Genomic DNA, 121,896 nt, shown 5'->3' on the forward strand with positions numbered 1-121,896 from the left:
CCCAGACTCTCTCAGGAGGGGGGATGCTCCTGCTATCGCATACGCATCAGGTGAACGGGTGCATTCAGGTGATGAATTGATCCCAAAACCCCTCAAGTTTCCCAGAAAATAAAGGGAGATTAATGTTTCTGTTCCTGTGTTGAACTTGAGCTGCCATGCTGTAGAAAGTCAAGCAGTCAGATCTCCCTCTTAGCTCCGTTTAAGGAGAAAGAAGCCATCAGAGGAAAAAATCGCCAGTTACAGACAGAGGCACTGGCCTGACAGCACCTAAACTCCTGCAGAAGACCTTTCAAAAACATACTGACTTCCAAGGAACTGCTCCTATCCTCTCTTTCACCCTTTCTTGATCACTTGTTTTTTACAGCTCTTTTTGAAAGCAGAATGTTTTGCTAAGCCCCCTTGGCAGAAAAAAAGCTCTGACTGAGAAAGAAAAGAGAGCAATTTCATGTTATGTGGGTCTGCTGCTGTTAGTCACCAAAAGGCATGTCCTAGTGCTTTGTGTCACAGGGGGAAAAGACTCTCTACCTTGAAACTGTTGTTCAGATCCTTTGTAGTATTGACTGAGCCTTTCTGTCAGGAAGATGTAATGAGTGTGATAGCTGTCAGCCTGCTGTGGAGCTTAGCGTAATTGCTGTACACCCAGGTTACAACAGCTGGGTAGTTATGGTGATAACTACCCCCATTGCCTTGGCTAAAGCTGGCTAGTACTTGCCTTTGTAAGGAAGAAGAACAATCAAAACCAAAGGGAGACACTGGGAAAACCGATGGGGGGAGTATTTGATGGCTGGGATCACCCATGCCAAACATTGTGGTTTAACAAGTAATGTTTTTTCCCGTCTTTTAGCAGGGGTGAAGGAAAGGCAAGTAAAGAGTGATGGGAAGAGGTACCCAGAATAGGCATTGTCTGTACCTTTTACACGTAGTCCACACAATTATCACAGAGCCCAGGAAAGATGATGGTGGAGAACTGAAGCGGAGAATGCTTTGCTGCCTGGCCGCTGATGGTCAGTGAGAAGATCTGTGCCAATCCCTCGGGCTGGACTTGGTGCTACAGAGACTGCATCCAGCTTAGTGGCAGGCTGCTAAAACACTCAGTAGACTTGAGAATGGTTCCTCTGGAGGTAGACTGACTCTGAAGGACTGCGCAACACCAAGCATGCAGCTCTCAGGAAGAGATTGGCATTTTTTTAATGACAGCATGGGGGGTGTTGGCCAAATGCAGTAAGTGAGCAATATCTGGTGTTCAGAACTGAGCATTATCCATCAGTAGGTGCACTGAACTGTCCCAGTCTGGGGTAGCAGAGGTCAACACAGCAACCCTAACGCAACAGCAATCCAAAAAATAGAGACCTTCTTCCCATCTGCTTTTCCTTGGAGCTGTTCAGTGTGTTACAAGTGCTAGTAAATCCCTATAACTAGAATTTCAGAGACTAGTGGGAAGACAGAGAACTGAATCTTGCTTGGGCAGGCTGCCTGGACATTTCAACTTTTCCAAGGTATGAAAGATGGTAGATTTTTTTCTTTTCCTGGTGAAACTCATCTTAACCACACTGGACAAGGAAGAAAACCATACTGCATTAAACAGCAAAGCTATAAATATGCATCTTTCTAATGCTGCTGGACCAGTGTGGGGCTGTACTTCACACCTGACCAAACTCTGCACCAGGTGGGCTTGTTCCTGGTAATGGTTCTGCTCATGGATTAGAGGGCACAGTGGATAAAGAGACCTCTCTGTGAAGCACTGTGTAAGAGTCCCTTCCTGCATAAGGTAAACAAAACATGGCTCTCCTCAGGTGTGTTGTCAAGGTTGTTCTGACTACTGGGTCTGAAATTGTGGCAGAGCCTCCCTTTGTGAAAAGAAGTGTATTGGGATGGCCTGAGATCTGTACTGAGCTCAGCTGGGAAAAGCAGCACCTCTGAGAAGGAGGTGGTGTGGTGCTCTGGTGAGCTGAGTGTCCCTGCATAGGCAGGGGTGGCAGGTCAGATTTGTCTGTGGTTTGGCTGCCAAGTGCTCGGCACTGCAGGTGGGTGCTCATCTGTGCCTCTTCAGCTAAAACCTTCTTGGAGGATGCATGTTTCTCTGTGTGTGTGTGTGTGGCTGAGGGGACTTTCTTCCTATTCATTGCTGAGACCACCTATCACAGAATTATCTAGGTTGGAAAGACCTTGAACATCATCCAGTCCAACCATTAAGCTAACATTGACCATTCCCAACTCCCCCAGATCCCTCAGCGCTGGGTCAACCCGACTCTTCAACCCCTCCAGGGATGGGGACTCCCCCCCTGCCCTGGGCAGCCCATTCCAACGCCCAACAGCCCCTTCTGCAAAGAATTGCTTCCTAATATCCAGTCTAAACCTTCCCTGGCAGAGGAAAGACATTACCCAAGGTGGGGACAGGGAGAATACGGGTGCTGCTCTGTGAAGGGCACAAACTGAGTGTAAATCCTGTGCAGAAATTACAGGAGGTAACTGATCCAACAGGTCCAGACAGTCTGCTCCCGTTGGTGCTAGAGAAATCAGTGAATCAGCCAGCTCAGCTAATCTAGGAGGGTCACAGCTACCAGTTTATTCTGTCTTTGTACTACAGGGCAAGCATTTGCACCGGTTACAAATGAATTGCTGTTTCTGTACTCATTATTGCACTGATGTTTGAAAACCACAGAGCTATTGTGGAAGAGCAGGGCTCCAACCAAGGCAGAGGAAAGCCTGTGGATGCTGTATCCATGGCAACAGCTCCTTCCACTTTCAATCATTTGACAGCAATTAGAGGTAGTCTTCCCAGTGCTAATGATGGGAATAGGGAGGCTGGAGTACTGGGCTGGACTTGGGGACTGTGGGACTGTCCTCAGTTCTGCCAGCTGCCTGCGGGGTGACTTTCTCTGAGACTGTTGGGCTCTGTGTCTCAGCTTCTCCATCTTTAAAATGATGATCGTGATTTTGACCTTTTTGCACAACATGCTTTGTGATCTGCTGATGAAAAGTGCCAGATGAGAGCTAGGGATTACTGACAATAAACTCCATGCTTACCATTAGAAAGACAGTTCCTGCTCAAGTCAAGCCACAGTTCCCTTAACCAGAGAAATAGAGCTTCTCTGTGCAGATCTGGCCAGCACCAGTTTCTGAGTCCTTGGATTTGCTTCCCTCTGGGACAAGGAGCTACACTCAGTCTCTGATGTGGCAGTGAGCTTATGCAGGAGCCCAACACATAAGCAGAGTTGTCAGGGGGACAAGCTGGGCTCTGCTGCCTTTCAAGTCTTGCTCCTTCTCCTGAAACCTGTGCAAACTACATACGATGACTGTATGAAATAGGATCCTGTCCCCTGAAAATGTGCCACCAGCTGCCTTCCACCAGCACTCCTCTTGGCTGGACCAAGACTTCCACTGGGCAGCTCCTATCTGAAGCAGGCAATAGCAGTGAGACAATCCAAACACCTTTGACAGCATCCTCAGCTCAGAGGCTGATGCCTGCTTAACTGTGCTCAGTTTCAGTGTGAAAAATGAATGTGGAGGACTTGCATGATGCACGTGCACAGAGGGCGTTATTGCTCTTCAACAAAGTAAAATCGAAGGCTTGGATGTCCCCCCACTCTACAGCACGCTTGCTTAGATTGCACTGGCCTCTTTCAATTACTTCTGTATCATGCAATCAGCAGGTAACTCAGGCCAAATATTTGAAGAGGGTGACCACTAAACTGTCAGAACCTGGAGCTTGAAATATGTACAGAGCATGGAAGAATAGGCTCTAGCAGTACATTTTGAAAATCAGTGCTTTAGGCAATCTCCTTAGCAGCTTGTTAGATGTTTTATAAGTGTCCTTCCCAGCTCCAGAAGAAATAATAGTACTAATGATTGTGTCAGAAACAAAATAATTTCACAGCCTTTTTTGTCTGCAAGCTTTCCAATTTCAATAAATCACGTTCTATGCAGCTGAAGGAATCCAAAACCTGTAGTATAGACAGCTTGGCTGGAAAAAGAAAAAAAAAAACAAAAAAACCCACAACAAAAAACCAAAACAAAACCAAAAAAACCCCGACACCAGGGCCATCTTTTTTCTGCATTAGTTCCAGCCACTGCTTTGTTTGCCTTAGCAAGTCAGACACTTGCCGTGCTGTGATACCTACTCGTTAGCACAGCTGAGCACTCTCTGGGATCCCAGGAGAAGGTGTTACTGTTAAGCATGGAGAAGCCCAGTCTGGGAATCGGCACACGCCCGCATGTTTCACTGGTCTGCAAAGTGGACTGGTGCCCCCACGAGAGGCGGTGAACACCAGGGGATGGGGCAGTGAGATCGCCCCCCTGGCAGTGGCAGCTCTGGCACGGTGGGTATCCCCTCAAGCAGAGAAGCGATTTGCACCTCTGATGTACTGGGGGAATGTTTTAGCCACTGAACTGTGGGAACTAATAAGCTCCCTGCAAATACTCCTGTGCTCAGGATGATTGTCCCTGTGGCCATAACCGCACCTGCATGACTGCATCAATCCACCAGGAAAAGCTTTCCTGATAGCGACATCCTTGGGGACAGCAGAGATGAAGCAGGACAGAAAGGACACCAGTGCCTTTGTACCTTCTACCCAACAACACAGCAGTGAGAGTTTTATTTCTTTGATTTTAAAGATAGAATATCATATAGGGAAAGTGGCAAACTCATTTCACACTTCTCCCTTGAAATAGTTGGTTTATTTCTAAAAAAAAAATAATTGAACCCAGGCTAGAGTTGTTTGAAATACTCAGAGACAGCCATTAAAAATTCACATTTCCAGGAGTCTCTTGAAAGTCCCTGTTGAATTTTCACTGTGAATGATGGGGGAAAAGGTCCCAGAAAAGACTGTTTAAAAAAAAAAAAAAAAAAAAAAAAGCATTGAAAAGAGCAGAGGATAATGAATCTATGAATCTTCAGTGCTCAATGCAGTTACAGATCAAGAATAAATAACTTGCACTGCTAGATCAATCTTCCTATGTGGATTGCATTCATCTACTCTTTTTGTTCTGAATAATAGAAAACATTACTCCACACTCTTGTGGAATGTAGGCTAAGGCCAACAGCTCTCTAGAATCAAGGTCTGGCCCTCCAGTGGTCTGTAGAGCACTTGGGTGGGGTGACATCCTCCTCTTCTGCTCCTCCTCCCTCGCAGGTGCTCACTCCTGTTCAGTCCAGCTCGTGCCACGTGCTGGTCCTGCCTGGAGTAGAGCTGTCCCGTCTGCATCGGTGGATGAAATAGGACTCGCCCAAGCCTGCATAAGGAGAAACACAAGAATGCGATTTCCTTGGCCACACGTGGTCCCCAAACACTGGGGCTGATGAAGCAGGTTTACACCTCGTGACTGACTGCAGCTCCTGGCTGAGCTTTATCTGGAATTTGTACGCTCTCCATCCAGTTCTCTGGTGTCTGCTAGACTCTGAGCTCACACAATGATCTTTCCATCAGTTAGGATACTTACACTACTTTTTCTTATCAGTTGCCTATTTTCACATTTTGTAAGAATTTAATTACCTTTGAAACCTCTTCCCTGCTCTGTAAGATCTGATTGAAATTTAGCCAATGGATTCAGAACCTACAAAGTAGGGACAGTTTAAAAACCCAGAGGAGATAGTTACAGAGCAATTTGAAATAATACATTTGAGTTAAATTTATGCACAGCTCTTACAATTTTTCCCTATATGTTAACTGATGTCATTTTGAGAAATTCCTTCCAGTCCTGTATGTACCCTCTTTTTTCTTTGAACTGCCTCAAGTACCTGGCACCACCTGGCAGATATTCCCCCTCCAGATGCGACCCCAGGCCAGGCAGAGCAGCAGCCTCAGCTCACAATCCTTTCAGTGTGTCTGAACACAGAGTAAAAAATGCGATTCAAACAAGAAACAAAAGGTCAGAAGCCAGAAAGCATGCAATTAACTACATTTAAATTTTTGTGTGTGGATATTTAATCTCTTAATTGTTAAAGGTGTACCTGAACTCCTGGGCTTTGCCATACAGGTAAGTGGGCAACTCAAGTGTAATGATCTTCTTTGGGACATCTTCACCTTTCACCTGTGTTGTTCCCACTGCACTGCTCTGTGTCTAAACTTTGGGTCTTATCTTGCTTATTCCCCTGGTGTGAGTCAAGATAAACCCCATATGGTCCCTGTTCCCTGCTCCCGGACACTGCCTCAGGGGATGGTGGGGACCTGCCTGTCCCTCACATCGAGCGATCATAGCCCATGGAGAGTGTGAGCCTTTCCATTCTGGCAGAAAAGACTCCCAGTAACTGAAGGCTGAGATTGGTAAGAACTACTGTTTGGGGCAATTTGGTGTTCTGAATCCTCCCATATATTGTCCTTTTTGGAAAGCACATGACCTTTAGTGTCCTCCTTCAAATTGTCTTCCTACTGTACCACGGACTGATCCCAAATGGGCGTCTTTTCTCCACATAGCATGGCTTAAGGCTTTCTTGGGAGAATGATGATGCAATATACAGTCTTTGTGGTCTGGAAACATTTTATACAGGAGAATCTGTGTCACACTTCTTGGCAGGGAGACTGCAGGGTGGGTGCTATTAAGTGCGTAGATGGGTCTGAATGAAGGTTGTCCATGACCAGTTAAATTCTAGCTGACAAACACAAACGCTGAGGATTTAGACTTCCATAGAGTGCTTGCAAAGTGTTGCCACTCTTTAAGTGCAGTCAGTAGATTCATTTCACTGTGGTTCAATTTGCAGTTTAGTGGCACCAAGGTCAGAATGGATTACAGCCATTTTGTCTGGCCTCCAGCTTTAACTGCGGTGCCGGGTGTTATTCACTGAATTTCACAATCGTTTTAGGAATATCGCTGGTATGAAAACAGCAGCCTATGGACTGTCCCAATTATTTTGCATTTGAATTTCAGAACTGTTGGCCTGAGGGGCAAAATAGTTTAAATGATTGGTTTTGAAAATAAACATCCAATCTTATGTGGCTACATGATACCAGGCAATCAAGATCACTTATGCAATCAAAGGTAACTTGACTGTAACATTCGCATATTGTTTTCCCCATCTGTCAACAGCTTTATTATTGCTTTATTTGTTTAATTGTTTGATCATTGCAGAAGTTAATTTTAAAGATGTTATAGGAGAAACATGCGTGTCTACACTGCAGGATCACCTACCTTTAAACTGATGCCCTCAAATATTACCAGCAGTGCATTTTCCAGCAGTCCCATTTCAGAGCCGATGACCACGCTGCTGTGGCTTCATGGCCACCCCTTCACCAGTGACCTTGGGGACATCTGGCTCAGCTCTGCCTCTGGGAGGAGAAGGTGCATTTTCCTCCTCCTGCAATACATCTCCTCTCTGAGCAGTCTGTGCAGGCTCATAGCTCCAGTGATCGTCGTGGTGAGCTGTGGCCAGGAGCTCCTCTCCCTGCTTCCACAGGATTGCTGTTTCCTGTGGCAGACTTCCAGAAATCTCTAAATTTCAGGGCGACATGCTGTAGCTCTGTTCATAACTCATGGCTTGCTGGTGTTTTATTCGACTGTGTGCTCCCAAGTAGCCTTTGTTTTCATTATTATCTGGAGCAGTGTGATATGACTGTCCTACTTTGCCTCGTAAAAATAGCACAGAAATAAGGTTTGATGTCTCTCCAACCACAGAGATAATTGTGAGCTGTTTTCTTCCACAATCTTCCTAGTCAGTTATTATAGCTATTTTAAAATTATTCTTTCAAAGCTTTTTTTTTTTTTGATGGGGTCACCAAGATTGATTACCAAATCTTGATAAACCTGTCAAAATACGTCTTTTCACTGACAGAACATTTTGTATTTTATGTTGCAGCGTTAGTGCATTTTAATATGTATCCTTTTCTTTTGCCATTCTTTAAAGTAGTTTGGAGGATACAGTTTTCAAGTCTTTCATTGTACATCCTTTTGTAAAAGTGTCTCCATAGCTGCTTCTTTCTTTCTTTCTTTCTTTTTTTTGAAATCAGATTTCATTCTGATAGGATCAGATCTGAAATCATTTGTTATATTCCTTGCATTTTTCATTTCTGAAGTTACGCATTGCTTTTTACAAAGTTTCTGTGGGGGTTTTTTTGAGGCTTTTGTACTTCTTTTCTCTCCTTTTAATATCTATTCAAATGTTTGTCAGACAATTTTATTTCTGGCATCTTTGTTCTCTGCTTTATTTGATCTTTCCTGTTGGTGCTTTCCTACAAGTTTTCTAACTAAATTTCTTTAATTTCCAACTGATACACTTTCTCTAAGTATTGTTGACATGGAAGAAAAGCAGAAGAAACATTACAGACTTTGTGTTGGTTTGACAGTCTCATGAGAGATAGAAACAAACTACATGCTGAAAGGAGAAAAGCAGCTCCTTATAAAACTTAAAGGTTTCTTGTAATGAAAAGATAATTACCTGACAAATATGAGTGACTTCCAAAGGAGAACAGCACCAGGCTGTGGATCCAGCCAAGCCAGCGTGGGAACATAAATCAGTTGCTTCATAAAGTGGATCTCCTTCTGGAGAAGCAATGGAGTGACTTCCACCAGATTCTGGCTGTTGGTGGAAAGTGATATATGGTTTATTCAGGCCTGGGTAGAGATGGATGTCTTCACTCCATTTCCATGAGAATGCAGAAAGGAGGTCTTGTCATACACCAGGGTGCAAATCCAAATACAATAATAGTCACTGAACAGTGATGTGAAAAATTAACTAGCAGTTTAGAAAAACTTACCCAGCTACTGAAGAAGGCTGGAATGAATCGTGCTCAACTGCTGCTGTTTACATTTCTCATGCTCTGCTTGTTTCTTCAATTTCTTACAGTCCTTTTTGTTTTGTCTGTAACTATTCTTGATGCCACTGCACAGCCTAGCTGGGTTTCGGCTGTGCTGGGGGTGGAGAGAGCAGCCAAGGATTCATGAGCCATTTCTGCTATACTATTTAATTCACAAAATCTGTATTTATGGCGTTGAAGTCTAACTGAGAGTTAGGGCCATGGTGTGCTGTGCTCACACACACAATCCAAAGCAAGAAGTGAGACTGATGCAAAAACCTTCCAGACAGAGCAGGGAGGGCAGCAAATGGGAGAAATGTCAGAAAAACCATGAGATATTGCTAATAAAACTAGTCAGAATTGCCAGTGCATGGCAGGGGGCTTTGCATCATCCCAGCCAAGCTGAGGTGTCAGGCTGGGGACAGCATCACATCCCATCGGTGAGCTGCAAGAGGTGCGGGGTGAGCTGACAGTGGAGGTGACAGCCTGGGAAGCACCGTGGAAGGATGTGAACTCAGGGCAGTTTGCATGTGCTGACTCTAGAGTATCAAAGCAAAAAAAGCTGCCCTCATTACAGTAATTACAGCCAGGAAAAGCATCCACCTTTTTCCTTTTATTCCAAATTCTAAACTTCCCCTCAGAATGTATTAGCAAAGCCATCTTTCACCACCACCTCTCCAGAGTCCCTCTGGCTCAAGAGCTGCTCATTTTAAATGTTTTGCACCTCCGTCTATAGTAAGGGAAAAGTCCCACTGGCCCTAAAGGAAAAACTGAGTAGCAATACAACCTTTTAAAAGGCATGTTTTCTGTGTAAGAAACCCAAGCTAGCCACAGAGAAATTGTTCCCCAAAGAGCAGGAACATCATGAGGCTTTTCCTCCAAGTTTCCAGGAATCACTGCCACCAGATAACGCTTGCTATTGATCAGGCACAGCCTCGATCTATTTCTTACTTTCTCATTTATGAGTCCGTTTTAAGAACCTTGTAACTCAGCTGCTGGGGACAGAACAAAGGAGGAAATGACAGGAACATGTAACACTTGGGAATTCTGCTGAAAGAGGTTTCTTATGGTCACTTCTTCTCACAGACCAGGTATCTTGGCAAGTCTGGCCTGGCCCTGATGTCATATCCAAAAGCAAGAAAAAACATTGCACTCGACAAGTCCAAGGGGGTAGATGTTTCCACCACCTTCACCTGTGATCATCCCATTCTCTTTAGATGTGCCAGGGATACAAGGGAGAAGGGTCCATGTGCCTCTATGTGCTGAAACAACTGCTGGAGTTGTACAGCTTATAGTACAGGTGAAGCCACATGTATTTTGTTTTCCCTCCTATATAGAGCTATACTAGCATATATTGGCACAGGCATACCCACCAGCATTCTCCCAAGCCTGCCATTTTTAAGCTTCATGTGTATTGTTAAGGCTTGCTGGCCCTTTCTGTCCACACTTGCTGGAAATCAAATTCCTGCTGCCCCTCAGCTCCTGGCTGGTCTCCTGCAGGCACCTTCCCCCCAGTTCTCCCCACAGCATTCAACCCACCCCAGTGCAAACATCTGCCCTGCCTGATTCCTAGGTCAGGGAATCCTGCCTGGGAGCTGCTCTGTCATGTGCAGTTGCTGCTGGCAGTGCTGGGAGCATCCCTCCTCTTCCCAGGCCACCTGTAAGCACGCCAGGATGGACGGGCTCCAGCTCTTCTGGGTTAATAGATGGGGAAAAGTGGGGTGTCTGCCTCTGAAAAAATACCCCAATACCTGCTCATGAAAGCTACCAGGTGTGTAGAAATCCAGCATGCAGCAACAAGAGTCCTCTAGAGCATGACCTGTGAGGAGAGCTCTGAAGGCTGCTTGGTTTAGAGGAGAGATCAACAACAGACATGGCTGCAGCTCCCACATGAGTAACAGATTCCTGTGCAAGGGCTAGAGCAGAAACCCATGGGCTCAGCTCAAGGCGAGCGAGCAACAAGGCGCATCACTGACAGCGGGACAGTGACACATGGAGGAAAGCGTAGTCTCTCCCTGCAAGCCCCTGAAGCACCAGATAGAATTTACCTGTCAGACACATGTGGATGATCATGTCCTGGAGCAGGGGCTGGACACCTTCCAGCCTCATTCTCAGTGGTGCCAGGGTGGGACAGAGAGGGAGGGATGTGAATAGGTAACAAGCCAGGGTGGAGTCTGGTGAGATTTAAAAAAAAAAAAATATTTTATACAATCATGAGATGATGTAATTTCTTTCCTTATGAGAGATTTTTAGAAATGGATTCTTCTTTTGCACATCTGCTGCCTTTCATTAATTATAAGTAACAAGCTGTGGTTTATTTTATGAAGCCTGGAGGTGTGGCACATGCCAAACATCTATACAACTTATTTTTTACCAGGTGTTCCAGTATCCAAACTAGCAGGCAGTGAAACACACCCTAACTCCTGCTAAGTGCTCACCTTCAGATGAGCCTCTTCATCATCCAGGAGTCCAAGATTTCAGCTGAACTGATTATAATGGTTTGGACTCGATTAAGAGACTTCTGAGATCAACAGCCCAAAGCCAAAATTGTCCATGGTCTCCTTGTCTTAACTCTTTGCCACATCGTGCTCAGAGTAATGATATACTGAAGCACAGCTGGCACGAGGCCCCAGCCATGTTCTGAGCTTCGGCAGCATCCAGAAAAACAAACACTGGCAGAAAATATATTTCCTGGAGAAGAAAGAAGCTGGCCCTAAAGGAGCTGCTCTGCAAGTCTGAAGCCATGGAGATACTCAGCTTGGGGAAAATACTGCAGGAGGGAGTGCAGTTGTTCAAAGGGTTTTGGGGATGGGGAGGAGGCATTGTTGTTTTTTTTCTACAAAACCTCCAGTGATCAATTCATGCTTGCAAAGCCCCTGCGTTGGTAGGGTGGCTCATGGTACAGTTCAGGTGCTTTGTAGCCACCTGCAGAGAGCTGGATAGATGACTCTGCCCCGTGACGGCTGCCCATCTCCCATGAGAAGGAATCTGGGGGGAAAGAGGAGTATGTATGGCAGATCCTGACATTTCCTGCACAGCAATGGATTGCCTAGGCTGTATTATTAAAGTAATAATAATAATAATGTCATGCACTGACTGTGAGCTAGCACAGCCACTTGGCAGGCTAGACATGAACGTGTATCACTGTTTACAAGAGCGCTCTCCCGGCAAGGAGCAGCTTGAAAATGGGGGGAAAACAGTGTAAATTTTTACAGAAAACTTCATTAACCTAAAACCACTTTGCAGGTAGGAAAACAAGCCAATTAACTGTAAATCCAGCCAAGTGCTCTGGCTGCCCATTGCTCCTCTCCCTGCATTTCAGGTGGGACAACGCTCAGAGATCTGCTGACACCCCACAGGAAACCCTCAGCTTCCCTGGCACCCCTGTGCTCAAACCCCTTTGGAGCCCTGTTTATGATTTCCAAGTCCAAGCCCCTGATGTGCGGCTAATCCCACAAAAACACTCCTAACTACGAGCAGCAAGCAAGGACACATCTCCCACCTGTAGAGCTCTCCACGGTTTCCTGTGTATGCAACTGTGACAACGGCCTCTGGAAATGATGGTGCAATGCAGGAAAACTGAGTTACATTTCAGGCTGCATCTTTTGCAGAGTGGAGAGCACGTGCCAGGCAGCTGGGACACACATATTTGCAGCACCACTCCATCACCATCAAACAGAAGATCACCGTGGCCAACACATCTCTTGGCTTCCAGCTACAGGGTGGTCATCACTACCAGGTTCATTAGGTTCTTTGCTCATTAGGCTCTTTGTAAATAGGCAGAAAACCCAAATACATGACACTACCCTTAACTCAGTGAGAGTGCTGTGGTCTATTTTTAGCTTTATCTTCACTGGTAAAAGGAAGAAAATTACAGGCTGTTTAGGCCAAGACTATTGCAGTGATGTGGAACACCCCCTGGACAGAATAATCTGCGGATGGTCGGGTGAGTCAAGACAGCAGGCAGGAGGGCAGGGTGGAGGCAAGGGTTCCTTGCTTCTGTAGAAATGGGAGCACAGGTCCCCAAAACCTGGGTTACCACAAGCTTGCCTGAGCTTGAGGAACTGGTATGCACTCTGAAAAACACCTCCAACCAGCGCTCACAGACCCCTATAGACACGTTCAACTTTTGGACCCTTGGTGCTGCAGCTCCTTGTGTTTTTCCCTTTGGCTGCAATAAAAAAAATGTATTCAAAATAGCAAAATTTCACAACAACAAGAAAAGAAATGTACACATCTCTTCCCAAGAAGTGTTCCCAGAAAATCCCTTAGAAAGACAATCAAGACATACACATGGCTGGTCTTTCTCCCTCTAGACCTGGGTCTCCAAAGTTCCACCATCCAGATCAACAATGAAAGCAAAGGAGGAGTAAAGCACCAGCGTTCACAAAGGCATCCAGACTCTGCATGCAGATGGACACCCAATAGATTTTACCTTCAAGAAATAAATTGCGTAAATTTTAAACCACTTACAGTTGAGCAGCTACCAAGCCTTTCCTCACCTCCTGCAGCCGAGAGACAGGAACTCTTCTGTCTGGACTCCAGCCAGGTCAGACCTGCTCTACTCATGGTAAATCAAGGACCCTTGGCTCTTCCAAGGCTGTGGCACTCTCTCCCCTGGGCCCCAGCCTCCTTCCCCAGAGGTCGCTCGCTTGCCCCCCAAGCCTTCTCAAAGCTGAACACCCACTTAGCTCTTATCAGCACTGAGCAGCACTTGGCTGCTTGCAGACCCCTGGGACACCATTACAAAGTGTGTGGCTGCGTCCCTTGGCCACCAAACAAGCCAGTCAGCCCCTTCAGGTTTGATGCCCCTCCAAGTCATCCCCAGATTTAGTGAAGTGTTCAGGAGCACCTGTGCTGGGAAAGGCACCATCATAACCGGTGTACCAAGAGCAGTAAGCACCACACTTGGTTTATTGTTTGACTCTTGATAGGTAAATGAGATGTTTAGTGATTTCTGTGTGGTCTGGTTTACACCTGAGAGAAGTTGCTTTATCTGAGCTGCTCCACTTCATTAGTTATTTAGAGAAGAAGGGAGGAAAAAAATAAACTGCCTAGAGGTTAGGAATTAAATGTTCTTTTCTGTCTACTCCCCCTTGAGAAAAAGAGAAGCAGCATTTTGGCATTTGGGAGATCCCTCCCCCTTGCAGCTCATGGGGAAAGGGGGATACTCACAGCAGGACAGCAGGGGGGTCACCAGGAATCCCTGAAGCTCTGTCTAAGGCTGCCAGAGGCCACATCAAAGCTACTGAGGAACAGGCCCTCTATGAACAGTTGATTTTTCTTCTTTCACAGGGAAAGGGAGACTGAAGAAACCCAGCTGAGCTGCTGCAAATGGGGCTGGATGAACCCCACAGAGTACAATCTCAGCTCGTCCTTGGTAGCTGGATCTCACCACAGCATCATGATGTTTGCTGTGTCCCGGCTCCCCTGGAATTCGTTAAGAGGAAGTAAATAAAGTTTCTAGTCCTCAGGACTGCAAAAAATTTTCTCCATTTCAGGTAATTTGGCACTTTAGGTCCCTTTTAACTCTTTTGTATTTTTAATTTCCCCTTCACTTTTTTTTTTCCCCCTGAGTTGGACCCAATTTTAAAGCCAAAAATTTCTTTGAGAGAACAAAACAGAAAAACTGCCTTTGAAAAGTTCAAGGGGGAAAAAAGATCCTCACTTAAAAATGCTCAAAGGATTTTATGGCATTTTTTTCTTTTAATTACTTTTTCTCATTCAAAACCTATTCACTGAACCTTACCCTGAGCTGTTTCACACCCTCAGAATTATGATTTTGGGGCAAACATCCCATTCATGAGAGCATTTCACCAAGCACTTGTTTTATAGTTAGCCAAGCATCAGGCTTTGCCAGTGTAGGAGCCACAGACGTGCCTTACCCCAGTGCCAGGAGCGTGGAGTGAGAGTCCTGGGCTCTGTGACCACTCCTGCAATTAGTGCAATTAGTCCATATTTTCAAGAAAAGGTTGGCAGGCAACACGCCCACAAACAGGAGTGGGGCTACTCTGCAAATCTGGGCCTGGCTGTGCACGATACCATTTTTTGAAACCACAACCCTGAAACGCATCACCCCTGGAGGTTTTGTCATCCTCAGCTTTGGCTTTTTGACACTGAAGATCTCAAGGAGATAAGAGCTCAGATGCTGCTGATATTGGACACCAGCACCATCTGCCCCTGTCCTTATTCACTCTAGATTAAAGACTAGAAAGCTTTTATGAAGTCAGAAGAGAGAAAAAAAAAAAAGTGATATGTCATCTGGATTTCCTACTGTTTGCTGGTAATTAAGTTTGTCACAATCTTGACAGAGCTGGGAACAATGGAGGGAATCAGAAAGAAGAAGCAGAGGGAGGGAAAATATAATAAGAGTCTCTCCAGAGCTTTTTCCTTCTAATTCTGTTACCAAAGAAAATGATTAAAAGAAATAATGATATTTCCATGGTGTTTGCTCTCCAGTTCCACTACAGATATAAATTAAACCTAACAATTTGTCAGATTTTTTTTAAGCTCAGGTAATGTCATTCCAATATTTACTGGGCTGCATGCCAGTTCCTGGGTTTCATATCAATTCAAATCTAGTCACTCCCTCTTTGTTCCTTCATCTTAGTTCCCTTCTTTCACTTGGAGAGAGAGAATAAAAATCATCCCAGCTCAGCGGCAGTGTCTCAGGTGCCAGGCTGAAGGGCATCTCGACAGAAGCACCTGCCCATCTGTATCTTCCTACAGGAAAAAACGATCATTAGAGTTCATTTTCATCTTTTGCTCTGCTCACTGCAGACCAGGCTGCAAGATAAAACCAAAACCACTTGGGGCTGATTGCTGCTGCAGGAGGTAACCTCCCTGCTCAACCTCCTGTTGAAAGCCCTAGCACATCTCCAGGGCATTCTCTGTGCTTCGCTACTGCCACGAGCCCCTCTGCCAAACACCACACCTATGCCAAGCTTACGGAGATGGAGTTATCTGCAAGTCGTCCTTCTCAGGAGCAGGGTTTCATGCTCCTCTGGGACCACAGAATTATTTAGTTTGGAAAAGGTTCTTAAGATTATCAGATACAGTGTAGAAGGAGGCAAACAGAGCAGGAGGTGTTGGCAGAGCCTCTCTTGGATGGTGACCGAGCTGCAGAAACCCAAACCAAGGGGGCATGCGCTTCAGCCATGCAGCATCCGTGATGCACAAGAAGGGGTGGTCTGCACAGTGGGACTGTCTTCAGTAGAGAGGCAGTTTCAAGATTGGAAAGGCACATTTCCAGGCAAAAGAACAGTCTTTGTGCTGGAAATATTTTTAAAAGCAAAACATGAATGTGGGGAAGTCATTGCAAACAATTACCCCAAGCAGTTCTGGATTTGGCCTCATCTCTGCTCTATCAGTGCCCAGCTTTGGAGCTGTTGCTGGCCTCTGCATGTCCACGGAGCTCCCAACAAGCAGAACTTCCCCCTATTTTCCTTTATTTTCATGGGCTGAATGATAATTATTTGCCCCTTAGGGAAAAATACAGTCCTTACTGAAACAACTGCGGCATTAAGGGACACCACAAGACAGCTGCTCTGATGTAAAACTTGTGCTTTCTCACCTCCTTCTGAACTGTTAAATCTGCAGAGGGTTCTCAGAGTGGACTTTGCAGAGGGCCGTGAAAATAGATTTATTTTGGAATATTTCCATTTGTCATTACAATTAATCACCAGAACCCAAGGAAAAGGAGCGCAGTTTATGAAAACATCAAGCAGGGAATATGACTGCAGGAACCTGACAAATGGGACAGCAAGACAGAGAGATGGTTTAGAATAATCCATTTTCATGCCAGCTCCAGTAAAAAGAAAGGAGAAAAACTGAGCAGCATCCTTCCCCATGACAACCTCCAGAGCATAATCGTGGCCCTCATCTGAAACCATGCGGTAGCTCCTCAGAACATTTTCGAAAGACAAGGCACCATATTTTTCAAACTCTGTCTCAAGCATGATACTCAAGAGAGCCCCTCTGCTGTGAAAAATAAATGCTCCTCTATAAAATAACTAAATCCACATTTTTCAAAACCAGCCTCAACTCTGGACGTGAACTTCAGAGTATACAGACTAATGTTCTCCGAAGTTTTGCTGTGAGGACACTGGCAGGACAGGCTCAGTTTCTCCCCCTCTTTCCTTGAGAGCGCTTCCACTCCCCTCCACCATCTGCCAGGAAGCAACAGGCTCCTCTGGGATGCATCTCGCTGCCAGGTTAGCACCATTAATATGGAAGAGAAGTGGGGAGTGGCCGGTTTTCTAACTCGGTAGCTGAGACATAGGCTTCGCAGTGAGACACATTGGGGCTGTAATAGCTGCACCTGTGAAGCATTTACAAATGACAGCCTGCCACAGGAGGATAATGCCCAGCCCCAGCATCTGGCTATGAAAGCAGGCAAAGCAAGCCTGGCTTTCACTCCCCTAGTGAAGTGCTCTAACCTCCAAGTTACCTGAGAGGACGATGATGAAGAGGACAAGGAGGAAGAGGAGAATCCCTTCCTGGCCGCCGTGTGATTCTCACCTTTGGCTCCATTTAGTATCAGACACTTGCAGAAGAAGAGATGGTTGAGTCAAATGGGAATTTATTCAGAGTTTCACTGCAGTGAAAAGAAATGTATTTTGTGTCAATCCCAACCAATTTATTTTTTACATCTTGGCAGCTGACTTGTAAAGACGAAACAAGCAAATTCCCAAATTGCAGCCCTGCCTTGGTCTTTGCTGGGAGATAAGCTCCTAAGCCCCCCCGGATACAGGTGTTTGGGGAAGGCTATAGGGGTTCTGGTTTTTGCCTCCCTGAAGGACAGAGCCATGGAGTTGCCAGCCCCGGGCAGTCAGTGAACAGTGCCCCAGAGCTCACAGCTCTCAGCGAGCCTCCATAGGAGGCAGGAGAAGATCAGGCAGCTTTTCTCTGAAGACCTTCACACTGCAGGCCTTCTAGGAAGCAGATGGTTGGTTTCTCCTGCTTTGCTTCCCACAACTTTTGGTCTCCCTTCTTGTGCTCCACCCTCTGAGTGCGTGCATAGCCAGACCCAGAATGCCTCAAAATGTTCTGTGGCTGTTGATTCAAGAACTATGAAAGCACAGGAGCATATTTTGCAGGGTTGGGTTTGGTTGGAAAGATAGAGCAAGTTTTGGAATGGTCTTTGTTCTCACAAACCTTTCTTCATCTAGCCACTGGGGACCAACTTGGAGGAGTCTTCTCCACACTGCAACGCCACCATTTCCCATGACAAGTCACAGCCAGCCAGAGCTCCTGCAGGCAGAAGAAGAATCACCAAAACCACGAAGTGGACTATTTCTTTAATTCCAGCTCACAGCTGGCTACTCACTGACCAGGAACTCCCCAGACTTCTTGACCAGCAGTTAATCATGAGAGAATGAACAGCCAGCTTTCACCATGAGTTTTGTTAGTAATTCATAATCAGAAAAGTGTACACCTGGGATTCCTGAGATGAATTATGCCTCACAAATAGTTCATTACCTCTATCCTAGACACACTGCTTTCTGAACATACTCCTAGCCATGAGGGTCTCATGGAACATGCATCTCTGTGGCTGTTATTTTAGAGTGGACATACCAGAATCCTCTTCAGCATTCCTCAGTGAGGAATCCCTCAGTTGGAACCTGCAGAGGGAGGGAGCTCTTCACTCCAAAAGCTGAAATTCAGTTTGTGGCTAATAATTTAAACCCCAAATAACAGCTTTCATGTGTGAGCTGAAGCATTAAGTTACAAAAGTGGATCTATTTACACTGAGTGGAGTTTGCTTACTCATGTGGAAATTTCCTGGTGCATCCTCTAGTGAACTCATTAATAACGTAAAAAAAGGTGAGTGGGCATCAGTTTTACGGCATTGATTAAAAATGTTTCTCTTGCCTTCCAGACTACAAAAGAATTTGTGGGTTGTTTGCTGGGGTTTTTTAATCCACTTGGCATGAAAAAAATCCTCATCGTTTGAGCTGTATATCAGCGATGATGCACAGGACTTTTTTTCAGAGACACGCTATTGGAACTGGAGTGACTTTACAGCAGCCTCAAGTGAGGCCCTTGGGGGTGGTATAAGGGGTCAGTGATGCCTCCAGGACCCTTCTGACAGTCTTTCTTCAGGGTCTTGTCCTGGGCCTCAGCCACCAGGCATGCATTAGCCAAGGAAATGCAATGGGACTGCCATGCCAGCTGCACTCCCCTATCATCTCCTCAGCTACAGGAAATTGAAGCAGGGAGTCTTAAGTATTGGATTTTCTCTTGTTCATTGCTCCAGCTCAAATATCAGTGATTGTACAACACAGCCAAACACCCATTTCTTAGTTTGGCTCAGGAATCTTAGCAGCTTTTGATAAAACAACTTTGCCATTGTTTGTGCAGGCCAGCAGAAAGGCTTCCCACAAGCAGCTCTTTCTGGACCCCAATCACAGAGATCTTTGTTAAATTTAAATAATTTAAAAGACGCAAGCAAGACCTTTCTAGCTGTTCACCCAAATCTAAATATCTTTACTTGTTGAAGAAGAGTAGTAGGACTAATGAAATCATAATGTACATGTTAATTAATGTACATATTTTCTCAGTAAATTTTTCAGAGCTATAAATGGTCAAATAAATAATGAATGCCATGGAATAATTTATGTGAGCTCTGTTTCTTACATTACATGTTCTAATTACTGGTATGAACACATCCCAATGAATTATTGAAAGTCACAGAATAAATAAAATTAATTTGTCACCCATAACAGCCAAGTTCAAATAGATATTTAATTCTACAAACATGTTATATTGTAATACTTGCCCAATAATTGGAGGCAGGAGAGGAAACTTTCCTCTTGATGAGGTGTTCCATTTCTTGTGGGTTTTGTTTGTGACTTGCAGCGTTGAAATTCAACAACTAGAGCTATGCAGATGTTTTTCATTATTGGACCTTCAGAGGGAACTACAGGAGACTTGGCTCCTCTATGAAGCACCATGTATAAAACCAACACCCATCTTGAAGCAATATAAGCAGCACTTCACACTTACACAGCACATTGCAGTTTAGAATTTCACAGTCACTTGTAGATTAATTAATTAATTAATTAACATTTCCCTGTGGAGCTACATATTATCACCCCACTGTTATATAGTACATGAAAAGATGGGAATGTTCTGGGCCTCTAAATGCAATTGTTGCACAATGTGAACTGGTTTTGCAGCTATGACCAGAGGTTAGAAGCAGTCAGAGGAAAATGGCCATTAATTAATGTTGCTGGTTGTTAGCAGGCTTGATTGCTTGTTTCTCATACACATGCAGAGTAATTGTGTGCATCTTCTTAAAATCTGCTCTGTGAGGTGGATTTCTAAAAGGTGCTGCTGTGGTCTTTTGAAAAACTGCCCTGGAAGATTTGCCTAGCAAGCTATTTGCAAACCGTTGCAAACATTTATCAGAAGCACGTGACTAGAGGTCTCCACCATGAGATGCTGAGTGCATTTCCTGAATGGATGGATGCAGCCACTCCCCTCGCCCCAGCAGGCACACTCCAGCCAAAACTGTGCCGCCTGCCTATTAGTTATCCACTTACTCAGTGTACCATGATGTGCAACTCATCATTCAAACCTGCTCCCTTTCCCTTTCTCAGCAAACCCATGGTTAACATGATTGATGAACTGCGGTACCCTGAATGCTAGTTTAATCAGCAAGAAGATTCATCCTAGGTCGGGATGTTCATGGTGACATTGCCTTCACCACAATTCAGCCAGGAGACGTCCCATCAGACAGTGCAGCCAAGGGTCATTTCACCCCAAGGAGCACCAGTGGAGCCGCCGACAGCCCTCCCTGCTCCAAGCAGAGCATCCACGCTGGGCATGGGCTGTTTCCAGGTGGCCACTGGCAAGAGCATAGCTCTCGAGGGTACTGCTTTTCCTGTCAGGGGCTGAATAGTGACTAAATTAATAGCACGTGTGGAAAATGGTTCAGCCATTCAGACCCTGAGCTTAGAATACCCATGTGCAAGTCCTTGCTCTGCACTTGTGTGTGCAACACCATGGGGTCAGGAACTGCTCGCCCAGAAAGAGTCAGGGCATCTAGGCCAGACTTCGATGAGGGGGAACTAACTTCCACCTCCTGCCTGCTCAGAGTGGTCCCACCCAGGCACACAAAGGGTGGCCCAGAAGACAAACACTGGGTGAATGAAACAGACTGGAAGTGACATTCTTAAATGATGTCACTTCAAATTAGTCTCTGCCTGCAAAATGAGAGTAACTATTTTTAAGTTAAGTTGGAGATTTGTTTTCAAATATTTCCAAGTTATATCAAGCATTTTCATTTGAGAGATGTCATAGCTCATGCTTTTGGTCCTTTATATGACTTTCCTTTACCCTTCATTTTTTCTTTCTGCTGTCATATCCCAGACTTTCACCAGTTTTCCCCACAAAGACAGTATGCACTTGTGATTTTTTTTTTAAAGGTTTTTCTATGGAAATTCTTAGTGAACAATTCTTTGACCAGCTCTACAAATGAAAAATACTAAATACTTGATAGAAGAATACTTAGCTATAAGTGGACAACTCCAACACAGACACACAAAATATCATCCTTAAGATAGCTTAGTTTGCAAACAAAGCTGCAAAAATAAGTTGCCATTTGCAAATACACTGAAGGTAAAGTTCAGCCACTACCCCACTCCTCAAAAAAAAAAAAAAAAAAAAGTTTAGGAATAAATGGAAGAATGACTACCTAGTCATGACAAAAAACAAAGTTATTAAGCCTGGCTTGTGAGACAGATGCCAGGTCTCATGGTAACAAAACCACCCTCCTTGGGTTATTTGTGGAGTACATATACAGTCAGAGCCTGAGCCAGGGTTGCTCACCCAGAGCATCACACAGCCAAACACAACATCTCCATCTAGTTCCACACAGGGCAGGACACATGGAGTTGCTCAAGCTCAGCTCATAGGCGAGATCCCAGCTCAACACCCTCCCAGCAGCCTTGGCCAGAACAACCCCAGATACTGCCATTCAGATACAAAATGCTCAGGATGGCGAGGTGATCCCTGCAAAGCCCAAATCTCATAGTCACTAATATTAATGATTTTATTACATGACGGGTTCTCCACTGCTAATGTCCCATTTGCCGTGTGCCCACATGCAGGGTTGGGCAAAACGCTTCCCTCCTGGCTGCACACTGAGGTTTGCTCTTGGTTCCCCAGGTGTAAGCGAGAGCAGAGGGGAAGAAGGATGAAGATCCAGGCCCTGGAGAAGAATGAGGTGGGAGACCGTCCCCCTTCACCACTTGAAAGCATCACACAGTGCTGCTGTTTCCAGCGATGTCAAGGGCTATCTCTGCTAACAAGGTGGAGGTGAACTCAGGGAGAGGAACTTCATTCAGATTCACATCAAAAATGAAGTCAAAGAAGAAAAGGCACCATCCTCACCAGGCTTTCCTCCTGCACCCTGGCTAGTCAAGTGACTTACTATTCACTGAATATTTAACTAGTGCATCTAATATGAACTTTGCTTTATAAATGATAAATCAAGCAGCTTTTTTTAAAGCTATACCTTATCATAGTCTCTCCTCCAGCACTTTCATGGGCAGGAATAATTATTTAGTGCACATTGCATGTATAATGAATTTTCAGGCATACTTGTTTGATCTATAGTCTTGGAAATAAAAATCCCATTAGTCTAACAAGCTCACCAATTATTTCCTGAGATCATTGAGGCTATACCAGTGAAGAAAGTTGCATAAAATTGAAAATGAATGGAGAACAGTGCAATATGTTGTTTTACAGAGTAAAACGTTTTAAAATAGTGTTTCACATCATGTTGGGGGATGTGGGCAGAAGAGGGGTAAAAAGAGCAGAGAACTTATGTCTGCTTTAGATAGGTGTTTGCAGCTCACTTATCGCTGATGAATGGAAGTGGAGTTAAAATTAAGGAAGAAACACATTTTGTCTAAATTTATATATCAACCACTCTGATGTCTTGGTCCAAGCTAACCATTCAGACTCCTTTTGGAGGTTTCATGTTAAAAAAAATCAAAAAAGCCTCTCCAAGACACACATTCTCACACATTTCAGATATCTAAATCCAGAGAGGTGAATGGCACTCCAGAAAATTTCTTTCAGCTTCAAGGGAATTCAGATGTTTGCACTGGAGACATATAAAGTTGGATGATGCAGATCTCCCCTCTGTGTCCAATCTCACCTAGACACCATGAGCTTCTAGGGGCTGCAGAGACAGTGTCCCCCAAGAGCCACCCAGTCCAGACGTCTTTAGATCCCAACTTCCAAATTAGATTGGCTGCCCTCTAGGGTGACCACCCTCCTCCACTGCCTTGGCTAAAAGCAAAAATGCTCTAATGAGATGCCTCAACTTCAGGTGGCTGATGGTGTGAGCTGAATACAGCAGACATCACAGGGGTTCATTAGCTAAGGGCAACAAGGGGACAAGTCCAAGGCAAAGATTCCCAGTTACATCTGCAGCTTGGAACAAACTGGTAGAGGGTGCGGACAGGATTCCACCTGTTTGACAGCCTATGTCAAAGATGATAGCATCAGTAAAACTCTCAACAAGAAGTAGTTTAGTGTTAGCATTGTTGGGGTTTAAATAACGATTACATCCAAATCTTGCTCCTACATACACTTTGTAGCTCATGGATCATTACATTAAGGAAGGCGTTAGAAAAGACACTCAACACAGTTGCTCCTCCAATGACAGAGGAAGCTCTAGCACTTTTATCATACCTTTCTCTGCCTCTCACAGTGGTTGAAAGGAGGAGGGAGCCCCAGGCTCTGCAAATAAGGGAAGTCAAAGCACAACTTCATTCTTGTTTGCTCCTCAAGGCTGTTGGGGGATGCTTTTTATGTGATTATAGAGGGGCAGAGGAGTCTGCAGCAGCAGCAAAGGAAGGAGTGATTAGAGAGAATGCCTTAACATAGCACATACAACACTGGCATTTCTGACTTTTGAGCACTCCACTCTGCATCCAAAAATGTAGTCTTTTACTGCTGAAACATCCATGAAAAATACAAATTAAGCAGACCCTGAAAAACAGAAATATTTTGCCCTGTGGGATAGGGTCAGCAGCAAAAGTAGAGCTTCATAGACAGAAAGGATGATGTGCATTGATCTAACAGGATAACTGTCCTCTGATGAGTTATGGCCTTGTGCATGGAGTGAAGAGATGCATTTTGAGGGTTACTTCCACAGCTTCTTACCAGCCCCACAACAACCCCAGCACTTATCTCCCAGATGCCAGTCCAGCCTTGAGGAGGAGAAGGACTAGAGGGTGCAGGTCCCTGTCCCAGCTTGTCCAGCCTGCTTCCTTCTGCTTCTACCCCCAACACATCCCCTTACCCTGTACTTTGCTGCCATGGAGTATTCATCCTTGTTCTTACTTCTCACCCTGTGTCTCTGAGCAGGTCACAGCTGGTTTTCTTTTCTTCTTTGCAGCCTTGCCCTCTTTGCAAGCCTGAGTGAGACCGCCTGTTTTCTTGCAGTCCTGACACACAGCACCTAGCAGAAGCAGGTGTGATTGAAGTCTAGGTGTCCCCCAAGACCTCAGGTGGAACATGTTGAATTGCTCTGGCTGAACAGACCACACTCAAGTTCATCCCATGCATGGGAAACAGGTGAGTGCAAAGTAACATTGGCACAAATGGGCTATTTGGAGGCTCATGACATCCCTGCTCTCATTTTCCCTGTTAACTGACCCTCCTGTTGAAGTGACAAATGGCAAATGACCACAACGCCATGTGCTCAGTCAGATAAGGTTATTTCAATTAAAAGAAAAAAATCACTACATTCTTTTCCCCCTCTATCTCTGGAACAAGATCCACAATTGAAAGACAAACACGGGAGTATTAAAAACTGGGAATGATGAGAGAAAGGGCATGAATGGGATAAATGAGCCATGAAAATGGAGTCTTAGCTTGTCACATTCAGTACTGTCTAGAGGATACTGGAAATACTTTGCTCACTGAATCCCTTACTACCTATCTAACAGTGTCTAGGCTTTAGTGACCCATCCAAGCAGGGCCATGAGCCACTTCTGGTTAACTTCTAAGGTTTGCAAGTACTCATCAGACACACGGCAGGATATTAATTAAGGGTTTGAACAGATGGACATCTGCAGATCACATCTGATCAAGTTCAGAAATTAGTGGCCCCCACTCTTCCCAGGAGCTGCTAATTACCACCCATCAGCAGGAGATCACAACTTCAGCACTGAAACATGTTGCATGGTGCTGGAAGCTCCCAGTACATTTTAACACAAGTGAATAGAGTTTACTGCACAGCTGCAGCAGGGATGAAGCCCAGCTCCTCACCTGGGGAGGTGCTTCCCAGCTGTGGACAACATGTGGCAGCTGGAGGCACCAACCTCAATCTGCTCAAATCCACCTGAGCAGCTCGTCTGTCTTTCCCAGGACCCACTATCCATGTGTGAAGTGCTTTATCTGGAGGAGCAGTGAAGTTTGCTTTTCTATCCAGACTCCTAGGCTATCTCTTACAGATCTCTTCAGCTGAAGGGCTCTTTCTATCCCAGCAGCATTATGCCTCCCCACATCTCTGGGTCAACATGGCTTGAAGACTCACCACCCAACAGCTCTCCCGCTTTTCTGAAGACAAGCTGGTAGGAAACTACTTCCCTGGTGCTGGGGCCACTGTCAGCCATGGGCAGGCAACTTTACCTGCTGAAATTCTGGGGTTTCAACCCCAAGCCCCACATTAAGGTTGACATGTGGGTGATTCCCACAGCCCTTCCCAAAGGGGGGTGAGTTTGCCTTTAGGCTTCCCTCCAGGGTGGTGCCGGCCTGGCAGACAGAGCCATTGGGTAAAGGAGCCCCAGGGGTCTGCATTCAGTAACCCAAGGTCAGGTGTCCCACTTGGGGATAAAAGCTGGGACCCCTTGCAGGAGGGGCAGTGTCTGTGTGTGAGGTGGATGCCCTGTGCAGAGTTCCCTGTTGGGGAAGGACCTCCCGCCTCCCTGGGACTGGGCTCCAGTCAGGTCTGGCCTTTGTAAACGCGGGCTGTGTAGAGATTCAGTATGTGGCTTCCTTGGTCTTATGTGTTTGGTTAGTTGACTCCGTTGTTTCCTGTCCCTTCTATGGGAGACTGCATGTCACCATTTATTCCCCCCATTGTTGGTTGTGTGGTGTCGTTGTTGGAGTCAGTGGGATTGATGTCAGTTATGTATAATCTGACTTGTTTGTACCCCCAGCGCTCACCCATGTACTGACCCTTTTGTATCAAATACAATTTGGTTATTGGTTCATCTTTATGCTGGCTGTGTCCTTTATGCTAGGCCTAATAATTGACAAAACACCTGCTCACATGGTATGGTCCAAACATTACCTGTTCTGGACCCAAATCAGCCCATGACTTTGCCCATATGGAAGTTACAACTGATCTCCTCTTCCTGTCTAAAATAGAAGCACTCTCTGACATTGCAGAGGAATGGTTGACAGCCAACCCCTTTTTCATCAGAAACTGGCACTGGAAGACCCTCCCTGTGGGTATAGAGACTCCTACATCCAGGGTGTTCAGATTAAGGTTGGCCAGTGTCTAGAAGGTTGTGCAAAGACAAAACACTGATCTAGAAGCAGGAATCACAGGAAGGATTTCTTGGGCACATAAATGGAGGTTTGTTCATGCCACTGCCCTTCCCAGCCTTGAAATCAACGTGGTGCTGGCTCAATAAAGCAAAAGGATTTTGAAAAATCTGCCATTGCCCCTGGATCTGGGATGACTGGCAATGCCAGGAGCAGTGCAGGGTCATCCCAAGAAGGGGGAGCTGAATGCACAAAGGCAAGAAACTCATTGGAGCACAGTGAAGGTGGATCAGGGAGCTGGGACACAGTCTGGCCCAGCCCCGCAGCTTCTCTGTTTCTCAACATCAGCCACAGGTTAAAGCATCAGATTTAGTAATTGCACACTGTCTAATTTGGCTGTGATGCTTGCAGGAGGCTTAGCTTGGGCTTTTAAGTAAAATTGCCCCTTATAGGTATCTCTTCAGAAACAGTCATTGGCCAATGAAGGACACTCAGAAAATAGAGAGCACCTGAGAGGCAGAGCCAGGGCTGAGGCTTATCACACACCCCCAAAGCCAAGGGAGCCGGGATCTCCGCTTGGAGCTCAGGGCACAGGGAACCTCCAAGGCACCACTTTTTAGGGACACCATCTCACAGAGAAAAAAAGGGAGAGAGCTCAGGAAATTGGTCCACCTGGTCTCCATTTAAAAAGAAATGCTGGCAATAACTGTGGCTGGAGAGGAAAGATTATCTGCTGGGCCAGCTACTTGCTCTGCCCACAGAAACTGCAAGAGTTCCTGCTTGGTTTCCAAGAAATATGGCTTTTTGTCTTTCTTTCCACTTTATAAGGCTTTTTATCATTTGGTCTCTATCAGGCTGTCTTCCATCAATCAATTTTATTCCTAAGTGTGAGTCCAGCTGGGCATCTCCTTATTTACTATTGTCCACCCAAGATCAGAACTGGCCCCACCAAAAAACAGAGAGCACAGCGGAGGCCCTCTTATCTCTGCAGCAGGCTTGTTCTAAATGGCAAAGTGAGGCTGCTAAATTATGCTGCAGTTTTGGATACATTATCACAAACCAAAAGGTTTATTGAATAAAATATGAAAACTCAGAATACCATCCATGCAGTCATTTGACTATTTAAACTGGTATTAAATACAAATTATTTTACCCAACTCTTACATTTTTAATTTTAAGTGAGCTATAGAATATTCTGGGTAAAATACGAGTGTTAGAAAACTGTTACCAGTAATCTGGAAGCTCCAGCAGCTGAGCTGGAGGCACCTGGGCTACACACCAGGTGGGGAGTCTCAGCAGAAACCTCCTGAAGTTCCTGTTACCAAAAGAAAAATGAAAAATCATCCCTGGTAAAACTGCCCCCACACTCATGGGGGCCCTGTGTGGAAAGGTTTCTTTGTAGATAAAAGGGAATGATATTTTTTCATGAGCAGCCCTTGGGTCTGACAGCAGGAAAGCTGCCTCTCAACATCCCCAAGTGCAATAGCATGTCCAGCCTGTGCCACTTCTTCGGCAACAAAAAAGAAGTTTAAAAAAATCTTCTAATCCCTCCACAGACAGAGCAAGCAGTCCTCAAGGTGTCTGGGGCAGGTCAGCTCCAGCAGCCCTTTGCAGAGAGCCCTGTGCTTTGCCAGGCTTTATGAGAAACATCTCCATGGGCTGCTCAGCCACCACTTGGGCTGATGGCAGATAGTTCAACCCCCTCACGGCCCCAGTCACCCAAAACCACACTCACCAGGGGGGAATTTCCTCCCCAGAAGGGCACTGAGGAATGGGTAGGAGCTGGTGAAACAGAGGGCACAGGACTGATGGGGTAACCCGACTTTCAGACCTGTTGAGTCAGTGACCTCAGCATATACACACACGGAGTCACGCAAAGGCAATTCATGAAGCACAGCCCAGCGGTTTAGCTGAGGGACTGGGTGCTCTCCTTTAGCAGTTTGCCAAGTCATCTCTACAAAGCTATATAGTCCTTTCAGACACCAGTTGCCCTCTAAACTATGGAGAATATATAAGTAATCCCCTTTATTCTGACTCTGGGGACATGACACTTCTACAAAGGGCTCATGATGAAAGGATGCTGAAAGCAACAAGCATCTATTTCTGGTCACTACTGTCTTTCCATAGACACTGTCTTGTAGAACACCAGCCCCAACGTGAGTACATCTCTCAGGAACCTCTCTGCACCTCTCATAGCTCTCTGGTAGAGAGAGGTCTGCAAATCTCTATCCATAGGGACACACACACCAGCTGGCCTACCAGTCTTCATCTTCCTGAGCAACTCACTTCCCAGCCTGCATCTGTGGTACTTTTTCCAACATTTGCAGGAGACACAGCAGCTAATAATAGAGCAGTGCAACCGTCTGCTGGTTAATTTGAGGTGACTAACAGGATTTTCATCAAAATATATCCCAGCAAATTCCAGTAATAGACTGAGACTGCAGGGAACCTTGAGCAAGATGAGCAGATGGTGAATTTCCTAGCCCAAAACTTTTCAATATCACCTCTGTCCCAAGGGGCCAAGTAACTCAATGAACATGCTCAGTGCAGAGAACATCTTGAAGATGCAGTTGTCAGTGTTGGCCACAGAGACAACCTCATGCTAAAATTCAGGATAGCTCTAAGCTATGTTGTACAAGTTAGATGAGTGCTGCCCTCTCCCAACTTCATGGGAGGTTGCAATTTTCCCTGTTTTCTGACAGACAAACAGCTGTTAACAAAGAACAGAAACCCTGAGAACTCAATATCCCTTCAACTGTCCTCCAAAATAACGCAAAACAAACAAACAACGAAAACTAAACATCCAAACAAACAAAAACCACCCAAAAAACAACCAACAAAATAAATCACTCTGCAGAAGTTTGGTTTGTTACACAGATGGCAACTATTCACACATTTTCCTATGCACAGGCAGGTCCCAACCATCATAAGCTTATCTTCTCTTGAGATGCTGGCAGCCTGACCTGAAGGAAAAGACTCCTTGGTAAAATAGGACTAGGAGATGTCTCATCATCTTTTCTTTGTCCCATTGATTTAACAGGATTCATGCTCGCAGCTGCCTTTGCAGCTCCTGGTCCGTGTGCTGACCCCATTCCCCCCAGCCAACAGCTACAACTCACAGGAGCCAGCCGAGACGTGATGAAACCCAGCACCCGGGGACTGCAAAGCCGTGAGGCAACACAACCTTTGCAGCTCAGCAGATCCTGACAGCTCTGTTCCCCTGCACATGTTTGTATCCTTTGCCCAATGCAAGTGCTCAAGAGAAGCTAATCAGGGCAGATTAAGCCAACACAGACCTGTCTACTTATGTCTGCCCGAGTTTGTCAGGGTAGACTCACCAGTGACAGTGTACAGAGAAGGACAGCAGGAAGGGCTGTGCCACAGTCCTGCCCAGCAGCTCCCCTGGCAGAGATGCTCCCAAGGAGGCTACAGCCCGTTACCAGGCTACAGTCAGCCTCCTCTTGTAAGAGATACCTCAAACCTGGCCCAGCGCCGGTTTCACCAGCTCTCTCCATCCCTCCCAACATACCTCTCTTCCCTGTAGGCCTCAGGGAAGATCCAGGATGTGTCTAAACTTCAGCAGATCACAGGTGCTAAATTGGTCTTAGGCACCACAGAGGCAGCCTAAACAGACCCCACAGCCCAGCCACTCACACCCGGGTCTGCCTCGGCTCCAGCTGGTGAGATGGTCACTGCTGGACACACACCAGCCTGCTTGATAGCCCTCATCCCCTCAGTCCTAGACATAACACCAAGTTCTTGGTGTCAGAGATCTTCCCTTGCCATTACTGGAGGGAGGAAAAACAGGGGTTAAAAATCAAAACAAAACAAGTTTCCCCATCCATATAGGAAAAGCAAACCTGAGGAAGCCCAAGAGAGGTGAGCTCTCTGGCTGAGTCTCAGGACATCCTTGTCCCCCATAATTGCTCCCAAGAGTGGTTGAGCTTTGAAAAGAAGATTGAAATAGGCTTCATTTTGTGCAGAAGGCTCTCACAGCCTCTACAGCACCAGCTCTTCATGAATCAGCTGTTGGGCTGGGTGAGGGTTCCTGCACACCCGGGAGAGCAGCAAGTACCCTGGGTGCCAAGGCCAAAGGCAAACAGAAAACAAGCAGAAGATACCTCCCTCCAGCACTACTCTGCAGAGCAAACCTTGCTTCTTTCCCTTCCCGCACCCACCCATCCCACACAGATGGGCAAGACAAATGATTCCTGCTTAAATACATTTTTGAGTTGGAAAGGGCTCAAAGATTGATGTGTCCCCTGGACCAGACAGCTGGCAAGAGGGGAGAAAAATTATTAAAAAAAAATAGTCAATCCACAAATTATACTCCAATACGTCCTTCAGGCATGAAGGTCCCCCTCTTGCTGCCATATTCGCTTCCCTTAGGGTATGCACAGACGTTAGCAGCCCAGTGTGTGTTTAGGAGGACCCTGCCCATGGCAGCCACGAAGCCCGTGTCGGGCATCGCTGCGGGGTACCCTGGCCAGGACGGACACTGGGTGTCATGCACCCAGCATCACAGAGCGGGTCCCTGCAGCCCCTCCCACAGGGCCTGGCTGAGCAGCACTGCTCGGGAGCAAACAGGCACCGGGCCTATGTGTGCTGGAAAGCACTAAACAAATCGCTGCCCATGCCTCCTGCCTGCAGTGGATGCGTTTCCTTTCATCCTCTCAGTTACGGGTTTTTTCCTTCAGTTGTCATTCCTTCTCTCCAGCTGAATCTTGATGCTTATGTCTGTGTTTGATCACTCAGCTGAGAGTGTCATGTTAGATGCCGTGAATGAAAAATCAAAGCTTTCTGGTGTTCCAGAACTGTCTGCAAACACCTCACGTACATCAGCCTGTTATTACAAGCAGGTGCCCGGCACAGCATACTCGAACTAAGGTGACAAAACAAGCTCTGTTATTACCTCGGCTTTTCACATACAGGTAACTTTCCAGGTATTCACTATTTAAAGGTGAAAATACTTTCTGTATTTTCTGTCTGCCTGAACTTTTTGAGAGGGAAAAGGGTTTGAAGAACATTTTGTCGTTTTTTTGAGTCATGGGAGAGCAATTGAAAGATGCTTTTCCCAGAGGTTTAAAAATAAAATAACCATAGACACACTTTTCAGAACTGGAATAAAGCAAAAAAGCCAAAGTTTGAAACTTGAAATGGGTTCAGTCACCAGGCTGTGGAACAACTTGTAAATCAGATTAACAAATCGGATCACCTCTGAGCAGAGGCAGCAGATACGTCCTATGTCTGTCCCTTCAGTCAGCTTCTGTGTGATGGTTTTCTTTGCTTCTTTGTGTAGAGAAGACAAATTAAGTCCTTTCCCCCTCCCTTCCTCTCTGGCATTGATGGAAAATCTTCCCATGTTCCTGTTGCTGGAGTGTTTTGAAGAGGAGACTGGTCAGGCTGCTGGCATGGCTTTGTCAGGGCGAAAGCAGCCTGAGGAAGCTGCAAAGCAGGAGTCTGGGAAAGGAAGGACTGCAGCCTCAGACCTCTATGTTACATAAAATACTGCGAAAACTTCTGTAAAGACTGATAATCCCCCTCCTCTTTACTGTCCCTGGACTCCAATACACCAACTGTCTTCAAGGAACTGCACCCTAGAAGAGCACACATGTCTATTTGCTGTAGCCATGACCTGGCCAAAGGACACAACTCATCAGGGTGGCATCCCTACCCCAGGTTTCTGGCAAAAAGTAGCCTGAGACAGCCTCGACATATCAGATGATATTAAGAAGTTGTGGATCAGGTATCAGAGCAGAAGAATGTGGCTTTGCCCTCAGCACATCGCTTGGGGACTGTCTCCACCTGTGGGGCTGCTCTGAGCTCAGAGGGCATTTGAACTACATGACATGAGATTTGTGTTGGTACAGCCTCCAGTATCAACCAGAACTTAATTGTTGGTTTCAGTAAAGCAGATTTAGCTCTTAACCCATCTCTAATATGTCTGTTTCTTGTAGCCAGATGAATAATGAACAAATATAAATCACAAAGAATTTATCTGATGATGGCAAGGAGAGAAAAAGATGAATAATTTATTTGACGGATATTATTCATCCATCCATAGAGCCAGCCAAGTAATGAAAACATTTATTCACAAATCACTCTGTTGACAGTTGAAAACTTTGTACAATGTTATTCATGTCTATGATTTGACTCCCTAAAAACCCAAAATAGAGATCTGACCTTGGAGAGGTGGAAGAAGTGTTAGTGCTGCACCTATCTTAGACCTACTTTTTGCCTACCACCTCTGGTGTAGCTCTGGACTATGGAAAACAGGACCTTCACTCACAAGACAACCCCAGAATTGGACAGCCACGTACCATACGACCATGGTTGGAGGCCCAGCCCCAGCCTGCGGTCCCCAAACGTCCTTGCTGAGACAAGGCACTTTGTCAGTTGTCAGCACAGCTGAGGTTCTCCAGATCTGCACTTCAGCTTAGAAACCTCCCAAGGACCAGTTACTCTCCTGTCTGTGGAGACCATTGCTCCCGGATGCTTCAGAGGGGCTTCCAGCTCATCCCAGCGAAAATCATTAAAATGTGGCGTGCCATTATCTGATGAAGGCAAAGAGATGTTCTCCCCACCAGCCATGCTCTGTTCGAAAGGGTACAGGACCACCTACCTCTCCATAAATAAACCACTAGAAATGCCTTAAAATAACATTTTTTCTGTCAGAGGACATTCTGATACCTTTCCAAATCTCATGCATCTTATTCCATTATCAGAACCACTTTCTCCATCCCGTCTTGCAACTTTCAGATTGAATTAAATAAGCCAAATGTGTCCATATTCCCTGAGTTCTAAGTACTAAGAACAACAGCCAAGCAAGGTTATAGTTGTCACAGATGAAAATATTATATTTATGTCCCCCTGAATTCCGATCACTATTTTATGACCTCAGCTCCTCTAAAGAGGGTCACAAATCTACATGAAGTCCCCAAGTGCAGGGCTGTGCATTTGGATCCTCCAAGATATTTAAAATTACGTGAAGATGGACTGCTCCCTATTGACCATCCACATACTGAGGCACAGAAACACACATTATTCCAACATGACCACAGAATAAATTGCCATTTGCTTTCAAGTAGTGGAAGAGGAGGAATTTCTACAGCCAGACCTCTGGAGCTGGTGAACCAGAAAACTTGCCACAGTTCAATTAATCTCACAAAAATCATGGCTGCTTCTCCGAAACACATGTAAACTATCCATTCCCCTTTGGTGAATGAAACGGGACTGGCAATCATGTTAAACTGGGCTGCTTATGTGATTTTAGTGCTTCTGGGAAACTACAATGGAACAACTCCGGGCATATGGCATTTGCAAGGTACTCTTCCCAACTGAGATCATTATTGCAGAAGATGTAGAAATGAGAACTAACATAAAAGTTGATGCAGGCTGAACAGATGGCTGCCATTTCTTTGCAGCAAAGATCCTGATCTATGTCTAAGGGGGAGAAACGTGGAAGGGAGTAGAGCAGCCTGGGATGACTTAGGACACAGGGCTGAACTTCACCCCACAGACCTTCACATCTACTTCCCTGCCACAGCTCAATAGTCACTAAAAGCAAAAGTGTCACCAGGTTAGAAACTGCTCTTCATCCTTATATCCATTTGCAGCAGGACAGAATCTGAGCAGCACTACCTCAACAAAACTCCCAACACAGCCACAGGCAACCAGCTCTTTGTCCAAACTAAAAAACCCTGCTGGCTTCTCCATGCCCATTTTGCTCGGACAGACAGATGTCCTGTTTGCCAAGATGCAGGTGATGCCAGCAGCAGGTCAGCTGAGGGCAAGATTTACCAGCACTTCACTGTCCCGGGACTGAGGTGGATGCCATGCTCCTGCCTCTGACAGGGGGCTGACCAAAGAGACAGTTGCTGTTGGAAAGGGGAGGAGGTTCTGGTATTTTAGGTAGCATTTCTGGCCCAGAAAATCATCCTTGACTCAACCAGAATGTTTCGCTGAGATGGTGGGCTAAGATAAGAGTGGTTAATGGAGCAGGTGGGCGGTGAGTGCTCTTGGGGTGAAGGTATTGGGCAGCCTCACCCGCTGCAGGTGCAACCCTGACCTTGCTGAGTCCCAGCTGGCCAAGTAGGAGTGGTTGTATTTTCCCACAAAAGAAGGCTCAGAGGACAGATAAATCCAGATGAATGAAATATCTTCACATCCTCTGCTGATTCTTTCTAAAGAGAAAAAAAGGTATTTACCTCAGAGCACCTGCAAATTATTTACAGATTTTTCAGGTTTTTCTTTGTGGTGAGAAAAACCAGCAAGCAGGTATCAAATAAGATCAGCCTAAGGCATCCTGGGGGCTTTGCTGGGATGGACGGGGTGACCACCAATGTCCTTGTGCAGGTCACCTACGTCAGGTCCCTGTGTCCAGCCACCTTCCACTGCTGGGTTGCGTGGGCAGGCGGGCAGTCAAGGGCAGCCAGCTATCCTGTAGCTCCATCTAGTGCGCTGCACCCGTGGCATGGCTAGTGCCCAGGTTTTATTCCTGTCTCCGTATTTTGGGAAGCCCTGGCTCCTGGAGTCCTGGGATTCCAGGAGACTCATGCTTTACGATTCTCAAAATCAGTATGCTTTCAGCTGTTGCCACCGCGGACACCACCATAAAAAGACAATTCAAGTGTATTTACAACCAGAGAGAAAGTAAAAGAACAGTGAGACTCTTATTTTTAAAATCCTCTCATTGGTTTTCCACTTGAAAGTACCTGGGGCTGCCCACACTGCAAAACCTTGTGCTGCTCACCAGCGCTGCAACCTCCATCTCTGTAAGTGCAGAGCAGAGCCAGGCGTCATGGCATGGCTGCCCAAAACACAGGTCTGATTTTTCAGAAAGATTCAGATTTCCAAGTTCTCGGCACCCACCCCATTGTCTTCGTAACATTCACCAAGCCAGAGATGCTGAGGACTCCAGGAAAATTACGGTTTCCCCTTAACCTCTTGCTGTGAGCTGTCAGCAAACAGGGAGCCTGCACCATGACCATGACAGACCCGTGAGCTCCTGGTTTTGCTTTAACCATCAGTACCAAAGGGGAGAAAAAAAAATAAAGAAAAACAAAACCAAAAGAAGCCTTTTGGAAAAAGAGCAGCATTAATTACTGAAGGAATGAAGGAAAAAGCGGGATGAGATCCTTCTAGCTGCTTTTTTCCAACATGCACTCCACTTGGCATAGAGACCAAGCACCTCTCTCCCCAGCACTCCATGCAAACCCATTTCCCAATGACCCTCTGCTGTCCGTGCCCATGACACCAGCCACGGACCCCAGCCTCTCCCCTCCTCCGCACCGTTGCGCCTCGGGGAAGCTAAGTAAGAGTTCATACATGGGATTACATTTTAAACCATACCAATATCCAAGGGGTTTTCACAGCAAATACGTCTTTGTTCAGCCACTTCCCCCTGCCACAGAAGCGAGAGTGTAATCACGTCACTGCACTAACGAACGACTCGTTTATTTGTCACCTGCCCTAGTGCCGGCTCAGAGCCCAGCCGCAGCGCTCCGCAGTTCAGCAGTGCAGGTGGGCTCAGGCTTCCCCTGGGCGGAGAGAGAGGGGAACTTTGAACAGAGGGAGGTGTATAAATACTTAAATAAAGACATGAATGATTAACAGAAATAATTGGTTTTATTTTTCCATGACAATTGTCAAGATGTATTATAGAAGGCAACAAATTATTTCCAGCTATTAAGGGATGAGGCGTCGGCATTAAATGAAGGTCACAGAGTGATTTAAACAACATGCTACAACACATTTGATCAATCTTTTATTAAATATCTCTGCAGTACTTTTGACTGCTAACTCCTCATCAAACACATCCTTCGTGCATTTTACAACGGCTCGGATTTTCCAAGCTGTCCCTTAGCCCAAACCACTGTGTGGAGAAAGGGGAATGGCTGTAAAGAAATAGGTCACGAACTCCCAAGGCCAGCGCCTCAGAGCATGGAGCAGCCCCAAGGCTGCTCTGCGCTCCCTCGGATGCAGCCGGGTGGCTCCTCGGTGCTGCTGCATCCCGACAGTCAGCTGCTTCCACCTCGCAGGAGCTGCTGCCTGCTCTGCCACATCCCTGCTCTCCTCCACACCAGGCCTGTGCACCAAATCCGAGGCAAACAGCACAGTTTAACTAATGAGACAAAAACTGTGGCCAAAACGTGGGTTTTTTCCATGGCTTACAGCAAGCAGTGGGACTTCCCACAAAGCACAACTCCTGCAGCAGTAATACCGGAGAAACTCCATGCTGCCAGGCTTGAGACTGCAAAAACTCTCAAAAAGAAATCAAAGAGCAAACGTGCTTCTTCCTTGGAATAAAATGATTGTGATTTTCCATGCTGGCTGCAGGGCCGGGTGCTGCCCCACAGGGATGTGCTCCAGCTGGCCACAGCTCCCATCCCAGGAGCAAAGGACTTGTGCATCTTTGTGTGGGCCCATGAGCTGCTGTTTTATTTTGGCCTTAAGTCCCTTATGTCTTACAAAAAACCCTCTTAAAACAGCTTCCATAAGTGCTTTTATTCTGAGGATGTTCTGACTCGAACGCATCTGATTCATTTCCCTGCTATAAATGACCCTTTTACAGCACAGACTGAGCAGTCGAAGGAAAGCAGAGTTGTTTTCTCCCTGCTATCACAATGAAGTTGTTTCATATAAAATGTGGCTTGAAAGTGAATCCATAATGTTCCTGGCAATACAAGGAAACTGCTATTACCAGGAGTAAAATGTAGGTAGTAACTCTGTGGGTTTTTCTCCACTGAAACTGTAATTAAAGTGGATCCTGTGTACTAAGTGCAGGGAGAAATACAGTCTTCACAGCAGTTAAAACGCATCTCATTAGCACTGAAACTACTGTATCGTCAAAATGCATTATGTTCAGCGAGGAAAAATTGTGTAATTGAATTCCCACCAAAGCACAGTTCATCTGCATCAAATGGCATTGTGCTCATCGTGGAGCTCATTTTGGCTGCTGCTGGAAATGAGGATTAATTAGGATACCTGCTCGTTATTTGAGGGAGCACGTAGACGTGCTGTGGTCAGGCTGGGGGCTGCAGTGAGAGGCTGCGTGCCCAAACCTCAGCCAGGCAGAGAGGGGCTGCAAAGGTTTGTCCACTCCCACAGTCAACAGCCTCTTCGCAGGATGCATTAGACACTCCAAGATTTTTTGTGAATACAACAAATGCTGGTAAAAAAGGGCTGACAATTCAAATGAAGGCACCCCTTTGCTGCATAAATACTTCAGTAATAATTCATTAATGATTTATGCGATTGCTTTTGAATTGTTCTATGCTGCATTGGTACAAGTGGCAGTGATCTGTGTAAATCATTTCATGCACGGCAGCTAACAAGCATGCTGCAAGAAGTGCAAATACATGAGCTAATAAATTCTCTGAAGAAGTACATGCAGGGCTCTTCACCTTGTTCAAGAATAACTTACTGATCCGCAGCATTTTAATGGGTAAATTATTGTCAATTTAAATAAACATATTAAAAGCTTCCAAAGCCAGTACAATGCCAAGGAGGGACTGGGAGCAGATTGGAGACACGCAGACAGAGCAGCGAGGAGGTTGCAGAGATTCAGTCCGAATGTCTGTGCTTTCACTCAATAGTTTTTCAGTCAGATCGAGTGAGATCAGAGTGGAAATAATCTGTCTCTTTACTACAGCACCTCCTATACATGCGCTGAGGCACTGGGGTGTCTATGGGCAGCAAGAGCTGATTAAATAAATACCTTTCACATCACCTATTTTCCCTTTTTTTCAGAGTCACATGTACACCAGAGTCCTGATACATGGGTCTCTTGCATCTCACCAGCACAACAACCAAGCTGAGAAAACCAGCCAGCAAACAAAAAAAACAGAGTTATTTGGGGGCAGAGACGTTCTGGGACAGAGCAGCACCCAGAGAGGGAGCTCTGCTGCTGCTCACCCCACCGAACTGCAGCAGTTCAGTCCAGGGATGATCTTACTCCACGTTCACCCACTGCTCAGCACCCCAGGCCCCAGCTCCCACAGTCCCCTCAGTGCAAGCGAGAGTGGATCAGCCCCCTTTGAATCCCCGACCCCCCAGCAGCCCCTTTGGACCTTGCTTTGGGCTGTAGGGGAGTCTGTGGGAGCAATCCATCATCTTCAAACTCTGAAAAACCAAGGGCTGCTGTGATATCCTTTTAAGCAGTCACTTGGGTGAATTTTACTTACTGGAGGTGCGAGGGACACTGAGCCCCAGCTGGCTCCGACTCCCCAGACATGTGGGGCACAGCCCCCCACTCCCAGGCTCTTGCTCTGCTTGCCTGCCCCTCAGTTCCCTCCAATGCAGCCAGGCACGTCCCATTACTTCTATTCTTCAAATCCCATTATTCAGCTCTAACGAGGAAATAATTTTAATTAAGGAAATTAAAAATTTATTTGCATTTGAATTTTAAGTAGGTGTTAATTTGAAGGCACTGAAAGGAGGCCTCCAGCAGCGTCAGGATCCATTTGTGTCGGGAGGAGCAGGGAAAGGAGCTGGAGGATGGAGGAGGGGGAGAGCCCACTCCATCCCTGGAGCGGGGACAGTACTGACAGTGTGGCCAGGTGGGAGCAACCCTCTCCAGCCTAAATGCTGAGACATCTGTCCAGCCTCCCTGCATATCATTACGGGGCTTATTTGCCTTTCCGCCCCCAGCAGACCTGTCAGACAAAACTACCATAATGCAGCAACTGCCAAGAAGTTGCCTGATGATGCTGAGCAGGACATGACTGCTGATGTGACAATGGCATGGGCTGGGTGAGACCCTTCCTGCTACAGCAGGCGACTGCCTCATCCTCTGGTCTTTGCTCCAGTTGGAGATGAGCTGAGCTGAATAACTAACTATTATGGCTGCCCACAGCTCCCAGGTCTACCTGACGACCTAATGGCTTTCCTAAGGTGAGGAAAGGGGCTCCAAGATTCTGTTGACCTATGCACTATCTGCGTTGAGCCCTTTCAACCCACCTGTCTCCTTCCAGCTCCTGTTCTAACCCAGTTTGTCAGCTAAGCAGGTACCACTCTCTTGATGAAGCTCAGTACACAGCCAGTTATCAGGATTTCCCAGTGTGGAAATGCCAGCCACCAACAGGCAAAGTAAACCCCCAGCTAAGGACACCTCCTGCTGATTGCATTTCTGACATAGGTGGGAAAAGAAAAAAAAAAAAGGTCTCGTAAAATCCTTCAGAGGAGCCCTGAAGCCATGAGGCTGCAAGGAGGGATGAGCACGTTCCCAACCTGGCCCAGGTCCCCGGGGGCTGTGGTGGCCTCTCGGGTACCCTGCTTGGGCAGCCCTGGAGGGCTGAGAACCCCCAGGTCCTGGTTCCACTGCCTCCTTCAGTTGCTGCTGGCCTCCAGCACTGCAAGACTCTTCACCACCAGCTTGCCGGGGCTTCCAGAGGTGCCACCAACCAGCGGGCGGCTCAGTTGATTGATGGTGCCACAGGGAGATGGCTTTTGGCCAAAAAGGAGATGCTCCTCATTTCATCTCCTTGCAGCCAAGACAGCCCAGAGAACAATGCAATGTAAGGCTTGGTTTAATGCATCTGGATAACAGTCCTATTGAAAACAGCAGCTAATTAGTTAAGTAATACCCAGTGTTATTAATTCTGCAGCTCTGCCATCATCGATGTATTTGTAATAATAGTGTTTCCTCTGTAATAGCATTAATCATAATGGATTTACTAAGAAATTAAGGGGGAAGGGATATTATCTCCCTTGGGAACACCATTTGACAGCAACTCTAGTTACTGTGAAGATTTCTATTGGTTTAATTCTTAATGTCTTGCTTCTTAATCTGCTTTCTAACATCCCCTCACAAGCACTCCTCTGTGAGTGGAAACCACAGGACAGCAAATGCAGCCCCTCTCCTGCCAAGCACAGCCAGGAGAGGGGGGCTCCAAGCAGAGCAGACCCAGAGAAGCCCATCGAGTCCTGCTGGAGGGTCAGCACAGCCCCTGGCATTTTCTCATGGCCTGCAAGGGCAGGACCTGCCCTGCCTTGACGGTGATGTCCACTTCTGGGTGATCTCCACTTCTGGGCAACATCCACTTCTCCAGTCACTTTGCTCATTTTCAGCTCTGTGCTCAAAAGCCTCTTTTGGCATTTTCAGGGGAGAAAGAAATAATCAGAATTTCTTCCCAACATTTATATCAAACACAGAAAGGTTTAATTGAAACTTGTTTTCCTATAACTCCTTCTCCTCCCAGCAGGCTTCTGGCTCAGGACACTTTCACCAGACCAGGCTGTAGACCAGCAGCAGCTTGTCTGAGCCAAGGAATCAAGCGAGACACCCGCCACAGACTTGCACTCAGCTCACGGATGCCCAGGCAGGACACTGAGCCTGAGCACACGGGCACAGGGGCACCCACACGTCCCCACACAACACGTCAGTCACAGTCATGTCCCCACAGGAAACCTCAGCAGCCCAGTCCCACCATCCTCACTAGCACCCACCCAGGATCAGTTAAGCTTTCACCAACATCTCCTTCCTGATAAAAAATAAAGCCTGATTTAGCCGCTAAATATTGGATGACCTGACAAAAATTAAAGCCTGATAAAAATTAAAGGCTGAAATCTAAAGAGATCCAGCTCAGGATTTTTACTAAGATTAGTTTATGGCTGTTCATAAAGACGATGACGTTTTAATGCAGCCTGCATTAAACCCCTTTGATGACTTGCCCAGGAGAGCAGCGATGCCGTGGAGGCTGTCCACCTGCCAGCAAGGAAACAAAACGAAGACAAGCGCAGGACGTAACCGCGTGGTCAGTGCTGCCGCGGCCGCGGGGCAGCCCTCCTCCAGCCAGCCCTTCCGAACCGGCGCGGCCTGGGGCTGGTGTCCCCAGCACGGGCAGCTGGCTGTCCCGGGTGGTGGCCTCCGAGGAAACGCAGGGGTTTCACAGCTCATAAGAACATGGAATTGTCGTCCCTGTCCTTCACTCCTTGCAAAGGACCCAGTGATGCCTGGTTCATTTTTTCAGCCCAAGTTCTGATTCACAAATAAACACTTTTTTTTTTTTACCCCTTTAATTTGCAGCAGTGACTTTCTGACAGTGGAGAGAGCTGAAAAGTCATCCCCTGAGCCCTGGATGAGCTCTAGGAGAGTCGCTGAGTTGAGGCGATGCCCAAGCTCCCGCCTGGGCTCTGCGCTTTTCAAAGCCGTGAGCCTGACTTTCCTCTCTTCATGTTTGCCATGTTTTGGTTCTAATCTGTTAAGCATGAGTTGCAGCCTGGCTAATTACATTTGTCTTAATTAGTATGTATTACCACACACCGCCGCACCGAAGAGACTTCTCTTCTGTGGCCAGCTCCTCGCCACGGCTCTAACCCCATGTTTCCATAACCGTGAGCCCAAGCTGCTGAAATAACGCAGCCCGTTGCCATCGGGCTGCTGGCAGCAAGTTGATTAAATACAGAAATGCTTTTTGCACATGTCCCCAGAAGTAAGTTATAATGTCGGTGCAAAGCAGGATGCCCTTATTACTGTTTTATCCTGGTTTTTTGACCTCACCAGAAGCAAGCCTCACCTGCGGGAGAAGCTGCGATGCTCTGTGGGCTGCGGGAGCAACGGGGTCACAGGGAGGGACACCCAGAAAGATGGGGAGTGGGTCATGGGCAGGTTGAAGGGAGCCTTTAAAGGTATTTAAGGGGAAGATTTCAAATGAAACCTTGAAGTCAGAGTGTACAGCTGGAGATGAAGCCCCTGCTGCAGGGTCAGCTTTTCTGCCTATGTTGAAAAGCCACCACAGACTGTGGATGGGGGCTGGAGATCCAGGGGTGGGAGAGGGTGGGGATGAAGCACGGAGTAAGATAATTAAATGAGCAGAGATCAGGAAGATTAGTGGTAATACCCAGCATTTCACCAAGCAATGCTGTGGGACTTAGAAAAGATTACATTATATTACGAGTGTTTCAAGACATGTGCCACAGATTAGAAATGAGAGAAATGATCCATCTCAGTCAGGGGGACAAGACACAGTGTTGGAGAGGGAATAACCGTGGGTGAGATGGTGCCAGCTGCTGCCTTCTGCTGAGGGGCCTGATCTGCCCCATGCTGCTGGTGAGCAGGGTGTAAAAGCGCGCAAAGCTGGAGAGAAAATGAATGCTGTGTCCAGTTCAAACCAGAGATACCATTTGTCCCCAGCTCTCTTGGATGTCAAACAGGTTCATCTAGGCCTCGGGTTATGATTAATACTGTGTGGAAGAGCATGATTCTTGCATCAGGACTGAGGGGTGGCATGGCTGCAGCACACAGAGCCCAGACGGGGTGCAGGGAGGAGTGCAATTTGATGCAAACTGAGCTTACTTTCAGCCCCAGAGCTGCTTATTGAGCTTTGAATTTCCAAGGCAGCTGGCTTTGGGGCTGAGCGCTGAAGTTCTGTTGTTAAAAATGAACTGCCAAGCACTGCCAACAAGTCACTGACTTTATGAAGTCATTAACCAGTCGATTGAAATGAGCTTTCTCTTCCACTGCCATCCTCCTGCCAGGCACCCATCCATCCATCACTCCTGGCTCTTCACATCCATCTCAGTGCCCCAGTGCCACTCCCTTGGGTCCGCGCTGCAGCTGGATTTGGGTAGGGTGAAGCAGCCATGGATGATGTAGGTGAGAAATTGAATTGCCCGGTTGCATAAAAAACACATTTTTTTGATGGAGATGGGCTGTTTTAGCATTTGTGATGCTGAGAAATTAAAGCACTGGCTTGGGTCTGGTGGGATTCAAGGTGGGGCACTACAGTCCCCCCCGGCTCATGCTGCAGTGGGCTCATCCTCCCCCGACACCACCTCACGTCTGTGATGGCACCAGCAGCACCCCCACTCCATGTGCCAGCCCAGCACCAGCCACAAAGCCCAGCTCCATCCAGACAGAGAAGCTCCTCTGCTGGGCAGGGTATGATGACCTGATCAGAAAATTAACAGCCCAGGGAAATAAAACAGTCAAGGTCCCAAAGCGAGGACAGGGATGTTTGGCACAGGTCCACACAGCTGGGAAGGCAGCTCCACCCAGGGCACAGTCACCTTCGGCTGCAGCAGGACGTGCTGGCCCAGAGCGAGAGCAGCGTGGGCTGGGGGATCACACAGCAGCCCCCCTGGGAAAGAAGGTCCCTTTTCTTGCAGATTTGCTGTGGCTCCCTGAGGACCAGCTTTGCCATGGAACCCAGGGATCCCAGCTTCACCACAGCACCCCAGGGACCCCAGCTTTGCCACGGCACCCAGCAGACTCCAACATTCCTATGAGCAGAGCTGGGGCAGTTCTTTCCCATTCAAGTTCTGGGACTATACCTCCAAGATGCAAGCAGAGGCCCAGCTCTGCCCATTGGGTGCAGCAGGTTAGGGTGCAGAGCAAACCCCAAGGAGGACTCAGCCATTCATGGCACCTCCTGTGCCCCAGGGACAAGTAACACAGTCTGAACTATGCTGGTTTGCTATGAGCTTTGCTGAACCAGACATCAGCTCTCCATGAACACTGAGCACCCATTGCCACCTGCATCAGGATAAGCAGAAGAAAAAGGCCTTTCCCCTCCCTCTGCCAAAACTTTTGACAACAGGCTTGAGCCAGTTCATGCCCATGATGCTGCTTTCTCACCAAGCCCCAGAGCCGCAGCAAGGACCGTCCCCAGCTCCCTGCCAGCCACTGCAGGAGTGATGAGGACCTCAGCAGCACGTGTCCAGCAGAAACTGCAGCGCTCACTGGGTCTTTATCCTGACACTCCCATCACTCTCCCTGACCCGGAATTGGTTTTTGATGGATTGGTAAAACAAAAGCGCCCCAAACCTTCCAAGCAATAATGTGAGCCGTGGCACTGAGAAGGAGCTGATTTAGCACCTCCTGGCCTCACTGCAAGTTGGTTTGGTAGGGGAGAATAAACTGCAGACAAGTGATCAAAGTGGTGGGTGCGGAAAGATTTGTCACGCTCTCCAATAGCAAACACTAGAAACTGTCCTGGCAGGAATACCAAAACCAAACTCTCCCCGCTTGCCCGCCGGAGTGATGCCTCCCTCATCGTGCTTCGCCGCAGCATCGCTCAGCACCGGCCAGGCTCCAGCACTGGGACACAGCCCCAGCCCCGTGTGTCCCTTCTGGCCGGGGGTCTGCGAGCCGCAGCCCACCCCCATGTGCCGGGTGTCCAGCTGGTCCCCTGCACAGCACCATGCCTCTGTCCCTGGAAGAGTTACAGAGCAGAGAGTTTCCCTCTTGCACATGCCATGGAGGATTTTCCAGCCACACCAGGAAACCAGGGCCCTGGGCACAGGGGGATGCCCACGAGGGGATGCGCCCACAGCCACCCAGCCCCGACAGCCCAAGGCTGGGCAGACACGTGGGGAAGAGCAGCCCTGGTCCCCAGAAAACACTCCCAGCACACCACATGCACACCCAGCCTCTTTGCTCTCCCGTCCTTTTGCTCTTCCAGTTTAACTTTGAGTTTGTGTCCCTTGGCTCCTGTCCAGGGGATAAAGACGGTACCAAGCGTGCTGCACACAAAATAACATTCTCTGGTACTGTACCGGCAGGATTATGTGAAATTTGTCAATATTTGATCAGGATTGAGGTGAAACTGAACTGAGTGAGGCTAAGAAACAGTGTCAGATATTGGATTGTGAAGTGCCATTGACAGCCCAGGCGGTGGCTATTGAGGCATAACCAGCTGTTAAACTGAAAAGGGTCTTTTTTTTTTCCTTTTTCTCCCCTTCCTTTGTATGTTAACTTTAGGTAAATTGGTTGTGAATTACACATTGTACAGCCACAGAGCCGACCAGTGTAGAAAACCAGCAACCCATAATAAACTCAGCAGGGTGAGTTAATCTGCACGCCTGCTTCATACTAACAAAGGGAAAAGCAACCGCCAGAACCGAGGGTGCCGCAGGCTGCAGCTCGTGCACCCGTCCTGCACCCCGATGGTGGATGTGGGGTCCCCTCACCCCGGGAGCTCCCCGCTACCACCTGCCACCACCAGCCACTGCAGTCCAGTCCTGCCCAGCTCCACAACCTGCTCTCAAGCAGCATGCAAAGAGTCAGATGAGCCATGGAAACAGCAAGTGAGAACCACAGATTTCAAATTTAAACATTTCTTACCCAAATTTGCCCTGGGTGGAGGAAAACTTACTTAAAACACCTGCCACAGCTGCTCTGCACAGCTTTATACTGCTGCTTTTTGAGATGCTCCTGCTGCCCTTGTGCGAGGGATGAGAGCTGGCAGCAGCTGAGGCTCACCGAGGCACAGAGCTGGGACAGCCACCACCCCTCACTCGCCAAAGCCTCACCAAGGACAGCAAAGTCAGACCCTTCGTACCACACAAGGGCTGGTGGAGCCAGTGAAACACATGAGGATGGGGAAGTGCTGGGAAGGCGCCGGTGCTTCAGCAGGGCTGGGAGACCACAGTGCCCACCCCCAGCCTTACATGCAATGCAGAGCTGCTCCCTGTTGAGAGCATCTGACAAATTTCAGTGCAGATGCCTGGAAAAAGAAATGGTGGCACATCCTTCCATGGAGCTGCCAGGCGGCCAGCAGCCTCCTGCAGTGCTTTCTCCCACAATGGGAGGAGGCTGAACCAGTTCAGGTTCTCCTGGGGGAAGACATCCCGCACACTGCTCTCAGGCTGACACAGTGGGAATGGGCTTTGCTGACATTGTCCCCTGCAGTACCAGCACCTCAGAGGACTGGGTTTGGTGACACAGAGAGCAGGAGCGGCAAAGTGGGACTGGAGAGGTCCCACAAAAAATAGTGTCCGTGATAAAAGGGGGAAATGGAGCCTCTGCACAGAAACTGGCTGGCACTCACAGCCCCTCAGCTGCTCACCGTGGACAAAGAAGGAATCCCAGGGTTGAACTTGCACCGAGAAGCCTTGTGTAATGCCAAGAAGGCTGCCGAGACCCCAACCACACTGTCACAGTCCCCAGTGGTCCCTCTCTGCTGCACAGGAGGGCCGAAGCATCCATCCACATCCCTCAGCAGCCCCCGCTGTCCTGCTGGCTCCCCAGCGCCCCCCGGCTCCCCGGCTCGTTCAAACACCAGTGCTTTGGGACGCCAGAAGCTCCTTTGCAGCTGACATTTCAGCAGCGCCTGGCAGAGCTGCTCCAGGGCGCCCTGAGGATGAGGCAAACGCTGCCTCACCTTGAGATGAAGGAGGCCGCGAAGCCTGGGGTGCACGGGCCTCCAGGGCCGCTCGCATTGCACAAAACCCCGGATCTCCAGCACTGTTCTCCTCCTGACCTGCAAGGCTGCTCTTGTCTCGGGGTCTGGGACCTGCCATGGGCAGAGCACTGCTGAGCAGCACCCCTCGAGCACAGGTGTCTGTGTGACCATTGGAGCAGCCTGCACGAGCAACACGGCTGGAGCAGCCAGAGGCAGCACCAAACACGGCCACAGGTTTGACTTTCCAAGGGAGTGTCCAGAGCACCCACTGATGTGGTCAGAGCATGGAATTTTGGTGGGAGCAGCCTCTTGGTCAATGGATGCTCAAAACTGGGTCATTCATTAGACCCCAGCAGAGCGGCAGCCATGCTGCTGCCCCCACCCTGCCTCCAGCCCCCCACTGCCTGCGCAGCCCCAGGATGCACTCCCAGACACCTCCCGCACCCTCGCCAGAGGTTTGGATGCCCCATGAGGGGACCCATGGGTCCTCCTTCTCCCAGCCCTGCACATGCCAGCACGTGGCACTGGGACATCTGGGGTGAAGGAGAGCTGCTGCCAACCCCCAGAGCTGGCCCCAGCCCCCGTCCCAGTACTGCAGGATGTGGAGCTTCCTGAAAAGCCCCACTGATGTAGTGGCCCTGGGAAGTGGGGCCACCTGCTCCCTGGCAGCTTTGGCCCCACAGCCAAGGGCATTGATGAGCCCATCATCACACTCAGCCTCGCTGCCCACCAGCTGGCCGTTGGATACCACTTTTGCACAACATGATGACAGTTATTCAAAACATTTTTGTAAATAATTAGCAAAAAATTAATGCAAAAGTCAGATTTAATTATCATATCAAACGCAACGTTAATTAGAAAGAAGTGACAGATGGCTCTGCCCTACCTCCCTGCACTACACATCTTTCACAAGCACCTCCTCGGTCTGCGGGACATGCGTAAGCATTTTCTGCTGGGAACACGTGTCCCAACGCAGAGCTCTAGCACTTGCGTCCCGGCTCGTGCCTACGGGCAGCAGGCTGTTAATGCAGAAACTGAAAAAACACATCCTGGATGCTCCTGCTCTCCTTGCATACAGGGTTATGGGTATGAAACCCTGCCTCCATGCGTGTCTGACCTGGGGCTGGGAGGTTTCTGTTTCCTCCCCATGCCCAAAAGTGCCAGCAGGCCCCTGTGAAAGTCATTACAAGTGTTTCTGCCCTGCACCTCAGCAGTCAGGGAGGAGCAGACACAAACAAGGACAAGGGTGGACAAGTGCTGCCGTCTCCTGTGGGACTCAGATGTGGCAGAAGGGCTGTTTGGGATAACAGACTGAAAAAAAGATTACATGTCTCACAGGGCTGCAGAAAGCCCCAGCACAGCCACAACCATCAGTCCAACAATCCCTTCTTCTCCCCTGTTGCACACAAGAGCCCCAGAGTTGGGACACCTTGAAGATGCCTGCAGGGAATGGCTCCTTCACTACAACGCATCCTCAGGGGTGTGCAGCGGAGATGCTCCTCTCCCAGGAGCCAGGCCTCCATTTGTGGGGATACTCAGCACAGCATTTTCTGTGTCTAATGCTCCACCTGAGCCAGCACAGGGTCATTTATTCCTCCCCATGCAAAGCAAAGTTTTCCTGGCCCAGTGATGCCTCCAGGCCCAGCATCCCATCACCACAAAGAGTCCCACTGTGCCAGACCCATCACCTGGGGCACGCAGCTGCACAAGCCTCTGCCAAAGCAAAAGTGTCACAGAGGCAAAGAGTGTCCCATTGCCATTGGGCTTGACATTCACTGCTTAAAATTGTTCATTTGCATTGTAATAGCTCCACTTACAGCAACACGCCATTGAGAAACCATATGGCGAATTTCCACTTTCTCATCTTCTAGAAGAGGTGAATGAGAGAGAGGTCTGGGAGTGTTAACTGAGCATCGGCAATGCTGCCGACACCAGAGGGACGCGCTTGTGAGAGATGAAAAACCAGGCCTGTGAGAAACTAAGAAAAACAGCCTGACAGTCATGAAAGTTGAGGCTGATCTAAGGAATTGCTCAGACACTCGCAAGATGAAACTATTAGTCACGGGGTGGATAGTGTGGAGGTCGAAGTTGATAAGGCTGCCCAAAAAACACAAGGTGCAGCTGGAGGAGGGAGCCCTGTGGGGACAGGATGGTTCTGTTCTGGGGCACCTGGGCAAATTTCAAGGGCCATCTGTCCCGTGAATCACCTTTGCTTGATTATCCACGAAATGCATATTAAAGTTAACACCCCTCAATATGCTAACGAAGGCCGACATGATCATGCTAATTGCATCATCTCATGAAACACCTTACCCCTCCCCATACATGGGTATGTGGCTTGACCTAGTGGACGGACCCAAGGAAAGTGGGTATAAATCAAGGGGGGAAAGAAGGCGGGGGGGAGCTGGAGAGTGCAGTGAAGTGGACAGCTGCCTCCTGGAACCCTCGCTGGTGGGAGCGATCGATGCAGAAACCCAGACCAGTCGTCTCCATTCCCTCTGTCTCCCTCTTTTCCTTTTTCCCCTTTTTTCCTTCACTACCATTAAGAAATGCAAGGCATATTGTACTGCTTGCCACAACTTGCTATATACTTAGCCAATTATTGTGTGTCCAGTTAGTACACTGTGCGTAGTTAATAAATGTTTGGACTTTGAGACTTGTCTCACCGTTGTCTGCTCCGTTGGGGATTTGCGAATCTGAGTCCCTTGTCTCCCTCATCTGAGCGGGCTGTGGCAGCGCTGCTGGTCAGGGTGCCGACACGGCACAAGACGGCCCTGTCCCAAGATGGTGGGGGTGCTTCCCAAGAGCCTGACCCACGGGGCAGCACTGCTGCTCTGCACCTTGGTTTCCTCACCTATAAACCAGGTTAACTGCTTGAACCAACAAACCTGATTCCCCCCTGTGTTATCAAACATCAGCTGATGGTTTTCTTACTAGAAGTGTGAGAGCCACAACCCAGCCCTGAGCCGCACATCAATTACTGGGTTCAGTTTTGAGCCCCTCACCCCAAAAAGGCCATTGAATGACTCGAGCGTGTCCAGAGAAGGGCAACGGAGCTGGGGCAGGGTCTGGAGCACAGGTCTGATGGGGAGCGGCTGAGGGAACTGGGGGGGTTCAGTCTGGAGAAGAGGAGGCTGAGGGGAGACCTCCTGGCCCTCTGCAACTCCCTGCCAGGAGGGGGCAGAGAGGGGGGATGAGTCTCTTGAGCCAAGGAACCAGTGCCAGGCCAAGAGGGAATGGCCTCAAGCTGCCCAGGGCAGGGTCAGGCTGGCTCTGAGGAAGGATTTCTGTGCAGAAGGGGCTGTTGGGCGTTGGAATGGGCTGCCCAGGGCAGGGGGGGAGTCCCCGTCCCTGGAGGGGTGGAAGAGTCGGGTTGACCCAGCGCTGAGGGAACTGGTGGAGTTGAGAAAGGTCAGTGTGAGGTTCATGGTCAGACTGGATGATCTTCAAGGGCTTTTCCAACTGAGATGATTCTGTGATTCTGTGAAAGCCAGGCAGATATGTAAGGCACAAAATGGGCAGAGCTCAGCCTGGTTTTGGGAAGCCTCCAAATCACAAGGAGGGATGGGAGAGGCTCCCCATGTCCCCAGATCACAGCCAAATCCACCAATCTCATAACGATTCTGCCCAGGATTTATTCACAGATCAGAGTTTGCACCATGGGACTGCTTGCACCACAGTGTCTTTATAGCCCTCATACCTTCAGGGGGGCGTAAATTGTACTGCCATTGCCAGCGTGGGAGAGAACATCCTTGGACTATGTCTTCCCTGCAATAAATAAGCATATTTTACATTTTATCTCCATGTCATTGCTGGTCAGGTAGAGGTGAGACCTGCATCTCCCTGGCATGGGCGAGCACAAGTTGGGAAAGGCTGTGCCAAACCCCGCAGACCCCAGCATCGCCCCGGGGCGTTACCCCAACAGGCTGGGGGTGTCAGGGTAATGACAGAAAAAGAGCTGCTGAGGCTGGGGATCAGACACAGCGGCCTGAGGACAGCTCTGCAAAGGAGGGATGTCATTGCTCAGAGCTTCACTAATGACTCTTGCACCTCAGAGGTGATGACGCCAATGGGAGACAGGAGGAGGAATGTGGACATGTGGCCAAGTGCCCCAAAAGCCACCGGCCCTGGCCAGGAGAGCCCTAGAGACTTCAGACAAGGGGCCATGTGGCCATCAGCCAAGATCATTCCACCACCCCCCTTGCAAACAGGAGCCATTAGTAAGTGGTGACATCTCCCACTGCAGCTGATCCTGCTCACACATTCAGCATCGCAGGGCTGAGCACGGCCGTGGGGACCTGCCCCGGGCTTGGCTCCCAAACAGCCAAGGAAGAGGGCTGAGGATGGCTTACCCCAGATATTTTCTTACCAGCAAGCAGTCTTCTGACTCCAGCCCTGAAGATCAAGGCCAGTAACACTCTCCATAATGGATGCTGGAGTGGGAGCATGCTTAATAATGAAGACGGGGTATATTTTATTTATGGTGAAACTGGCCTTGTTCTGATCTTTTTTGGAAGAACGAGGAAAACTTCTTCCCTGGAAGCCAAAGCAGTGCAATCTTGGAAAATCACAGCTGGGTTTGAGGACGGGGCTGTGCTTATGGCAGCCTTAGGAGCAGCAGCTTTCCTGGTGGGTGAAATAAAAGATATAAGTGCAGAGAGCTCATCAGCTGAGCTGGTCTCTGTTTCTGCAGGGAACGGCCGCGGGAGGAGGAGAGCCTCTGCAGTGTCCGGAGCAGCATCGCTCTCTAGCTGCAGGCATGGATTGCATCCTCCTCTGCTCACTGCTTCAGCTGGCTACAAATTTTCCCTGGCTTGTTCTGTTAGTAGAGACTAAAGAGACCATCATATGCTGCTGATTCATTGAAAAAAAAACAAAAACCCAACCAAAACCAAAACAGAGCAAGGCAAAGCAAGGATGCCAAAGCATCAGTGGCCCCTGGGAAGGTGCTGCTCCTCTGGCAGGGTGCCCATGCCCTGCACGGCAGGAGAGCGGAGCCCAGCGCCCAGGACCTGCAGTCGGCCCCGTGCAGGGGTGGTGGTGCTTGTGCTCCCACAGTTACCGGTCCCGTAGAGGAGGGCATTGTGCTCCCCACACCCGATGCTGCTGTCACTGGGTGTGACCTCTCTCACCTCCAGAGGTGCTTTTCCAGCACATCTTGGTGGGAGAGATGGGGCTCGATGGCACTGCAGAGCACGTGGAGATCCAGACAGAGCAAGGGACAGGCAGCAAGCTGCAGGTGCAGTCACTTGAAAAAGATCATTTAACTTCTTGCAGTATCCGATGCATCCCTGTGTGGCCAAGCTGCCATGTTAGTGCCTGTCTGCAGAGCCACAAGAATGCACCATGACACCATGCAGGCACCCTGGGATTTCTCTGATTATTGTAATGATTTTCTAGTCTCCAAGACCCTACTTCCAGCCTATTACGTGCAGCTGCTGCTTTTTAGTGTCTTCTGTGCAAAAGCATCTGCTTTCCTGTGCTCTGCACCATGTGTATTCAGTGCAACCACCCGTATTTTGCCACTTGTATCAGATTTTCCCCTTCCCCTACCACGTTCACAAGAGACCAAGTTCCAACCAGCCCCGTGTGCATGTGGCTGCTCCTCACCTCCCTGGATGGCATCGGCACACCGAGGGGAGCAGCAGGATTTGTCAGGGCCTGCTGGAAGGATGCTCTTGTCTCCACGATGATACAGGTGCACAAATCCTATTAGGATGCTTTCAGCCTTGCAAAGCCAAAGACAACATTCCTCCCTGTCCTGCTGGGGGTTTGAAGAGCGGTGTGAGCGCTTCTCTGGCCTGCCGAGTGTTCTGCCTTGCCCTCAGGGGAACAGGCCAGCAGCAAAGCTAAAGCCTCAGTCTTTGAGAGTGGTCAAAACACTCAGCATCATCCAGGATTTGGCCCGCCCTGATTTGGGATACTCTGATCCCGCGGCTGCTCCCCCAGACCTGCCCACGATGGCACCGCACAGGACGGGCGGCAGCTCCCAGCCGTCACCTCCACCCCTCATCCGTGGGACGGGGAGGTTCTGGGCAGTGCTGAGCTGCCTGCCCCGGCAAGAAGGTGCCCTCCTGCCTGCTCCTGCCTGCTCCTGACTGCTCCTGACTGCTCCTGACTGCTGAGGGAAACGTCGCCAGGGCTGAGGCAGTTTGAAAGGGCCGGGCAGCTGTGGTCCCAGCATCTGCCTCCCTCCTGCTCCCACGCTCTGGGAGGGGGACCAGCTCTGGTTTAACACCTACTGAACTGCACAGAGATGGAAATCCATCACGGCATTGCCCTCTGCTGGTAATTCCTCCTGGATAAACCGTTCCCCTGCCGCGTCTCCGCAAAATACCCTGGGGAGCTGCTTCTGGTTGCTCATCTGGGCACCCACAGTATCCTCAGGGTGAAATCCCCGCAGCACCACTGGCCTCAGCTGGAGGGACTGGGCGAGGAAGACCTTCCTCCAGGGCTTGGCTGCAGGCTCCGGCAGGCTGCAGTGTGCCCAGGAAAGCAGCCGAGTGACTGAAAAAGGGGACTGGAGCCTTTGAGGGGCTTAGCATCAGTCTTGGGGAAACTGAGAGCTGAAAATTAAAGTGGGGAAAAAATGGTTTCCATTAACAGTTGGCAGCCAGTGACCCTGTTGCAGCATTCAAATATTAATCTCTAATTTACAGAAGTTTAACACAGTTCAGGAGAGACACACAGAAACTATTTTATGGTTACAAACCTCGTTGGGAGATGCCTTCCAGAGCAGGGGGATGCTTGGCTGAGGGGCCCCCGTTGCTCTGGGGCCTGGGGCGAGGCTGGCAGGGTGCACCATCACCAGCATCACCAGCACCCCATCACCTCCCACCTGCCGGCCACGGGGACCCAGGGCAGGGGGGTGGCTGCAGAGCCCCATGCAGCCCGGCCCCACTGCTCAGGGTGAGCAGCTTCATGCCAACATCGCGACCCGTGGCAGAGGGATGGAGCCCACGGGCAGTGTGGGAAGCCCCGGGCCTGCACCACGCAGACGTGTCTGTACGTCTGTCCAGCCTCGCGTGGCAGGACATGGCAGGGAGGGTGATGGCAGCCCCACCGCCTGCAGGCCCCAGCACAGATTCAAAGGGTGTCTGCATGGTCTCGGCAGCGGGCTGAAGCGACGTGGGGAATGGATGGTGTGTGCGCACACGTGTGTGTGGACGTGCGAAGGCAAGCACAGCAGAGAGGATGGGACAAACAGGGCAACAGAACGAGCTTTTTGCTCGTGTCACTGTACTCAATAGCCCAGTCTAAACCCCACTGGTGCCTGGGGCATTTGAGATCCTCAAGTCTGTGCTGCCTGCCTGGGACCCCAAAAAGCCCTAGAAGTCTCAGTTCCACCTACCTCCAAAGCCATCTTCTCCCTCGTGCCCATAAGTGAGTCCCTGGGACTGGCTGTCCCCAGTCAGTGACAGGAGCTGCAAAGGCAGCCGATTTTAGAGAACGCACTGTGGACAGGGAAAATCTGCCTGAGCCATTTGGCCCTCCATGTCGTGTCCCTCCTCCCTGCTGACCACTTGCATCTGCCAAACCTCCTCACATCACCTGCATGGACCCGGTCACAGAGGAGGATGGGGAACTTCCTCTGTTAGCACAGCAGGAACAGAGTGCAGGCAAACAGCTAAGCACACAGCAAAGGCAGGAGAAACCCAAAAACAGCAAAAGGGTGACAGGAACTGGCAGAATGGGCCAGATGCATAAGCTGGCCCTAGACCCAGCTGGATCTGGCCAAGCATCCCTCCCTTGCACTCACAGGACAGCCAAGGGATGCTCTCAGCCACAGCCCTAATATAACATGTGGGAGAACGTCCCTAGGTTCCCACAGCACAGGCAAGACAAGGGCAAACCTCCAATAACGCCCTAAAACGTGGCCTCAGAACCCTTCCAGCTGACCAGCTCAGGAGACATCCATCAGAGCTGAAATGACAAGGCAAGGAAGGGAGGGATAGGGATGGGCTGCTGAGAGCCACAAGATCTGGAAAGCATCACTTTGACTTAATGGACATTGATGTTTGAAAATTAAGTCAAGAGAGTTCTTTTATTTGCTGCAGGGCTGAGCATAAGCCAAACACGAGCAAGATTTAGAGGGGGAAGAGCTTTCCAGATGAGCAGAGTGCAATTTTGTCATAAGAACCAAAATAATGATAAAAATAACTATCAGGGGAGAATGAGAGCATTGAGTGTAGCATGCAAATGTCAAACTCCAGATCCTCACAGAAGGGCCATAATAAAAGGGTTTAACCTATCATATCGATTAGTGGTATTACACTTCGTGAGCGAGAAGAAACTCATTTTACAGACAGGCTAATTTCATAAATATGCTGCATTCAGAAGCTTCAGTAAGCTGATCGGTTTTAATGAAAGGGTTGAGATTTAAATATACATCTGCAAAGGGATTAGAGTTGCAACAGGTGATGGCATCTCTGGGGATGAAGCCACATCGTCATAGTAACCCAACAGGCTGTCAGATGCTGGTGGTACCCACAGAGGTGCAGAGAAGCCCACGGTGCTTCCCGGGGCACCAGCAACCCCGGGGAGCCGTGAGGGATGGGCTGCCAGGGCCAGACCCTGCGGCCAGGCAGCCCTGGTGCAGCTGTGGGGCTCTTCAACCCACTCTGCTTTTTGGATGCCCTGTGCTGTAAAACACTCACCACGCACCAGCTGTACACAAGATGATGGAGGTGGCCTCAGGACCCCGGGAGGTGACATGCCACAGGGAAGGTGCCTGGGGATGGAGCAGCTGCAGCCTCACAGGAGCATCCAAGGGGTTTCTGTGGTGGAGTTTAACAGGCGATGCAGGCAGGGTAGGTCCAAGGAAGAAAAGAGGAGGAAGAAGGGAGAAGCCCAAGCAGCTTAGCCCTGGCTGTGACCTTGGGAGAGACTGAAATGTCAAATGATTGTCTCAAAGCTTGCTTGTACGTGTGCAAACCTCAAGTTTTGGGCTTTGGATTACTCTAAGGAATGTCACCCAAGGAAGCAGGAGTATATCAAAGGATGCACCCCCCACTCCCTTGCAGTTGCATTGTCAAACTCCTTAGATAAGCCTCAAAGGGAGAGGCATGGGCGGAGTGAAACCAGCTGTTTATTAGTGGCTCCATCATGTAGCCATGTGTGGCTCTGTGTTCGCCAGACACCGTGCGTGCACTGCTAATGGACTGGTAAGGGGCAGCAGTTCTGCCCCAGAAGCTGGATGATTGCTCAAGAGGCATGAAGTCAGCAAAAACCTGTGGGACCAGAGGAAAAACAAAAGGTGGGCAGATATGTTAATCAGCTGATACCATGAACTTAAAAAGGCAACAGAAAACTTTGCTGTGAGTGTACCCACCATCAAAGAACTGAAGACTGAGGACCAACAGGACACTGCTGGGTCCATGGTGGTGACTATTCTTGACACTCTCTTCCAGATGTTTGCTTTATTTCTGTCTTTTCCTTCCATTCTGTCCCATCTCTACCACTCGTCACTTTTAATAATAAAAACTGGTTTGGGTGTATGGCATTTGACCTCATTTGTGTCTTAATCTTGCTCTTGGGATCATACCAAAACCTCCTCCGATCAGGACAGGCCTCCAGGGCCAGGCTGCCCAGGGAACAGCAGTTCCTCAGTGCCAAAACACATGGTTGCAGCCCCCACCTCTGTCCAGAGCAAGTGAGACAGGGCCTCCCCGCTCCAGCTCCAGCTCCAGCCCAGCATGTGTCCCACAGCACCCACACGGGCTGCTCCCGAGGGGCCCAGCCAGGTGGCACCCACCCATCCCACAGGAGAGCCCAGCAGTGAGACACGCACAGGAGTCCAGAGCTCGAGGGTCAGTTTAGGGTTGGGAAAATCGGGGGCAGTAGCAACTGGACAGTAACTCAAATCAGACAACACAGGGACAAAGACCGAGCCAGGGAACTGTGCCGAGTTGCTGTGAGAGCTGGCAGCAGGGTTTCTTTGGCAGTGAAATAAGGTCAGCTGTCCCCCAGACCAGGAGTAAGTCCTGCGGGGGATCCAGCTCTATGGGCAGAGGTGAGATGCCTTGGGCAGGGGCAGCAGCCAGCATTTCAGACAGAGAAATCTAAGTTCCCAGGGCTGCCATGAGCTCCCACTCCTATAAAAAATGTCACACCCTCTGTGTGCGCAGGGTGCAGCAGCTCCTGAAGAGCTGGAAAGACGTTCCTGCTCCCTCCCATCACTGTGCTGACAAATATGGCCGAGATGGCACCTCGGCCCCTTTGAAAAATGCCTCCTGACTCCCACATTCCACATTCACCTTCCTGAGCTGAGGACACAGGTTCTCCATGCCCGTTAGAGAGCAGTCACATCTCCATCCCTCCCTGAAGCAACCACACTAACGAACTGCCACCCCAAGGGTTCTCAGAGCAGGTTCAGCCTTGCTCACGCTGTGGGAGTGAACTACAACCCTGTGCAGGCACTTCACCGCTGACCTCCACTGGCTGCCGAGTGTGGGCAGAGCCAGGCTCTGGCACAGCTGCAGGAACAGCTCCCAGGCTCTCTTTCCCCAGGGCCATAAGCCCCTTTTTTGCCACTGCGGCTGGCGGTGAGGCCACACCTGACCCCACAGGCAAGGGCAGCAGCCGTGCAGAGCGGGGGACTTCCCCAAACACAGCTCTGCCATGCGACGCACCGTGCTTCATGCACGCTGGATGTGAAACGCTCGGACTGAAGCAGGTGGAGAAGACAAACAGCTCTTCCCTCAGCACTGAGCTGTTCTCCTCACTGACACGAGGGAGGCCGTTTAGCCACAAGCAGTAAGAGCAGACCTATGAACACAAGAACAGTTGTGGCATGTCCAGCAGCCAAGCCTTTGGCCACCAGCAGGTCCGTCAGGGACAGGCAGCCAGGGCACGAAGGCCACTCCTGGGGAGCAATTCCCTGCAAGCGAGGCAAGGACAAAGGGCCGATGACTTTTTCTGGAGAAGTCACACCAGCCCCCCAAACGCTTCAAGTACCAAACAGTAGATCACACATTTTATCAAGTGCATTGCCCCACACCACAACCCCAGGTGGTTCCTGGTACGCTGCGTCCCCAAGTGCTCCCGCACAACTCCCCAAGCACCCCCACACGACTCCCCAGGTGCCCCTCCCATGCTGCTTTGCTCCTCCTGCACCCGCACCCAAGCACGGGGCCAAACGCTCTCAGGGAGCTCTTACTGATCACGCCAGGAACGTCCCACGAAGCCCCTCCCGAGAGCCCGTTACTAACATGTATGAATTAACAAGCAAATTTGCTTACAACTCATCAGTTAAGCAACTGGAGAGTCATTTCCCACCCCAGTGGCTAACGAAGCCCCTCTCATTTCCTGCCTATCTGACACCACGCTGAAAGTTCTCGCAGTTAAATGTCTGTATCTTAAAACAGTCCCAGAAAAAGCATCTGTTGGAGAGAAGACCAGGAAAGGCGCACGAAAAAGCCATTTATACGTCTGTAAAGATCCAACAACACTGAAGATGGATTTCATAGAAAGCAGTATTGGGCAGAGCTGTGGATTTCCATTATTGTTGGGAGGGAACAGCCCCCGCCTGCTGCACAACACAAGCGCTCTCCAGCCCCAGGGTTTAAAACCGACAGCACGGAAAGCCAAGCCACCTCTGCCACTCTCGGGCCCAGCTTTTCAAGTGCTCTTTGCGTGTTCGCCCTGTTCTAAAGGCCACAGAAGCAGGTACGTGGTGTGAGTGAAATCCTGAGCCTCTAAGCAGTCACCATGCGGCGATCTCTTTCCCGACTCCCCCAACCCAAACACGCAGCATTAATACAAAATGTTTCCCTGTCACTCCTGGTGAAAGCGCTGTGCTTCCCTAGGGCCCAAGTACAAAGGTGATGTCCTGGTTTCCCCACCTGCACAGCAGAGACAACAGCCATCCTCTCTGTAAGGGGCTGAAAGTGTTGAAAGGGTAAAGCAGCAACGAGGTCCATCGGCCCAGACTGTACTCTTGCCCTGATTTAAATGTGTCAGTCCCATACACCCAGGTGACACTCAATGCTTCTCACCTTCCCTCCAGGAAAAAACAAGCATTAACCACAAACTGAAAATACCCAGAGCCCAGTTTTCTGCTTGCCTCCTTCAACACCTAACAGCAGCTCTACAGGAAAACACTGATGCAGTTGCAAATTAAGCTGCCTGATGAGGGCAAGTTAATTGAGAATGTTCCCAGCAGGAACCAGACTGCCTTTCCCAGGACGGGGAAACCCTGGGCACTGAGTGCACCGCTGCAGAAAGCCTGCTGGCAGCTGATAGCTGCTTCCTTTTACATTGCATCTTGGTGCTCCTCACAGGTAAGTTCTGCCCACAGAGTGAGTCTGAGCAAGGCAGAAAAATATTTTAGCCTAAGCATTTTAGCTATTCACTGACATTAAGCAATATATCAAGGAATTTAGCGATATTGAAAACAGAAAGGTGATCAGTCCTCAAACATATTAATAAATTGTAGGATTAAGAAACCATCCCACCATTTATTAAAATAAGAAAAGATAGGTTGTAAGAAATCAGATTGTCCTAGCTGTCTGGCTAAAAGTAAACAGGAATCATGCACCACTCATTATTGCATTTTCTTCTTGCTGTGCAGACAAGGCTCTTCCTGTAGTTAAAGCAATTGGCTAAATGAACAGGAAAGAAAACATAACCCAGGAAACAGCTGGGTTGCCAGTTGGTGCCTCTGACACAGTTTCTGAGATTCCACATCAGTAACCTTAAAAGCATTAATGATGCTTATGGGATTTCTTCTCCCTCTCCCAGCTACACCTGAACACTTTTATTAAGACACTTCACTGCACTTGAGATGCTCACCATAACTCCTGTAATACCACTGCTTTAACATACAGTACTTGTTAGCACAGTGCACAACATAATTTCAATGACAAAAAATATAAAGCCAAGGCTCCCAGCTCTGTTCCTAAACCTGTCGCTTCCACTATGAATTCATCTCTGATTTCTCTTTAGTGTGGGGATTTTGACATGGTGGACCAGAATATTATTAACAATAAGAAAACAGCTATAGCAGCCCTCCAGCAATTTTGCTTAGCTAAGACTGTAGTTTTATACAACTAAGCTACAGCCACACAACCAAGTTCAGCTAGCTTTAGAGTTCATATCACTCATGCAGAAAGAGGCCAAACTGCATGTTGTTACAGCCAAATTAAACATCACAAAGAACTGACAACAGTAGCCATAGATGAAAATTAATCAAGATATTTAATACAGTGCAATCCATAGTAGTTTCTTAATTAAAATAATTGTGTGCATGTATCTGAATGGGTTATCAATTATCACAAAAAAGCAATAAACATTGTAGTGCTATGTAGAAAAATGTACAACTGAAATTTAAATCTTCCCTACTTCCAAGATAGCATTTGTCAATTGCAAATCATTATCACCAATTAAAATGGGAATAGTGACTACGTTGTTGCGGTGACAAACACAAGGCTGGCCACACATCAGTCAAGGGATATAAATATAACTTGCAAAGAACTAAAAACCTAAAGCATTCTTGCACCTAAACACAGTAAGAAGCCGATGGTGGCTTACGACTTTTCCTGGTTTTTAAATGCCTTACAAGACTTCTAGACACACTTAAACTGACTTAAATCACAGAGTGTTTTTCAGCTTATTTCAATTCAATATGGCCCAAACTTTGAAGATGAAGATCCAGCAGTGGCAGTAGCACAGTCCAAAAGCTGAATGTTTGATTTTGCAAATACCTTTTTACAGAAATTCAACCGTATAAACTGCAGGCAATTCCCCCTGCTCCCCTTCCTTTCCTCTGTGCAGACCATGCTATGCAGAAAACAGCAATGCAGTTCCCACTGCTTTGGGTTAAAATTAAAGATAAAGACATTTTGCTTATGCTTTCTCCTCAACACAACACATTTGCACCCAGAATAGGTAATCAAAGTCTTTTTCCAGCCAGTTACTGCTGTGGTTACATGGTTCCTGCCCAAGCTTCCAGCTCTTTCATGTCATCATCCTCTTCTTCCTCTTTCTTCTTGGCTGCAAAATATTAACAGAAGACAAATGAGTGGGAATCTTGACAGAACTCTGTCTCGATTCTTTGCAGGAGAGAAGCCTCTGACCTAACTAAGAAATGAAGCACCAAACGGCAGTAGAGGAAAAAAAAATATACAAGACCTTTCTAAAGGAAAAGATGCCTTTTGAAAAAAACAGTATGGGCTAAACTTTCTGTCACTACCATTTTAAGTGGAAAAAGACAATAGCTCACATGGGAAGAATGCAAACATGCACGGAAGTTCAGACTTGCGCTCCAGTGGTGTCTGTTGTCTCCCATAACCACCAAGCCTTCAGAAGACCCCAAGCCTTCAGCTTCTGAGTCCCTCTCAGAGGGATAAAGTTTCTTGCAGAAATTTGTCTGATATCTCCAGTAAAAGAAATGTCTTTCTCCCATAAAAACGTAATTTCCTTTTTCTGTCATTAAGTCCTCAAAGTATAACAAATGAGGCCACTGTGTTTCAGTCTAGCCAGATACCAAATTTGGAGCCCCCCAACTCTTGTGCCAGTTCAAGCCCACCAAGGGGCTGAAGAGCTAACTAGCTCTGCGTACGTGCTAGTTACCCCCTCCTCTTGCTGCGCTCACTAGTAGCTGGCTGGACGTGCCTTGTTATCATTATTGGTCCTTCCAGGGGAGCAAATGCTGCTATTTGTCATAATGTGACAAGCCCAGTTGCTGGAGATGAAAACCATTAACTCAGCAAAAAGATTTTAACCCAGAAACTGCTGTAATCATTTTGGAAAATACCAAAAAAATATGTCATTTCTTCAGACAGTGTTTTTGCTTCAAAGGGGGAAAAAAAAGAGTCAAATAACTCATACTCAAAATGGTTTGTGTCATTCTAAAGGAAACATTTATGTAAGAGAGAATTGAGTCAGCTTTAAGTCAAACTCAAGAGCTATCATTTGTACAAGTCTGGAATTTGTTTTTCTATATTAAGCGCTTCCAGTCTCCATTAAACAAAAACAGCTTTTGCCCAAATGTCTTCTGACATCAACTCAGCTGACAGGCAACAGCAAAAAATTTCTCATTCAGACTGATTAAGTCAAAATCCAGACAGCTCCTGAGAACTGGAAAAGCAAGAAAGCTCATGATCATTTTCCATTCAATGAATAAAAAGGAGGTAATAGTCAGTTCTACCTCAGAAGACACATTACTTCTTTCCAAAAAACACATTAAGCATGTCCCTGAGTTGTTAGGTGTAGTCTCTTTGAGAATCCAACCCATGATGACCAGAAGGAAACTTTTAATCCCAGTGTATATTAAGTCAATTTTAAATGAAAACCAATTTATATTGAAAAAAAGAACAAACAAACCACACAAAATCCCCACCCACCGCCACCCCAGAATCCCAGGGTTTCCCAAATGCTGGTCTTGGAGGCAGTTTTATTTAAGTAAAAAGTAGCAAGCCATTTAAATACGTTAATGAAATTCTAATTTCCATCCAAAAGCAACTTAACATAAATCCTATAAAACACTGTTCTATACTCATAGCCTTCACTACAAAAACATTAATAATTTTTATTATTTTAGGAAGTGCTATGTCTGCATAAGTCTTTTGCTGTATAGTTGCTTAAGTATATGCACAATTACAGTGCCTCTTACTAATGCACAGTCACTACTACCTAATATAATGAAAAAAGTGTATTAGTTTCGAGTCAGTATGTTTTAATGTCCATACCCAAATAATATTTACCTCATTAAACTTGCTAGGAAATAAAATGGTAATGCACATGTTTATTTAATCTATTTCTCCTGCTGTCGGATCTGAATCTAGATAGTCTCAGATCTGAGATATTTTGATGTAACTCACTCCTCTCATCTCAACACTTGTCAGTAATTCTGTCTAGTAGAACACAACTAGAAAAACACAAAATCAATTATGTCAAAATAAAAGAATTATAATGCACAAGGAGCCAATTTCACAGTGTGCCACCTAAAGCAGAACCTTGTTGTTTGGCAGTGTCAGCTGCTTCCCAGGTCCTTTCAAGCCTGGAAAGGCAGCAAGATGATTACAGATACACTGACCAAGTGGGACTGTTTCATCCACTAGTTTTTTGAACCTTTTTTTCCTAAGTAAGCACGTGAAATAGAGCTGAAAAATCTAAAATTTATTCATAATACATTAAGGCAAATTCAGCAAAATTGGCTAATAAAGTTTCATATTCCATTAATGCATGCCAGAGGTATTCCAACTCAACAGTATTTCATGAGGTATCACTTCTAGTTGATAGAAGAGCGATCAGTTCAGATTTAACAGCAGCTTTGAACTCTCTGTGTAAATATGGATATTTCTTGTCCATTCTACATGTAAAATCATCACACTAACTAAAATTTCCTAGTGCTCTAAAACTGGGATGATCCTAAGTCTGGTACTGTCTGGCTTGAGTACGTGCCAACCTCAGAGGAGGCAACAGCTGTCCCCAAAGAGGGGACTCTGCTGTTAGTTCTGCCCAAAAGCCAGGAAAGCAGGGATCGAATTAAAAAATAAAGCAGCAGCAAGGAAGCATGGTTCAGCATGGGAATCTGAACCAGCCTGGGACTAATTCTGAGAGCTAATTTACTCTCCACTCCCTTTTACAGCCTTGTATGTTTGTCAGGATTACTCTCCTGTTAGGCCAGCAGCAACTGGTAGAAGGCTTCCTCTCTCCACATCTCCACTCTACCTGAGCACCACCCATCCTGCACATAAACTGGTAGCACTAGAATAGACAATAACAGTTCCCATGATAGCTATTAATTTTCATGGTTCTTATGAAAGGCAGGTTACCCCCACAGAGAAATGGCACTAGATGTAATTCGTGATTCATGAAGCAATTTCAAGCAAAATGTCTGTGTCACCTGCAGCTAGATCTCTCAAATCTGAGGAGCTGGCAGTTAAATAAGCATACTTGTTAAGAACTCAGAATGTTTCTGGTAAAGATCCATACATACCTGGCTTTGATGGTATTGATATTGAGGGCACATTTGGTAGTGGTACTGTCTCGGGACCACTTATTTCCAGCAAGTTTTTGTCTAGTTCTTCTTGTTCTAGTTCCTCTAGTTCTGCCATGAGTTCATCCTAGGTTTTTAAAGAAGGAAGGGAAAAAAAAAAGGAAGAAACTTTAAGTCATATTTATTAGCAAGCAGATTTAGCTGGTCATATTATTAAAGAAAATAGTTTAAACACACATGATCAGAGCAAACTGAGAAGATGAGGAGTGTAATTCTTCATCTGAATTCCTGTACATGATCTCTTGGAAGCTGGGTAGAGGAAAGCAGTGAAGAGAAGAAATCTGAGTCCAAACATCTCAGATCAGGGCATCCAGACCATTCTCAGCATAAAGTCAGAGTCACAGCTGCTGTATGCACTGATAGGAACAGCTAGGAACAAGTTCTAGGGGAGATTTTATATCCTAGTACTATGCCTAGACACAGGCAACATGCAGATTTTAAAAGAAAGATCTCCTACTAGTCACCATCCCAGGAGGTATTTAAAAGAAGTGTAGACGTGGTGCTTAAGGACATGGTTTAGTTGTGGACTTGGCAGTGTTAGGTTAACAGTTAGACTCAATGATCTTATGGGTCTTTTCCAGCCTAAATGATTCTAGGATATAAACAGAAGCAAATTTAAAACATACCTCATCAAATTCTTCCCCAAATCCTACTGGCTTTGAGATGGCTGTTGAAATCTCATCTGCCAGCTCTTGCTGTTCTGCAATGTCTTGCATTAATTCATCTACTTTATCAATATCCCTGTAAAAGAAAGGAAGAAGTTCAACACAATCAGGCACTTTCCCAATCAACACTTAAGACTGTACTTCTTGGGTTCTGTAGAAATGCCACACCATAGTGACATTTAAGAGGTTCTTTCCCAAAATATACTTTGCATGCAAGTCTGAATTTTATCCCCCTGGTCTCAACAAAACGATGTGTGTATTTTTTACTTCCCTAAAAGCTTAGCTCACAGCAGTTATATACAGAGACTTTGTATGAGAAAGTTTTGTTCTGCATTACTAGTATTAATAAAAATTTGCTCTGTTCCCTGATCCAGCAATATTACATCTACAATATTTGCTTTTGGAGCAAGTAAAACATCCCCATAACACAATTTACCTTTAATTACTGCTACATACACAAACTCCACGGCACAGAAAGAAGTTTAAGTCTCCCCTGGTGGCTTAAAATTCTTGCTGCTACTAGAATCTGTAACTGGTGCATCCTCCCATGTGCTTTAGACTACACTGTTGTGAGCCTTCTGTTGGATAAAGGCAGCAGGTTTGTGCCTTATAAAATGGTGGCAAACTGAAAAAGCATTGATACATATTTTGTTCAATATGGAAGTATATCTAGTATTTTTATTTAAATTAGAGCCTTTTAAAAGACGATTTTGCTACTCTAGCTCTACCTTTGGTTATGAAACAACTGGCATTTAGCAGCTCAAACAAATGATAAACTAAAGGTCCTACAGAAAGAGGCAGAAGGGAATAACTTACATATTGTCATGCGCAGCTTTCATAGCTTTAGCAGCAAAACCCATATTCTTCAGCACTTCAGTGTTAGTGTTGGCATTCTCAAGGGCTTCCCTCTGAAATTCAATTGTTGATAACGTGCCATCTATCTGTGCAAGCTGCTTCTCATACCTCTTCTTACGCTTTAGGGCCTGAAGAGCAGCTGAACAACAAAGAAAAGAGTAGGATTTGTGAGATTTATTCCCAAAACAGCCATTCGTATTTTGTACCAAATGCTACTCAGCACAGAGAAATATTTAGCATGTTCTATTGTTTGTTGTCCACTTTTCTTCCTAGATAAAGTTGCCTAACACTTGTGTTTGCCCCCTTCAACAAAACCGGTTAAAGGTGGCCAGATGCCAACTGTTCGTTGCCCATCACACAAAGGATGCAAGTCGAAAGCAACTCAGGGACTGGTAGTCCAGTCACTTGTAACACACCACAGACCAGAGACTATGCTACAAACAGCAGGCTTCAACATATAAGCTTAAAAACATCTTTGCTCACCAACACCTCAAATACATCAAGGCACAGCTGTCGGTGCAGCCCCTGTCAGATGAGGTTACAATGCTGTGGCAGGTCCCCACCAGCCAGCTGAACTCCTGTGCAGCGGCTGGGAGAAGCAGTTCATTCAAATACAAAGCAAGACAAATGTTTCTTCAGCTTTGCTACTTAATGCTGTGTAATACACATATCTGTACATAACTAGAAGTATTTGTATATAAACAAGCTGTGTGCATGTTTCCTATTACTCCTACCACAAGGTACTGTCCATACAACAGTCTCTACTGATAGAAATGAGAAAAGAGATACCATCGCTTAGATTGGTTTGAGCAATTTACTGCTCGTAAGCACTTGTACAGTGCCTGCTCTTGCAAAAGGAGCCCACCCATGACAGCACCAACACAGTCCCACACCCACGGGGATGGCAGGAGGACTGGTCCAACCCGCCGCACAGCCAGGCTTCTCCAGCTCCTTCGGCAGCGCTCAGCATCCCCCACCCATACAGGTATGCAGCCAGCTGGTCAACAGCTACCTCCTCCCGAGACACCCTGACAGACTACGGGTGCACACCCGTGCCCGAAACACTGACAGTGAACACAAACTAGATTTACATATAATCTTGCCCATCTGTGGCTAAAAGTTCTGGCAGGAGCTGCGGCATGGGCAAGACTGGTACACCAAGCCCTGAGCAGTGCCAGCTGACAAACAAACACCAGGGATCACATGGAGTAAGGCACGAGCACAGCTTCCCCTCGTGGCATTTCTACACCTCCTCCTGACACAAACACACCTGTTCACTGCACAGCAGTCTTGGTCACATCATACACCAGCTTGGACACAAGCTTCTGTCTTACCAGCCTTACTCTTGGTTTCTGAACTCAGCCACATGCACAGTTCCTTTCTTCAGTGCTCTCATCTCTGTGAGCCTCACAGCAGAAAACAGTTCACATGACACAGGATTAGCTCTGCTACATACAAATCAACATCCTGGTCCTCGCCACAGCTCAGTCACATGCACCAGGAATAGTGGCAAATAAAGGCTTTAAATCTCTAAAAGACATTATTTCAAACCTTCGCAGATTTTTTAGATGGGAGTAGGAAAGCCTGACAGCAGTCGGCTTCCCTTATCTCCCCAACTAGAGGGATGATAACTTTGTGACATGATAAGTATGTTCCTGTAAGACACACAAAGTAGCTCCTCTCCTAAAAGCAGATTAAGGCTGCAGACACTCTGCGTATTTTGTCAGATGCCATCTTGAGAAGCTATACAGTCCTTCAAGATAACATCCTGGCATCCAGAAGCCCTACATATATCTTCATTTCTACAACTAGTTATGAATATGCTGTATTTGATTACTTTCAAATTACATTAATGTATTACAGAATAAAAAAGTACTTTGGAAGGTACAGCTAACATTGCCAAGCATGCAAAGTAGCTCAGGTTGATTTGTAATGCAGTGATGGGTCCAGCTCTGGGGCCCCCAACATAAGGACACGGACCTGCTCGAGTGGGTCCAGAGGAGGCCACAAAGATGCTCGGGGGGCTGGAGCACCCCCCTGTGAGGACAGGCTGAAAGAGTTGGGCTGTTAAGCCTCGAGAAGAGAAGGCTCCGGGGAGAGCTTAAAGTGGCCTTCCAGTACTTAGAGAGGCTACAGGAGAGGTGGGGAGGGACTCCTGGTCAGAGGCTGTAGGGATCAGACAAGGGGTAACAGTTTTAAACTGAAAGAGGGGAGATTTAGATTAGGTATCAGGAAGAAATTCTTCACTAGGACTGGCGAGGCCCTTTCACAGACTGTCCAGGGAAGCTGTGGCTGCCCCCTCCCTGGAAGGGTTCAAGGCCAGGCTGGACGGGGCTTTGGGCAACCTGGGCTAGTGGAAGGTGTCCCTGCCCATGGCAGGGGGAGTGGAAGTAGATGATCTTTAAGGTCCCTTCCAACCCAAACCACTCTGTGATATGATACGATTTAGCAGAAATGATCAAAACCACAAAAGTACAGTCACCTCAACTGTTTCAAAAGAAGCCAAAGACACAAAAAAGCCCCTTCACTGACTTTCACTCCAACGACCAGTGAACTCCCCCCTGTTTTGGGGATATCCAACACCCATTCTCCTTTAACAGGAGTGGGAACAGGACTGGGTTTTCGAGTAACACAAAGGACAATGCCTGCTCTGCAGAATGAAGCACAACACAAGTATCATCTAAAACATTCCAGCTTTATGCCAGATCATAAAGTGATGATCAACACATTACTGATACATTTAGTCTGGTTAATTTTGTGTTAATGGTTTAATTGAGGATGCATAAAGTTTTTTTACTCAGAAGGATAAAACTGTTAATAGTCTGTGTTTGTATAGTGACAGATGCTGGGGAAGTGTCAGACAATGGTAAGACAATCTTTATTGAGGATTTTGTGCATCATGGAGAACTACTGGCAAAACCAGAGATTTTATAACCATTATACAAAGCCAAATAAAGCACTACAGTTTATGTACAGTTCCCACTGTAACTTTCTCTGAGAATAGCTACAGGTTATCTATATTTCATGCTTATGTAGTTTTAAAACAAGCTGCTCAGACACCAAACATTGCAAGCATCATTGTAAAAAAGCTTGTGATCAGGAGTTTTTATTGGGACTGTTGGGTAACCCTATCCCTCCCATTTCCATGCATGCCAGTTCAGTGTTCCAGAACTGCACGCCCCAGCCTTCATTGTCCTGTAAATCCCTTCCTCGATTGATTTCTCATTTGTATATACAGATCAAGGCTCCTACTTCTACAACAGTGTGGTACAAAATCTTCTACCTCGCAGAATGAAGCCGGGATCCCCCCACAAGATCCGGAGGATGGTACTCATCACCCACCTGCGTGCAGGCTGCAGCACTGCTACATGCCAAATGCCTGCTGAACCTCCTCCAGCTCCTGCTGGTCTCTTAGCCAAGCACCCACCATGCTCAGATCTGCTATAGTCAAAAGCCTGGCACACAGACCCCTGCCTAGGAACAGGAATATAAACATGCTCGTTTTCAGAATTGCCCTGTCTCAGGTGAAAACTTAAAAAATTTGTGGATTTGTGGCTTTTCTAACTCCTTCAGACCAAGAGTGACCAAGGAAGATATCTGTATTTTCTCCTCCTCTCCATAAGGCCAATGCAAGGACTAACCTGCCCATGGCCACAGTGCCCATCTGTACCTACTTGAGGACTATCTGGTAGAAAGGCTGGTAACAGGCTTGGGGAGGAGTGGCTGGAGAGCTGCCAGTCAGAGAGGGACCTGAGGGGTGATTGACAGCCGGCTGAACAGGAGCCAGCAGTGTGCCCAGGTGGCCAAGGAGGCCAATGGCATCCTGGCTTGTGTCAGCAAGAACGTGGCCAGCAGGGACAGGGAAGGGATCTGAGCCCTGTGCTCGGCACTGGTGAGGCCGCCCCTCGCTGAGTGGGTTCAGTTTTGGGCCCCTCACCCCAAAAAGGCCATTGAATGACTCGAGTGTGGCCAGAGAAGGGCAGCGGAGCTGGGGCAGGGTCTGGAGCACAGGTCTGCTGGGGAGCGGCTGGGGGAACTGGGGGGGTTTAGTCTGGAGAAGAGGAGGCTGAGGGGAGACCTCACGGCCCTCTACAGCTCCCTGAATGGAGGGTGCAGAGAGGGGGGAGGAGTCTCTTGACCCAAGTAATAAGCGACAGGACAAGAGGGAATGGCCTCAAGTTGCACCAGGGAAGGTTTAGACTGGATATTAGGAAGCATTTCTTTACAGAACGGGTTGTTGGGTGTTGGAATGGGCTGCCCAGGGAGGTGGTGGAGTCCCCATCCCTGGAGGGGTTGAAGAGTTGGGTAGACTTAGCACTTAAGGACAAGGTGTAGTTGGGAACTGTCAGTGTGAAGTTAATGGTTGGACTAGATGATCTTCAAGGTCCTTTCCAACCTAGACGGTTCTGTGAAATGCCTGTTTCAGTCACCCAAAAGGAGTAAGGACTGATACACTGCCCCAGCAACTAAAAGCTTCATAAAGCTTCTGGGTGTGGATAGTTCAGCATGTATATTTAGCACAGATCAATTAACATCAAAGTGATAAATGAGTTTCTGCACTGAATAAAATCTTACACAAGAGATTGCAATTTTTGCAGCTAGAAGAACTAAGGTACAACAAGATATTAAGTACCTCAAATTAAATTATCGCATCTTCCTGCAATTTATTTTCATCTGTGTTTCCTTGCTTAACTTTCAATGTAAAGTCCTTGTTTCTAACTAGAAGATTTTATTAAGCTAAATTAAGAAGACACCAAGTTAAGTGAGTTAGGTCACTCACATTCACTTCCCATATTCCTCCCCCCACAGAAGAGGATTTGCACTTGACATTCAGGATTCTCCTTGTTGCAATTGGCAGCGCAGTCCTTTCATGGTGCCCCTTCTGGGAATGCTCCCAGGCACCCGCATCCAGACACAAATGCAACTCGGAGAAGGATGCTCTGTGCCATGTTCCCACGCCCCTGCCCTCTATGCAGGGTGGTGGAGACTGCTAGGTATTTGTCTCAGCTAGAAAAAAAAAAAAAAAAAAATCACAAAGATAATTTCTTTGCATCTAATTTTATTAAAAAGTTAATAAAAATGCATGTTCTGTCAGAGAATCATGGGTTTTATTTAAGACCACTACACTTAAGTCAGTTTTCCATCTCTCAGGACTGATTTCCCAACTTCAAGGTATTTTTTGATGAGCATCAATACCCACAGCTCAGAGCTCACAAGGAATTTCTAGAGTAAGGACCCACCCAGAGGCCCAAAATGGGAGCCATGCTGACCTCTGCAGAGGGCCAAGGGGCTTACCCAACTGGGCTCAGGCAAGGCAGAAGTACCCTAAACTCCTGCTTGAAATGCAGGACCAGCAACAGTCTTTTATTAAATTTTCCATATGTTACATTCATACTTTACATACTTTATGGAGTGGTGGGACCTGACAGAGGTTAGATCCAAGGAGGTGATTCTCTTCTCGTCTACAGCTACTTTATCTCTACTCTCCTATTTACGCATTGATTTCTGAAAACTGTTGAGCAGCTGTGCCGCTTTTTTCCTGAAAAAGTCTTTACCATCTGCATAAATACCTACTGAAATCTTATGTACTGCCAGAGTAATACATTTTTATTAAGTAGTCATTGAAGTCAAAGCTATAAATACTTAATCTGAAGGGAACAACATTGGCTCTTGTTCTCAAAAAAAGAGATCAGTTTCCAGAATTTTAAATAAATATGAAAGAGACCGTAGGCTACAAATATGTCCTCTAGCATTACACACATGCAAGAAATGGATGTGTGTTTGAAGTCAAAGTGTAACACAGCCTACCTCTGCTCTTCATAAAGACTGCTATCACATTAGGCAGCCATGGAAGAGGCAGTCCTCAGGACCCACACCCTTCTAATTATGCCTTTACTGCTTCTAAGATAGTAATTACATAAGTAGGCAACATAATTTACTACCCAGCTTCAATTGCTGTGGAACTGCTTCAGCAGGACCTGTAACCATATATTAAGTTTAAAGCATTTATCCTCTAGCCTAGCCAAAACAGAGTTCGCTCATGACCCAGAACCTGTTGCTAAAGAGATCACCAGCACATTTTTCTAGAAACAGCTGATCTAAGTTTTCCAACAGTGTAACAATTTCCTTATCTTCGACTAAAAATCTATACAAGATTACAAGATCCCCTGAGCAGACTCTCACAGCAGTTTTGGCAAAGTGCCTGATATTCAAGAGGCTCCAAACAAATGACTGACGCTTGCTCCCATCATGTTGTGGCTGCATATTTCTTATGGAAATATCTGCGTTTATACAGAAAAATATCTGCCTTTATACAGAATAAAGCACAGAAAGATCCTAACTATGATCTCTACATGTTACTAATTACTTCAGCACACAGCTGGTAAATCTGGTTTGTGGCAGTCAGTGAGTAAGGGCCAGGCGCAGCTCTCACAGGATCACTCAGCTTGGCACTACTCTGCACAGAGCTGACAGAAACCACTCTGTATAAAAACCTCCCCAGGTCCTAGGCATGGGGCTTGCAATGAAGGACAGCAGAAACAGGTACTGAAAAATGATGGGCAGTGTCCCTGATCAGCACTCACTGTCCCATGAGCAGCCCTCCCTCGGTGAGAAGCGATGCTCCAGTGATGTCACTCAGTAACTCCACTTTTCCCCTCGCAGAGCATCCTGCCTTTGGGTGGTTAACTTACTCTTGAAATATCCCTATAACATATAAAAACAGTAGTACCAGTTCAAATCACTGGCTGGTTCAGGGGGAGATTTTTTTTCTTGACCCCTCTTCCCCCCTTTTTTTTTAGCTCAAATCTCCCAGAGGTTGCACATGAGGAAAAGACAGCAGTTGCTGAACCATTTACTATTAAAAAAATTAACATGTAAGATAACCTTCACTTAGTGAATCAGTGCAGACCTAATGACAGTAAAAATATTTGATTACATGGGAAATTAGTTTTCACAAAATGACAGCAAGCTCCTGCCAATAAACACTCAGTATTTTAGACAACCTTTCCAACCCCTACCCTACCTCACCAGGCACAGTGCATGTTTTAGCCTGTAAGTCCAATGTGCATTATGAATTGCATGCACTTAAAATATTCTCCAAAAAAAGCAGATAACAAAACTTAGTCATACTTTATTTGAATTTCAGTAAAGTTTTCACCAGAATACATAAAGTATGCACTGGGAAAAAGCATTTATATATCTAGTATTACAATTAAATTAAAGGCAATACATTTAAAACTAACTGGGTGACTCCTGCCATTAGGAGATGGTGAGCAGGCTCAAAATTATCTTCTCCATATGACATTTGATATATTAGTTGTCTTTATTATCAGCTACAACTGGGATGTTGGAGCCAATTTTTATTCATAAAGATTTCACCAGAGAGATCTGACCAGTTAAAACTGATATAAATAGTTTATTACCTCTTTTCCATTGGCAAAGTAATATAAAATGTCTCAGTGTTAATGAGCATCAGTGTCTAAACTCTGTAGTTCCTTTTTACACAGAAATTCTCACAAAGAAAACATCACCTTCCAGAGAGGAGGACAAGTCCCGTAAAACAGCAGCCAAGTCAAAACCAGTTAAATCTGGACTGGTTCAATTACTTGAACGTAAAAACATGTATAAAAGTACATTTGAAGAACATTCTACAGCCTTTTTAAGAACTCAAACTTTTTAATACATAAAAAGCTATTCCTCCCTCTTTTTTTTGGGGGGGTGGAAGGTGTGTGTTGGTTTGTGGTTTTGTTTTTTTTTTTATTTACAGTCTTCAATCGATGAACTGCAATTATCATTTTAAATTTCCTATTTATTTAAATTTCTATGGTAGTCCCCCCTAGAAATTCCAGCAGAAGCTTTACACTTGCCACTGGACCACAGTGAATAACAAGCAGCCAAGGGTTTCATTATTATGCCTACCACGGCAGCACCCAGCCCTCCAACACAACTGATAAGCAGGTTATGGTTTTCAGTCACTGCTCCTTCTGACTAATGAACACTCAGAAGTGAAAAGAGTAGAGTCATTTAGCCAGACTATCCTCCTCTGTCAGCACTCACAGTCTGAAAAGCATGACTGCTCACCCACATAATTTCACTTTGTTCTCATGAAATGCTATATGTAAGAATTTAATTTTATGTATTTTGAAAGTATTACAACCCGTTTATAAGCAAATTATTAACAGAGCTGGTTTAAGTCAAGATTTTCCTTGCAATATTTACAGCAGCTTGTTAGTGAAATAAGAAAAATGTTCATTGTGATAAGAAGCTAGCAGGATAATAAAAATACAATTTTACTACACAGTACCACGTTCAGAGAGGAAAAATTGACTATGAACATGTCAGTGATTTCATTAAAAATCAACAGTCCTCCTGCAAATAAGAACTGCTTATACACCTGTAGGACAAGTACTGTTAATAGGATATCTATGCATACAGCAATTCTATTGAACTAATGTTTTTAAATATCATTAGCAGAAAATTATACATTAGTAGATAAAACCAAGGAAGAACTTAAGACTTCTTTTTCTACATACTTGCAACTGCAAATTTTGCCAGCAAAAACACACCTCAACTTCAGAGCAGCAGGAGAACCAGTTACTTCAAAGAGCACTGGGAACAAGTGGGAAGTTGTTCAAGAGTTCCACTGAGTTCAAAATCACACTTGTACCAAGGTCTACAGGTTTATGAACCCCAAGGTCCACACGTTTATGAACCCAGAGAATTTGTCCCGACTGGTGGCTCACAATGTGCACATTTCCTGCCCATCCAACTCTTGCCTCTGCAAAAATCTGCTAAAAATCCCACTGATACCTAAAATAGAGACTTCTCATCCAGAGGGAGACACATGGGTTAACAGCTCTGATTACTCCAATTCAGGGGAAAAAATAACTTAATCTCACATCTAATTCTTATATTCTTTCTAGCAAATGAGAGAAGAAATGGCATCAGCAGAGATACCACTGCAAAAGGACACCAGCTATATTAATATGGGATGAAAAAGTTCCACAGCAGCCTCAAAAATACTGTATGTCAAATGTCAGCCACGCCAAAACAAATAGTGTAAGATAGCTGCAGCAGAGCTTCCCAAATGGGGGTCTCTTGGCCCCTCTAGCAGAAAGCCCAGACACTAGAGATGATTGAGATAATCAACTTAATACCGGGGGACTGTCTTGCACATTATATTGTGTATCCATCTATAATTTGCTCAACAGAAAGAAGTGTCATTATTTTTGCTGCTTTTGAAAATACCATTCCATCTTCCTGGCACTTGCCTCAGCAGCAAATTTCATCACAAACAACATCCTCACTGTCCTTGAAATGGGATAAACAAGAGGCACCAGTAGGTGTAAGAAGTAATTGGCTGCCTTGCATGCAGCAGAGTAGCTTAATCTCAGACAGCAACTGCTCCTCTCATTCTATTGAGAAGTAGCAAACTGCCTATAATAGCTCAAAAAAAAAAAATCCTAAGAAGCCAAAACATGATTTAAAGCAATTCACAAAATATCCTCCAATGCTACAAGCAGATAAAAAGGTAGATATAAATCCCACTACAGTCTTACCAAACTTATTTCATACCATTGAGTTTAGCCTTGAGTAAGTATCTTTCTGCAGGGATTTGCTAGCTCAAGAAACCGTTAACCAGCCGAAGAATATTCCTGTTGGTTCAGCCAAACCCAGTAGAAAAGCATCCAGGCAGTACCTTGCCACAACAGACCTGCAGTACATACCAAGCAGTGCTTGTCCCAGACCAGGGCATTCTTACAAGATGCAGAAGCCAGTGACTTAATTCTCTACTCAGGGTCCTAAAGGTCACACCTTTTCAGGGTGTTTCCAAAACCTTTCAGGGTATTTCCAAAACCACGTAACTACTCTAGATATAACAGCTAGAGAGCACCCTCATCCTGCAAGCTTCTGTCTGAGCATTTTTGTTCTGCTGATTAAGGATACCAATTAAACTCAGACACCAGAGTGAAAAGAGCAGGCGTATTTTACTAGTGATATCAGTGTAATACAGAAAACATGCAGTAAGAAAAAGCAGAATAGTGCACTTAAAGCAGGAAACAGCAAAAATAGAGTAATGCATTAAATCATTACTACACGAGAGAGAGAATGGAGATTAAGAAAAGTACATCACCACTTGCATATATTATCATCATCCAGATCCGCAGTCGCGGGGCAGCCCCGGTCACAGCGAGGGTTTGCAGACCCTGTCCCGGCAAGTGGGAAATCCTACGCGGTGCCTCCACCCGTAGGTGAGGCTGCCAAAGTCGCTGCAAACGGGCCCAGCCTTATATACCAGAGATGGACCAGCCAAAACAGCTGGCACCTTTGTTTTGAGCGGAAAATTTCTGGTTTCATCCTCCTGTGGGATTCCATCCAAAGCCTGGCCAGGGCTCAGGGGGGGAAACCAAGGGAGTTTCCAACAAGGCCTGATACTGGGGTTCTCAGCCTTGAACAAGGCTAAACAAGGGAAGTTGGATACATTCTCTCCTCAAGCCTGATTATATTTTGTCTAACCTGCCTCCTTCACTAACGAGTTTACAGACTTTCTTAATGATTACATACTAAGTTAGCAGCTTCAGCTTGGGGCCTGTTGTTCAGGCTTCAGTACTTCAATGCTTTAGCACTTTTTACATCAGCAGAAGTGCATTGTTACAACTTAGTATAATACCTACTAGAACAATGGTTTTCAGTTATAAAATATACAGGATTCATCTATAGGTCAGCTCTGGCTTGGGCCAGTTGTCCAAGCCTTAGCACTTCAATTTTTCATGCTCTTTCCAGTTCTGGAAATACTTCCTACCATTCCTGTGCTACAGCAAAGCCTTGCCCATATCCCGCATGTTACTGAGATTTCTCTACATGAAAAGAAATTTAAAACCTTTCAGAGACAGTAACATGCAGGCGTCATACAAGGGACTGAAAAGGGAAAAAGAAAGCATGGCCACTGAGCTGATACATAAGCGTATTCCTAACTAGTTCTCCATTGAATACCTAGCTACACTGAGCCAAGTGGATGGCACAGAACAAGATGCCAGAGGTCCAAGAAGTCAGGTTTGATTTTAAGCATCACGGTGTGAAAGTGGTTGAGAGAGAGAGGCAGTTAAAAATAAATTCACATCAGTTCCAAGGCTAATAGAGTGCAAAGCAGCATGATTTCCTTTCCCATGAGGATCACCTACTGAGATCTGTAATGTCTAGAGAGTATGCACAGGTCTAGTCACTTTAGGCTGAATGTCTGAAGTCATCACACACTTCCTCCCGGTGTCAGGGCCTCATGTCTCTAGCATGGCTCCCAGACAGCAGCTCACAGCAGCCTCCTGTGCCTTTCTCTCAGTTATTGTGCTTTTAGCAGGGAATCGTGAGCAGAGTTCAGTCTCAGTCCTCCACTTATCTTTCTGTGTCTGTCTACTAAACACCTAGTAAAGTTCCCAAACCCTATCATCAAAGGGACACAACTATTCGAGGGCAGGGAGGCTGCAGAGAGACCTGGACAGGCTGGAGCCATGGGCTGAGCCCAACTGGGGGAGTTTCACTGAGGGCAAATGCCGGGGGCTGCCCTTGGGCCACAACAACCCCCAGCAGGGCTACAGGCCTGGGGAGGAGGGGCTGGAGAGCTGCCAGTCAGAGAGGGAACTGGGGGGTGATTGACAGCCGGCTGAACAGGAGCCAGCAGTGTGCCCAGGTGGCCAAGAAGGCCAATGGCATCCTGGCTTGTGTCAGCAAGAGCGTGGCCAGCAGGGACTGGGAAGGGATCTGAGCCCTGGGCTCGGCACTGGTGAGGCCGCCCCTCGATTCCTGGGTTTAGTTTTGGGCCCCTCACCCCAAAAAGGCCATTGAATGACTCGAGCGTGACCAGAGAAGGGCAACGGAGCTGGGGCAGGGTCTGGAGCACAGGTCTGCTGGGGAGCGGCTGGGGGAACTGCGGGGGTTCAGTCTGGAGAAGAGGAGGCTGAGGGGAGACCTCCTGGCCCTCTACAGCTCCCTGAAAGGAGGGTGCAGAGAGGGGGGATGAGTCTCTTGACCCAAGTAATAAGCGACAGGACAAGAGGGAATGGCCTCAAGTTGCGCCAGGGAAGGTTTAGACTGGATATTAGGAAGCATTTCTCTACAGAACGGGTTGTTAGGTGTTGGAATGGGCTGCCCAGGGAGGTGGTGGAGTCCCCATCCCTGGAGGGGTTGAAGAGTAGTGTTGACACAGCACGGAGCATCTGGTGGAGTTGGGAACTGTCAGTGTGAGGTTAATGGTTGGACTGGATGAGCTTCAAGGTTCTTTCCAACCTAGACGATTCTGTGATTCTATTCCCAGCTCAGAAATGAAGTGACTGATTTAACACTACTGCATTGAAGCATCTAAACCCAGGCAGAGAAGGTTTCTGTCCTACCTGTATTTAAAGCACAAGATTACAACTTCCCCTTAAGCAAAGTAGTGCCAGAACATTCAGTCTATTATGCAAGAGATTAAACTAAACAATAAGCACTCCTCATCTAAAAATCTATAAATACACAAAGGTTTAAAAAAAAAAAAAAAAAAGAAAAAAGCATCCTGTACAACAGCAATCTGAGCTTTGATACAGGCAGTAGCCAAACAAAACAGTAATCACCACCTTCACGCTGTCACTGACTGCAGCACTGCTCAGTGCTCTGATCAGCGTCAACCCGACCTTTGCACCAGCAATTGTTGATGTTTTTCCACATCCCAGATCAGAGGCTTAAGGCAGCTAGCTATACTTGAAGCACAACGTACTTCCTTGTCATGCTCCTATTACAAATTAGTCACAAGCAGCCATTTTCATATGGAGTGCAGAAAGTCTGTTTCTAAGAGTTAGAATCCATGATTACTGTGCTATTTATTCCTGAAGCAGCGATTAATTTGCCCGTGCTGAAAGTTACAGATGGACACATATTGCACCTGTGGCTGCAGAACCGGCAAGTGAGTAACCTCCTCTTGGCCTGGCCTTCAGGCAACAGTGGAGAAAGGAAGCAAGCCTTCAGCTATGGAGGTTGATTCCTCTGCCCGTGGATCATCAAGGCAACAATCCTCTGGTCAATAATCCTCTGGTCAATAATCTCTGAGTGAATCTGGGACAGTTTTGTCAAAACAAAACAAAACAAAAAAAGGAAAAAATGTCAACTACAGAGAGATTTGAAGCCCAAACCAGGAAAGAGAAATCCCAGTTGCAAAGAAGTAGACAACAGGCTTGTTCCACCTAGGAGCTACAATGAGCCTAAGAAAAACTGGACCCGCCAAAATCACCTAGGCCTAATGCTTCAAACCATTGCATTAAATCTGATCCACCCTCTGGACACAGAGCATATACTGTATTTCCCAGTTTTCAGTGTTTCCTTCTTGTGGTCCTGCATGTCATTGGATGATGGCAGGGGACTGCAAGGCACCTCCAAAACTGATTTGCCCAACACATTTCTTCCTTCCAAATAAAACTAGGTATTTTCTAAGGCTGCTGAAGTAAATTATCCTCCCTTACCCTTTTAAGCTGCCCAATAACTTTGCTGTTAAAAATCTGCACCTTATTTCACATTAGAATTTTATATGTATATAAAAGGAGATAATTATTCAGAATTCAACAAAAACTTAAGAGAAAGTCTATCTTAAGGACTCCCTGCGATTCTCACAGCCTGCAAATACTATTTATGGTTTTTCTTCTTTATTTTGTGACTGCTGAAGTTACCTTGTTAAAGAGAATTCCAGAAAAAAACCTGTAATCTTCCTCTGAATCCCAGCCAGAAATGCATCAGGTAGAGGTTCTGCTTTACAAGATCAGAAGTATCTCTTTTTAAATATCTCAAAATGTTCTTTTCTCACAGGAAAAAAACCCCAAATAACAGAATTCTCTATGCTTAACAATATTTTCGTGATTAAGTCATAAAACTCAGAAGATCCTACCCTTAAGTGGCCCATTTCAAGACCTTCTCTTCTTGGGGAATGAAGCAAGTGGCTGCCTGGGTAATCTATCATGCATTTTCCAGCTTTGGGCAATTATTATTAACAGTGTTGCCAAGTCTAAGAATTTCACTGAGGCTGTCATAATATTTAGCATTTCTCTTAACTTATCATCTGGTGAAGTTATGCTATTTTTGAGATGTGAAAAAATTTTTTTTTCATGAATGCTTATATTCCAACACTAACGACTAAGAGGAAAAAGTTAAAAACACAAAACTTTAGAAACCCAAAAGTTATAAAGCAAATAAGAGAAACCATAATTACTTTCCAAAAAAAGTTTGTACTTCTTGAATCAACCTCTAGACACTTACCTGGCAACACTGCAGTACGTCTCAAGGGCAGAACTGAACTGCAGTTTTTAATGGCAATCCCATACTCTTAGGCAGGGATCATCAGCTCCAGGAGCTGGGGTTAACAACAAGCAGATACTGCAGCCCTTGTCTCATACTGATGGTGCTGCCAGGGAAGCACTTACCAGAAGAGGCTTTCTACCACTCAGCTTCCTCGCAGGGCACTGCACGTGCTGAGCCCACCATGGGGATGCTGTCAAGCCTTTTTCTTAAGGTATTGCCTTCAGGGGAGATGTAATGACTCCAAAAAGACAGGTTTTATATTTGCAAGTCTTTGCACACATGGAATAACATGGCAGCAGGTATCCAAATGAGCTCAAGATGCAGATGCACGGCCAAATTCACAGTCACTCTCAGGTTAACCTCAAGGGGTTTGGGCCAGCAGGATGGTGATCACATTACCAAGACTCTCAGTTTACCTTCTGCCTAAACCAACTTTTGACTTCAACACATGAGACTTACTGGATAAGGGACTGAGGCACAGAGACCTGTTATTCTTCAATTCTGTTTTGAAGCAACTGCTGTCTGGAAAGCAGCTGTAGTGGAAGGTGGTACTACCTGGTCATTGCTGCAGATACGATCCCGCAAGCAGGAACAGCACAGTCCGGGATGGACCATCAGTTGTGCCAATACACCTGCTGACCTGACTCCCCTTATGTGGGGGAAGGCAAGGAGCTGGGGAGACAGCTGGCTGCAGGAGCAGAGGCTGGGAAAAGGAGCACTCATGGAAGTCTGTACTGAGCTCAGCCCTCGCTCACTGCACACTTGGATCAACATGCACGTTCCAGTGCATGCAAGAGAGATGGCTATTGCGGTTATTTGGACAACCCCAAACTTCCATCATTCATTGTCAATCAGTTGAGAGTTACAATACAACAGCTGTCTGTATAATTATCCTATACTTGTATTAGCCCCTATAAAAGCAGTTATTGGCAAGGCTTCATTTAAACAGTGAACCTGGAGGAAGCCATAGCAGACCTTTTTCAACCGGGGCCCCAACTGCAAGGACATTACAAGCAGAATTATTCTTGCCTTTGCTGCAGCCAGGCACTGAGCTTCACCATGGGGAGTCTTCTGCTCTCCTGTGTTCCCACCAGCGGGAGGTCACTGTGGCTGTGTCACTGCCCTTTGGTACTGGCCATGAGGAAGGTTCCTCACCTGCAACCTGGCCACATCCTTGCAAGCAGTCCTGCCAGCATCTGCCAACATCTTCAGCAACTGTAACACTGCTTCTACTCGGAGACTCAACCAGGATGATTACAAGCAGAACTAACCCCCTTATCAGCTACATGCTGTGGCCTTGGCTTGTCTGAGGAAAAGGCATAGGTCTATCAACATCTGACGTGTGGCCTATGTAAGAATTCTCCAACTGCATCCTTTTTGTTTCAGGCACTTCGTGTCAGGAGTTCCAGTTTGCTGGACACTGACTGCAAACTTCATGGAAAGCAGGTTAAAGCATGTGAGCTGCTCCAACTTTTAGTTTTGTAAAAATCATCCATTTTTTAAATGGTGTGAGTAAACAGCAAGCTTTTACTTTAAATCCCACAATCCCCACACATACTCTTTCAGAGTTTTGTTGCCTGCAGAAGGTCAGGCCACATCCTCCCTGCTCGCACCACATCCCATGCAGCCTCTGGAACAAGCTGCACACACTGCCTCAAAAAAACCCAGAAAGGGCAATGTTAACAACTTTCAGTTTTTTCCAAAACAGATGGGGATTTCACAGGGGAGAGAAAAAAGCTGCCAAAATCATCACAGTGGTCTTTTCCTAGCTAGACTCAGCGAGTGCCAGCAGCACATCCCCCAGCCTGCTGCTGCCCCCAGCTAGTCCAAGTGCCCAGGAGCCCAGCAGAGCACCGTGTGCAGGCAGGAGAAGCTGAGCTACCAGAAAAGGAGACACTGAGGCACTTGGGCACACACAGCTGCAGCAGAGCTCTCCCAAGGGCATCCACTCAGGCCAGCAGTACAGGCTACACAGTCTGCACAAGCTGTGAGGTGATGGTACCCTCCTAACACAGGTCATCCCCGAATGCCAAAGAACAACTGCAAAACAGTCTGGGCAACAACAAAAACTTTTCCTGGACAGCACTGGCTGCAGGCTCCTCTTGATGTGACACTGTCCCTCTCTTCTTCATGTTAAATTAACCCCCTGCTCAGCAATGAAGCATGGCCATGTCCTTCAGCATCACTTCAGGCCAGGAAGCATCAAGATTTGCCAGGTACGGAGTAGTGATCGCTTTTAACTCCAAGCCCAGTGCAGCACCTTTGCTACACTGACCTGTCTGCAGAGCAGCACTGTAGATTGCACCACGGAGCAGACCTCAGTGCACAGCACCCAGCCATGCCCAGCGTCCCAGGAGGTCCTGCTGGGATCCTGCTGCATAGCCCAGATGATGCTCAAGTACGAGCACGTGGATCTTAGCAGAACCCAGTCAGAAGCAGCAAGAAGGGACTGACAAAGAGACCTGAATAATACAAGCGCAAAGCCCAACAGTATCCTGGTCCAGATAAACATTGCACAACTCAGCTCAAATTCTGCCAGCAAGAAACAACCTGGCAGTTTTCTGCACAAGTATGAGTAAGTAAAAGAGGGTTAAACCAAATCAACAATTTGCATCACCCGCAAATTACGTTTTTGAGCTAGCACTAGGAGGCCTTAATCAGGGTTCAGTAACTAAGCCTGGTAATTAATGAGATACTAGAATCCAACATCTAACACATTTGGAGAGAAAAAGTAATAAACACAAAGTCAGTGGCTGCACACATACCAGGCTTCCCTTCTGACAGGGCTTGACAGAGAACAAGAACAGAGGAAGGATGCACTGCATCAAATACAGTTACCAAAACACATCTGGCAGAACCACAGGGTTTTTCGTTTTTAAGCCACTTTTTTAAGCCGTTTTTAAAAAGTGTTTGTGAAACACCCCCCCCCCCCCCATTCCTCACAAGCTGTTCTATACTACAGCAATCTGTCTTAAAAGGCTCTGTAAACATAGGTAGGGCAGAATTACAAACTAGAAGTTTCCTCTTGTTTTTAAACACCTATTTAAAAACAGTAAATATCACACTTTTCTCAAGCCAGGTGGTTAATGCTTAACACAGCCTCAGGGAAGATGAAGGACATAGGCCAGCACTGCTGTCAGTACTCTTGCACTGAAGCCCTGGACTACGGTTAAGCACCTGGAACTCAAAAGATGCATTTTACACTAGACTATGACTTAAAACACAGAAAAAGCAGACTGAAGTACTACAAGAAGGGCTGGATAGCATTTGCTGTAGGACATCTGCCTCCCCTGCATCAGCACTTTATGATTCATGGAAACAAAACCTGGTTCATGTTATTTGATTCTGGGAGCAAAGATCACTTCTCTTGCCAAATGTCAAGCAGGACCTCCAAAAGACGCTCGCAAGCAATGCATTAACGTCTAAGACACAGTCACAGGTCATCCGAGTCTTTGCCCGTAACCAGGCCTGAGGTTGCAGCTTTCTCATCCTTGAATCCCGGATCACTGAAACATTCTGAACCACTCACACTTCTTAACAAAAATGTCCACGCCATCATGCAGGCATGCTTCTATTTTTTAATTAATGATCAGCTGGCCCGCTTGGTGGGAGATCACACTTCACCCTCAGATTTTATCGTAATTAGTAGCTCTAAGCTGACCAGGCAGGGGAGTGTTGCCAGGAGGGGCAGAACTGCCCTCCTCCTTCCAGTGACATTCCTGACTCCCTCCCCTGCCAGCTCTAGCATTTGTGCGGTTAAGCGCACAAAATAACTTTTTTTTTTTTTTGTTTTCTTTTAGAGTTAGGTTTTGGCTGGATCAGCAAACTAATCCAATTCATGCACTGCCCACACAAATGCTAACACTGGCACAAGAGAAACAGGCAGGACAAGGCACCACCGCTTCCGGCAGCCACATCACTCAAGACCAGCTGGTGCCAGTTCCACAGCCACACCACCACGCACCCGTCCTACGTTTCAGGCAGGTTGACTAAGCTGTGACTGAAAGGGGGAGTTCTGTCTCCTCTCTGGTGCCAGACACAGTAACCCTGCAGCAACAGGCAAATCAGATCAGCAGACCGATGTGACAGATTAAAAAAAGGTAGGGGGATGGTAAACAGTTACTTTTCCATCCGATCAACCAGCTGAACTGACTTACCTGTGGCAGCACTGTGACCTATTGTGAACCTGAGATGGGCATAAAATCCTGGCTTTTGGCTTCAGCCTACACCCAGTTTTCTTGTTTGTTTGGTTTTGGTGCAGGGCAGAGAATAGGAACATTCTCTTTCCAGGAAGAAGCTACATTAAACAGCAGGAACCTAGCAGTGGTTTTGCATCCATTTTGTGTACCCAGACACCACTGCTGAAAAAAAAAAAAAGCATTATATTTTTTTACAGTGAAAGAGAAACTATGACATCAGAGAAGAAAACCACGAGGTAACAGAAATCAGAGTTGACAGAAAATCCATGAAATGTCAGTCTCCTGATAAAGCCTGAATATTTTTACTGCATAGTGGCATGCTATTAGCTTTTCACCCGTTCTGGTGTTCATTAACAAAAAGGTAAAATGTAGTTGCAGACAGGAACATAACTGCATTGATTCACCTTGGATCAAAACTCTAGAGTGGACTGCTTATAAAAGTGGCACCCTAGGACAGTGTCAGGTTTCTTTCCCTACTGTAATCTTCACATTGAGACATAACTTGAGTTTTGGGTTTCCAAAAGTACCCAAAGAAGTCACAGATCTAGGAATTAACCCATTGCTTCTCTGTGTGTGTGCGCGCTATTTCTCCGATAGCTCAGCTTTGTGTGAACAGGCAACAGCCACAAGGAAAGAAGTAAAACTGGAGCAGCAGTGATTAAGATCAGCTTGAGCTATGCTGAAATTGAATACTGAGCCCCTGAACTTCATAACCCTTGGCAAGATCTAGCAGTTTGGTTTGTTTCATGAAGTTTGAGTGTCTGATAAAATATCTCAGACTTGATAAAACAATGACATATTGACAAACTGGAGCAGAATAAAATGATGCAGCAGCAGCACAGTACTTCCAAGCAATCAAGCTCACAGCTGTGGACTTCTTTTCTTAAAGTAAAATTTATTTTCAGGACAGATTTTAAATCCAGTAAGATACTGGCTGACCATGCTGTACTACTGCTAATTCCGTTAACTTCACTGAGGGAAGTAAGTCCACTACTCAGGAGCCAGAGAGAAAGCATTGAAGACCCTCTTGAGGGGGGGATGGGAAGAAGATAAAACACTAGGACACATACCGTTTTCAAAAGAATAGGCTGAACATTTCCATGAGAACACAAAACAAAACACAACCCAAGTTATTCCCAGAAAAGGAAATATTAGCTTGCATCTTTTCAAGAAACCCTTCTAAAGATGGTCAATCTTCTCCTCTGCAGTTTTTCATCCCATGGACAAAAAATGACATGCACATTAAAGCTATAACTGCTGGTCTCTTATCATGCTCTAGAGGCAACATAAGTGCCTTCACACTTGGAGACTGTTGCCCTCTCCCTTCCCCAGTGGCTATTTCGATATTATGGACTAATGAGAAGGGATTTGTAGAGTGAAAGACAAAAAAAAAAAAAAAAAAAAAAAATCACTATTTGAGTTCACAAAATTATTTGAGTTCCTTCAGAAGGCATGGTGATCATAAAATTGCCACATCTGTGCAGCCAGAAGAGAAGACTCTGAAAAATGGAACTTTTTATTGAAAGTTGCAAGCAATGCCATGCTAAGAAACACCACTGACTAAGGAACTTTATACCAGATAGTTACTCATTTTAACTTCAGAGATTCATGAGGAGTTGTCTGGTTATACAGCCTGGATATCCTAGATGCAGATTATGAAACATACACACCTATAATGATTTCATAATTTAATGAAACCTGCATGTGCTTGGGGCAGGCACAGGAACCAGAGGCCTGTGCGTTTCTGTGCTTTCGTTAGACTCCAGAAGAGCTGCAGGAATTAGTCAATGAGCCTTCAGAAACCCCGCTCGCTTGGCACCCAAACAATTGCACAGTGTGCTGGAGAGCGGAGAACGTTTCCTTTTGTTACCCCAAGTGTGCCAGACACCCATCTTTCCTCTGAGAAAACAAAAATATCATTCCAGGTTTTCCAAGGTGGCTTTAAGCTTTCAGGTAAGCTCCCTGCCCCACTGCTGCACACACATACATTCTTCTGCCAGCTTTACCACAGCAGCTCCCATTAACGTCAGCACGATGGTCCAGCTGAGCGTGACACACATGCACCATCCACAGTATGCTTCTCTATGAACAGCAGGGATGTACAGAAATCTCGAGTAAAATGTCTAAGTCTTGGAGAACTAAGAAAGCTTAAGGATTCTTCAAGCTTTTTTAAAAGTTGATTAGCTTTTGCTCAGTTGTACTTAAAATATTTCAACTATATCAAGGTATCTCCACCAAAAAGACAGACTTTCACATGCAAAACTAACATTTTTATTTTCACTTAAATTATGGATTTAAGTGACTTCACATTAAATTAGATAATTTCTGGATTATAAAACAGCCTGAAGTCAGACAGGGAAAAATCCTAACAACTGCATATAAAAACTGCGATTTGTTACAACTCAACTGCTGACATGTTGAACCCAGAATAAATGAGCACTCCCATGGTCTGTCCTGAGGGGAACTCACTTCCCAGCAAGGTAGCAGATAACTAGCTGTCTTTCCTAGCAGTGCAATAATAAAAGTTAGCCTCCTAGTTTCAGAAGTCCTCTGGAAAAAAGAGGTTTTGTTTTCTACCAGAAAAGTATCCCTAGCCCTTCTCATTTTCACAGCTCCTTAATTACTCCTCAGGATCCTGTCCTTCTGCGAGACCTCAATTAGTCTGACCCAGAATCCGGCTAGTGAATGGGCAGGTTTTTCTCCTTCCTCCACCTCCGAAGAAATTTAACGCCTCCACTACCCAAAGCGCTCCAGAGCACACTGACAGGCAGCATGCACAGCAGGGCACGGGAAGAGATGACATTAGAGCTGAGCAAGATAAAGACCTGATCAACCAGCACCAGAAAGAGAAGTTTAAAAGTTAAACAGGACCAATGCAAGACACAGGATGTGAAAACTGCACAAGAAGAGGAAGGCTACAAATAAATGTATTTTAGTTCTCCTTTTAAGCTCGTTACCAATCTAGGCCAAAAACTGTACAAGAAACTCAGACTCATTAGAACTGTTGCAATAAATTTGATTTAGAAATCAAGTGAAATAAGCCTGAAGTCAGACTCTGTTGACGTCCTTCAGAAGACATGTGGGGCAGCAAGGAAGGCCTCTGCCACACTGCCTGCAAGCCCAGCAAGCATCCGTGAGCTTGCCCCAGTCACTCTGTCACTCACACGCCGTGCAAGCGAGCAGCACACTGTTCTAAAGTTTGAAAGGAGGCTTGAAATGCTGACTGAAGTAGTGACACGAAGCAGAAACTGTTATTGCTAATTACTGTAAAATAACCCTTGGTACTTGGCCGGTAGTTGTGTTATCAGCTCTCGGTGCCACAGACAGAGCTGCACCTCGTGCTTCAGACCTGCCTTTCTGCTGTAACCCAGCATAAAAAGGGGAACCCCAGCGCCAGAATCTAAATACGCTTTCCTGAAAACGCTGCTTTCAACAACCGTTGTAAAATAAGCAAGAAGCTCATCAGAGCACTAAAACACTTGAACTGACAACCCAGTTCCTATTTTCAGGCTGACAGAGCATTAACGCGTATCAAGCGCTGCCTGCAAACACAGAGCTGGCTCTCCCCGGCAAGGCCGCGTTCCACCTGCCGAACACAACTCCCAACCTCCGTTTATAAACCACCTATAGCTTCAGGATACCCTGACAACGCATTTAGCCAAATCTTCAGTCTGAGGAGTGGTTTGGTAAAGGATTTTGTTTGTTAGAAGTAAAAACCAACGACGTAGTAAGGCAAGGCCTCACTCCACGCCGAGGCGGTGCTTCGCCAGCTACTCCTGCACGCAACCAGCGATCCCCCAGCTTCTGCTCCCCTCACCTCTCCCTGAACCGAGGGGCACTCGGAACAGAACACAAACCTCGCACGGGCGAGCCCAGCCACACCGTGACATCGTTATCACGCGGGAGTGACGCGGCACCCTCGGCAGGCAGCTCCCCGAGATAAAGGCTGCCCCTCCCGCGCGGGGGAAGCCTGCTCCGGTACAGACCCGGCCGGGGCCGGGCCCCGCAGGGCAGGGAGGGCTGCCGCAACTCCCGGGCAGCGAACTATAAAATCAAGGCAACGAGCGACAAAATACAGCGACGTCCGTGCCGAACGCAGAGCGCAGCCAGCCCCGGCCCTCCCCGCTCCCGGGCAGCCGGGCCCGGCCGACCTGTTGCCGGGGGAAGGGGCGGCCCGGCCCGGCCCGGCGCCCCCGGCCCGGCCGCTCACCGCGCTTGTTCTTGGTGCCGTGCTTGCGGGCGGCCGCCAGCTCCTGCTCGATCTTCTTCTCCAGGAACTCCTGCTTCTTGCTGAGCATCTCCTCCGTTTCGCGGAGCCGCTGGATCGCATCCTGAGGGGACGGGCCCTTCCCGGCGCCCTTGCCGCCGGCGCCCGTCCCGAACAGCTTCCCCAGGAGTCCCGACATGGCTGCGCCGGGCCGCGCCGGGCCGCCGAGGCCGCGGTGTGAGGCGGGGGCGGCGAGGACGGCCGTGGAGCACCGGTAGCGGCTCCCCTCACTCCGTGCTCCTCTCGCGAGCCGACCGCCCGTCCGCCAGCACAGCCCGGGCCGCCGCCCGCTCGCCGGACGCCCCGCACCCCGCCCGCCGCCCCGCCCTCGCCCGCCGCCCCCGCGCCGCATACGGCTCCCGGCGTGCCCCGCGGCACCGCCCCGCGCCGGCAGGCGGCGGCTGCCCGCGGGGGCTGCTGGGAGCTGTAGGCGAGGGCCGCCGCGGGAAGGGCGGGGCCTGCGGTCTCCCGAGCGCAACCTGGAAGCGGCGTCACGGGGCGCGATGACGTCAGGCGACGTCGGCGGGACGGTGGCCCGCGGGGCGGGAGCGGCCGCGGCGCCATGGCAGGCCCGGCCGTGCCGAGGCGGGGGCTGGGGACGGCCGCCGCTCCGCCGCACCTCGGGGCCCTCCTCGGGGCGGGGGGAGGCGCCGCCCTGGGCCGTGGCCCGTCGGCACTGAGAAGGGCCGGGGGGAGGCGGCGGCGGGGGATCCCGGCCCCACGGGGGCTTTGGGCCGCGTGTGCTGGGTCTGGCGGGGAAACGCGGGAGGAGCGTGAGTAGATGGAAGTGAAACCGCGACTGAGGCTGGACAAGGCTCGGGCGGGCGGCTCCGAAGAAAGCGAGCACCCGGGGCGGCGGCTGAAAAAATGCGGGCGGGAGCCTGCTCTCGCCCGCCGTCGTGCCGCCACCGGAGCCTCCTGCCCCGCCGGGAGCGGGCGTGGGCGCCAATCCCGGACAGCCGCCTCCTGCTCGTCCACCCGCCGAGGGACAGCACACTGCTCTTGGTTACCACCAGTATGTCCCCCAAACTGCCACCTGAGCACAGCCCACTAAGGTGCCGAGAGAGCATAAGGTGACATTTGTTCTTTTGAACTTCCCTTTCTCAACTTGCCAACTTTAGAAAAGCCAAGCATTTAAAAATCCAGAGTTACGGTTGCTTAATTGGTGGTGACTAGTGGTGAGCTCCTTATTTCCTGGACAGCTGAGTCACCCCTGCTGATCAGGGTGGATGTAGCTCCATGCTCTGTGACCACGGTACCCGTGTACAGAGTCCAACAAAGAAATCAAGTCTTCACTGCCTCAGCCTGGGACCAACCTTTACTGGATACTTTGGAGGTTTGTTTCTTTGTGCTTGGCCTCCATCATCTGTAAAAGGAATAAACACCCCCTTCTCCACTCACAGGGGTGCTGTGGAAACAGACTAGACAATCGTAGTTTAGCATTGGAAATCACCCAAGAAAATAATTGTTTTTGAGGAGGGTTGGACTAGTTAGTGCTCTGTAAAACAGTCCCAGGATATACACACCAAATGGCAAAGAGGAAAAATGAACCAAACAACTGCTTATGCACGAGGTGGGAGTTCGGCAACACAGCTGTGTAATGGATCCTGCTTCATCTCCTTGCGAATGCCATAATGGCAGATGTGTAAAAAACCAAAAAAATACACAAGAAAAATCCATGGAGGCATATAAACCACTCCCAAGGTAGGAAAGCTCCTTCCTAGCTGACTACATCGGAGACTGGAAGGGTACAAGTGGCAGCAGAGCTTTTACCTGCCTTTTTCTTACTCCCATAAGTATCTGCTGTCAGAAGTGGAGGCTGAGTGCCACAGACCTTTGTTCTGATCCACTATGGGCTCCAGTTCTCCCAGGGAGTGGCTCTGGCCCTGGGGTACTCCAGGGAACTTCCAGAAGATGCCACAATGCTTCTGACAGTGGTTTTGTAAAAAAAAAAACAACTGTACCCATGACACAGGATGGAACCAGCCCTGTGGAAATGTGCTAGGACAAAATTGGTGTCCTGAGCAGATTAAATATGCTTTGGCCCATGCTGATTTACACCATGGGGCAAAATTCTGGGTAGAACTCTTCCCTTTTGTCCAGGAGGAAACAGAACAGTTTGTACACAGCTGACTCCAAGTTTGCAGAGGAGTTTTAGCAGGTGGACAAGACTTGGACAGGGAGGAAGAAAGAGGGTTTCTGCGTGGCCCGCTGTGATGAGGCACCTTCCCTGCACAACTGGTCCCCGTGTTCTGAATGGTCCTGAGGTCTGCCTGAGCCTCACCATGGCTCAGTGACAGCATTTAGTCTTCTAATGAAATTCTCTTTCCCATGACATTTCTTTCCACGTCAAAATTTAATCTGCAGGCAGTACAGCTAGAGGAGAGGGGATTTTTTGTTGTTGTTTTAAATAACTGGATTTTTCTTTCCACAGAAAGGGTGGTGAGGCTGCAGGGGCACCCACCCAGCTCTGCAAGGCTGCCAGCACCTGCTGTTGCTCCCGTGCAGGCAGCGCAGCTGGGAAGCACCGAACAGCAGCCACCACACTTGCATCATCCTTTCCTCTGCCCGTCTTCCTGGGGCTGCAGCACCCACCAAACACCGCTAGGACTTGCATCCACAGAGCTTCCAAAGGCAAGAGCCACACAACCAGCCAGCCCAGCCTCGCTTCCCATCAGGGACCTCTGTTATCTTACATATAGTAGCTCTGATACTACATTATGCTCATTATGCTCAAGATAAAACTTGATAAAACTTGTTTCGGTTCAGCCCCACCGCACATGCAAATGCATATCAAGCAAACAGCGCGGCGCTTTCACCCTGTGTCCCACAGTCAGAGGCTGTTTTGTGGCTGTTTCCGTTCCTTGAACTACACCCAGTGTGGCCAGTGGAAACCAGCTGCCAGCATCTCGTTTCGAGTGGCTGGCCTGTGTGCAGGGCTGGTGGGAAGCAGGGGCCAGAAAGGAAGGGCTAGGCCTCCAGATGGTGCCTCCGAGCTGAAGGAGTGCTGCACCCACTCATCATCTGCTCAGAATAGACCCGACTGCAGCTCCGCAGCAAGCGCCAGAGACCACATAATGACACCCTACGGCACGGGTATAGAGGGGAGGAAAATAGGAAAAGTATATTTAGCAAACTATTTCCTGATACTGTTCCCCTCCTGTGAGAGCCAAGTATTTAAAACAAACATTGTGGGCAAATAAACTGTCCTTCAAAGCAGACAAGACATTTCACAGAAGCACAGAAACACGCAAGGAGGAAGGGCCATCTGGAGGTCTCTGGCCCAGCCACCTCCTCCCAAGCACATCCGCTCAGAGGAGGATGCTCTGCTGGAGTATCACCAGGTACTGAGCTCTCACAGCCTCTCTGCAGCCCCCTTCCTTTGACCACCCTCTTGGCAGAAATGTCTTTTTTTTATATATCAAGTCAGAAGTTGCCATGTTCCGACACGTCCCTGCTGCCTCTCGTCCCATCCCTATGCGCCTCTGAAGAGTCTGACTCCACCTTCTCCACCCCCGCCTGCTGTAGGCAGCAGCAAGACCTCTCCTCAACCTCTTCTAGAGCCTGAACAACTCCCCTTCTCCAGCCTCCCCTTGAAAGCCCCATGCTCCATTTCCTAACACCCGCCAACAGCAGGAGGTACAGAAGCATCACAAAGAAGAAAAAAGGGCAAGAAGTGAGTTAGGAAAGTGAGTGAGCAAAGCGAACGGGTATTGGGACCCATCCTGACAGGAACCATGCGACAGCCTTCCAGGGGTGACACCGTAACCCACCGTTAGACTGGGTGCAGCCTGGGAGTACACACTGCCAGGAGGAGCTGCCATGATGGGCAGGGCTCCAGCACGCTGTCTCTGCTGTTTTTATGATTTGAGCAAGAGACACGACGAGGAGATGGGAAGAGCATCCTGAGGGCAAGTGGTGGGCTGGAGCTCAGGCCAGCAGCAGGGTCGGGCTGGTCAGAGCAGCAACACTGGGCTGGGTGCTCCAGCGGCCAGAAGCACCCACAGATGGCAAGGCAGGGCACTCTGCAGCCAGAGTTTTGGCACCCAGGACTGACCGAACCCACACTCTGCTCTGCACCACCCCCAGAGAAACAGGCTGGAAATGCAGCATTTTGCATCTGCAGACAACTTAGCAGCTCATCACACAGATTTACCAGGGAAAGCTCAGCTTGGCTGGCCTACACATGGAGCAGAAGGAAGGCATGGGAGAGCAGAGCAACCTCCTCTGACAACATTGCACAATGGTAATTTTCAGTTCCTGAGTTTGGTGCTCCCGTGCTGGCTTTGGGACTCCTACTTGGGAAATCAGAGAGGAGAAGCCAAGAGGAATTGTCCCAGCCACAGCAGACTTTCTTGCTACCCAACCACACCAGCTCCCCCCCCTGCCAGTGACCCACTGAAACTACTAACAGCTGGCCCACAGAACAGAGCTGAGGGAATGTGCTGGCTGGGAAGCAGCTGACAGAAGACTTGCACAGCAGCACCTAGTCCAGAGCTAGAAAACTGGCTCGTGGATGCATCACAGGCTTCCTGTGTGACCCTGGACAGGTCACTTCACCCAGGCCTTATTCTCTCCCGCTGTACACAGAAGGTGTCAGGTTTATCTGTCACGAGAATTGACTTACTGACGTCTAAGGCACTTGGAGATACTTGGATATGAAAAAAAACCATGAACAAACACTGTGGAGAGAATACCAACCAGAGAGAAGAGCCAATGCGCACACGTGCTCCCACCCACTGACTCTACACGGCATGAGGTCCACGGTGTTTATAACACATGTAGTACAGACAAGGTGATCTTTCTATTGATAGAGACAGAGAGAAGAAAGATACCAGAGATAAGTCTATCAGGGTATTTCTGAACAGTGTTCCCAAAGGATCTCAGGATGAACTTGCTTCCACTAGGAAGGATCAATTGTTTGCTCTCGGAAAGGCCACCCAAATACTGGGCAATACAGCTTTTAGGCCAGAAAAACCACAGATGGAACAGGCTGTGATTTGCAGAGCCACCTGATTTCAGCAGCTCTGTTTGCTGCAGGTTTGCATGCTCCTCCTTCTTCTTACCCTGATTCAGGGATCTCAATCTTTCTTGCCCTAGGCTGACCGGTGATGCAGAGGGACAAGAAATAATGGAGCCATTCTCTTCAGTGCCTTGTAGCCATCAGTGGCTTCCAAGCAGTCCTCTGCCCAAGGATGGGAAGAACAAGTGGAGATGAAAGCCATTCTCTCCCATATCCATTTACCTCCCCGCAAGAGCTTTGGTCTTTTTCACTGGGATAAATTTCAGCACCGAGTCTGACAGCCCCAGCAGCAGCCCTCAGCCACACAGTGGCTTTACGCATTATCACTCTGTCGTTTGGATGTAAACGGGGACAGCCAGCATGGTGCAGGGGACGTCAGAGGCAGTCTGCAGTTCTGCGAGGGCCAGATTGGATGCGATGCTGTTGGGCTGCCCAGGAACGACAAGGTCTGAGTCAGCAGCTCCCGACCCACCAACCACGATGGACAGGACTGCATCTGACTCCTGGAAGGGTTCTTTGTTAGGGCCGCCTTCGGGGGGGCTTTCCCCAGCAGCACTGTCCTTCAGCTCTGCCAGGCCCAGCTGGCTGGGGAGGGAAAGGCCTGCCTTGCGCCCCCGCGCCACCCGCTTCTTCTGGGGCTTCCTGAGCTGCAGGTCTTTGTCCTTGGGTGAGCCCAGCCGGCACTTGTGGTCCTTCATGTACTTGTGGCGCGTGAAGCCTTTGCTGCAGGTGGGGCAGCGGTATTTGTAGTTGCCAGTGTGCGAGCGCTGATGCTCTATCATGTGGGCTCGTCGGCTGAAGGACTTGTTACAGTACTGGCACTTGTGGATCTTCATCCCTGCACAGAGCATCGGAGGAGAGAGAGCTCAGTTAGAGACTCTGCATCCTAATACAGATCTTCAGGAAACCTGCACCACGTTGAGGGAGCGCACGACAGTTTCATCTCCTCTTCCAAGGAGATGCTCCCTGATAAAAGCACAAAACAGCCACCTCCTCACCCAAGAAGCCCCATTCTTTTTCAGCTTGCCAATTAAAACAAACCCAAAACCCCGTGGTCTAAGGAGATCTCAGGCAACTTTGCAAGGAAAGGGTGAGCAGCTACATCTTGAAAGTCTATGTTTAGGAAGGGCTAAAACAAGAGTTCTTGCCTCAAATAAGAGGATTAAAATATCACCAGAAAAAAAAAATCAGGTAATCATGATAAAAATGCAAAACAGTGTTAAACTCTGCATTTTTTTCAAATGTATTTGGTAAGTAAAAAAAGTTTCACTTTTTTTTTTTCTCCCACGTGTAGGGATGTACAGTCTGACACAAACCATCCAGTGCACTGTCAGCACAGTCCCTCCTGATCACACTCTGCAGGGCTTTGGACATGACAGGCATGAGAAAAGACTTACAGTTTTACCCCAAGAGACAAGTCAGAACGTTCCCAAGGGCATGGGAATAAATTACGTGTCTTTATGAGGAGTGGGAGCATCGTTTTTGAACGCAGAGAGAAGGGAGTCAAATCCCAAGAGATCTCCTTTTGAATGTGAGATAGTACTGGGGAGGAGTGGACAGAGGACTGTAGATAATTCATTCGACAGCAAACACACCGAGTAATCCAGCTCTGTTCTGCCCCTCGCCAGCAGGCCCTGCCTACAGATCTGTATTGCCTTAATAAACAGCCTGAAGCGCAGACACAGCTGTGAATGCCAGCTCACTTAAAGAGGCCTGCAGCAAGTGATACAAAGAAATCTAAAGCTAATAAATGATAGTAAGAATTTAGGCCTACATCTGGGAAATATTGTATCACACACAGTGGAAAATTCTCCCCCAGGAAACTACACAGTAACTGTAACTGAGTGGTGGGCGGAGGGACACCGCAAGGAAAGCACCTCTAAGGAACCTCCTGCAATTCTCGGGGTATAAAGCAGAAGCACTTCCACGGTTTGCTCTTTTTCTCAGGCTTACTGCTGTAACATGCTCCTGCAGCACCATAGCGAGTCCCCCCCACTCCATTCCCAACCACTGGCAGCGTGGGCAGAGCTGCACTTACCCGAATGGGACAGTATGTGAGCCTTCAGCTTGTCAGGCCTGTTGAACTCTTTATTGCAGCCCGTGTGGCTTCTGTAAGAACAACAAATGCTGGTGAGCAGCATGGATCAGCTGAGGATCGATGTACAACCAGATCCTGGACCACAAAGAGATCCACAACCCTCCTCCTTAGCAGCACCCAGGCAGGTCCCTGGGTGCAGTCACGGTAGGAGCTGCTCTGTGACAGCCCTTCTGGAGAGGGGCAAGAAATAAACAGGCTGCTATGGGGACACATGGCTTTGCTAGATCACACAGGGCCTGTGTCTCACTATGAATGCTCCTAAAAGCAGCAGGTTCAAGATCCCGGCTGGAGACAGAAATACTTTGGCAGGAGCTACAAGGTGGTTGAAGCAGAGAGAAGCAGGTCAGTCTTGGCTATCTGAGAAGGCTCGTGGCTGTGCCACGGATTTGGGGGTGCACCTTCTAAACCCAGGCTTCCCCAGCTCATACATTAGCTCCTATGTTGCCAAGTGCTTTTTGAGACATGGCAGTTGGGGAGAGCCCATCATTCAGGGAACCTTGTGCTTTGTGGTCAAAAAATACCCCTTCTCTTCCCCAGTGCTCCCCAGGTACAAGCCCCCCAAGCCTCCCATGTAGGCAGGCTTTATTTTACAGGCAATTTGATGAACTGAGATGAAATGATGTGGCCCCGCAGGAAGTCAGTGATAAAGAACTGGGACTTCTGGGTTCCCAGTTCAACAACACACAGCATTCCTGACTCCCCAAGAAGCAGTGGAATGGCAGATGCCACACATGTATGCTCGGGTACCTGCAGGAGACATTCCTTCCATCCCAAACCCCATGCCCACTGCATTAAGACATGCTGCCATACTGGAGACACGCTACGTACGAGAAGGGGCATTTATATTTCTTAAAAGGCTCATGGATCAGCATATGTCGCTTGAGTTTGTCCTTCCGATTGAAAGCTGCATCACACACTGAGCACTTAAAGGGTTTTTCACCTGGATAAAAAAAAAAGAGACCAAGAGTCAGAGAGAGTCGTCACACAGGGCTACTCGAGCCACGTTCAGGATTCGCTGTGGCAGCTGTGCCACTCTGCTTCTCTATATACTTCCCCAAGCTTCCCTGCCCTGCCTGATGCAGAAATGGATAGATACAATCCACACTGCATGCTGCTCCTGCTCACCAGGGCCAGCTTCCTTGGCTTCTGCAACCATGGGCAGTGGGGAAGCCACCTCTGTGTTCCACTTCTGACCAGTGCAGCACTGCGCATGAGGCTGAACCAAAACCACACATCTCCTGAGCCCGTGTTACTACAAATGCCTCAGACAGTCAACTCTGTTACTCCCATTATCAGGAAAATAGCCAGGGCATTCCAGGGAGCAGGAAGGACTGTGATACTGAGCTAATGAGCACTGCGGTGCAGGGGGAGCCTGTACCCGAGTGGATGTGGGCGTGCAGCTTGAGGTAGTGCTCTCGGCGAAAGAACTTCTTGCAGATCTGGCACTTGAACTTGCTGCCCCCGCCATGCGTGGGGATGTGGCGGCGCAGGTACCTCTCGCAGGGGAACACCTGTTAATGCACAAAACCAAGGCTAAGAGGCAGCAGCACACAAAGGACATCGCTGAGCCCGCACAGGCATGGGAGGTGTGGCCTGTATAGAAAGCATAAGAAGCTCATGGTGATTGCTTTCTCAGAAAGGACACACTGAGAAAACCTTCAGTTTTGTACAAGGAAAACACAGATAAAGCTTTAAAAAACCAAACTAACCAAGCAACAAACACTCCTCCCTCAAACCTTCTTAACCTGAAGAAACACATAAGCTGAAACCTTGATGCTAAATTTTGTAGCACCATACTGCTGAGGACCAGCACCCCAGCTGGATGCCCAGTCTCCCACCAAAGCCAGCAGCAGGACAGGCAGGGCAAGGACCCCCAGTAGTTACTACCTTCCCACAGCATTAACTTCAGTTTCTGTTTCCTGACAGTCTATTACCAAAGGCTCCCATTCATCATCTTCATAGAGCCAGTAGGAATGGTTCCTTTAGCTACTGGGGATACTGGAAATACCCAAGCTAAGTGAATTCCTAATGAGCATGCTGCAAACGCACATCTGAGATAAGCACAAGAGAGCCAGGAGTTCTGCTACCCAGAACTGTGCTCTCACGTCTCCAGGAAACAGCACCAGTCGTAAGAATACAAACAGAAATAAAAAATGCTATTTCAGATAATGGGCTTTCAAACCCCTATGCTGCATGCTGAAAATCCCACCTAGGCTCAGAAGGGCAGCTGTCACCTGGTGGGGGAAGTGGAAAGACAGGTAAAGAAAGATGGGTTACTAACCATGGCAGGAGTGCGTTTCCCCTTCCTGAGCTACCTCAGTACAGAGTGGCCACGCCTTTGAGACTGTCCCTGCCCCCACTGCAGGATTTTCATTTCCTTTGCTATAAACAGAGGAGCAAGTCCAAATTTTAGTCTGGATTTCAAAAAGTAATTTATTATAATTCAAACCCCACAAAATTCTGCCCCTCAAACCCCCTCGGGGGATGTGCTGAAGGGAGCATTTCCAGCCAAAACATACCCGGGCATCACTCCAGTCCCAGTCACATCACTCAGACAGGTTTCTCTTTGCCAAGGACACAGAGCACTCGTCCAAAGGAGAGGAATGGGGGGGAACCCGAAGACTTGCAAGAGGAGATGAGGAGAGCAGTGGAGGTGTAGGAGCTCCCACAGGAGAGCCCAACCCTCACAGCCATAGGTAGCCAGGCACGGTGCATCAAAGGCAGTGCCACCCCTCTGAGACCTCCCCAACCAGCCTTGCTCCTCCAGCTACACTTGCTTTTAAGAAACTAGGAGAGTAGCCCGGTGTGCAGTCCTGTGCTGTCATGGGAATAAGGGAGCTCCCCTGAGAAAATCTGTTCAGCAAACAGGGCCTGGGAGAAAAGTCAGCACTGCAGGGAGGAACATACTCTGCGTGAGAGGCCAGAGAACTGGAGGCCAGGGGTGCAACCACTTCTGTCTCTCTGAAAAGCACCTGGCGAGCCTGCCAGTCCGTACTGAGGTAGGAAGGGAGAGGAAAGAGAGCCGAGGGTTCCCGTCGCCCTCAGAGCGCTAGCTACATGTCCAGGACCGGCTCTGGCAGAGGTCACCCACCCACCTTCTGGCAGTGAGGGCAGGGAAAGTTGTGCGTTGCTGTCTGCAGATGGTGCTCCAGGGCTTCCGGGGTGGAGTACTTATTTACACACTTCACACATCTGAATGCGGAGAGAAAGGACAGAGCCTGTGAACAAGGCTACAGCCAGCAAACCCCACAGTGCAGGCAGAGCCCGGGCAGGACTGCCCAGCCCATTCAACCTTCCAGGTTGATATTTGACAGGGTCGGTTTGGTACAGACAATACCACCACCACCCCCCAGGTGCTCTGAAATCCCAGCAACCCACATAGCCAGATCACACTCACACTCAGCATCCTTCACGAGGGGAAAATGCTGGAGAACTGGGTGGAGAAGCTTTTAAATGCTAGTGCTCTTCCACGCAGACTCCCACAGGAGCACCCAGACCCGAGCACATATTCCACATTGCTTCCTTATGGAGACAAGCCCTAAGTAACAAATTCACCTTACTTAAAACACCTCCTTCCATCTTCATTGCACAAAGACAGCAGCTCCCAGTGAAGGAGCTGAGAGCAGGCTTACAGCACAACAGCAGTGTTCCTCATGGCTGGGGCAGCCACAAGGTGACACACTTCCATGTGGCAGCTCCAGCATCTAACAGCTTCTGCTCACGCCTCCACCTCTCTGAAACCACCTGGGCCCTCTCCAGCTAACTCACCTGTTCTCACACATCCTGGCAGTACTTCTGCTGGAGACCTCTGCCAATGCTGACTGATAATGGGCAGTGGGGACATGCATCATCAACAGTGAGTACAGAGGCACTCACAGTGTGTATCTCCTGTGAAACCCTTTTTCCTTAGATCAGACTAAAACCTCCTCTAACAAGCAGGGCTCTGATCTCAAAGATCCCCACTAGCAAGCTGTAGGACAAAGCTCCACAGTGCAAGGACAACTACAAATCACGATCTATGCAAGAAGTAGCAGATATTTATTCCACGCAGCTCCAGTATCTTCTGGACTTCCTACTCTTCTTGTATGTCTCCACAGGCATTTCAAAAGCTCCAGAGCGCTCTTTGTGGAACTCCTCACCCTTTTCCCCTACATTAGTAGAAAGGCTTCCACAGGTAATAGACCCTTTTGCAAAAAAGGATAGGAATTTTTTTCTGTTCACATCTTTTACAACTCACACTCCCTTTGCTGCAGGTTTTTAAGAATCCCAGAAAACAGGCTGGGAAAGTGCTTCCCTGGATCTCTGACCCAGTCCAGTGCAGGTTCAGCTGTGCCCATCTCACTCTTGACTGATGGTAAGAGGACTTGCAGTGATGGAATCTTCCCACGTAACTGACCCCAGCCTTTCACTATCTTTCTGAAAGGTTCCTTGCCTTCAAAGTGCTTGGTCATAGCAGCCCCATGGAGAGGCCTCCCCATTTGCCACCTGGGTGCCCAAAAGAACCATGGCCACTGGACTCGCAGCCCCCTCTTCCCTCTAATGCCCCCACCGCTCTCAGCCAAACACACTCTGCACCCACTCACTCCTACAAGCCTTGTGAGCATCGATTGCTACTGTACTTGTACACGGCCACGTCCTTCTTGGGGCTGTGCTGGGGCAGCAGGCTGTGGGAGTACTGGTGGACGCCCAGCTCGTACAGGGAGGGGAAGTCCTTGCTGCAGAGGTGGCAGCGATAACTCAGCTCCTCCTGGTGGCTCTTGATGTGCTCCAGGAAAGACTCCAGCTTCTGGAAGGTCTGAGCACAGGTCTTCACCACACACTTGTACACCTGGGAGAAGAAGGGAGAGCAACTGGAGTGGCACACCATGGAAACAAACAGGGAAAATCCTCTGCCAACAGACAGAGTGGCTTTCCTTTTTGGAAACCATTGCCTTTACAGAAAGGGACCACTGCCCCTTGACCCACTGTGCTGGAGAACAGCTGAGCTGATGTTATGAACAAAGCAGCACTGTGCTTCCCAGAGCATCCCACCATGGCCACAGCTCAGTCAGAGCACAGCAGTGAAACCCTGCCCTGCACTGCAGCAGGACACAATGTGGAGGTAAAACATCCCCTTCCTCTGCTGCCTTCTTCAGAGGGGTCTTTAAAGAACAGTGCAGAGCACCTCAGCATCAAAAGGTGGCTGACAGCTCCAGGTGAAGCCAACCTGCTGGGAGCTGCACATTCTGTACAAACAGAAAAAAAAGCAAGGTGGGAGAAAGGGGTGTTTGAGCGAGCACCTGAAACCACTTGAGTGGGAGAGACCACAGCACCACAGTGGTGACTGTCCTGAGAGTGCCACCTACACTGAAAATTTTGGACTTTGCTTCTTCTCTAGCCACCCAAACTGCTCGGCTGACTTCTCACTTGGCAGGGTGGAAGCAGCAGAGCTTTTCAAAGCCACCCAGACCACAGAGCTGCAATCCAGACATGCAGAGAACCGAGCTGCATGGGAAGCACTGGCAGCTTTACAGAGCAAGAGGCCAAGGACAGACTCTGGGAGCCAGTGCATTATACGAAGCCCATTCCAATCTCACCACTGACACAGGGCACCCTCTGTCCCTACCTGCTCATTCTTGTGCTGTGTCATGTGCGATTTGAGCTGGAAATAAGTGTTGAACTTGCTGGGGCAGAACTGGCACTGGTAAGAGCTATCGATCAAGACAACCTGCTTGGCTTCCAGTTTGCCTGCCTCACTCTCCTCCAAGGGGCTCATGTCTTGGGGCGGTGGTGCAGGGTTCCTTGAGGGCTGAGTCAAACCTGGAGAAAGGGAGAGAGAAAGTCACAGCCTGCCATGAGACAGCTTTGAAAGCTGCTCTGCAAGCTCCATGCTGCCGACACATACCAGGCCTGGCTCTGGGTCCGGGTTCTTCCTTCTTTGCAAAGATTCTTTAGATCAGACTCATTTCACTCTCTAACAGGGTAGTTATAAATTTGTCTACAGGTTAGTAAGGGCTCTGACTACTCCATCTGCTCCTCCTTAACCCAGTCTCTTTTTCCAGGGACATAACTGTGCTCTGTGGAGCAGTCAGCAGAACAGGCCTCCACCAGTGAACCAGAGCCAGATTTGCTCCCATCTCTGGCAGGAGACAGGAGGTTAAGACCCAGCCAGTAGCTCAGAGTCCATGATGTCTGCAGAGAGCAGCTCCAGGGGGGCCTTGTCCTAGACATGACACTGACACTGCCTTCCCTCCCCTCCTACCAGGACTGAGGCGACCAGCAGAAAGGGTGTCCAGACTCCATCTGCCTGCAAGGAGTTCTTCTCTGCCTCAGGTATTTTCAGTTGGCTGCTGGGGCCAGACCCAGCTCAGGCATGACTTGCACACTGCAAATAAGCCAGAGCACTGGGCTTTGCTAAACTACCAGCTTGTCTGGTGACTAGACCAGAGCTGTCAAGTGTGGCTCATGCACTGCCAAAACTGCACCTTCCAGGGAGTGAAAAGGGGGAACACACCACACCCTGTCCACACGCACACACTTGCAGGGTTTGGAGTCACTGTCTCCACCAGCACCCGGATCCTCCATGGCTCGGGGTACAAAAGGATTCACCTGCCAGCTGGAGTTGAGCAAATCCAACCCAGTTCTCTAGTGTGTGCTGCTAAACCCCACAGGAGGAATGTGAACAGCACACACAGCTCCTGTCTCCCCTCCCTCCCTGTCTGCAGGTGTGAGAATGTGCAGACTCCTCACACCACTGCTCTGCCCCAAGCACATGCCATCCCCAGGCAGCAAACCTGTGTTCTCCTCGTCTTCCGGCTGGTTGGGATTCAAGGCCATGACCTGCACTGTGATGGAGTTGCGGGAGATAGTGCACCCCAGCCCTGGAGGCCACACTTTATGGGTTTGCATGTGCTTCTTCACATTGGACTTCTGGGCAAAGGCTCGGCCACACACAATGCACTGGAAGGGCTTCTCGCCTGTGTGACTGAAGGCAGAAGGCACCGGATCAGCAGCTGGCAGCCAGAGGAGGCAGCCCCCGGGCAAGGGACCACAGCGGGAAGGCTCCTGCAGGACTGTGCTAGGCACTCTGCGTGGCAGATCAGCACCTGGCCAAACCAGGGCTGTGAGACCTGATTAACTGAAGTAAGTGGATTGTGAGAGGCCTGGGGAAACAAGCCTGGTGCACAGACAAAACGCTTGCAGTCTGGGGATGACAAGGGATCAAAGAAAGAAATGGGAGAGGAAAAGAGCTCTGCAGCAACATCAGGGCATTTGCTGCCAGGGTCTCCACATGCACCTTGGGGACCCCATCACTTTCTCAGGTGTACAACCTTTTTCTTCCCTATCACCCCTTCCTCCCCTGCGCACATCTCTTATAGCTTGCAGCCCCCTGATCTCCCTGAATTTGCTCTCCCTTGTACACAGCAGAAAGGTCTTTCTACCCTGCCCTCCTGCTTCAGGAGGAAGAGTGGACTCTATCCCATGGTGTATGTCATGTGGCAAGTCCAGGCCAGCAAGGGGAGCAAAATCACCACTTGCTCATCTGTCCTGAGTCCAGCAGACTCCAATGAAGATTTCAACTGCCTCCTGACAGAGAAAAGCTCTCTTATAAGAGCTCCCTATATAGCCACTGAGCTTGGGTTACAGTTTGTTAACACCAGCAAACACAAAGGCTGCAGCTTGCTAGGGAGGGAGGGTAAAGGACAGAGGCAAGCAGTGGAGGTGCTGCTGCTCCAGTGATCAGGTGACAGCAGGTTTGGCTTTCAAAATCTCATCAGCAAGGAAAACAACTCTCCAGTCCCAGCCCATAATCAGCAAGATTACATCCATGATGCAACTTTCACCCCAGCCACACCCAGAAGGTGTCCTGGAGTGGGGGGAACAAAGGATCACCTCCCAGCACAGCACAGATACTGGGCCATAACAAACACAAGCTCTACTGGACTGTGCAGACTCCCTCAGTGGAGCAGTGCCCACCTCCACCCCAGCCACTCATTACCTTCTGATGTGCTGCTGCAGGTCAAAGTTCTTGGTAAAGGCCTTGTCGCAGTAAGTGCATTTCAGCTTGGGGGACTTGGGTTTGCCTGAAAGAGAAAGAGTGCACACAGGAATGAGATCACGTGGCACAGCCCTGTCCCCCCTGCACCACAGGGCCCTCACCCCAAGACATGCCTATGCAGGACCAAGAATAAAGGGCTTATGAAAGGATAATATCTGGCTGGCCAGATTGGGGAGAGGTTATGGGCACAAATATACATTTAGCATAGCCTGAGCTAACTCCAGAAGTACTGGGGAGTGTAGTAGTGGAGGGGGCAGGGCCATCCCCTTCAGGCATAACCACTCCAGGGATCCTTCCAGCTGTGCTGCAAAGCACCTACTTTAAAGGCATGTTGGGCGTTGGGAAAAGACACAGGATTAGTGAGAGGAAGGGCCCCAGTTCTGTCTCTCTCCTATGAACTCACCAACGTCAGCCATCAGCCAGAGCACATGCATATTTCTGCCATCCAGAAGATCAGTCAGTCACATCTTCTATCTACTATGATGGGGTATAAACCAATGGAAAACAGCAGAACCATGGGCTGCTCTAGGACACTCTGCTCTGACAGCTGCAGCCTGCACAATCATTCACACCTCTGCAAATAAGGTTAAACCCTAGCATCTGCATGGCTGTAACTCCAGAGGCCCAGCCTTCCTGGGGACGAAGGCCATGGGGCTTCCCTCCTCCTCACGCCTGGGCGCAGCTAAGTGTGCTGCATCACCCCAGCACTGGGCAGGCTCGGCCGGCGGAGGATCTGACACTCCTCCATCCTGTAACGGCGCAGGCCACTCCTGCCTCACCTGGGGACAGGCGTGTTTTCTTCACAGGCACTAAAACACATGTCAGGGACGGTCAGCTGGGCCCCTGAGGAGAGTCTTCAGGGTCAGGCCACACCTACTCCACCAGCCTTGCGGCTGGGCAGTCTTCCTTAGGTTAAAATTACCAAGCTCTAACACCTTACTTTGCAGGATCTCCCCCATTTCAGGTGTGATCCAGTAAGCCTTTAGCTGCAGAGATTTAACACAAGCTGGCCCATGCAGTAGCACAGTCCTTTCATGCGCACTCAGAGGTGACAGACAGACACCTCCTCCTGATAGCTTTGGGTAGGGCATTGTGTTGCCCCTCACAGCTGCACACACAGCCAGTGCCACCCCACAAGGCCTGGAGAGCCTGGGGCTCCACAGTCCACCATGGGATAAGCACAATGGCCTACAGGTTAGTGCAGGGCCAGTGCTGTAAGGACACTTACCCTCCTGCAGCCCGCTCTCGTTTTTGCAGCGCCGAGTTTTGGCAGTGGAGGTGGAATCAAAACCAACCACATTGCCTCCTCCTGTGCTGGTCAAAGGCGTGGGAGTGCTGGTGCTCTTGGACTTGAATCCCTGCTTACCAGGGCTGTACACAGGAGGAGAAGGGTACACGGGACTTTCCACACACTGGCTTGGTACCTGCAAGAGTGCAATTTATCAGTGGAAACAAGCCCTAACCTTCATCTCCAGCAACACCTGCCACACCAGGCTATTGGTCTGGCTGAGTTTTTTGCCTCCTGCCAAACTGGATCACATTTCTGGTTCACCAGTCCAACAGTGCATCTCTAACTAAAACTAACACCCTGCACAGTGTGAAACTCTCATGCTGAACACCAGAAAGTATCCAGTGGTTATTACAGCAGGAACAGGACAGCAAAGAAACACTCTGAAGGAGCTGTCTAGTCCCTCATCTATGTCTCATGCCTACAAGAGTTTCTTATCCCCCTGGAACAGGTTACCAGAATGATCACCACTGACCCTGTGGGTTCACACCCCCCCCTGAAGGAAGGGATCTCCAGGCCCTGCTGCCTGCCCTGGCAGGACTGCAAAAGGGAAGGAAAGCACAAGAAAACTCTGGAGGGCAAAGCACAGCTGTTTACATCAGCACCAATACTAGAAAAGGACACTTTGAGAAAAAGACAGAGGCATCAGTCTGGGGTGACATGGTCTGAGGGAGTTTCTGTTGCCCACCCTGATAAATTAGCACAGACACATATTCAACATCCTCCTCTGTTTCTGATCACTGGCACTTCCAGATTAGATGCCACCTACAAAAATAAGGCTGCCAAAGCTGTCACACCCAGGAGTTTGTTGTGAATAGCAGTGCTAACGTGGAGGCTGCGAACAGCTGACCCACCAGTAAATCCACCCCTGCCTGTGCCTCTCTTTAGGAAAAGCTGCCTTATCGAGCTCATCAACATTTAGACTGTATTCTTCTCTCCACTTAAGCCTGCAGAGCACAGCACAGTGCTCTGTACCTCTCTGGGATGTGAGCCCCTCACCTCAGCTCCCTCTCACTCCCAACCTCTGCAGGTATCCCTCGACCACAGCAGATATTTGAGTCTCCTAAGCCTGTGCCAGCCAAGTCCTCCATCCCTCTTAACTGTTCCTCTTGTTCTCAGAATCCCCACTTCTTGTCCAGACCCTTTGGTTCAGCACCTTCTCCCAGAGGAAACTATCATTGTCAAACAGCCCAACCCATCTTCCCAGACTCTAATTCTGCATTTCTGGTCTGGGTGACTGCCAAGCAGCCTGGCTCATTAGACAAGGCCCAGGAGGACTGAGCCCCTCCACAGAGCCCCCGGCCATACCTCCATGGGCGGGTAGGGCTGCAGCCCCAGTGCCTGGATCTCCACCGTGCTGTTCGCTGCCAGGGGAGCAGGCGCGCTGTACACTTCGACCACCCCGCTGCCGCCGGCGCTGGGCTGCCCGGGAGGCCCCATGCTTGGCGGGGGAGGCGGCGGAGGCTGAGGAGGGGGTGGCGGCGGGGGAGGCGGAGGCGGGGGGGGCTGGGAGAGGTAGCCAGCCCCAGCGTGCATACTCAGGCTGCTCTAAAACCAGAACAGAGAGAGACAGACAAGACCTTGAAAATGCAGCAGCGATGAGTCAGAACGGCTGCTCCCTTACACACATTCCCAATCCCAATTCAAAATGGCACCTACAGGAACAGCAACAATGTCTTGACGCGATGCAGCACTGTCCAAATGCCAGGCTGGACCAGACTGTGCTGGCTTGCAGAGGCTTGGTGGGACCCACCAGTAGACACTGTCTCCTCCAAAACCCAAGCGCTCAAGACCCACTGCTTTTTTTGCTTTGTCTTTAAAGCTTTTAATCCTTCTGGTTACAAAGAACATTTTCAGAGCATGGAGAGCATATACAGCCTGGCCAGTGCCAAGGAGACCCCAAGTCAACTGTGCCAAGAGGAGAGGGATCTGTGGAGCAAATTGTCAAGGGCTCTGGAAGCCAACCATTATACAGGGCCTCAACAAAAAGCTGGAGAAGACACGTTACAAAGATTTGAGTATCCAGCAACAAGGACACAGGAAACAGCAGGCCCTGGAGCCATCCTGTCATTTATCCATCACTCCTTCCTGAGCTTGGCTGTCATGCTGGGAAGGTGCCCAGGATTCAGCACTGAAGCAGATTTCTAGAGTCTGATCAACCAACAGGACTCTCCTGCTGCGCAAGCACAGCCCCATACAGTGGGACTCCCCACACCCCCACGTGCCCCTTACCTGCACTGGGGGCTGCACCGTTGGCATGGGCTGGTCCAAGGATGTAAAAGCAGACATGGCCGACATCAGCACCTCATCGCTGACTAAGATGTTTCCCTGCACCAGAGTCTGAATCAAAGGTGACGGAGGAACAGTGATGTACGTAGAAATTTGCTGAATGAAAAAAAGGATGCATTGTTGACCAGCAATGGGACAAGACAATAAACAAAAAATGATGACACTGTTTTTTACTGAACCTCAGAGTCTCTGCTTTCACAGCCCCTGGTCAGCAGATGAGCCACAGTAATTATCTACAGCTTCCTGATGAGTCCATGGTAGTTTCTAGCCATAGCAATCAGGCAGCTCCAGAAACATTCTCCAGAAAAGGAGGTAAAAAATATCGCAGTGGCTTGGGAAAGTGGCCACTGGCTACAATTCAAGTCAGGGGTTACTAAACAAGATCTGCAGGACAAACTGGTTGCAGGCAAGTTCAGGCCTTTCCTGGGTGCTTCTCACAGCAGGGAAGGGGGCAAACTGAGGGAAACTGCTCTGGCTGCAGATAGTGAACATCAGGCTCATCTCTTCAGACTGGAGTCGGATTATAGGAGGGGAGGGAGGCTACCCCACCTTCTGGGACAGCAGCCTGGACAGTACCATCCACTGGCACTACATCAACTTGAAAAAAACAGTTGGTTTGAAAGCACTTTGGAAACCACCACGATTGCATGCACAGTACATGTCGTGCACAAGGGACCTACTCCTGAGAAGTCTGCTGGGAAGGAGAGTTAGTCCAGAGAGGATATTCCCTTAACGCTTGTCATACCACATTACGTAGGCTTATTTGCAGGAAACTGAGAGGAGGGATGCAAGGAAGAAGCTGCCAGACATTGCCCTCCTCTTCTGCCCACAAGCCAGACCACAGCCCAAGGGACAGCAAGAGCCATTCCACCCTGAGCACTGCACAGCATGCATCCAGGGAGGGGGGGTGGCCTGCCAGGCTGTGACGCCGGGGCTCTTTAGTGTAGTCAAAGTCTGGCTGTAGCACAGACACAAAATGAAACCCCTCCTGTCCTGACAAAAGGGTTACCAGACACTTGTGCTGGAGGACACCTCCCTGCAGAGGACCAGGCAGCTTTAACAATGAGGTCAAAAGTCAACAAGACCACAACTGTGCCTCCTAGAAAAGAGGTCAGTCGGAAGGCACCACTGGATCTAAAAGCATCACCCAGAGATCCCCCCAATGTCCAAAACCACAGCGACAGAACAGCAGAGCCTCTGCCTGCAGCACGGTACCTGCCGGCTGGCGCCAGGAGCCTGCTGCACAGATGTGATGGAGGGGGTGTACACATTGTTGGTGGCCATCGAGACTGTGGAGAGGGAAGGGGCGTTTCCCTGGCACTGCTCTCTCTTGTGGGTCATGAAGGCAGGCAGTGAGTTGAACTGCTTCTTGCACTTTCCACAGAGGAACACATCTTCATCATCTGCAATTAAGAGGACCATGTCACTGTTCCAGGCTTTCTCCCGCATTCCCCAGTGCTACACCTTACACCCACAACTGTAGGAAAACAGACACCTTTTGGATCTTAACACCTCAAGGACATCATCATCAGGGGAGATCAGCCACAAGGGACAAACGGTTCCTCCTCCCCAGTCCCAAACTCTGCCTAGAGCCAGCTGGTACAACTGAGCCCATCTCAGCTCTGCTCCCATATATGAAACCCACCACCTCCCTGTGACAAACTGAACCCTGTTGTCTGTCTTCCCATCCCAAAGACATGAACAACCAACCCAGCCTTGCTCCTGTAGCACCCTCTGCTTTTAGTCAAAACAGCTTCTTGTAAAGCACCTGCATTATGCCAGCTAAGGCAGATTTTATTATTCACGTTGCACAAAGGAAGATCCAAAACTTGGATCAGGGCACAGAGTCAGTGGCAGCTTGTAACCAAAAGCCACCCCCCACAAGACTGCTGGTCTTTGGCACCTCTGCTTGATGTTAGAAGCAGAAAGAAGACAACCCAGTTACCGCATCCTAGACAAAATCTGCAGCATTAGCATAGCGCACACCATTGTGCCCTTGATCCAGTCAGACTCACAGGCTGTACCTCCTGCCTGAGTCACAGCCTGAAGCAGAACATTTCCAGGGACACAGACTGTAACTCCTCCAGAGATAACTCAGTACCCACCCAGCAAGTCCTACTCAGGCCCTGTGAGTGTTCACGTGCAAACGACCAATTCCCGTATTCTTCACACAGATGAGATACTCAATGCCTGGAGTAGCTGTACAGCCCCACAGGATAAGGAATGGCTCATTATGTAAAAAATGTGAATCATAACAAGCACTAGTGGCAGGGAGAGTGGCTGCTCCCTCCCTTCATGCCTTTATTGGAAGCACATGGTCAAGTCTATCATCATGACCATCTCCAAAAGCATCTATCTCTGCTTGCTTGGGCACTTGGTCCCTTCCTCCTGCTCTGCCTAGTCCTGCTGAGGGCTCACAACACTCGTAGCAGCACCCTGCACGTACAGCTGTTCTGCTGGCTGTTCCAACAGTCAGGAGTGCACACTGTAGAAAGAGATCTGCAGCCCTCCTGCCCCTCTTCTCCTTCTCCCAGTGCTACCAGGACTCACCCATCGACTGGATGGCAGTGGAGGAGTTGACATTTTGAGCAGATGGATCCGTGACACCTCCTTGGCCATCCAGTAAGGACTGCACAGCCAGCACTGTCTGATTATCCATTCCTGAAAGGAGACACAAATACGTATGGTAAATTGAGCACAGCCCAAACATGGAACGCTGGGGCACTGGGAGCTCGCTCATGAGTCATGGAGGGAAGCTTCTCCCACAGAGCCACTCACCTTCCCATCCCCCTCTACTCCACAGCATTAACTATCACACTAAAGCAACACTCCGTTGATACAAGAAGAAAAGAGAGAAGGACAGGGAAAGCCAAGAGCAGGCTTGGCTTCAGGCATTTGCTGCAGGGAGGAAGGATGCTTACAAACAGTGGGTATGAAAAGAGCTAAGAAGGTAGATATTTGGGATGTCACGGGCCAGGCAGAGTAGCAGCCTGCGTGGATCTGCCTGGGGACACAGTGTGACACAGCACAGACAAGCACTGAGCTCAGTGAAGACAAAATCATTGGTGAGCAGCAACTGTCCCAGCAGCAGTGTTAAAAGTGCCTCCCTGTTTTCAAAACCAGCATTGCCGGATCTGATCAGACACCGGGGTATGAACTGCACGAGGATTTAGATACAGCTTTAAGAAGGAAATATTAAACATGAGTTCCTGGAAGAGATGCTTGGGAGGGGGCCTGCTCGGCCACCAGCGGCCACCCTGGTTCTGGGACATGCAGGAGGGCAGGACCGTGGCTCCCCTTGCTCCCAGGACTGTGCTCCTTCACAGGCTCCTCTCAGGCATGAGCTGCCAGTCACTCACTCTCACTTCTATTTCCCTCAGGACTCCACGAGAGCACACACACCCAACAGATTTGTTGTCAAAATCAGCTCACTTGCTTTGGCACAAATATTTTTCGCTACAGCTAAAATGTTCTAAAATACTCCAGATAAATACAGGAGATGGGGACTGCTCATCTAGGGAAACAACCTGGCCAGCAGCATGCGACCGTGGATCAACCCTGACATGCTCTATCTCTTTAGAAATAAGATGTAAAGACATGTAGAACAACCTGATTATGGAAAAAAAATAGTGAAAAGGGGGGATTTTTATGCACCACTCCTCCTTACCATTTCTTTGTGACAAGGAACCCATGAATAAAACAAATGGCATGCCAGGGTTGTATGTTATACTTTGTGGATTAAGAGAGAACAGAAAGGTGGGGCATTCTTAAGTTGCTTCTCACTTTTCTTCAAGATCTTTTCCAAACAAAACTGTAAAGCTCTGAACTTGGAATTATGTGCCACAGTAAAAAGAAAATCTATTAGTCTGATCATTTCCAACCAGTGAGGTAAGGACAGATCCTGACGAGAGGCTGCGCAACAAACAGCCCCATGAGGGACAGTGAAACGCCCTAACAGGTCACAGCATAAAGAACAGCGTGGAAGAAGCAACCACCACTGCAAATTCCTCTTGAAATTTTCAAATTTGTCCTGGATAACCGGGATGTTATCTTCCTGATGGGGAGTACCCATATAATCCATGGCATTTTAAAGATACCCTCAATACTCATTTCTCCTGCATCTCCAGAGTGAAGCAAGTGACATTAAGCCTCCGTGAACACCTTTTTCATCATTTCACCTAGAAGAGCTCTCCAACACTGCACGTCGCCCTGGAGGAGAGGACTGCAACCTCTCCCACCTGCTGGGGAGCAGAAGGCACAAGCAGCTACTGGAAAGCAGCAGATCACACTACTTCACATGTTACCATAAAATTACCACCGTGCCTATGGGAACTCTGTCACATAAATCACAGGGAGGCACAGCAAAGCTGCAGGTCCAGTTCTGCAAGCCTTGGCTTGCACAGAGAGCTGCAACCAGCCCTGCAGGACAACCCCGCCAGCAGAAGGCCACCGGAGCACTCCTGGGTGGATCTTCTCACACCAACTGAAGCCCTGCTTTAAAATACACCTCCTCTTTACAAATAACCTCCCGGTCAACCGCAAAGGCAGCGCTGCAGGTTCTTGTTAGCACATCCAAACCAGAGAGTGAAATGGAGCTGCACTTCTTCAGCAGAAATAAGCTAGCAGGATACAAAAGAAAATGGGAGATCAAAAATTCAGGTTAAGTATATTATGGGGATAATTAAAAACAGTTTGCATCAAGAATGTCATTCTCGATATGCCCAGCACTGGACAACAGGGTTTCCTTCTTCCACACAGTCAGATCTTCCAAGTAAAAAAGCCAGATGATTGATTACCCTGATCCTTCTAGAAGGAAGAAGCTTGAGGAGAGACCAAGACATAGAGACAGGCGACAACAATGCAGCAACACAGTCGGTATTGCATTCAGCCTTCTGCCAGAACAAAGTGGCCCAGGACAACAGAAATATGTTGCTCTTCATTCATTTGGCAATTCATGCCAATGCCCACAGAGTCACCGCAGTTCCACAGGGTAAACACACATCACCACACTTAACATGGAGAGAAATCACCAAGTTCAAGGTTTAGTAATGCACAAAAACAAGCAGGTGGAGTTACTTGGTTACATGGATGCCGTTCACAGCCCTCCATGGACGCCAGGAGAGAACTTTGGATCAATCCTGCACTGATTACAGCCAGCACCAGTCTGCAGGATGTTCTTCACAGTCACAAAACCTAAAAAAAAAAGTCCATCTCTTCTCTCCTTGCAGCAGCAGGCCTTCCCCAAAGCCTGACAAAAACAAGGCAATTTGGGGAAGCCAGGAAAAAAGTACAAGACTACTGATCCATGCTTTTTTTTCCCCTTTCAAATTTCTCTCGGCTAGAGATGAAACAAGACTGCCCATTTCACTCAGGTGCTACTTTTCCCTCATGCCCTGAATTTGATGCACTGAATCTTTTTTCTGCTGACAGAGCACCAGGTGCTTCAGTGACAGGCAAAAACGTACCTCTGCCCCACAGCACCGCTGGGAACACGCTGCTCTCAGCACTGCACACGAATGCCAAGTCACCATCAACTTGTAATCGAATCAACAAGACAAAACAAACAAGCTCAGCTACTCAAAGCTGACAATTGCTGTGGTCTTAAAAAAAAAAGTCACGCTTTTTCTTTAATTTGCCAAAATGTTTTGCTCTCTTGAATTCTGCAAGGTAACCCACACAACGAGGAGCTGATTCCATAGAGGAAATAGGGAACCCGATTATACAGAGCACTGTCAAATGCACCAAGTAACCCGACAAAATAGAGAGAAATATTTCTTCTTTGCTTCTCTTTCTGCTGCTGTGATCGCAGGTGCTGTTTACAAAGCACGGGGTGATGATCTTGATTCAAGGCCTTCCAGTCAGTGGCATCCCCCCACATAAAGGAAAAAAACATGTGTAATCCAATTTAGGAAATAAATGCCTTGTGAAATAGCTTTTTTCTCCGTATGGGCTGACCCTGAGCTCAGTGTCAGAATGCCACAGCTCAGCACGTCCAGGAGTCCCCGTCGGATGGCACCTGCCCATAGCACACAGTGTCCCCACGCTAAACAGACCAGCGCGACTGCGACCCGTCGGCCCACACAAGGGCCAGGAGCCGGGCGCTGCCCCGGCTGTGCCCGAGATCGCGGAGCCCCTGCACTCACACACTCATACCAGGGGCCAGCACCCACCCGGGGACCACCCCTGGGGCAAGTGGGGAGCGTGGCACATCGCGGGGGCTGGCAGTGTGAGCCCCGGGGCGTGGGGAGAACAGGGGGACCCCAGCACTTTGGGCATTGGGTGCCCAGCTGCACCAGCGGTGTCCCAGCACAGGGCGGGGTGAGGGACACAGGAGCGATGGGGGTGCCCTGGGGATTGGCGGGGCACAGAGCCAGGGGCGATGCGAGCACCCTGATGTGCAGGGCACAGGGGCTGGGAGGAGATGGGGTCCCCCGGGGCCAACGGGGGCAGACAGGCGATGGGGTCCCCCGGGACACAGGGGCTGGGAGGAGATGAGGCGCCCCGGGGCACAGGGGCAGGGAGGAGTTGGGGTGCCCTGGGGCTAACGAGAGCTGCCCGGGGCACTGGGATGGGCGGTGCGGGGATGCCCCGACGCGCAGGGAGCGGGCGGCACGAGGCCGGGGGGACGGGAGGTGCCAGGGGTGCCCCAGGGAAGCGGGGACGGCGTGGCGAGCCCCGGGCTGCCGGCGGGGGATGCCCGCTGCCGTCCCGCCCCGCCCCCGCCGCCGCCGCGCGGGGCCGCTCTCACCGCCCGCCTGCCCCGGGGCCGCGCCGGTGCGCGCTGCCGCCGAGGTGTGTGGCGGGCGGGGGGAGAACGGAGGGGAACCGGGGCATAGCCCGCGCTGCCCAGAGCCCCCCCTGCGCCGCGCCGGGCCGGGCCTGGCCTCGCGGGACGGCCCCGCCGCGGCCCCTCGTCCCGCGCGGCGGCAGCGGCGGCGGGCGGGGTCGGGGGGGGAAGAGCGAGGAGAGGCGCATCCCCGCTGTTGGCGCGGCGCGGCCCGGACGGGCCCGGCGCGGCGGCCCCGTTACCTTCCAGGGCCTCGAAGATCGCCTGCGCCATCTTGGAGCCGGGGCGGCCGCAACCCGCCAGCCGGAGCGGGCACCGGGAGCGGCGCCGCCGCCCGCCGCCAGGGGGCGCCCCCCGCCCGCGACGGGCCCCGGGGTGGGCGGGCGGGGCGGGGCGGGGCGGGGCGGGGGAGGGGGGGCCCGGGGGCGTCCCGCCGCTCTGGGCAGCGACGCCCCGGCGCGTGCGGCCGGGCCGCGCGAGGTCTCGCGTTTAACTTGGGCCGCGGCGGAGCGGCTCCGCTGGCAGAGCCCCGGGGGTCCGCGGAGGCCGGGCTCCGCCGAGAGGGGCGGGAACCGCCCGGCGGCTGCACGCGCCGCGCTTGGATTCCTGGCGCGGCGCCTGCGAGGGCCGGCGGAGCCCCGGCCCCATGACCCGGGCCGGGCCGGGCCGCCCCCCGGGGCCGCGGGCGGCGAGCACTGCACCCCGCCGGCCTCAGTGGGAGGGGACGGGCGGGACGCTCCTCGCGCCCCCATTGGCTGCGGGGCAGACGCTCCCCACCAATGGGCTGTTAAGGTGGCGCCGATGGACAGCCGCGGAGCCTATGTGAGCGGCGGGCCGGGCCCCGCCCCCGGAAGCGTGCCTGCTGCTGGCGGCCCGGGCCGGTGCCGGCGGGAGCCGCTGCCATGGCCGGCGGGGAGGATGCGCCGCGCGTTCCGCTCCGCGCCCTGCTCCGCGCTGTCAACGCCCTCCTGCAGCAGCGCCGCTACCATGCCGCACTCGCCGTCCTCAAGGGCTTCCGTAACGGGGCTGTGTGAGTGCGCCGCGGCGGCTGAGGGGAGGAAGGGGCGCGGGGGACAGTGCATGTCGGTTCCCTGAGGCCCAGTCGTCCCGAGGGCCGCGGGAAGGCCGCCGTGGGCCCTCCTTGCCTCTAAAGGGCTCTTGTGCTAGAGGTTCGGGAGAGGCGTTTCCGTCTCCCTCGCCGGTGGGCGAGGTTTCAGCTGCTTTTGGGGTCCCTTTTGGGCCTGGCTTATTGGGATACATGTTCTCTTAAGTCTGTGGCCCGAGCTCCTTCTGGTTTGGTGTGCTGCTGCTACTGGGGTGACCTAAAAGTAAGATGTGATTGCCTAAGTAGCATCTTTTGGCTGTCAGTAGAACAGAAATAGAATCTTTTGATAGTATAGTACAACAACTCTGAAATATTTATTTGATTTTGCAGTTATGGAGCCAAAATTCGTGCCCCACATGCCCTGGTGATGACTTTCCTATTCAAGAGCGGAAGGTACAAACCCTAGTTCTGTATTTCTGTGTGACTATTCAGAACGCTTTCATTCAAGTGTTCTATTTTTCATGTTTCCTGAAGGCTTAAAAAGCAGAAAGATATGTGAGCCGTGTTCATAGCCTGTTGTTCTGATAGCTAAGCAGGACAACTCCTGTGCACGCACAAATATGTCATAGGGGTTGACCACTCTTAGAATGGTTGATGAGGCCCACTGGGAAGAGGAGAAATTAGCAGATTAACACAGCAGCATTCCACTCTCTGTTCAAATAAGGGAAGTCAAACTATAGCAGTGCACATTGCAGCTTTTCCCACTTATGCCAGAGGTTTGCACTTAGGCAAAAAATTTTGACTGCTTGACTACTATTCATAGAATTCGACAGAAGCACAGTCCACAGTCTGAGCAGAGCTGTGTTCTGATGGGTGAGGCAGAGGTGATAATGTTCTCGCATCTCGCAAGATGTTCTGTGGGGTGCCCAAGCTGCCAGTCTAGATGGGCAGGCCAGAGGGATGTAGTGTCCAGGCTGAGTAACTGCAGTGGTCCTGCCTTTTTGCTCTCCTAATTGTCTGTTTCTTTTCTTCAGTTTAAGAGAGAAATTGAAATCGATTGCTCAGGCTACGTACACTCATTCCCGGAACTTGGCGTATTTTGTGTTCACCTACAAGGGGCTGATGGCATTGCAGTCTCAACTACAGGGGAAAAAAATTCCATTTCATTCTTTCTTTGCAGCCTGCATTGGAGGTTGGCTAATGTTTGGTGAGAACAATCCCATCAACAACCAGGTAAATGCGTTTGTTGAAAGTTTCCTTGACAAAAAAAAAAAAAACAAAAAACCAAACCACAACAGATGAGTGATGGTGTGCCAAGAAGTGGTTGGTATGGCCTGGCCTGTTTCTGGTGGTTCCTTACCATGTAACATTACTATATCATCATAGTCCTCTTCACACAAGTTCTTGTTTTGGCTGCTCTGCACTCAAATTCTAGAGGTGGTTGTGTGCCTCTGTTAATGGTGTGTGCAGTTTGAGTACTAAAAGCCCAGGTTTACCTCCAGAGGTGCACTTGTCTACATGGGAAGGCCAGCAGTCATGCAATCCAAAGCTTTGAGCTACCCCACCTGTGATCTGAGCTGTGGTAACTGGCTGCGTGCCCTCCTGGTCTGCCCACTTGCAGGGTTAAACCCTTTAGCTTGAATGTTGTAAGTGTAGAGCATAATGAGTTACGGAGCTACACTTAACTAAACTGGTTAAACTGACAAAAGCTGCTCAGGGGCCATTTGATATAAACCTGGTTGTTAACACACAGTCACAGATTAGTCAGTAAAACACAATAGATGCAGATTAAATCAAAAGTGTTTTACTTATGCAATGCCCTGTAAGAGCATCTCTTCAGTCTGGTTTTAGGCTGTGTCCAGACTACCCAGTTTGTATCTGCCTGGCAGGCTAGCAGGGCGGCTCCCTGACTTTCTAGTAGCAGCAGCATCTGAGTTAGTGTTAACTGGGCAACAACAAAAGTTGTGCAACTGCAGAGATGTGTTGCATGAAGTGTAACTTGTTGATTACTAAATTAAAGCGCCAGCAGCAACACAGGACTTTGAGGACATAGGGGAGACACAAACATCTCCAGTTATAAAGACTGCTTCATATGTGAACCTACAACCTGTTTGATTTTAAGTTGGGTAAATTGTTTCCACTCCTCTTGCCTAGCTTATTGCTTCAAAATCACTTAAGCGGGCTAGTATATGTGGTCAGGTTATTTACCTAATGCCCTTTGGGTTTTCTCTTCATGCAGATCATCATGTACCTGCTGTCTCGTGTGCTGTTTGGCTTGTCTCGACTGGCAGTGGAGAAGGGCTATGTCCCACAGCCAAAGCGGGATCCCTTTCCACTCGTCGCTGCTCTGATGTGGGGGACAGTTCTCTGGCTCTTTGAATACCACCGGCAAACTCTGCAGCCTTCTCTGCAGTCCTCCATGACCTACCTGTATGAAGATAGTGATGTATGGCATGACATTTCTGACTTTCTCATTTATAACAGAATGACAGACAGCAAGTAGGTGGTTCATTGTAAAACACCTTTGAATGGGATGGTACCTTCCGGCAGCTAAGGGAAAAGGTTATTCTGTTGCTCTGATTTTTATTTTTTTTTTAAATTAACATCTGTCAGGCAGTTGCCTCTTGTGTCCTGGTCAAAATGTCTGATTAGTCTTCTCTTTGCTCTGTTTAGAGCAAGTAAATACTCCACAGAATCTTGTTGCAGTCTTTTTTGAGAGGCATTATTTTCCCTACGATCTGGCTCTGAGTTTTTTTGGCTGTTAAGAAACTAAACATACTCACAAAATGACAGCCTGACAGTAATTGGAGAGTATGTCTAATCATGAAAAACTCTTCTAGGAATCATCTGTGTGCTTGCAAGACAGAAGCGTTTTTCTGTGCTCACCGTAGTGTGATGGGAGCAGGGGACCTGCTCAGGTCTGAAAGCAGGGACATAACTTCCTGATTTCTGTGGATGGCTGGAAATCTTGTTTAATCTGTTACAAGGACAGCTGTGTGCTCCTTCAGAGAGTTTCTCTGCAGTTTTCCGTCAGGGAGACAATAAGATGTTTGAGACTAAAATTAAGGTTGTCTAGTACAAGCCTGGTAAATCCGGTTTGGGAGGACTGGTTTTGCTCAGTTTCTTTCATGCACTTGAGCTGAATCTGTCCCTCTGCAAAGTGCACTAATTAATACCCTGTAATTATTTTAAACTTATATGTAAAGTTTTTAAAAGCTGCTTGAACTAAATACCAAAAACAGTTACACAACTTAAACTCCTTTGAAAACAGACTGAGATGCATTGCACGCCTTCAGATATCACACTGGGTACTTGATATGTAGAGTCGAGCAACACTTTTAACAAGCACTTTTATTTTGGTGGAAGGTAAGCACATGAGTTTCTCTCAGGTCCCGAATCTACCCTCCACAGCAGTGGCATGTATTAGCTGTAGTGAAACTTGAATGTACCTGCAGTTTGTGCAGGCTTGCTGAGCCAGGTTGAGGCCACAGGTGAATATATGAGTGAATCTTCCTCTTAAAAATACACTTGCTGAGCTCCAGGAGTACTGCAGCACGCACTGGGCTTTAACAGAACAGAAGATTGACTAGACAGCTGAGAAAAACAGATTTTGTTCTTTAATAAATTCAAACTGTTAGTAGTGCAAAGCACTGCTATATAACACTACACCATTCCCTTAATGATGTACAAAGTAACCCCTGATGCAGTGGTTTTATGTGGTGATATTTGCAAGAGAGTCAAGTTCCCTGTGCTAACTGTTCCCTTTTGGCTCAGTTTGGACTATTTTGTTTGCTCTCTCTGTACCCATCTGCTTTTCCATCCTGACCTGACCATGTCATGTCATAATCCCACTGATGCTGTTCTTCATTGTCTTTTGCAGTCTCTTTACACTCCAGGCTCTAGCAATCTGTCATATTCATTAGGACATGACTGAAACAGTACATTTAAGTTCAGGTAGTTTCTGAGTAGAAAAAAATTCTCAATTTCTTCTTAAGTCACTTTTCCTTGTCCTGCTAAGCTCTTTTTATTACTATTACACATATTATGAGTGCTGCTTTGCTCTTTATTTTTCTAGTCTCTGTGTCAGCAAGAGACAGTGTGAAATGTTCCCCTCTCCATAGTCTGGTGCTGCGATGTTTGGGATTGAATTGCGTTAATCAAGCCTGAGTGGCTCTGGTGGAGTAGGAATAGAGTCTTCTGGCTCTTGAACTGAATCTAAGGGTGAGTCCAACTACGTTCCCTGTGAGATCTTGCAGTGTAGAGGTGGAAGCTTTTCTGTGCTCTTGCCATGCAAATCCATGACGTACTCATGTTTGGTGCCCAAAAGACAAGATACTGCTTTGCCATAATAACCGTTTGTGGTACTTTTAACTTTTAACCACCTGCTGTTACAGTCTGTACCAAATACTTAAATTTGAACACCAATCAGCATTTAATCAGACCTCAGGAAAACTATAAAAGTTAGGAATTGGGTTTGTTTCTTTGTAGTTAAAGATTCAAGTACAGAAAAAATACTGAAGCTACAGGTGAGGTCTGGTTTCTTTATGAACATTTGTACCCCTGCTGCATATCTGAAGCAGCAGGAGTGCAGCACTCTATTTTTCTGTCAGAAGCCTCAATATTGTTCCAAATAAGGATGTGTAGTATTCAGCTAATATTGCTGAACTCCTACAAGCTTTGATGGGACAATCTGACAGCTACGTCTTGAGAATTTCTCTGTAACATTATTAGACTGACAAATCCTTGACCATATACAATTATTGTAGCAAAAGATGGAGCAGGCTGGTTATATGAGCTGTGTGTCTGTAAGAAGTTTTTAACCTTTTTATTTTCTAGTTGGCATTCCTTTCTCTGAGAAAGGCTAGTGATTCCCTTAGAGGCAAAATAATTTTCTTCTGCTAGGAGTTCTACCACTGCAACCACATGGCTGCTTGTGAAGCACTTACCTGGTCACATGAAGGACAAGTGACCTGTCCTGTCCTTTTGATCCTACAGTCATCTCTAGATGGCAAAACCAAGCAAATAGCAAGTTTCTAGTATCAACCTGGCAGCAGTGGCCATCAGCCCTTGGTTGAAAATGCCCCTTTTCTCTTGGGAATCTATCACCAAACTCACGTTCAAAGCAAATTGTGCCTGAGCCTCCAACCATCTGTACTTCTGATCCAGGAACCAGCTGCCATCCCTGGAAGACAAACTGCAGCTCATCCCGGGAGCAGGACCCGTATAGCAGCAGCCATTAGCAGGGTGTCTGCAGGCGGTTGGTTTTCCTGCTGCGTTGGGGCAGGACGTTAAGCTGCAAGTCACTTCTTTCCCCTGGGAAGTAATTGGAACAGTTCTTCAACGGCATTAGTCTGCATTGCTGTTTCTGTGACCAGATAGCTGGGGATGAACCCCTTATGCTACCAAGGTGTTTGAACAATGCAGGCGTGTAGTAAGGAAGTGAACTAGAAGTAATTTGTCTGAGTCAGACTTCTCGGATACATAAGTTACACTCTCTGCCCTCCCTCAGTGCATTGTGTGGGGGAATTGAGTTCCCTGTTTGTGTTCCTTTTTTATTAGCATTAAAACCAAAAGAAATAAAGAGACAGTTGGGAAGCCGCCTGCGAATTAGCCAAATGCTTAAGAATCACAAAGGAGTGCCATTTTCTCCCCCCCAGCCCTGATCGGTTTTGAATTTTAAGATGAACGTGGGTTTGTTTTTCTACATCAACTTTATTTTCCCTTGTTACTTCTTCCTCGACACCTGACCGTGAGATGCTGAGTGCCTCTAAGGAGGAGTAGAGTGTCTCAATGCTTAGCTCAGTTTGTCAAAAATTAGGTTTACTGGATAAAATTGAAGTGTTCATTTTAAAATTGTCTCTCCTTCAGATTTTAAGCCTTGTTTAGAGGCGGTTTTAAAGGTTAATGACTCAAACCGATCAAAAGTTTTTCAGCAAGCTTTGAATAGCAGACTGTCTATACTGAGCTATTAATCATTTATTTTATGAAGGAACAAAGCAAGCTCAGGGCTATTTACTGCCGCTGCATGCTGCCCTAGCATACCCACTGTGCTTCACTTCTCTTTGGAGGACAGCTTGTATGCTAGAGCTGGCTCTCAGGATTGCTGAAGAACCGTTTCCGGGACAATTACATTATTTAACAAAGGTGAAAATTAAATGGGTGCATGACATTTGGTTTAGCTAAGGTTTCTTGTAGTGTGTTTGATCCTTTCGGTTAAGGGGAGGATATTTCTGAAAGCAAGACCTGTGCTCGTCCAATTAGTGCCACAGAGGAGCGCTTAGGGAGGTGGCTGCTGCTGGAAGGGGTGAACCTGTGTTGGCAGTGTGACAGTCTGCTTTGTCCTGGTCGCCAGCCCTGCTCGGGGCAGCCGGGTCAGGAGGGAGACGCTGCAGAAGAGCTGTGATACCGGTGCTGTGAGACTTTCTTGCCCTGGTGGAGTAGCTCAAGCTCTGTTTTAAATCAAGTCGGGTGGCGGGTAGAAGTGTGAGGATGATCTCTGGCTGCTGCTGAATTAGACCAAAACGAGGTGTCCATGGGGACACCCTGTGACTGCAGAGGGTCCCCTGTGCAGGCTGGCTGGGAGCTGTCGTGGGTGGCTGGTGCCAGTGGAGTAACCAGAACCGCGTGCAGATACCCTCACACAGGAGACACTGCTGTGACTCAAACTCATTTTCACTGCATCAGCACAAATGCAACCTTTGGATAATACCCCAAGCCCCATGCTGTTTCCTATTTGTCAGGTTGTGTTTGTCTTTCAGGATCATGCCAACTCGAGCAGAATGTGTTCAGTTTTCTAATGCTGGTTTTGAAATCCAGCAGATAAGGGAGGAGAGAAAATAAGGCGTAATGCTATCCAGCATAACGTCTGCCTGCCACTATTAATATTTCAGGCGTTCTAATCTTGAATTTTCAACCTGTGTGTTCATACCAGATTGTTGGAGGGGGTAACTTTTTTCTTAGAAGAATTTTCATCTGCCTCATTTCCTTATGAGACTGGTGATGAGGAGGGGCAAAAACAAATTAGATGCACTATAATACAAGCATTATTACCTCTGATTTTGATATATATTTTGTGTTGATAATTACTGTATAATCCATGCCATGATTTTTCTGACAGCATAGAATAAAGTTAAGAACATAAACTTAGTTAACTTGTAATTACACTGAACAGAATGCTTGTAGGAATTAATGTCTCAGCTTTTTGTTTTAAAATGTGTGAAAGAGGGGGCAGTGGGTTGTCCACTATGAATTGACTTCTTGTGCAGTTGAAGTACATCAATCCAAGACTTTGTGCCAAACTCATTTGCAGATTATTTCTCTATAATAACTCTTTGAATATTATAATACTGGGCTTTCTATAATAATAATAAAATCCTATTTTTTCTTTTTTTACTGTCATCATTATTAAGCTAAAGTATTGGAAGTAATGCTTAATTATTGCATGTTACTAGTCCTGTATGTAGGGAAGTCATGCACGGAGTGCATTTTTGGCATTGGTTGTGCCCTTGCGTTTCCAGCTTGGAGGCAATTGGCGCTGCTAACTTTGAGCATGCTGTCAGATTGAACTATGCAACATTGGCTAACTCAGGTGAGGATCCTAGATGCAAAGACAAATTGGGGTGGCTGTCATCTGTCTTTTTTTTTAAGCATGAACT

General features: G+C 48.2%; 3 protein-coding genes across 9 annotated transcripts; 1 reads left to right on the plus strand and 2 right to left on the minus strand.

The window, feature by feature from the left end:
- Positions 1-59,547: 59,547 nt before the first annotated feature.
- On the minus strand, positions 59,548-87,983 carry CHMP4B (charged multivesicular body protein 4B). 2 transcript variants are annotated; one of them, XM_074920081.1, is made up of 6 exons: positions 87,617-87,983; positions 64,853-65,030; positions 63,998-64,112; positions 63,312-63,438; positions 61,991-61,998; positions 59,548-60,356 (listed from the first exon to the last, which is right to left on the minus strand). In XM_074920081.1, the coding sequence occupies exons 1-6, from the start codon at positions 87,810-87,812 to the stop codon at positions 60,294-60,296; spliced, it is 687 nt and encodes a 228-aa protein (XP_074776182.1). In that variant the 5' UTR covers positions 87,813-87,983; the 3' UTR covers positions 59,548-60,293. The 2 variants fall into 2 exon arrangements, with proteins under 2 accessions (XP_074776182.1, XP_074776180.1); XM_074920079.1 differs by lacking the exon at positions 61,991-61,998 and having other exon boundaries at positions 59,548-60,361.
- Positions 87,984-92,428: 4,445 nt separating this feature from the next.
- ZNF341 (zinc finger protein 341) lies at positions 92,429-113,520 on the minus strand. Of its 6 annotated transcripts, none has more exons than XM_074920335.1 (15): positions 113,439-113,520; positions 108,960-109,070; positions 107,625-107,812; positions 106,353-106,505; positions 105,429-105,668; positions 104,076-104,256; positions 102,773-102,857; positions 101,568-101,758; positions 100,400-100,593; positions 99,414-99,622; positions 97,890-97,986; positions 96,173-96,305; positions 95,623-95,734; positions 94,735-94,805; positions 92,429-93,534 (listed from the first exon to the last, which is right to left on the minus strand). In XM_074920335.1, the coding sequence occupies exons 1-15, from the start codon at positions 113,467-113,469 to the stop codon at positions 93,020-93,022; spliced, it is 2,511 nt and encodes an 836-aa protein (XP_074776436.1). In that variant the 5' UTR covers positions 113,470-113,520; the 3' UTR covers positions 92,429-93,019. The 6 variants fall into 6 exon arrangements, with proteins under 6 accessions (XP_074776436.1, XP_074776433.1, XP_074776434.1 ...); XM_074920332.1 differs by having other exon boundaries at positions 104,061-104,256; XM_074920333.1 differs by having other exon boundaries at positions 104,055-104,256.
- A 496-nt stretch (positions 113,521-114,016) lies between these two features.
- On the plus strand, positions 114,017-121,627 carry PXMP4 (peroxisomal membrane protein 4). Its single transcript, XM_074920274.1, is given in 5 exon segments — positions 114,017-114,091; positions 114,093-114,226; positions 114,632-114,694; positions 115,276-115,474; positions 116,481-121,627. Coding segments are annotated over 5 exon segments (735 nt in total). The 3' UTR covers positions 116,745-121,627.
- Positions 121,628-121,896: the final 269 nt, after the last annotated feature.

This window comes from Athene noctua, chromosome 16, assembly GCF_965140245.1.
Source record: "Athene noctua chromosome 16, bAthNoc1.hap1.1, whole genome shotgun sequence".
NCBI lineage: Eukaryota > Metazoa > Chordata > Aves > Strigiformes > Strigidae > Athene > Athene noctua.

Excerpts from the sequence above, each read along its gene's own strand:
- CHMP4B (XM_074920081.1), bottom strand. The coding sequence starts at position 87,812 with ATGTCGGGACTCCTGGGGAAGCTGTTCGGGACGGGCGCCGGCGGCAAG. Across the intron at positions 65,031-87,616 it reads CGGCACCAAGAACAAGCGCG|CTGCTCTTCAGGCCCTAAAG; the intron begins GTGAGCGGCCGG and ends TTTGTTGTTCAG. Across the intron at positions 63,439-63,997 it reads TTGGGGAAGAATTTGATGAG|GATGAACTCATGGCAGAACT; the intron begins GTATGTTTTAAA and ends TTAAAAACCTAG.
- ZNF341 (XM_074920331.1), bottom strand. The coding sequence starts at position 109,149 with ATGAGCGAGCTCCCAGTGCCCCAGCGTTCCATGTTTGGGCTGTGCTCA. Across the intron at positions 99,623-100,399 it reads CACAGCACAAGAATGAGCAG|GTGTACAAGTGTGTGGTGAA; the intron begins GTAGGGACAGAG and ends TTCTTCTCCCAG. Across the intron at positions 96,306-97,889 it reads CCTGCCCTCACTGCCAGAAG|GTGTTCCCCTGCGAGAGGTA; the intron begins GTGGGTGGGTGA and ends GTGCATTAACAG.